General features: G+C 47.7%; 23 protein-coding genes across 32 annotated transcripts; 11 read left to right on the top strand and 12 right to left on the bottom strand.

Moving 5' to 3' along the window:
* The first annotated feature begins 1,139 nt into the window (after nt 1-1,139).
* LOC6602392 (E3 ubiquitin-protein ligase rnf146) lies at nt 1,140-5,343 on the top strand. Of its 2 annotated transcripts, none has more exons than XM_026992661.1 (4): nt 1,140-1,370; nt 1,445-1,572; nt 2,031-2,184; nt 2,879-5,343. In XM_026992661.1, exons 1-4 carry the CDS (start codon nt 1,160-1,162, stop codon nt 3,688-3,690), a joined length of 1,305 nt encoding a protein of 434 aa, XP_026848462.1. In that variant the 5' UTR covers nt 1,140-1,159; the 3' UTR covers nt 3,691-5,343. The 2 variants fall into 2 exon arrangements, with proteins under 2 accessions (XP_026848462.1, XP_026848463.1); XM_026992662.1 differs by lacking the exon at nt 2,879-5,343 and adding an exon at nt 2,295-2,871.
* Nucleotides 5,344-7,595: 2,252 nt separating this feature from the next.
* On the top strand, nt 7,596-16,744 carry LOC6602391 (mitogen-activated protein kinase kinase kinase 13-A). 2 transcript variants are annotated; one of them, XM_002027407.2, is made up of 8 exons: nt 7,596-7,746; nt 8,952-9,181; nt 12,323-12,811; nt 12,881-13,072; nt 13,158-13,811; nt 13,883-14,039; nt 14,099-15,018; nt 15,081-16,744. In XM_002027407.2, exons 2-8 carry the CDS (start codon nt 9,027-9,029, stop codon nt 15,508-15,510), a joined length of 2,997 nt encoding a protein of 998 aa, XP_002027443.2. In that variant the 5' UTR covers nt 7,596-7,746; nt 8,952-9,026; the 3' UTR covers nt 15,511-16,744. The 2 variants fall into 2 exon arrangements, with proteins under 2 accessions (XP_002027443.2, XP_026848453.1); XM_026992652.1 differs by lacking the exons at nt 7,596-7,746; nt 8,952-9,181 and adding an exon at nt 10,177-10,875.
* A 36-nt stretch (nt 16,745-16,780) lies between these two features.
* On the bottom strand, nt 16,781-20,047 carry LOC6602389. The gene is made up of 2 exons (XM_026992653.1): nt 19,935-20,047; nt 16,781-19,872 (listed from the first exon to the last, which is right to left on the bottom strand). Exons 1-2 carry the CDS (start codon nt 20,045-20,047, stop codon nt 17,001-17,003), a joined length of 2,985 nt encoding a protein of 994 aa, XP_026848454.1. The 3' UTR covers nt 16,781-17,000.
* A 114-nt stretch (nt 20,048-20,161) lies between these two features.
* LOC6602361 (histone chaperone asf1) lies at nt 20,162-21,222 on the bottom strand. Its single transcript, XM_002027404.2, has one exon. It carries the CDS (start codon nt 20,987-20,989, stop codon nt 20,321-20,323), a length of 669 nt encoding a protein of 222 aa, XP_002027440.1. The 5' UTR covers nt 20,990-21,222; the 3' UTR covers nt 20,162-20,320.
* A 135-nt stretch (nt 21,223-21,357) lies between these two features.
* Nucleotides 21,358-26,122, top strand: LOC6602360 (trafficking protein particle complex subunit 8). The gene is made up of 7 exons (XM_002027403.2): nt 21,358-21,563; nt 21,653-21,814; nt 21,887-23,051; nt 23,111-23,573; nt 23,634-24,549; nt 24,620-25,045; nt 25,108-26,122. The coding sequence occupies exons 1-7, from the start codon at nt 21,398-21,400 to the stop codon at nt 25,761-25,763; spliced, it is 3,954 nt and encodes a 1,317-aa protein (XP_002027439.1). The 5' UTR covers nt 21,358-21,397; the 3' UTR covers nt 25,764-26,122.
* On the bottom strand, nt 26,034-27,033 carry LOC6602359 (glycosylphosphatidylinositol anchor biosynthesis protein 11). Its single transcript, XM_002027402.2, has one exon. It carries the CDS (start codon nt 26,996-26,998, stop codon nt 26,288-26,290), a length of 711 nt encoding a protein of 236 aa, XP_002027438.1. The 5' UTR covers nt 26,999-27,033; the 3' UTR covers nt 26,034-26,287.
* A 167-nt stretch (nt 27,034-27,200) lies between these two features.
* On the top strand, nt 27,201-30,968 carry LOC6602358 (lon protease homolog, mitochondrial). 2 transcript variants are annotated; one of them, XM_026992794.1, is made up of 9 exons: nt 27,201-27,573; nt 27,642-27,900; nt 28,016-28,439; nt 28,492-28,621; nt 28,688-28,992; nt 29,067-29,489; nt 29,555-30,295; nt 30,361-30,550; nt 30,612-30,968. In XM_026992794.1, exons 1-9 carry the CDS (start codon nt 27,229-27,231, stop codon nt 30,864-30,866), a joined length of 3,072 nt encoding a protein of 1,023 aa, XP_026848595.1. In that variant the 5' UTR covers nt 27,201-27,228; the 3' UTR covers nt 30,867-30,968. The 2 variants fall into 2 exon arrangements, with proteins under 2 accessions (XP_026848595.1, XP_026848594.1); XM_026992793.1 differs by having other exon boundaries at nt 27,962-28,439.
* On the bottom strand, nt 30,887-32,713 carry LOC6602357 (venom protease). The gene is made up of 5 exons (XM_002027400.2): nt 32,381-32,713; nt 32,158-32,312; nt 31,969-32,105; nt 31,324-31,903; nt 30,887-31,262 (listed from the first exon to the last, which is right to left on the bottom strand). The coding sequence occupies exons 1-5, from the start codon at nt 32,472-32,474 to the stop codon at nt 30,990-30,992; spliced, it is 1,239 nt and encodes a 412-aa protein (XP_002027436.1). The 5' UTR covers nt 32,475-32,713; the 3' UTR covers nt 30,887-30,989.
* Nucleotides 32,714-33,847: 1,134 nt separating this feature from the next.
* Nucleotides 33,848-36,812, bottom strand: LOC6602355. Of its 3 annotated transcripts, none has more exons than XM_026992680.1 (4): nt 36,760-36,812; nt 36,019-36,702; nt 35,913-35,931; nt 33,848-34,915 (listed from the first exon to the last, which is right to left on the bottom strand). In XM_026992680.1, exons 2-4 carry the CDS (start codon nt 36,220-36,222, stop codon nt 34,593-34,595), a joined length of 546 nt encoding a protein of 181 aa, XP_026848481.1. In that variant the 5' UTR covers nt 36,223-36,702; nt 36,760-36,812; the 3' UTR covers nt 33,848-34,592. The 3 variants fall into 3 exon arrangements, with proteins under 3 accessions (XP_026848481.1, XP_026848480.1, XP_002027434.1); XM_026992679.1 differs by having other exon boundaries at nt 36,766-36,802; XM_002027398.2 differs by having other exon boundaries at nt 33,848-34,900; nt 36,019-36,800.
* LOC6602356 (general odorant-binding protein lush) lies at nt 35,212-36,012 on the top strand. Its single transcript, XM_002027399.2, has 3 exons — nt 35,212-35,480; nt 35,546-35,696; nt 35,777-36,012. Exons 1-3 carry the CDS (start codon nt 35,253-35,255, stop codon nt 35,863-35,865), a joined length of 468 nt encoding a protein of 155 aa, XP_002027435.1. The 5' UTR covers nt 35,212-35,252; the 3' UTR covers nt 35,866-36,012.
* On the bottom strand, nt 36,616-38,769 carry LOC6602354 (transcription initiation factor TFIID subunit 6). Its single transcript, XM_026992786.1, has 5 exons — nt 37,838-38,769; nt 37,608-37,777; nt 37,096-37,548; nt 36,766-37,033; nt 36,616-36,702 (listed from the first exon to the last, which is right to left on the bottom strand). Exons 1-5 carry the CDS (start codon nt 38,720-38,722, stop codon nt 36,616-36,618), a joined length of 1,863 nt encoding a protein of 620 aa, XP_026848587.1. The 5' UTR covers nt 38,723-38,769.
* A 666-nt stretch (nt 38,770-39,435) lies between these two features.
* Nucleotides 39,436-47,780, top strand: LOC6602353 (histone-lysine N-methyltransferase ash1). Its single transcript, XM_026992642.1, has 6 exons — nt 39,436-39,760; nt 39,955-40,058; nt 40,128-45,110; nt 45,196-46,632; nt 46,701-46,928; nt 46,999-47,780. Exons 2-6 carry the CDS (start codon nt 39,975-39,977, stop codon nt 47,185-47,187), a joined length of 6,921 nt encoding a protein of 2,306 aa, XP_026848443.1. The 5' UTR covers nt 39,436-39,760; nt 39,955-39,974; the 3' UTR covers nt 47,188-47,780.
* A 23-nt stretch (nt 47,781-47,803) lies between these two features.
* On the bottom strand, nt 47,804-49,052 carry LOC6602351 (proteasome subunit beta type-1). The gene is made up of 3 exons (XM_002027394.2): nt 48,387-49,052; nt 48,129-48,231; nt 47,804-48,064 (listed from the first exon to the last, which is right to left on the bottom strand). Exons 1-3 carry the CDS (start codon nt 48,999-49,001, stop codon nt 47,835-47,837), a joined length of 948 nt encoding a protein of 315 aa, XP_002027430.2. The 5' UTR covers nt 49,002-49,052; the 3' UTR covers nt 47,804-47,834.
* An 849-nt stretch (nt 49,053-49,901) lies between these two features.
* On the top strand, nt 49,902-51,337 carry LOC6602350 (rRNA methyltransferase 3, mitochondrial). The gene is made up of 2 exons (XM_002027393.2): nt 49,902-50,986; nt 51,043-51,337. Exons 1-2 carry the CDS (start codon nt 49,902-49,904, stop codon nt 51,173-51,175), a joined length of 1,218 nt encoding a protein of 405 aa, XP_002027429.1. The 3' UTR covers nt 51,176-51,337.
* Nucleotides 51,214-53,950, bottom strand: LOC6602349 (ATP-binding cassette sub-family F member 3). The gene is made up of 7 exons (XM_002027392.2): nt 53,507-53,950; nt 53,220-53,443; nt 52,503-53,150; nt 52,269-52,442; nt 51,713-52,203; nt 51,545-51,636; nt 51,214-51,486 (listed from the first exon to the last, which is right to left on the bottom strand). The coding sequence occupies exons 1-7, from the start codon at nt 53,849-53,851 to the stop codon at nt 51,334-51,336; spliced, it is 2,127 nt and encodes a 708-aa protein (XP_002027428.1). The 5' UTR covers nt 53,852-53,950; the 3' UTR covers nt 51,214-51,333.
* Nucleotides 53,951-54,880: 930 nt separating this feature from the next.
* Nucleotides 54,881-55,571, top strand: LOC6602348 (UPF0389 protein GA21628). Its single transcript, XM_002027391.2, has 2 exons — nt 54,881-55,061; nt 55,122-55,571. The coding sequence occupies exons 1-2, from the start codon at nt 54,895-54,897 to the stop codon at nt 55,336-55,338; spliced, it is 384 nt and encodes a 127-aa protein (XP_002027427.1). The 5' UTR covers nt 54,881-54,894; the 3' UTR covers nt 55,339-55,571.
* A 210-nt stretch (nt 55,572-55,781) lies between these two features.
* On the top strand, nt 55,782-69,929 carry LOC6602347 (potassium voltage-gated channel protein Shal). Of its 4 annotated transcripts, XM_026992748.1 has the most exons (7): nt 55,782-56,025; nt 64,186-64,492; nt 64,569-65,935; nt 66,019-66,181; nt 66,252-66,440; nt 69,101-69,253; nt 69,719-69,929. In XM_026992748.1, exons 3-7 carry the CDS (start codon nt 64,821-64,823, stop codon nt 69,812-69,814), a joined length of 1,716 nt encoding a protein of 571 aa, XP_026848549.1. In that variant the 5' UTR covers nt 55,782-56,025; nt 64,186-64,492; nt 64,569-64,820; the 3' UTR covers nt 69,815-69,929. The 4 variants fall into 4 exon arrangements, with proteins under 4 accessions (XP_026848549.1, XP_026848548.1, XP_026848550.1 ...); XM_026992747.1 differs by having other exon boundaries at nt 64,186-65,935; XM_026992749.1 differs by lacking the exon at nt 69,101-69,253 and having other exon boundaries at nt 64,186-65,935.
* Nucleotides 69,930-83,872: 13,943 nt separating this feature from the next.
* Nucleotides 83,873-86,180, bottom strand: LOC6602419. The gene is made up of 4 exons (XM_002027388.2): nt 86,034-86,180; nt 85,798-85,962; nt 85,374-85,737; nt 83,873-85,321 (listed from the first exon to the last, which is right to left on the bottom strand). Exons 1-4 carry the CDS (start codon nt 86,163-86,165, stop codon nt 83,958-83,960), a joined length of 2,025 nt encoding a protein of 674 aa, XP_002027424.1. The 5' UTR covers nt 86,166-86,180; the 3' UTR covers nt 83,873-83,957.
* Nucleotides 86,181-86,665: 485 nt separating this feature from the next.
* LOC6602418 (E3 ubiquitin-protein ligase listerin) lies at nt 86,666-95,130 on the top strand. Its single transcript, XM_026992639.1, has 14 exons — nt 86,666-86,723; nt 86,786-87,579; nt 87,639-87,818; nt 87,879-88,911; nt 88,982-90,289; nt 90,347-90,579; nt 90,646-90,829; nt 90,899-91,174; nt 91,770-92,204; nt 92,281-92,392; nt 93,856-94,067; nt 94,350-94,541; nt 94,609-94,776; nt 94,842-95,130. Exons 1-14 carry the CDS (start codon nt 86,676-86,678, stop codon nt 94,899-94,901), a joined length of 5,235 nt encoding a protein of 1,744 aa, XP_026848440.1. The 5' UTR covers nt 86,666-86,675; the 3' UTR covers nt 94,902-95,130.
* On the bottom strand, nt 92,336-93,849 carry LOC6602416. The gene is made up of 2 exons (XM_002027385.2): nt 92,814-93,849; nt 92,336-92,746 (listed from the first exon to the last, which is right to left on the bottom strand). Exons 1-2 carry the CDS (start codon nt 93,676-93,678, stop codon nt 92,412-92,414), a joined length of 1,200 nt encoding a protein of 399 aa, XP_002027421.1. The 5' UTR covers nt 93,679-93,849; the 3' UTR covers nt 92,336-92,411.
* Nucleotides 95,131-95,227: 97 nt separating the features above from the next.
* LOC6602413 (dynactin subunit 1) lies at nt 95,228-100,851 on the top strand. Its single transcript, XM_002027382.2, has 4 exons — nt 95,228-96,795; nt 96,855-97,046; nt 97,101-98,976; nt 99,037-100,851. Exons 1-4 carry the CDS (start codon nt 96,454-96,456, stop codon nt 100,650-100,652), a joined length of 4,026 nt encoding a protein of 1,341 aa, XP_002027418.2. The 5' UTR covers nt 95,228-96,453; the 3' UTR covers nt 100,653-100,851.
* Nucleotides 100,852-101,275: 424 nt separating this feature from the next.
* On the bottom strand, nt 101,276-107,246 carry LOC6602412 (mucin-12). 2 transcript variants are annotated; one of them, XM_026992728.1, is made up of 5 exons: nt 106,491-107,246; nt 102,524-105,896; nt 102,058-102,458; nt 101,740-101,986; nt 101,276-101,678 (listed from the first exon to the last, which is right to left on the bottom strand). In XM_026992728.1, exons 1-4 carry the CDS (start codon nt 106,494-106,496, stop codon nt 101,741-101,743), a joined length of 4,026 nt encoding a protein of 1,341 aa, XP_026848529.1. In that variant the 5' UTR covers nt 106,497-107,246; the 3' UTR covers nt 101,276-101,678; nt 101,740. The 2 variants fall into 2 exon arrangements, with proteins under 2 accessions (XP_026848529.1, XP_026848530.1); XM_026992729.1 differs by having other exon boundaries at nt 101,276-101,986.
* A 5,128-nt stretch (nt 107,247-112,374) lies between these two features.
* Nucleotides 112,375-113,778, bottom strand: LOC6602411. The gene is made up of 2 exons (XM_026992785.1): nt 113,731-113,778; nt 112,375-113,674 (listed from the first exon to the last, which is right to left on the bottom strand). Exons 1-2 carry the CDS (start codon nt 113,776-113,778, stop codon nt 112,430-112,432), a joined length of 1,293 nt encoding a protein of 430 aa, XP_026848586.1. The 3' UTR covers nt 112,375-112,429.
* Between the last annotated feature and the right edge of the window lie 3,425 nt (nt 113,779-117,203).

Below are 117,203 nucleotides of genomic sequence, written 5' to 3'. Positions count from 1 at the left end.
TAATGTTTGAAATGTAACGTTTTTTTTTTTTGTATTAAAAACTGTGGTGCATGATTTGTGCATGAACAGTGAGCAAGTGAGCAGCTGAGTGAGCAAGTCAGCAACTGAGCAATCTAAGTGAGTAAGTGAGCAATCTGAGTGAGTTGACTCACTTACTAAAAAAGAACAAGTGAACATGTTCACCAAAAGAGCAATGTTTACCCAATACTAGTTAATATGCATCAGTGATGAGAGTCCTTAATTGCGTGTGCGATTTTTACACTGCCGCGGATTTCCTATCGATATCGGACTTTTAAACTAAACAAAATTATGGAAAACGATACGAAAATGGACGAAGACACTTAACCCTCATAAGTATTTATTTTTTATTTCCCTTTATAGAGTTTGTGGGAGTTATTTCTCACACCATGAAAACCATTGATTTTCTCCTCCCATATCTCCAGCAGTGTCCTTGTGGAATCGCGGGCTTACAAAAATGTCTTATCTAAAGATACAATTAGTTTAAAGTAGATATTTTTCTTTGAGCAAGTTTTTGTTTTTATTAGTGGCACAGAAGTGGAAATATGTTGAGTTAAGGGAAAAGTGCAGACGCTCATGCGTTCAAAATGGACGCAACTTTTTGCCACCACTAGGCCCCTATGCTAAAAAAAAGATGTAAAAATAAATACAGCTAGACGCAAAGACGCTTGCCGCAGACCAAGTTTATACTGGCTATTAGTCCACATAGTATATAAAAGCCTACCAGCGCCGAAGACCTGGGAGCGTACGCAGCAAAATCTGTATTTCTTTGTATAAACTGACACATACATATTCACTGTGTGGTTAGTGGTATGGGTCAGCAAAATGTATGCGGAGCGAGCAATATTCTGGGCACGGGCATTCCTGGGCACGGAAGTACCAACAAAGATTTTGAAATAAGGCGCCGTTAAGTTGCGTTTATCGCACACAAGTATCGAACCCTTCAAAAAGTATCACTCAAATATATTACAACCACACCAAATATATCGATATATTAGTATATCAATTGGACATCCCTAGTAGCCTACCATTTTTTGTTTCACTTTTTTGTTGTTGAGAAAAAAAAAAAAAACGAAGACATACGTCCGAGACGTTCCCTTCGTTTTTTTGTATTGTTAAATAAGTTTTAGTTGTTAACGAAATGTCGAATTATAACGAAGATATAAATAACGAAGTCATCGTGATTTCCTCAGACGAAGAAGAGGAATTGGTGTACTTGGAGACCATTGATCTCACCCGCGACATGCCGTCCACTTCGGCTGCTGCTGCCGCCCGTGACGCCAATGGCATTGTTGGCGCTGCTCGCCAGACAGGACCCTCTCCTGTGGCCACCGCCACCAACGGGGAAACGGGTAAGCCCCTTCAACCCAGGCAACCGTCAATCGTGTGTGCACCCGCTGTATGCCTTTTTTTTTTCTTCTTGTAGGTCCTCCCGCATTTGATGGAGCATCGGGCACAGAGAGCGCTCCATTGGAATGCGCCGTCTGCCTCCAGACTTGCATCCATCCAGCTCGTCTCCCTTGCGGCCACATTTTTTGTTTCCTTTGCATAAAGGTGCGTAGTACCCGCCCCGCGAAATGCGGAAGCCTCTCCGCCGCCACTTGCCTATGCGAAGCGCGTCGTCAAATCGAGTTTTGAATATTCGCCGTTGGTGAGCGAGTATTGTGGAGCACGTAGGCAGGTTCAAGGCTGTTCTGAGCCCTTTGGTGCCTGCTGGCAGCTCGATTGATTAGCATTGCCACCAGTTGCCAGTTGCCAGTCGCCTGTTACCAGGTGGCACAATCGTGCCCACAGCACAGATACATGTTTCCATTGGTTTCCGGCTGAAAACTTGTCCAATTTCAAATTTTGATCAACCAGTTTGGGCCTTGGACAAGTATTTCAATTAGCACTTGAATGCATTTTCCAGTTGGCTGCTGGGAGAGCTTGCAACTGGATCCAACGGCAGTGGCTTGCGTGGAGGGGGAGACGGCATTTATCTAACGAAATGTATCCCTTGTCTCTTTTTGCAGGGAGTTGCTTACAAGAATCGTCGTTGTGCCATGTGCCGACGCGAGATCCCCACCGAATTTCTGGATAACCCAACCCTAGTGAATGGCATCGAGGACATTTGGGCCACCCGCGCCACTGAGGATGGCTATCAATGGTACTACGAGGGACGCAACGGTAAGTATAGCATGCATAATTTCTGGTGTCGGGCGCCCCGCATTTCCCAGACGATAACTCATCAGCCCAGACCAAAAAGCACTCACCCCTCACCACTCACCACAATTTAGAGGTCTGGTGGGCCTACGATAGGCGAACTAACGAAGAGATCGAAGAGGGCTTTGAGAAATACGAGACCTATAAGATGAATAATCCCCAGGAGGAGGTACCATCGCCGCCGTCGCCGTTGCAGTCCCTAGAACCAGAACGGCATGGCAATGGTTGGCGCCGTGTCAATATTTCGAATGATCCTGATGAAATCGAATACCTGTACGTATCCGGTGGCGGCCGTGAGCCGCAGAGCAGCGCCGCTAGAGAGAATCATCACCCCAGTCGTTTAATGGTAATGATTTGTGGGTTTGTGTGTAGCATCGACTTTTGTAAAATGCGCCAGATTCATCCGTACCCATTCAAGACTCGAGTCATTCAGAGGCGCCGTTTCGGGGACCCACCACCTGCAAACTACCAAGGCGTGGCCGGGATTCCCATGCACCCCGCTTCCAACTAACCACAATCCGAAATTCCATCCCTCAGCCCCCATCCACCGCCGCCCATCCCCACATCCAAAATAACCAAAGAACACGAAACAAACTGTGATTAACGATCCAAACGAGGTCGAACTCCAAAAACATTCTTGTCGTAAATATATCTTCAGGTTGGTGGCAATACGATTACCGCACCAGCCAGGACATTGAGGAGGCCTTCAAGAAGGGCGAAAAATCCTGCTCCATACTCGTGGCCGGCTATGTTTACGTGGTCGATCTGGAGCAGCTAGTGCAACAGCGTCAGAACGAGCCCACTCGTTGCCGCCGTGTGAAAAGGGATTTGGCCACCATACCCAAGAAAGGAGTGGCCGGTCTCCGGATCGAGGGCAACCAGGTGACCAGCGATACTGTGTTCAGCCGACCAGCACCCAATCCACCGACGACAAATACAGCAGCAGCAGCTGCGTCTAGTTTCATTTCCACAATTGCCGCCACAGACGCTGCCATCCGGATTGCCAGCGACATCATTGGCTCCACGCTGGCCCATGCGGATGAGCTGACGCGGGGACTGGCGGCCAGCAACATCAGCGAGGATGCCAGCAGCAGCAGCGGTGAGCAAATCATGTCAAACAATCTACAGGACTCTGAAACAGCAGCAGCACCAGGAGCAGTTGCACATACATCGCGCTCGCTTGCCTCCTCACACTCCAGCTCTATTCAAGATCTCCTGTTCAGCGCCACCGAGGATCTGTTGAACACCCAGCAGGTGATAGCCAGCAACCAGCACACCATCGATCTTTTCGAGCAGGCCTTGAACGATTTCCAAGCCAGACTTACCTTGCACACCTTTGCGGACTCCAGTGATGACGATGATGACGAGAATGGGGATGCGGAAGGGCCGAATGTTGTTCCCGTGGAGGGGGAATCGAGGGATTTGGAGGCGAGCGAGTCGCAGCCAAACGGCAAACACGAGGGACTATAAACATAAATCCAAAAACACACACAATATATCCCTCACCCCACTCCTCCCATACACTTAACAAAAAGAAATGTTCCTCGTAGTAGATTTCCACTAAACAGTGAAAGGAATGTTAACTAGAGAAATGCAGCGCGTACCTGACTATATATATAGCAGATATATAACATATATATATATCGAGAGCAGAACAGAACAGAACAGAATATGTCAACAGGGTAAACTACACATCACACAAAACATATATTCCTTTCAATCAGATAGTATATCTGGGGTATATCTCAAAAGGGGGTTTCGATGCGTTTATTGGGAAACAGCTGAGCATCCGAATGCCTAGCCAAACTAATTTACACACAAAAACATTAAAAAACATACAAAGCCAAAACACACAGATAAACAGACACACAATATATATGTACTTCCCAAAAAACGCTCAACTACCCATAAAAAAGCATAAAAAAACCATACCATTCCGTTGTTATTAATATAAAATATTATCCCGTAAAGAGTTGAATATAATTACTCCTCCTTTGTCGAGCGGAAAGAAAGTAGTAACCACCAAGAAAGCTATGTAGTAGTGAGAACGACAATATATACGTGAGAGTATCGGGTTATACTCGTACTCGATTGGAGGATCCTTGGAAAGAGTGTCCCAAATTATAATAAGTCGACTTTAAGTGCGTTAAACAAAAAACAGTTCTGTGAGACTTAAATATAATGATTATGCATTAAGTTATCATTAAAAGCATGAAACGAGATCTGACAAGCCAGAGAACCTACATATATATTGTACATATATATAGTTCAATGGCAATTATTATTCCCCCGGTATTAATTAATAATCTCAATTTTGTGACTACTATTTTATAGATTCGTTTACGATTTGTACCCCGCCATTACTTCTAACAGCGAAATGTGTATTCGTTGCTTCCCTAATATCTACGATATACCTAAAGCTCTACTGAAAATCGTATCTCGATTCCGACTTCGAACCACCCCCCAATCCCGGTAATATCAAGAAAACAATTATTATTATCTGTAATGATCATCCAGGGAATGGGAACCACAAACACCATCGCTTCGAATGCCTATTCATTGCCAATAAATCTCCTTTAGCTTCCTTCGCTGTAAGGATAACGCTTTCGCCACCACCAAACTGATCTTAAAACCATATCATTTGCATGACACTTTTACCATCTAGTCTAAATGATATTATTTCCCTATCAACTGTTGGCAGCTCTAAAAGAGAAGCCATACGTACTTAATAAACTAAATTAGCTTTTCAACAATAATAAATGGTATAACAAAAGGAAACAACAAAACACACAGAAATGCCTGGCAGACAGACGCATTCTGAACATCAGCAGCACTCGCTGTTTATTAACAGCACGACGTAGCATTTATTCCATAATATTTTGAATTTAAATATTGTATAACTAATGCATTCAGTATTTAAAAGATTGTGACCCCCTACACCGAGGAACGTTGAAGAGAAAGAAATGGCTTAATGAAAGCTAAATCCTGTCAAACAGAAACAGATACGTTTACATCAAATGCAGATGTAAAAGATGATATTGTTTAAATCCTAAGGCATTTTGAATGTGGTTTATGTTTGGAAGTAGAGAAGCAAATAAAAGAAAGATGGAACTACATGTAGTATTCAATCAAGTGTACTTACCTAACATATCCCCATTGTTTTTTATAATCGGGAGATATAAACCTGTAAGTATACGATAGAACGATGTTTATTGTGTCCATCTTTCAACATGAGCCGAGTTTATGATTTATGCGCCAGGAGTGGTGTCTCTCTCTCTCTCTCTTTCTCTGTCTGTTTTGTGTATCGGTCTTCGTAAAAGGGACGACCTGATTTGTTGGTCAATTTTGCTCGCAGTTTATATTTATAAAGAGACAGAGAGGAGCCACGACCGCTAGTTATGTATGTTCGAATGTCAAGCCGTTTTATCTCGCTCCATTCCGCACACTGCACGAGGAAGAGTGTGTGAGGGAGGGACAAAGAATGAGTAAGCGCGTGGAAAGGGTAGCGTAGCCACTGCAATTTCATTTATTCCTTCTTGCTATACAAATTATGGGATCATTATCCAGATCCAGATTCAGCAGTCCTTCTGCGTTTTGGGGACTTGGGGACGGACACTTGTAACAGTGTGACATCACAGGAGTCTGGGTACAAAATTGTGTTACTCTAGCTATAGTCTCTGCGATCTAGGCGGTTGTCGGGACGAACGGATGGACGGAAGACAGACATGGCCGCTGCTGATGCTGATCAAGAATACTTGTATATACTATGTGTGTCTGGGTCTTCAACACATCCACTGCCAACACAAAACTAATACATACATGCATATATCCCCAAACTCGTCGAGTACCGGGTATAACAACAAAGGCAAAATCATATCCTTGTATGTATCAAACTTATACAATTAAGTTGAAAACGATCGCTTAAAGATATCATCCTAAATAATGATCCCCCTCCAAACAGCACTCGATAAAGGCAACGAAATCCTATCGCATTTCCCTTTTGTGGCACTGATTGACGGGAATGGGACCTGGAACCTGGAACCTGGAACTGGGAACCGTGGAACTCTGGACCCTGGACCCTGGACCCTGTCCGTCTACGAATACCTTAACCCAATGACTCATGCGCAATGGACCAAATGAAAATGCCTGAAAGGCACGCAGGCGGCATAACAAATTACTGGACCTGTTGTTTGTGGTGCTCTTTTTGAACCAACAAGATGGTTGTATGTACCTCTTTAGGGCCATAGACGGGGGGTGGGGGTACAGGCGTTGTTGCTCTAACAAGGGACCGGAGTGGGGGCAGGCATTGGGATCGTGGCTGTCCCATAAATATGGTCTGCAGTGCGAACAGAACCACTCTCTTTGCTTTGTGTCCATGAGTCATCTTTGTTTACATAGAAATTATGCTACCTGCTGCATCATGTTCTTATGTTCTTTCTACCTGTTGTGCAGTGTAAGGGGATCGCCCAGATTTCCGCTCGACTCTTTTATAACAATACTTTGATGACAGAATGACTCTTATCAGCCAACAGAATCATTATGAAAAGGTATAATATGATCCTCCAAAAATAAAACTGTCGCCGGGGGAAATTCAATCACGTATTAAAAAATAATGAGTTTTTCCAGTGTAAAAGAGTTAAAAACTTTATTATTTGAACAACTATTAGGTACAAAGCTACATTGGAGCTAATGTAACTGAGGCCTTAAAATCAATAAAATTATTATTATTATTGATTGATGAATAGATAATAGGCTTTAAAGCCCGGAACCCATATTTGATGTCTCCAGCTCTTATAGTCTCCGAGATTGAGGTAATAAAAAAAACGGATCGCCAGGATTTGTATGCATACATATACATACATACATATGTACGTACATATACACAAATGTGCGTACGCTTAAAGCCTTAAAGTAAATACTATCTTGACTTCGAAGTACTATCATCATCGGTCTCTGTCGCGTTTTGTTTACCATTTCTCGCATTGACGCCAAAAGCTTCGTTGTTGTCGCCGCAGCTGCATAAGCTTTTTGGCCTGCAAACATGATCGGACATGTTTGGATCGAAGCTTTTTGGAGCCAGCTCCAGTTTCCCATGCCAACAACAGACAGCCGAAGTACCTTGCAAGTGCTTTGGTGGTTGGCCATGGCTCTGCTCTCTTCTTCGTGCTCTCTCTCTCTCTCTCTCTCTCTCTGTCCGTCTCTCTGGGCACACACATGCGCAGTGCAACCTGCGCTCCAAACTGGTTTTGAGGGAGGAAATCGGCTTAGCTCACGGCGGTACATACCAATTTTGTGGTGCTGTGCGCTGTGCTCTCTCCGCGGCGGTCTCGGTTTCGGCCTAAAGCCAGCTTCGGCCACTTTTTTTGTAGTTGATTTGTATCTACCTTTGGTGCGGACGGTTGGGTCGGAATAACGCGTTCTCCGTTTCGTTATCTAAAGCGCAACTGGGCTCCCCCAGAAACCAGTCTTTAATTTTTTTATTTCAAGCAAAAATCAATTAAAATTACCCACAAAGACCAAATAAATGTAAGCAAATGAATGGAGAATACAATTTCCATGGGGAAAATGGCTTGAAAACTTGTGCGAAACTGTGAAAATGTGCAAATAAAAAATTGTATATTGATTTTCTCTGAAAGAGGGAACACAACGAAGAAGAGGAAGCAGCAACAGCACAAAGCTGCGCTGTAAGGTTTCCAACGTGTGTCCGTGTGGGTGTGTGCCATGTGTGTGTGTGTGTGTGTGCGAGAGAGTCGGAGAGGAGTACAGAAATAGAGAAAAAAGTGTATTGGTGTGTGTGGCAAAATGTCATTTTTTTTGTTATGTTCTAGCTTTAGCCAAGTTTAAAAAAAAAACCCCCACAAAACCAAGAACCAGCAGCACCAAAAGCACGGCAAAGGCAAAAAGCAGAAGAAGTGGATTTACACATGTACATACAAGCATACGAACATGTGAATGTATGTGCACACACAGGCATGCAGAAATACTCGATGGTGTATGTGCAAGTGTGTTCTTTTTTGTAATTTGCCTTTTAAAGGCATCATAAAAATAGCTCAGACTGCACTTTGAAAGTGAAAGAAATACCGTATGTATACACATGTACAATTGGACGTTATGCGGAATGTGAAATTGACAAATGTAATTATTGAACTGAAAGGTGGCCGACTCTTCCTTCTTCTTCTTCTTCTTCTTCATCGCTGTTCATGCGAACAAAATCTCACGCTTTCTTTGCTGCTTTGACTTTATGGCTTGCGAGGTACCGTGCTAAGGGTGCAAAGGGTAACAGGCAAAAGGAAGCATTCAAAATCATAGATATGGAGTCTTGATCAGGATGATAAAAATGGACAGATAAAAATACATGAAAGTACATAGCGTAACTAATTTTAATGGGATGAGTGAGATACTACCAAATACTCTTGTAGATATGTAGAAATGAGATGAAATCTATATAGAGGGTATCTTTTAGTAGACTACAACAAGCTTACTTGAATTTGCGTGGGCTCTCCCCGTGACGACAAGGAACAAACGACTTTGACCGCTCGCCCTCTCTCTCGCTCTCGTACGCAGGGCACATCCTGCGCATTTTGCCGTTTGACGTCGTCTCTTATTGATTTTGTGTGCTTTGGCGTTGTTCATTGATAAAAGATTACAGGTTAATGCGCGAGCGCGCGAATTTGTGTGGAGTTCACCGAGGTTCTGAAACCTTTGATACCAAATCACTTGACCTTCCGCAGATAAACCCCCCCACCAAACAGCCAAGCATGTCGTAAGGAGTCCACAGACCACTCTAAAACTCTCTCTCACGGACAATGCAACCATTTAGCGACAGTCTGAGCAAGAGTCGCGATGATTTGGTCAGTGTCGCCGCCGCTACCGCCTCCCGGCAGCAATTGTACGGCCGGAGGCGACACCACGGCAGTAGTCCCAACCTGTCGCTGGATCAAACGGATAACCTGCGAAGAAGGTAAGTTTCGCACGATTTACAAAAAAAAAAATACTTGCATTTATTTTAAATCATTTTATAAGAAAATTCCGTCAGATCGTGCTCAAGTGCGAGGTAATCGACCTTCAGCGTACGTACACTGAGAAAAAAAACTCTAGCGCTTCGGGTAGATTCCGAAAGCGGGCTCGGAAATATTCAACAGGTCGCTCGATCAGTTTCCCAAAAACATTTTAATTGATTTATTTCAATATCAAATAAGAACAATACTAAGTTCGGGGGCCGAAGCTTTAGATACCCTTGCGAATCGATTGTTTCCATTTAATCTTATTGAGCTATGCTATTTTATATAAAAAATGGCAAATACGCTTAACTATTGACACGACACATCAGGATACCCACCTGAAAGGATATAAAAAACTTAATTAGATATTAATCAGCTGTCTAGATACCAAATTAGGGAAATAGCTTCCTGGTTTTCCGTAGAATAGGCTGGGTTCAATGATTTCAGATGGAAATCTATGCAAAAATAGCACCCAAAATAAAGGAATAGTAATGGCTTTCAACAAACACGTGCTATTAATAAATTGTGGTGAAATGATAAAAAGCAAACGTACTCAAAGAGAGAAAACCGATCTTTGCCGACGCGCGACTAAAACTTCCTTGTTACACAAAGCATCACATAGATACACACATGCAAACACCTGCCTGTGCGGATCATGTCGCGCTGCTACAAAAACTGGTTTCGAGTGTGACCAGAGAGCACATCGGCATAGAAAAGGGGCCGCACAGATTGCAGCCGACTGCAGGCATTAGCGAATTTGGTCACTTTGACAACAACAAAAGGCCGTGATAACAAAAGATGAGAGACCGACCGACCGCGAGGGAGAAAGAGAGTTGTTCGAGCCCAGAGAGCACAACATCCGAAAGCTACGCTGATAATAGGGAGCTTTGGGGCCATGCTCCAACGCTACCGCTCACCATTTAGTTGGCAAAAATCAATCGTTTCTGACGGTTGTCGCAAAAATCGTGAGCCTGCCTTAATGTGTGCTCGTTCGTGTGCGTGAGCGTGTGTGTGCTGCTTATCGCCAAATCAGTTGACAGTCTATTGTGTCGTCTCCTTTTTTTTGTGGTTGTTGTGACGCAGTATTTTGAAATTACGTGAAATTATTACAGTTTCTTAAACAATCCACGTGCACTACAACACATAGCCTGCGAAAGTGGCTAGCGCTGTGCTCTTGCTCTTGTAATTAACACAGACACCCAACAACAAAATCTTACCAACTTACCTTGACGTCATTTCATTTTTTTTGGCGACAAAAAAATAGCAGCAACTCGGCCAGCCTGTGTGTGTGTGTGTGTGTGTGTGTTGTGCGGTGGCTGCTTGTGCTTGGCACGAACGAAACGATCAAGAGTTACTGTAACGCCGCCCCGAACGCTGCCGCTGCTGTGCGTAAAAAAAAACTGCTGCCAGCGAAAAGCAAGCGTAAAAATTTGCATTAATGCAGCGCCGTCGACGTCGTCGCCGTTGTGTATGAATGAATGAGATTCTTAGTGCTCGACAACTAATTACAAAAACAAACACAATTGGCCGTGGAAATTGAAATTAAGTGAGGAAGAGAGGGAAAGGGAAAGCAAAGCACATTCACCATGGTCTATTATATATCATTCTTTGGCCACAACGAGCCGCCGGACAAGATTATCACAAACGAAAAGAGGTAAGCCACATTAAACTGAGTCACACCACACTGCAGCCAGCCAAACCATTTACCGTTATGTGCGTTGCACTCTCGCTGACCTGTGCAAAAAAAAACACGAAACGAATGACGCGGGTAAGAAGAACGCAGCATGCCGCCAAATTTCCGCGTTCTATGAACTACGACGCGTCACAGGCAAAGGTCAAAACGTGCTGTGCGGCTTGGCGGCTTATTTATGTACATATATACTTTCGAGGCTTAATTAATACTTTTCACAAATTCATAAATAAACACAATGCTCGTATAAAAGGTTTTTGACACTTGTTATGCGTGCGGCTGCCCTCTGGGCGCTTGCGAGAGTGAGATGACTATAGGTATGGTCAGCCACCAAATAAATCTGCAAAGAACGGTAGATTCTTTGATTGGGTGTGTGGGTAACTGGTGATTTGCCTGTTCGTCGGTCCCGTGAGAGACTTTCTACGCGTCGGTCGTTCGGTGGTTGTTGTTGCGATAAATGTTTTTCCACCTGCGGCTGCTGTCGCTACTCTCTGCTGCCCGTTCTGCCCCCCCCCAGAGTCTACTTCTCCTGTGTTTGCTTATCTTATCGCACCACAAAGCAAATACGAATTCCAAGCACGGCAACAGGAAGGCTTTTGCGTGTATGTGTGTTTCCAGTTTCCAGAACTGAAATAAAGGCGAGGGGTGGGTGGGGCGATCGCTTCACTAATATTTATTTGCACGGCTTTTTATCAATTATTCGCTCTTTTTTCTGCACGTTCACTGTGTCGGCCACACGAAAACAACAGAGTGGAACAATAGATTTTCGAATGCCGAAGCTTTGAATACCCTTGGAGATCGTCAGATTTATAACAATCATAAAACAATTGTGATATATTTTGTCGTTCACATGGCATATGGCATACATATATCGTATAGTGATCAAATGTCCGATTATCAGCTATATAAAGTCGGACATCCTGCTTCTTCGGCTGACGCAATAAAAAGTACCCTCTGCAAGGGTACAAAAAATTATTGCGACGTGTGTAAACATGAAAACAAAACCCGAAACAACAGTTTGATTATCACGCAATGGATATATGTACATATGTATTAGTATTAGTATTTTCGCTTAGCAACGTTCGCTTTTTATGGAAATCGAAGATACGCCGGATAATATTGGATCAGATCATTAGAATGGAAGGGAACACCATCCCCATTGTTATTTGTTTGTAGGAGGTAAATAGTTAGGGCGGGGGAATCACATTTATTTATAGAAATTGGTAGATAGTACAGGGGTTGTAGATCGGGTGGGTTGGCGTTGGCACAATGTTCCTTATCGCATTTGAAAACATAACACTTAAATATCGATAAGTAAATAGCGGGAATTGCAGGCAGTAGGGAAATAGTGATTCTTTAACATGTTTACTTACCAATCTTAATGGTATTTTGTTTCCTTTGGTTTCTGCAGCATGGCCTGTCTGCAGGATGAGTTCGGACACCTAGGACTGGCGGCGACAGATCTACCCTTCAAGTCACCCGATCTCGACTCTCCGCCGCATCTGCAGCATCACACCAACTACGGGGAGATCACGGACAGCAGTGCAGAGAACACGTGTCAACAGCGCTGGCCCCACAACATTGGCGGGGCGGCGGCAGCGTTCGGGCATCCGGACAAGCCCATAGGATGGATGTATGGGCTGCTGGGTTGCATGAAGCCTGTGCTCTCGTTCATCGGCAAGAGCGGCGTGATCGAGGTGAAGAGTCAGCGGAGCGAAGACTGGGAAATACCCTTCGAGTCCATCACGGATCTCGAGTGGTTGGGCAGTGGGGCACAAGGCGCCGTATTCAGTGGCAAGCTGAAGAACGAGATTGTGGCCGTGAAGAAGGTGAAGGAGCTGAAGGAAACGGACATCAAGCATCTGCGGAAGCTGGACCATGAGAACATCATCAAGTTCAAGTGAGTTTGCTGGCAGCAGTGTAAGCTTTACGAGTGTAATTCCATCTAAACGATCGATCCATCTTGCAGAGGAGTATGCACTCAGTCGCCGGTATTCTGCATCATCATGGAGTTCTGTCCGTACGGTCCGCTGCAGAATATACTCAAGGAGGAGCAGGTTATGTTGCCGTCCCGCTTGGTCTCGTGGGCCAAGCAAATTGCCCAGGGAATGCAGTATCTGCATTCCCACAAGATCATACACAGAGATCTGAAGAGTCCCAAGTGAGTGCACCCAATCCAGCAGTAGATTTCCTCCATATAGATTCGGATTTAACGTATCCTGTTCTGTGGGGGATAATCCTTTCAGCATACTGATTAGTACAAATGAGGTGGTCAAGATTAGCGACTTTGGGACGAGTCGCGAGTGGAACGAGATTAGCACCAAGATGAGCTTCGCGGGCACCGTGGCCTGGATGGCTCCCGAGGTGATACGGAATGAGCCCTGCTCGGAGAAGGTGGACATTTGGTCGTACGGCGTTGTGCTCTGGGAAATGCTTACCTGCGAGATACCCTACAAGGATGTCGACTCCTCGGCCATCATCTGGGGTGTGGGCAACAATTCGCTCAAGCTTCTCGTACCCAGCACCTGTCCGGAGGGCTTTAAGCTGCTGGTGAAGCTCTGTTGGAAGAGCAAGCCCAGAAATCGTCCCTCATTCCGGCAGATTCTGTCGCACCTGGACATTGCCGGACCGGAGTTGCTTCGCAAGACGGAGAAGCAGTACTTTGAGACGCAAAAGTCGTGGAAGGAGGAGGTGCGCTCCCACCTGAAGGAGATCACCCAGAACGGCACCAGCATACACAAGTACGAGCAGGATCTGATCAAGCGGCGCACAGCCGAGTGGCGACACGCCCAGGACATACGCATGGTTTACGAGGACAAGCTGCAGAAGACGAACCAGCTGTTCGTTGAGCTCAGCGAATGCATGACCCAGCTGCAGGAGAAGGAGAAGGAAATTGCCGAGTAAGTGCTATCTTCTGCTCTCCTAAGACAGATTCGAACCCCTTTTGTTGACTTTTGAAATCACTTTTCAGGCGTGAACGGAAGCTGCCTGGAAACGGATATAAGCCCTCGCGGCGCTTTGGCAATACATTCAAAAAGATGCAACACTACCGCCGACGACTGAACGGTCCGCCGGCCGCCATCCAGCAGCAGACTTCCACCACACCAGATCCAGAGACCACGCCGGAGGTGAGCAATCCATATTTTGTTCGTTAGTAATGGTAATAATACAATTTTTTTGACCGTAGTCCCCTATAAAGTGCGTGCTGTATGCCCAGCTGGACGGAAACTGCCAGCCAAAGTCGTATTTGGGCAACATCATTCCTGGCGGTGGCGGATGCGGAGGCAGCAGCATGGCAAACAAGAACAAGAAGCGCGGCCATCGACGCAATGGCTCTGACTCGCTAGGAGCGCCACCCAAGTACAGCCCGACGCGCGATCGTCGCTACCAGAGCGAGCCGGAGAATCGAAAGGTACAGCTGGTGGAGCAACATACACAGACCGACGCCATGGATGTCAGTGAAACGGACATTAGTCCCAGCGCCGATCTGCCCCGCACTCAGCCGATTGATGTGCCACCCCCGAACCATCGCCAGCTGCCGCTTCAATTGCAACGAGTCCAGAAAATGGCCAAGGCTCAGGCTCAGGCCCAGGCCTGCAGAGTAGGCTCCGTGAATCCCACTAGTCCGTCGAATGGCAATTCGTTGAGTACCAGCGAGCTGACGTACCAGGATGCCTGCTCTAGTCCGGACCAGCTGATGAACGACGATGTGATGAACAGCAACGAGCGCCTGGACATCACCGACTGTTGCAGCGACAATGAGAATCTCGATCGATTGGGTCGCAAAGTCATCGAGTTCATCAACGAGAACCGCCTCTCCATTCAGTCCAACACGAACTCGAACTCAAACACTGAGAACGGGAACGGAGGAGGAGTAGGTTCGCCGCTGGAGGATCACAGGGAAGCTGGCAACAGTCCGTGCCTGAGTCGGTGCAGCAGCACGCAGAGCAAGCGAAGGAAGCAGCCGCAGGGAGACAATCCCAATGGGCCCAATGGCCCCTCCTCGATCGGGGGCAATGCCAATGGCGGGGAGGCCAATGCTCAGGATAGCTGGTCTGATGAGGAGGGCGAGACCACGGACTGCAAGTACGCCTTGCGGAGACGAAGGTGAGTGGGATATATGCGCAAGCCAAGATCCAAGATTTCATCTGTGACATTTCTCATTTCAGCATTGGTCGCCTGCCCATTGCCCGAGGCATGCGTCCGCGGCGCAGCTACAAGGCACCGATGTCCCAGAAGATTGCCATACACCACAAACGCAATGTGGTCATTGTCTCCGACGAGGAGGAGAATACCTCCGAGTACAGTCACTCGCCGTCCAGCCAGCACTCGACGCTGGAGAGCAATACGGATATAGCGTCGGCCATGAAGCAAACCCAAAACACATCCACCTCCACAAACAGCTGCAGCGAGCCCGAGGAAGGCGACGACGATTCGAGCAGCTCCAGCGACGACGATGATGAGGTGGATCTGGATTTTGATCAGGCCAAAGCCAAAGCCAAAGCCAAGGGTTCCACACTACCCATGGGGGCGGTGCGCAGCAGCGACATTATATCCATACCCACATTCGAGGCTGATGGCGCCGTCAACATGGTCTAACCTAGTACGATATGTTCTAGCCTAAGCGAGAAAACTCCTAAACATAACCAGTTGTACACGGTCGCTGTACAACAACTATCTCTACTATATATATACTCAACCGGGAAATCGCCCCCCACTTTTAATGGTATTATCTATGTTCACGTCCAGATCCGTCTATCTATCTATCATCTATCTCTCTCTCTATAATTTATTTGTATGTGTATGTTGTGCCCGTGTGTGCGTTGATCGCTTCGGAATGCACGTCCCACACTCGAAACCAAACAGAAAATTTCTACGGGGTCAGGGGCAATCTTTTCTTCGTGTCGTATTCGTATCGCATGCACTTCCTATGTTGCTGAATATATAATTTTTTTTTTTGCATTAGTCCTAGTTGATATTTGACCTTTGAGAGAGCTGCCTTTGTAATATATTTAAAAAATTACCTAATTGTATATGTATTTTAGATCCTAGGGCCTAGGCGTAGCATAGTTTTTTTTCTCGATCCCAAGAGCTTGAACCACAAAACGAAACCCAACAACAAAACCTACAAAGCAACAAAATAATTGAATCGGCCTCAGGCAAAAAATTACTTATATAGGAAACAGATGGATAGAAGGGCAAGGGAATTATGAAGACGAAAATAGTCAGGGATATTTTTTATATAAACGAAATTTGCTAAAGAACTCTCGAAAGAAGCATGTTTTTTTCGAAGCGATTTGTATAATTTTGTAGTCGCGCTTTTGGATGGTGGCAGCGAGGAGTTATCCAAAAGAATATCTTTCTTTCGATATGCACAAAATTCAAAGCTTCAGTGCCTTAAAATGCAAAATATAAAAGCAACAGAATAAGGGAAAAATAAAATACAATCTAAGAATATTGAATGAAAATCCTGGTAAAAATCTGACCGCGGCTATGACGCGGCCAATGAATGCTTTCCAGAAAATGGGAAAACCATTGATTAAAACTTGGCCTCGTGCTCTGTTCTGGACTGTTCTGTTTTCTGGAAAGCGTTCATCAGCTGCAAAACGAATTACAAATTTAAAAATAATACTATATACACTTAATATATATATTATATATATTCTACATATATATATTTATACACTAGTTGGATGTTTAGCTATCGTAAGATGCGTCGTCGTCCCACCCGGGCCGACATTTCTCTGCATTATGTAAATGTACTCAATATTAAGTTTAAATTTAACGACTCATACGAATTAGCAATAATAATAAATGGAAAACAAATAAGAAACGCTACAACAGAAGACTCTACAGTAAAAGAGAATCGTTTCTTAATAGATTTGACAGATAATGGGCTACCAATTGCTCCCGACAACCGCTCTGCCGTGTATTTTATTTTTGGATTCTCCGGCAGTCTCTTTTTGAATTTTTGCTTGAAAAACTGACCGCCTGTCGTTGGTTGGGCACTTGGCAGATATCTAAACACACTTGAAATTTGTATTACGCTGTAAATAATTTATAAACTGAATTATCAGCTGGCAGGAGTCCTACGCATTGCGGGCCAATAGATGCTCGAATCTCCTGCAGGGTGCCTCCAGACGAGTGCTCAGCGCATCCAAAGCCTTGACCTCCCGCGAGTCGATCATGTGGCAAACGACTTGCGACAATTTGCCAAATGGCAGCAGTCCGGCCGTGCCACACGACAGATCCAAGTGGCGGAAGCGATCAATGTTGCAGGTGCAGCCGTCGAAGACATAAAATCTCGATCCCGACTCGGAGCTGGTGTGCACTCTGAAGACCACATAGTTGCCCCAGGGCGTCATGGTGAGCACCCGATTGGCCGCCTGGAAGGAGGAGATGAGCAGACGCTTGAGGCTCTCCACAGTGCCGCTCTCCGACCCGGCCACAGCCAGCATATGGGCCTCCCGACAGAAGCCGGGAAACCTTGTCGCCTGAAACGCTTGCTTGCTGTTCGCTTCAGGTGGTTCCTGGCTCTTCCCTTTCCTGCCGATGCACCAGCAGGATTGCTGGCAAGTCTTCTGCTTAAACGTCTTGGCCTGGAACCGCGCCACCTTGAGGGGTTGATTGGGACACGACATCTTTCCATCTAGCTCGGAGTCGAACTCCGAGTTCTTCACTATGCCTTTACGGGTGGCCCTGATTTCCTCCAGGGACGACGCCAAATCTTTTGATGGTCCCGCAGAAGGCTTCATTATATCCCTTTTTGTGCTGGTTAGCTTGGAAGAGCTCTGAGGTCTTCCTGAAGCAGTGACGGACTGTTCTGCTGGCAGTACGGAGTGGTGCTCGGTCCTTTCAGGAGGTGCAGACCGCACGTCAGTCTGACAGCTACATGGCTTTTCCTTGGGTGCCAAGAAGTGCGGACATTCTCCTGAAGATGGGCGCTGGTCCTTCGCATCACTGGCTGGCTTGGCCTTCGGTGCAGAGAAGGTCTGAGTTTGTCCGGAAGCTAAACGCGAGTTCTCCCGGTCTCCCCCCTTCTGCTGGCTTTTCGGGACTGCGATGAATGATACTGATTTTGAGATTTTGAGCTCATTTTGCTCCTTTTTGGGCTTTTTCTTGTGGCCTACGTTACGGGCCTGCGTATCCTCGTCACCTTCGCTCTCTTCATCTTCGCACTCTTCAGCGCAGTCGAAATCTGGTTCATCGTCGTCGATGTTGTCCAGCAGCTCGAAGTTCTCGATGTCGCTGTTGTCCTCGGTGTGGCTGCAGAGGTCCTCCTCGTAGTCACTCAAGGCGGCCAGCACGTGACCGGAGCTGGTGGCGAGCTGGTTAAACAGGATCGTCTCGTTAATAGACTGCACCTCCGTGTCGTCGTCATCGGGCAGGGGGGCCAGGGCATAGCCCTTGGGGCATTCGGCCAGGTTCTTGATGCGCACCGCATGAAGGTGGTAGGGCGACGGCCGGTTGGACTCCTTCAGCAGCTGGTGGAACACACTGATCATGGTGAGGGGATCGCGGAACATGCGCACCGTGGACCAGGCTCCCTTGTCCTTCTCCACGGCCGTGTCGGCAATCGTGTGGCGGTACGCATCGAGCAGGTAGTAGAAGTCGCCTTTGGTCCACACGGCGTACATTTGGCTGTTGATCTGAAAGATGGCATTGCCGAACTCCTTCAGGGTCTCGCGGACGTGATGGTCAAATTCTGTCCCCACGACTCGCAGCACGCTCCGCCAGTTTCCCGCCCGGACATTGGGCAGCAGCTCCAGCTCCACCACAAACTGGCCCAGACGCAGCTGTGTGGGAAACTCGTCCAAGTTGATGGGCCGCTGCTCCTCTAGACGGTCGCCCCAGCAGCTACGACAGAGCTCGACGCCGTAGCAGATGAGGCGATCGAACATGGTGTGGTTCCAGGTGGCCGGATGGTCGATTTTGGAGGCCATAATGGCGCCCACCGCCACCATTATGCTGCTGCGACTGCGGAGAGGATCGGCCGTGTTGAGGGACAAGTGGAGATTCCCCTTCAGATAGGCGTAGTTGCTGTTGATCACCTCAAACTCCATGTCCCGCTGGACAGTGTCCCTCAGATAGAGGGTGCCGTCGGGCGTCACCAGGCGGACAACCACGAGCTCCCGCAGCGTGAACTCATCCTCTGGCGAGATGCCGCTGAGCTGGCTAACCAGATAGTAAACATTGTCGATGGTGTGCAGGCAGACGAGCATGGCCACGCCTTTCGCCTTGTCGCTGACCAGATCGTTCTTGCGTCTGCCCTGCACATCCAGCACGAAGAACACGTTGCGCCGCTTCCAGATGAGCAGGTGACCCATCTTTGTCAGCAGCAGGCAGTAGTGGCTAGTGCGGAAGAAGGTTTGCAGCACGTCGCGCAGGTTCTCGATAGTGTGGGGCAGCTGCGTTTCCATGGGCTGCCTCGGATCGCCCAGATAGCGCGACTCTAGGGCCAGGGTAAAGGTGTGACCCTCCAGGCTGAAATTGCGCTTGATGCGATTCTCAGCATCCGTGTAGATCTGCGGCCGGAGAAGTGGCGGGTTCATGCCGTCCTCCTTCCGCTCGGCAGTCGCCTCACTCCCCTCGGAGCTGGCCTCTAACAGATCAACGCCCTCCTGCAGCAGCATGTCAATCTTATCCGCCGTCCACTCCACTTCCGGCAGGACGTACACCAGGGCGAAGGCCTTCAGGTACGTGGCAAAGTTGCACGAATTGATCTCGTCGTGCTGGCTGCCCTTTAAGCTCCGGGGTCCTGCAATCTGCGACTCGGAGCAGACCATGCCCACGGCAACGCCTATGGAATCGGCCTCCACATCCACACGGTTCTTGCTGCGCAACGCACTGCACCTGCGCTTCTTGCATGACTTCCACAAATACTCGTTATAATAGGGCTTGTCCAGTGGATTGGCGGCATAATGATTGGGGCAGAGCGGATGTGCGTACCTGTTGAAATAGCTGAAAGGGAACGGGGTATCATTGGGGGGCGCCACGAGTGGCCCTGGTGTTGTGCCTCTCACCTGTTGCTGGTCGCCTGTTTCTTGCTCCAGATCGCCCGCAGCCGACTGGCGCCGGGAGTGGCGCAGGAGAAGGAGTAGGGAAGCCCCTGCTGATTCACTTTGGATTTTGACATACTTTTTTCGCTTTCTCATGGAAAATAATGGAAATCGAATGCTATATCGAACAACGAGACGTGACAGAGAAACAAACGGTTGCTAGTTCTTTACACAACAAAAAAAAGTCACAATTTAGATAAGGTAAGTAAATTTAATGTATACATATATATTTAATCATTTGCTTAATTAAGGGGTTGAGGTTGCGCGGGGGGAGTTTCCTTCAAGTCTGCGCCCACTCAAGTGTGTGTTTGTGTGTGTTGCAGTTGGACTGCCAGAAAGAATCTCTCCTCTCAACATTCCATTGCCAGTGAATTTGAGTTCTCGTTGAGGGCCTTAATGCCGTTCTCCATGGGCATGGCCAGGCTATTGTCATCATCCTGCTGCTGCTGAGCAGAGGTCTGGGCCGCCTGCGATGTGGATGGACCGTCGATCATCATATCATAGCTGTGTCCGTTGTTCTCTGGCACTCCATTGCCATTGCCGTTGGTGTGGCCGTAGTCCCAGTTGATCTTGAAGCGGGTGACGCGCGGCTTGCTGGCGAGTATGTTGCGCGTTAGCTTGTCGAACAGTGGCTTGGTTGGCGGATTCTCTCGCATCTCCTGTTCTCCATAGTCATTGTTCACGTAGTAACCGACGCGCACAAACTCCTGCCCGCGATACGAGCACGTTAACAGCACAATAGTGACGCCTACGGCATCCTGTTCCGGAATTTTGCTAACATCTGGCGGATCGGCCTGGAAGACGAATATGTGACGACCCTCGGGCACGGGGCCAACGTAGATGGTGTCCAATACCTGGTCATGCTCCTCGGACTCGGCCGAGCCCACGTAAATCATTTTCCATTCAAGATCCTCCTTCAGTTCCTCAATGCACTCGAATGTCAGCTCGAACTGGAAGGGATTGAAGAAGCTGCTGGGGTTGTCCAGCACCACAACATTCGTGATGTGCACCTTGGCCATGACTGTACTTTCGGGACTCTTCTCTTTCTTTGGGGGACTATGCGAGACTTTCTGACTTTTTTCAGATGCAGCAAGCGGTGGTTCTTTTGGATGGCGTGCGCTGATGAAATAGCTGGCGACACACGACGTATGTAATAAAGCGTGTTTAGACGAATACGTTAAGAATTTGAGTGTGAATAGTTTTTCGTTGTTAATCTTATGAATATTGCTTTTTGTGTACAATTTGGATGTGTAAAATTCTGCGGAATTGTGACAGCTGACAGCCTTTCCCGCGCTTCAGTGTGGCCGCTCTATGCTTAGAGTCGACTGGTTCCGGATCTGGATCAGCTGGTTCGATATATCGAAATAAAACGCTCCAAGGTGCGATTGGGTGCAATTTGGAGCAAAATAGTGACAATAAAATAAATAATGCTGCATTTGACGGGCCAGAATTACAATGCACGCGACATAATCAAGAACATCTTCTCACCGCTCATCGGCGTGCTGAGCAGCAGTCTGGCAGATGACATCTGCCATCGCAACAATCTTTCCTTTGTGGACCTCCTCCAGCCCTTCGCCAAACTGCCCAACGATGGTAAGAGGATTTGCGTTGGGGAGGGGGGTGTGGTTGTAAACAATATGAAATTTTGGAAAAATATTTTTGCCCTCGTTCCTGTATCGCAGCACACTTTCGCGATGTCTCTGGGACGAGCGTCTCTGTGCGGGGACTGCGGCTCAACTTTTGCGATGTGGACTGGCGGCCGCCGCAAACAGTCTTGGCCCGCCGAATGCTCAACGAATCGGTTACCAATGCCCACAATGACAAGACCAAGGTTGCTACAATAGGTGAGGACGCAGTGACAACACACCCAAAAGGCTTCGACACTTACTCCCCCTCCTCCCCTCTTACTCCCCCAGCGGACATTGACCTCGAGTTGCCGACGTCGGAGCCTTGGTTTGAACAATGGCGCGAGACGTTCTTGACTGTGCAATTCCCAGCGGAGCATGAGTTCACCCGCCACCTGCTCAGCTGCCTGCTGGTGCTGTCCAGTGCCGATCCCCAAATTGTAGAGACTGCGCACAAGCTGACCCAGCGGATCCAGCAAATGCAGCCCCAGAAGCTGCCCAAGTGGTTCCAGCCCAACGAAGTACTCAACAGCTATGTGGTGCTGCACGAGGCCAGCCAGGGGGATCTGTCCAAGGCCCAGCAGGGATTTGAGCTGCTCAAGTCAACCTTTGGCGACAGCAAGTGCTTCCTAGTGTCCATAAACTCGCTGGATGGCCAGGCTGCTGCAGAGGTGCAGGACTACTGGGCGTCCTACATCAAGAGGCAGCCAAAGAGCGATGCCACGCTGACCTCCACTGACCTGAGTGCCCCGAAATCCCCTCAGGAGGCGGTGTCGGTCATCAGCATGCCCTCCATGCAGATGTCCCAGCTGCTGGAGGGCGTCAATGCCCAGGAGAGCGACCTGACCATGCTGCATCCCCTGAGTCCAATGCAGGAGAGCGCCACCGAGGCCATCAACTCCAAGTTCAGCATTAGCAGCGAGAGCATTGCCTCTCAGACCATCAATCCCAATGTGTGGGCCAGCGATCTGGAGGCGGATGCACCGCACGGCGGCTGTCTCACCATGCGGGACGTTGACAACGTGCGACACTTTGTGCAGGACTATGCGGTGCGTGCCCTGATACCATACATCGAGCACCTGGTGGCCACTCTCAGCGAGGGTGTGACCAACAAGAAGGGAGTGAGCAAGTCCCTGCTGAGTGCCACGAAGCGTTGGTTCGTCACCAGCAAGCCGGGAGCAGGAGCAAACAATCAAAACGCAGTCATCTATACAAACGAATCCGCGGAGCTGCAAACGAGAAAGCTGGGCGATCTCTATTTTATGTTTGGACACTATAATCTGGCCTTTCAGGCCTACCACCAGGCCAAGAGGGACTTCAATGCGGACTCGGCCTGGCAATACTATGCGGGTGCCCTCGAAATGGCTGCCCTTTCCGCCTTCATGCTGGGCACAGCGCACCGCAAAACCTACGACTACATGGAGGATGCCATTGTCTGCTATCTGACCGTGTGCAAGTGGGTTTTCGTGTTCCCTTCGAAATCAAACCAATTTCTTATATGATTTTCGATTGCAGATTGCAGGCATTTGCCACACGGGCAACGCTGCTCAGCATGGAGTGCCTGAAGACAGCGCGTCTGTATAGCGACGTGGCCAAGCAGTTGATACGCATGACCAGCGAGGAGTCGGACCTTCGTTCCGCCCTGCTGCTTGAGCAGGCGGCCTACTGCTTTCTGGTGACCCAACCGGCCATGCACAGGAAGTATGCCTTTCACATTGTCCTGGCTGGGAATCGCTACTCTCGTGCCGGACAGCGAAAGCACGCGTATCGCTGCTACCGCCAGGCCTACCAGGTGTTCCAGAAGCGTGAGTGGAGCCTGGCCGAGGATCATATACAGTATACGGTGGCCAAACAGGCCTATATGCTGAAGCAGCTCGATGAGGCCAGTCGTTCCTTTGCCCACCTCTTGCGTCCTGGCAGCCTGCAGAGTTCCGCGCAGCAGAGCAGCTTCCTGAAGGAGTACATCCAGACGCAGAATGTGAGTGGGAATCAGCAGCGATCATCCCGATCCGATTTAGTGACAATTTGTGTATTCCAGGAGCTACTCAAACGTAGTCCAGAGGTGGGACTACTGCCGCATGCCTTGCCCCAGCTGGTGCAATCTTCGGTGCGCGTCTTGACCCTGGTTCAATCGCCCTCAGCTCAGGCGCCGCAGCTGCCAGCCACCAACATCGACATCAATTCCAATTTGACGGCAGATGAGTCCATTTGGAACAAGATTGAGGAGATGCTGGTGATCACGGCTGCCTCCAATAAGCCGTTTGTGTTTAAGCCCTCGAGATATTTGTATACCAAGCAGCAGCCGGCCCTGGAGACGCCCGTGGCTGTGCAGGGGGAGCCCATTGAGCTGGCAGTTACCCTTTCGAACAGTGTTCGCTGCAGCATAGCGCTCTCCGAGATCGATCTGCTCTGGAAACTCACCCTGGACAACGAGGAAGTGCTGTCGAATGCCTGCATTTACGAGGAGTCCGCAGACAGCGCCAGCAAAGCAGCCGTGCAAGTGGCCATCAAGACCAGCTGCGTGGCATCTTTTGAGCTGGCCGAACAGGCCGAGAAAACCGTTTACTTCAAGCTAACGCCGAAGCTTACCGGACGCCTCCTCATTCTGGGCGTTGTGTGCCGTGTGGCAGCCACGGCGGATCCCTCTGCCAGTCTGCTCGGCTCCTTGCAGTTTGAGACGCAAATGATCCGGCCTGCCACGGCCAAGCAATCCTCGCAGACTGTTCTGGACAACCGGTTGAGCCTCAAATTGGTCCCCCAATTGCCCGCCATGAGTGTTAGCTTCAGTCCGGTGCCCACCCAGCTGTTGGCTGGTGAGATTCTCCCCGTTTCCATTACTCTACGCAATCTGGGCATAGCCCCCATTGAGGAGATTTATCTGGGCTGTGACACGCCGCGCTGCTTGTCGCTGCAGTCAGAGCAGCACCACCAAATGCCGCTGGCCATGAAGAGCTGTACGTAAATTGAATGGAATCGAATGCCGTTTTGTATATTTACGATTAATGAGTACTGTTTTCTGTACAGCTTTACGTGATCTGTCCAATGATAAGCTCGTCAAGGACAAGGAAATCCGCGGGCAGCGTGTATTCCGGCTGCTTCAACGTCCTGGCCAGGCGGCCTTGGAGGCACAGCAGGGCCATACCATTTCCATGTGGCTGCAGGCACCCCACCAGGATGGACCCTTCACGCTGCGCTTGCTCTTCTACTATTCATTGCCAGTGGGTGCCAATTCCCCCATCAAGTATCGGCTGGTTCGTCACATCTGGCACCTGCAGGTGGAGAGCTGCCTGCAAGCGGACTCCACGTGCTTCGTGAGCAACGCAGTGACCAACGAACTGGGTCTGGAGCTGAACCTGCGGAATCAGCACGCAGCTCAGGCGACCGAAGTGTACGTCAACACGTTGTCCTTGTACTCCAAGGAATACGATCTGAATCCAGAGAAGTTGTACAGTAAGTGGGGGAAGGGGCTTAACAATGACACCTTCCTGATGGTTGACTTCCTTGTATTGCAGTTATGGACAGTATGGGAGTCAGTGCGGGACAGGCGGGTGGACAGTGCCTCAGGTCTTCCAAATTCTGCAGCCTGCAGTTCCGCCTGCAGGAGAAGGCCCAGAAGGAACACTTTAACGACATTCCCACGATTAAAACTCTGCTGCAGACCCGGCTCTCCCATTTGAAGATTATGCCTGCGCAGCATGCACAGCAGGTGGAGCAGCACATGCCGTCGCTGGACGATCCGCACAGCTTCCTCACCAACGAGGAGACCGTGTTCTTCAATACCAGCATCAGCACAGAGGAGTTCAACGCCAGCATTGCGGGGTATGTGCCCCACGCCACGATGGCTCTCAGCTGGAGTGCCATAGTGGCCAAGGAGGGCGGACCTCGGCTTGCCAGTGGCTTGCATTTCGTCAAGCTGTACAAACTCTACGAGACAAGCCACTGTCCAGCCACGGCGGCCGAGGCAATGCTTCGCAGGCGCCTGTCCTCGGACAATGCCCCCAACAAACATCGAGAGTTTCAGCTGCCTGAGGTGGCGCCCAGCAATGAGAAGGCCAGCGAGCCGCTGGCCGATGATGAGGACGAGGACTATTGGGAGCCCAATGAGAACTATGTGGGCCAACGTTGCCTGCTGGAGGACGAGAGCTTTGTGCTGGCTGCCAAGGGCTAAGATTTGTCCTACAATTTTCTCTAGTTTCTAACTCACGATGTGTTAAATATGTTTTGTGTCGGATCGTCTATGATGATCATGCTCTTACGAGAAACAGTTTTGTCTTCAATTTGTGGTTTATTTGTTGAAGGAGGTTACTGAGGCTTTAAACCGAAAGCATTTTCCATTCATTTTGTAATCCTTAAAATCAATATCGGAACGCTTCAGTTGGGGTTCGTTCGATCGATGGGCGGGAACGGAAGGGAACCTTTGTGTCTTTGTCGCTTGTGATTAAATTAATGATTTGTTAGTTTATTAGTTGATTGATTTAAAAAAGAATTCATTCATATTACACTCTAATAAAATGCTTAAACATGTAACATTAAAGTATGTTAATTGCTTTTTGGTAGTTCTTAAGCTGCTGACTAGAGAGAGATGATGACGTGTATCGGAATCAGATCAGTGTGTGGTTGTGGATGTCGGAGTTGTGGCAGCGCAACGTAATAATCTGGTGGCAGGATTAATAGCATTTATTGTTATTGTTTTTAAGCACGTTTTTTGGTCATGTACACGCGGGCCGTGGCATAAAGGACATGCGTACAGGCATAAATATTGCCCATGGCGCTGCCCAGCAGAGCTCCGATGATGTTTGGTATCGGATATACCTGCCAGTCGCGTCCCCAGTCCAGGGGGGCCACAACACTGCCAGCCCAGGCCCCCAGGATGCCACCCAGGGCATTGTACTTGAACAGATTCAGGGCCGTCTCCTCGCACTTGGTCACAAAGTCCGGTTTCTCGCAGAAGCACACTTGCAGGGCACCGCCGCCGCCCAAGAGGAACACCGTGGGCGACACCGTCAGCAGTGTCATCAGCAGGGAAAGGACAAAGGTCTCCTCGTAGTTGCCCAGTACCGGTGCACCAAAAATGATGCAGCTGAAGGCATACAGCAGCGTGCACAGGAACTGCAGCGTGAATCCTCCCGCGAGCTCGCGTGCCGTGAAATATGCCGCCTTCTTTTGCCGCTGCTTGACCGTCAGCACACCATCCTCAATGCGCCCATAGAAACGGGCCAGCACGACTTTCAGCAGCTCGCCGATGAAGACAATTGGAACCACCAGTGAGTCCCAGAAGTTGCCGAGATAGGCCCAGTTGCGGCGGTACTGCATGTATGTCATGCATATCAATATGGTGGCCAGGCTGAGGGACACATGGAAGAGCTGGTGCTTGGTCTTTTGCTGATCGAAACGCGAAACCATTGTTAAATGCAATCAAACACAACTTTTTACAACGAAACGAATATTTTTGCAGCTCCGAACTTCATTGTTGATATTATATCGATATATCGATATGGGTGATATTTTTGACTTTTGATATGATATTTTCATTTTAGTTCACTTCACAGCACTACCTCCGGTTTATTTCATCAGCCTGTCACATAATCATTCTGTTGTTTTTCTAATATTACTGATTCTCGAGCTGGTTAGAAATGATATCTCACGCTGTACGAGGGCGGCACCTAATGCGCGCCCTGTCCACGACAGTCGCATGGACTCGCATTCGCCCGGGACAAAGTGCCTTGTCTAAATATTTTAGTGATAAAGTTACTCGCCTCGAGAGATTCAATGGCGCGACAATGGTGATGGCTCAGCGTTTCTACAGTCGCCGACGCGACGATCCCGACGACAAGAAAGCGCCAGCGGGACCAGAAGGTCCGTCCGAGCGAGACTCCCACCTGCCTGCCACAGTGGTGGTGCCCGACGTATGGCCACATGTTCCGCTGCTGGCCATGCGGAAGAATCCCTTGTTTCCGCGCTTCATGAAGATTGTGGAGGTGAGTGCGAATGCTGGGACAGATGTCAAATTCCAGTGGTCTTCACCATGACTCAACTTATGTTTCAGGTGTCCAACCCAATTGTTATGGATCTGCTGCGTCGCAAAGTTAGCCTTAATCAGCCCTACGTTGGGGTTTTCCTCAAGAAAGTCGACGGGGAAGAGGAGGTCGTCCAGAATCTGGACGAGGTCTATCACCTGGGCACTTTTGCACAGATCCAAGAGATTCAGGATTTGGGCGACAGGATGCGCCTTGTGGTGCTGGCCCATCGTCGCATACGCATCACAGGACAGGTGGTCGAGGATCTGCCGAATCCAAAAAAGCCAGGTAAGCACCTACAGACACACACTAAGCCCATACAAATTGTGACAAATGTTCTTGATCTTAGTGAAAATGACAACTTTGCATTATCCACTATTTAATATTAAATTACACATCCCAGCTGAAGATCAAACAACAAACAACAAATCATCGACAACGTCACAGTCGTCCAGTGAACGCCGTAAAACGCGTCGCGCAATTAAGCAAAAATTACAAGAGACTGCAGCTGCCGCTGACGCTGACGCTGACACCACAAACCCAATGGACGAATTTGAATTGAAACAGCGTTCGCATATCTCAGAGAAATTTAAAGCTATCAAAGCGGCAGCCAAAGCCGCCCTCGATGCCGAAGCGAGTACATCAGCTACCCCCGATGCAGAGTCCGGTGCCGAGTCTGCTGCACCTTCCGGATCACCGCCTGTGCTCATTGTAGAGGTGGAGAATGTGAAGCTACCGGTTTACAAACAAACCCCAGAAGTCAAGGCGCTAACACAAGAGATTATCAAGACTCTACGCGACATCATCACCATGAATCCCCTGTATAGGTAAGCCATACAATACCCCAAGAATCTTCCTGCTTAACTCTCTTTCCCTTAGGGAGAGTCTCCATCAAATGCTGCATCAGAATCAACGAGTTGTGGACAACCCCATCTACCTATGCGACTTGGGTGCCTCCCTGTCGTCCGGAGACCCAGAGGAGCTGCAAAATATCCTAGAGGAAGAAGATGTACATATGTGGCATTCATTGATGCTACAGATTTCTCTTGTATGATAATACATTTTTCTTTTATAGATCCCAAAACGCCTGCAACTGTCCCTGACATTGCTCAAAAAGGAGCAGGAGCTATCGAGACTGCAAGCGAAAATTGGACGCGAGGTAGAGGAAAAAGTCAAGCAGCAGCACCGAAAATACATACTGCAGGAACAGCTGAAGGTTATCAAAAAGGAGCTGGGCATTGAGAAAGACGACAAGGATGCCATCGGTGAAAAGTATATGGAAAAACTCAAAGACAAAATCGTTCCAGAAAGTATTAAGCAGGTCATCGATGAGGAACTGACCAAACTGAACTTCCTGGAGAGTCATAGCTCTGAATTTAAGTAAGCAAGAGATCGATCCATTCAGAGAGCTCCTTAACATCATCCTAATGTCGTTTCTCTCCTGTTAATTACAGTGTAACCCGCAACTACCTCGACTGGCTCACCTCGCTACCCTGGGGCGTCATTAGCACTGAGAATCTCTGCCTGGACAAAGCCAACGAGATCCTAAACCACGATCACTACGGAATGGAGGATATCAAGAAGCGCATTCTAGAGTTTATCGCCGTCAGTTCTCTGAAGGGCAGCACGCAGGGCAAGATCCTGTGCTTCCATGGACCGCCTGGTGTGGGCAAGACGAGTATAGCCAAGTCCATTGCTCGGGCCCTGAATCGTGAGTACTTCCGCTTCAGTGTGGGCGGCATGACGGATGTGGCTGAGATCAAGGGACATCGTCGCACCTACGTAGGCGCAATGCCTGGCAAGCTGATACAGTGCTTGAAAAAGACTAAGACGGAAAACCCTCTAGTGCTCATTGATGAGGTGGACAAGATTGGCAAGTGGGTGGCACGAATACTTGATTCAATTTCGTGGCGAAAAATACTCGTAATCTCCCTATCCACAGGGGCTATCAGGGAGATCCCAGCTCGGCGCTGTTAGAGCTACTCGATCCCGAGCAGAATGCCAATTTCCTGGACCACTATCTGGACGTGCCAATCGATCTGTCGCGTGTGCTATTCATTTGCACGGCCAACGTGATCGATACCATACCAGAGCCGCTGAGGGATCGCATGGAGCTGATTGAGATGTCCGGCTATGTGGCCGAGGAGAAGGTGGCCATTGCCCGTCAGTATCTGATACCGCAGTCGATGAACGACTGTGGCCTGACCGACGAGCATATCAGCATAACCGAGAAAGCCCTGAATATGCTGATACGCAGCTATTGCCGCGAGTCCGGAGTGCGTAACTTGCAGAAGCAGATCGAGAAGGTCATTCGCAAAGTGGCCTTCCTTTTGGTCAAGAAGGAGGGCACCAACTTCCCAGTGGATGCCGAAAACCTGACCACATTCCTGGGCAAGCAGATCTTTACCTCGGATCGCATGTACGAGACGACGCCGCCGGGCGTGGTCATGGGCCTAGCCTGGACGGCCATGGGTGGCTCATCGCTGTACATTGAGACATCGCCACGGAACAAACAGAAAAGCCAGGGCCCCAAATCAGAAGCCAGCGGTGTGGGCAGAGTTGGCACTTTGTATATCACCGGAAACCTTGGGGATGTGATGAAGGAATCGGCCCAAATAGCCCTTACGGTTGCCCGTAACTTTATTCAAATTCGCTATCCTGACAACCAGTACCTGGAGCTGGAGTAAGAGTCTCCGTAGAAGCTACTCGTTGGACTTTCTCATTCTATTTGCCTTTTTTCCATTATAGAAACATTCACCTGCACGTTCCTGAGGGGGCCGTACCAAAGGATGGACCCAGTGCTGGAGTCACCATAATCACAGCCTTAATTTCGTTGGCCACCAACAAGCCTGTGCGTAAGGATGTGGCCATGACGGGCGAGATATCGCTGAAGGGCAAGGTTCTGCCCGTAGGAGGAATCAAGGAGAAGGCCATAGCCGTAAGCAGATGCGTGTTCATTGAGAATGCAGCTTGATTCAATATGCTATCTCCACTTTCAGGCACGTCGCAGTGGCGTCAACTGTCTCATCCTGCCCGCGGACAACAAGAAGGACTTCGAGGAGTTGCCCAAGTTCATAACCGAAGGCCTGGAGGTTCACTTTGCGGCCAACTACGAGGATGTCTACAACATCGCCTTCTCCGAACCCACCAAAAACGAGGCCGAGGCCCAAGTATTGCCGGCGCCGGATCAGGAGCCCCTCGAAAAGGTGTCCAGCGCGGCCAGTGCATCCAGCGCCATGCCTTTCAGGCCTTAATCGTAGTCATAGCTTAGGGGTTGGGGGTTGCATCGTTGTATTGACATCGATATCAGGTTAATTAGTGTATGTAGACAATACAAAAGCATTTGCTAAACCTAAGCCAATGTACATAAATCGCATCTATACATCCGCATTGGACAGGATCCAGTCGAGGTAGCGATCGACGCGCGTGTAGACACCGGGATGGCGAGGCTCGCCACAGCCGTTGCCCCACGACACAATGCCGATGGTGACCCAGCGCTGGTTGGGCAGCTGCACTAGCAGCGGCCCGCCGCTATCGCCCTGACAGGAGTCCTGACCACCCTCCGGCAGGCCGGCACAAAGTACTGTATCCGAAATACGCTGTGTCATGGCAGCCCTGCAGTCCGACTGCTTCCACACGGGCAGATTGACCTAAATTAATCGTATTAGCTTAAGAGCTTTAGGAGATTTGGAGAGTGTTTGGGGTACCCACCTCCATGAGGATGTTGGAGTGCGGCCCACCCAGCTTCTGAGTGCCCCAGCCCGTGACAATGGCGCTGCGTCCAGCCCAGTTCTCGCTAACCGGCGGCATGCAAATTGGCCAGATGTACGTGTTGAACAGCGTGGCCCGGTCGATCCTAATGAGGGCAATGTCATTCTCGTAGGTCAGCGGATCGTAATCGATGTGGATAACCATATTGGCAATACGGAAATCCCTGGCACGCGTCTCATTCAGCTGGTGAGTGTTGTACTCCCCGAGTCTCACGAATATCTCCTCCTTTTTCTTTCTGTGGATGCAATGGGCGGCGGTGAGGACGTGGCGATCTGTTATTAGTACTCCGCCGCACCACACGAAGGGCTGGCCCTCGATGAGCAGGGCCGCCATCCAGGGCCACTCGTCTGGCTCGGCTGGTCGTCCACCCGAAAGTCTTGGAAACTGCCTTGTGGTGATGCCACAGCCCCGCTGCTCCGGTCGATTCACAATGCGGGGCTCCTCCTGGTCGGGATTGGATACGACCTGCGGGCTTTGGTGGGAGTTGCTCGCCTGCTCAGTGCAACAAATGCCAATGGAACTGTCACGCATTGGATTGGGGATTAGAGCAGGGCAGGTTTGGGACAGATCGCAGACGAGTCTCACCTTTTTTCAATGATGCACAACTGAGAGACCAGACGCCACACGTCGTCCTTGAGCTCCGGCATGCGACAGTAGATGATGTGGCGGCAGCGTCCCGACTCACCCAGCGGTGTACTGCAGGGGCCGTAATCCTTGTTCTCCTGCAAGAGATTGGTGCTTGCAGAAGGGTAACCTTGGAAGCTGATTACTCACCAGCAGCTGGGAGCCACCTTCACTGTCCCCATCCGGTGCCTGACGCTTCTGGAGACGATGTCGCGACAGAAAATTAAACGCACTGTGATTGCTTTGCAGCTGATTCTCGGACGCGCCCCATTGGAATTCGTCGTTGTCGTTCAAGTCGAGAAGATCTGTGAGATGATCGTAGTGCGGTCAAGATTAAGACTGATTATCTATCCATTAATCCATGTGCTCTTGCCTAGGTAGTCGCTGGAGTAAGTCTTGGCGAGGATCTGCTGGCAGCCGAAGCCGAAGCCCAGAAGAGCCAAGAACATCCACTGCGGTGGCATCATCGTGAGGAATTTTTCGAAATTTTGCTCAATGCTTAATCGCGTGGCGCTTCCGTTGATAGTCAAATCCGTTCTGCCGTTGTGTAGTTCTCTGGACGAGCTTCGGCTTCGATATGGGAGCCGAGAGCGAGCTCAGATCAACTCTCGCCTGCCGTTCACCTTGTGGACTGGTCTGGACAGAGGGACGGACGGATGATATTGCACTTGTTCGCTTGTTCGTGGCGTTGACGCTTTTGGGTTTTCCTAGCTACTATAATGATGAGCCGATCAGGCAAGTCGCGTACTTTAAAGCCGAGCTCGAAACATGTTTACTCGCCAAGATCCCAGCACTGACATTTATATACTACAACTACATGCAATGTACTCGTAATCTGCTTAAACAATTTGTGCTTTTTGCAACTGGCTTATCTTTGAAAGGGAGAGGACCGGCCACTGCCATGCCGGTCCCCCCTTTAATGCTTATGAGCTTAGACCCAATTTTGAATGTTATCTCAATGTAGCCATTGCGCCAGCACTTGGGAGCAGAGCACATCCGATGACGAAGCCCATGGGGGATCCAACTGGGAAAAACGTGATGTGCATGGCTAATGATGCGGTTCGGTGAGTTTTGATTCCATAAAAGCAATATTTGTCTATATAAATAGATTTGCCACTTAGAACCCATATTTAATTGCATTTTGACGGCTGTACATCAACACAATGGATAAGTCAATTAAAGGCCACAACCGGAATCGCAAAAAACTTGGTGGGCAAATGCGTTGCACTTCTGATGCATACAATTGAGCGGAGAAGAGGCCAAGGCTCGTACCCCTATCCCTATATGGTAGGGTCGGTTATCCCAGAGATGCGATCTGCATAGTCCCAATTCGAATTCGTTTGTTACACATTTTATTGCTGATATTTTTGTTTAACTAAATACAACATTTCTCTTTGCCTTATGCACATTTTATAATGTATAGTAGATGGATATTCAATTGTTTTTAGCCACAAATTCAAACTATGGGTGGGATGGGAAGGGGAGTGGAGTGGAGGGGGAGGTCTTTGCATTTCGGGTGATTACAAAATAAATGCAAAATCTTATACAAAACTATTGCCTGTTGCAAGTACATACAAAGTTCTCTCGCTAGTTATTTCTTTAGTTGGGGGTCCTAGAGTGGGTTGTACATAGATAGATCAATCTCTTCCAAAAAGGGTCCTCACAAAAATATACATATGCATGTGTATATAGAGCGTGTAGGTTATGGGCGATTAAGGAAACCTGTGAAATGACTCTTCGGTTTGAAAGTTAGTAGTTACTATGTATATGTTTTTTCTTTATACATATATAAAATCAGTACACATTTATGTTTGTATATTTATTAAAGAACCCTTTGTTTGGTTTGGGTTTTTTTTGCTACAAAAACCAAACAAAAACACACGTAAACACACTCTAAATAGGTATAGTATATTGGTATATAATTTAATATACTCGTACTTATCCTACAGTACAGTTATAATTAGGTGGAGTGCTGACAGAGACCTGTTGTTAAACCTGACATTGTAGTGTTTTTTCTCTTCTGATCTGATACTTTCGCTATTATTATTACTTGTATTATGCAATGCAATGCAATGCCATGCCTACATTTGATTGTGTTGTGCGTGGGAGAACGAGAACGTTATCGTTTCGAGAGTTAAGAGGGCGTAGAGACCCGACCATATATGTAGACTATATAGACCTTGTCTTCCCTTACTCCCTAAAACATTGCTTGTGCTCATCGTGTGGTTTTGTATCTTTGGGATCACATTTGGGTTTACGAAATGATAACAAAAATAAAAGAAAGCTAAAGCTTCCCACTACATCTTATACGATTCTACGACTTTGGTCTTCAGGGGGAAGACAGTATCAAATTGTTGTTGTGCGTTTGTCGATTTTGAGCAAAGGAAATCATTTGGGAATAGCCCATTAGAAAGAGTATATATGTATATGTAAGTGTATAAACGATATTTGGTGTAAAGTTGGGGGAGGACTGTGATCAGGATGATACATAATTGATATCCCTTATGAAGGGTTCGCTCTTTGGGGATACAGAACTGGCCCACTCCTTTTGATTATATGTATTCCAAGATTGGATTATTGCTTGCCTAGTCCATTAGTCGTACGCCCGCCTGGACATCATCGGCCATGCTGACGCCCTTCTTCTTTTTGCCCTCGGCCGAAGGCTTCTTCTTGGTTAGGGCCAGGGTCTCCGGTTCGTCCTGGGATTGCTGGCGCTTACCATTACCAGACGAAGCTCCTCCTCCCGCTGCTCCTGCTGCTCCACCGCTGTTGCTTCTCAGCTTGAAGCGCGTCGTGGCTGCGGCCGCATTGGTGTTGGCGCAATTGCAGATGGCATCGAAGATGCGCACCACAAATCCTCGAGCACGATTCACCACCTTGCCGTTCTTAAAATCTGGTATGGCGAAACCTGACCGATTAGTGCAAGAAGCATTCGAGAAGCAAATAACCAAAGATGAGTGTGGGAGGCCAAAGTAAAGTACGGAATAAAGTGCACAAATCGCATGCGATCGAACAGAAATAACTACGGAACAGGAGAATGCAATGGAATCGGGAGTATTACGTGCGAAAGCGTGTTTTAATTAGAAGCTCCGCTTAATTACCACCTGCTGGTCCACCCGGTCACCTGTCCCCAGGTTAGCCTGCCCTGCCCCATGCCCCATGCCCCATCTCCATCCTCCAATGTGCGCACATATAAAGGCCCCAGCCAGCGGGAAAGGCGAGTCATTGTTTTTTTTTTTGGCATCATGAAGCACTGTAAACACAGCTCGTCTCTGGTTTTGGCCATCGTCCTGCAAATGGAGCTGCTGCTCGGGCTGCTGCCGCACCAAGGACTGGCCGTGACCATGGAACAGATGATGCAGTCGATGGACATGCTGCGCGGCGCCTGTCAGCCCAAGTTTAAGGTGACCACCGAAACATTGGATCGAATCCGCGCAGCGGACTTCAGTATGGAGCACACGCAGGACTTGATGGTGAGTCAAGGACGGAATAGACCCCACCCCACGTAAGTCCCACTGTGATGTCTGTGCCCTTGCAGTGCTATACCAGGTGCATTGCCCAGATGGCGGGCACGGTGACCAAGAAGGGAGAGTTCAGCGCCGCCAAAGCATATGCCCAGCTGCCAATCATCTTGCCGCCGGAAATGCTGGAGGCTGGCAGGGCGTCCGTAGACGCATGCAGGGATGCGCGTAAGTGCCATTGAATGGAACCGCTTCAAGGCGAGATCTGAAGGTCTCTCTGGCATACACTTTTCTCTTTGTTTTCACAGAGAAACCGTACAAGGATTCGTGTGAAAAGATCTTCTATACAACCAAATGCATGTCAGAGGTGGATCCCAGCAAGTTTACGTTCCCATAAAAAGCAAGGGGATTCGTTCAATTCTTGAATGCGTAATGTGTACTTACTCGGACGCTTCTCCTTGCCCTGCAACGTGACAGCACGAATATCCAGCATTAGTTTTACAGCAAAAAATATGCACCAATAAAGGATTAAGTGGATTGATTAGCTAACCTGTTGCGATTTCTGGCCATCGAAAGCCCGCTTGTTGGCCTCCGTTTCAGCGCGCAGCACCACCTCATCGAGCATCTCGTGCAGTGCGGCCATGTTCTTGGGATTCTGTTTGAACACCTCGATGCGATACTCCAGGGTCTCCGTTTCAATGCGGTCACCGCTGTCCGGGGACGCGGGATCGGAATCGGCAAATCTGGCATGCATTCTGCTCTGCTATTAATGTCAAAATTCCTGTACAAAAATTCCAAGAAATCCCCTGCTACTGCTGCTGGTGCTGCTGCTGCTACTGCTGCTGGTGCTGGCCTGAGCTTTGCCTTTGTCCTGCGATGGGTATCTACAAATGAGTTGTGTATGCTCTCTTTCCCGCAGAGCGCTCTTTGTGCGTGTATACCTCTGGACTGTGAGTGGTGGAAAAATCAATAGCCTGCCACTTGACTGACATTCCGCACATGCGTTCTGCGTGCTGCATGCGTGGCGCTTTTTTTTGGGGTAGGTTGCACTACAAAGCTTCGGTCTAATGTTTAAAGTACTTTTATTAGGGTCTCTAAAATGAATTTCTATGAACGACTATGAATGGGACTCGTGATTGGTTGTGTGTCACTCGAGATGGGTCAGATCGTCCAGTTCGGGCGGAGCGCGCACAATTTCCGTCTCGATGATCAGCGAGTTGGCATCTAGGGTGCTCTAAAAAGAATCAACTGTTATACCCGACAACTCTTGGCCTTCGCCATCTCCACTAACACACACATTGTCGTTACTCCGCGAGGAGAGCAGGCTGCCGCCACTGTTCAGGTTGCTGACGTTGCCGCTGCCCGAGGAGGAGTTCGAATTGGAAGTGTTCGCCGCAATGGAGGCGGCCGACAGGACCACACTATGCGGCGAGCTGCCCCTGCGCACCACTTTTGCCTGCTGGGATTGCTGCTGCTGTGCGTTCTGTGTGACTATAACGAACTTTTGTGGCTGCTGATTGGACTGAAGGGCGCGTATCTGAGGCAGGGTCGAGACTACAGGGCTTCTGTCGGGAAGAAGATCGGGGAATAAGATGGGACACATTGAGAGCTCTTTTTATTGCTATACCCTTGACGTTGCGAGCTGGGGATTGTGACACGTCCAATCGCAGTGGCGGTCTGAGCGGCACTCGTGATGGGCGCCGTGTTAATGGTGTTCGAGGAGATCGTGACCATGTTGGCCGGAGCGTTGCGTGCCTTCACCACGGCCTGACATAGCGACGGACCCAGAAAGCCAAAGTCCGATTTGTACTCGTCGGCTATGTCTGGGTGCGGACGCATTTGCTTCAGTATCGGGGGGCAGCATTTCTGAAGCATTGCGCGTATGTGTCCCGCGGCAGTCTTGTCCGTGTTGCTGATGGAGGTGCCCAGCAGGTGGGGCTCGATGCGTTCCGAGATGAATGCGAGCCGCGGTATGATAAACACCTTGATGACCTCCCCTCCCAGTTCCGACAAGCCCGCAATCGAGCCGTACAGCGACGACAGATGTGTCTTATCGTTCTGCAGAGCCTTGCTGAAGATGCTGTCGAGGGGAAAAGGGAATTAATGTGTGTCTCGATCAAGGAAATACTGAATACCTACCGCGTCACACGGGTCTGCAGATTGTTGGTCAATGTGTTGAAGGTCTTGCAGATCTGGGCCATCAGGCGGGAGGCGAAGTCACGCAATGCCCAGTGGTTGTCCAGCTCGGGGCGCATGCAAAGCTGCTTGGACACAATGCAGGTCATCACCGAGGGTATTAGTTCATGAAGCTATCAACGATAAAGGCAAGAGATTAGACATGGAATAGAGCTGTCTCGCGGACTTCTTACGTATTTCTCCAGGAAGAGGGATGGATTGTCCAGAAGGGCACGCACCATGCGCATCAGATAGATGAGCAGAGCCAGATTGTTCTGCACCACATTAACCTTGACGCCCTCGGCTATGAAAGTGCACATGCGAGGCAGCATCTCGTGCAGGCCAGGATCAGAGCCCAACGACTGCAGGGCCTCGCCGCGGCGTGGCTCATCGGAGCCGACGCAGGCCTCGGTGATCTCTTTGTAGTACAACTGCTGCTCCACGGACAGCTCGTGCGTGGCCAGCTGCTTGACGTGGATGGTCTCCACGTTCTTGAGCTTGTGAATCTTTCCAGTGGTTGGCTTTCCGGCAGCATCCTTGTTCAGGCCTTGGTCCAGTTTGATCACTGGATTGACCGAGTCCACGAACTGTGAGTCTTTCGAGAGTGGCGGCGGATTCTCCGGCACCGTGGGCTGTATGCCCTCCACCACAAACCAGTGGGAGCGTAGGGTTGTGTCCAGTGGTATCTTCACCGCGTTGTTGGCTGTGATTTCACTCAAATCGATCTCTTTGTCCTCGGTGAAGTGCAGCTCGCGACCGCCGCCCGTGGCGAAGCGAAAGGGAATGTTATCCTTGGACACAAATCCATACTGCGGCTCCACATTGCGCACCTTCAGTGACATGTCAATGTCGCTGATCAGGATCTTCTGCCGCTTGGCATGGTTACTGAACTTGGCCGCATCTTGGACAATGCGCTTCAGCTTGATGGATATGTCTTCGCCCAGCTCCTTGGCCGCATCGTCCGACAAGGTGCCCACGCCAATGCTCTCGGCAATTACTTTTATTGATTCCGCAGAGTATACGGAGCCGTATAGCATGCTGCTGGAGGCGCTGCTTGCCTTTGTTAGCTTTCCGCTCATGCTCGTTAATATATGTGTACAAGAAATTTACGCGAAAGAGATTTAGTTTCTGTGATATTTTTTAATGGAATTTTTGTAATAAATATGGGTGTCCAGTGTAAACACACCTCTAGGTCACACTCTTTTTTAGTATTTTAAGTATTTTTAAGAAATTATTTTATATATTCGATTCTTCAAAAAAAAAGATAGTTTTGGAAATTAGTCAATCTTGTGAAAAGTTGATTCATTTCATTAATTGGGAAAAATTGATCTTAGCTGGTAATATGTTGTAATCGAGGAATATAATTTCCAATGACGAAGAGAGAACGATTAACCCTTTGCTGACTAGTGGGTACTACATTTTCATTTCAAGATATTGTGTTCATGACTTTTAAGCCAAGAGATATAAAAACAGTGTTTTTTTCCGCTGTTCAACGGAAATTATTCACCTGTTTAAATAGTGGGGGGTTAAGTGTATTAAAATCGGTTTTTATATCGGTATATTTACGGTATATTTCTGAAAATCATATGCTCGAAAAAAGCTTCTATCGATTTCAGTATTTCATTGCATGGGTGAGATTATTTGTATACGGTCACTCAGCTGTACACACATACTAGATTCAATAAATCCGCGGTCACACTGCACCCAACACTATTTCTTTATTTATTTATGTTCGTAAATTTTTTGGTTGCTTGGATTTTTGTTGTTGCGCCAAATTAAGATTAAATTAATAAATTGACGCGCGCCCCCACCCGTTGCCCGCGTGCAGCATAAGAGTGAATCTAAATTGAATGTGCTGCATGCGAAAAGAAAAGCATTGCAACGTTGCGTCGTTGTCGTTGCCGTCCGTCGGGCGTCGAACAAAGCAGAGAAGCAGCAGCAGCAGCGACTGCACCAAAAGTGAAAACGGCGCCATTTTAAGAAGCAAAACAAGCCACAAGCCAGAGGCAAATATAAAACTGCAAATGCAATGAATAAAGCACTAACTCGGTTATTCATTGACTCTTTACACTTGAACTAAAGCCGCAGGTGAAGTGCTAGCGAGAAAATCACAAAGCGTAAGTGTGTGAAAAGAGTTGGTGTTGGTTGGCGCGGGGGCCCTCCGACGACGGCCTACCGCCCGCGCGTCCCGCTGTCCCACAACACAGCGCCTACGGTGTGACCTACTTTAAATGCGATTAAATTTAAGGCATTGTCGAAAAACATCTCTCGTTTGTGGCCGCAGCTAATCGTCGCACTTCCCATCTTGCAGCTTCTACGCGACACCAAAATATGAGCAGTGGCCAAAATGAGACATCAGCAGCAGCAAAGGTTCTGGAAACGCAACGTACACAAGAATCCGGCAGTGAAAATGAGGCAAGTGCATATCCATAATCCGTAATCCGTATTAGTGCATCAATGTTTAAGTAACCTTGGAATTTACAGGAAACTGACTCCATTACGGATCAATCGAGCCAATCGAAGTCTGCGAAATCAGCCACACAGTTCAGTGTCGTGCAACGTTCGGACACAGATGGACTGCGCATGAGAATCTCAGCCATTCGCCCCCTGGTACCCGCATCATCAAAAATAGCATCAGTTCCAGCCCCAGCCCCAGCGCCAGCCCCAGCCCCAGGCACAGCCCCCAGTCGAAAGGATCATCAGAGCGTCATTTGCAAGAATCCCTTAAAGTCTAGAAAGATGTCCACCCAGGACACGGAATCCGGCTGCTCAGAGGCTAAAAATAAAGCAGCTAGCAAAAAAATCAAAGTGAAGCGCAAGAAAATTACCAGCGGCAGCAGCAGCACACATAACAAAACCCAGCAACACGCAGAACACACTGCAAAGTCAAAGAAAGGGATGCTTTCTGCCTTCTCCTCGGACTCTGAGGATGATCTACCACTGAAGGTTCACCAGCAGCGTGCCCCCCGTCTCCTGCTGACGGCCATAAGCCAGGCAGCCCAGTCCGCCAGCAAACCTCTCGACATTGGCATCTCTTCGAGCGACAATGATCTGCCCAATCTGGTGCAGGCGGCCATCAAGCGAGTGGAGAGCGACACCGAGGACACCACCGTCGAGGGCAGCTTTCGAAAGGCTGCCAAATCGAAGAATCTGCCCCAATACCAATCCACCTTGCTGCAGGACTTCATGGAAAAGACCCAGATGCTGGGCCAGACCGGAAACTCAAAGTTGACGGAGAAGCAGCTGCCAAAAGCGAAAGAGGAAACCCAACTGCTGGCAAACGTTCCCCGCAAGCGTCGCGGTAGGCCCAAGAAAACGCCAGTAGTGGTGCCGCCATCTCGAAGCTCTGGTCCTGCCATCAATGAATCGGCCGACTCGGGTGTCATAAGCACCACCAGCACCACACAGAGTACCACGCCCTCGCCCAAAATGCAAACTGAGAATATTGTGCCGTCTGGCACAGCCGGAGCGCCAGCCGCTGCGACCAGCAACAAGCCCAAGATCGATATGGCCTATTTGGACAAGCGAATGTATGCGACAGAGCGAGTCCTGTATCCGTCGCCCAGGAACAAGCGCCGGCAGAACAACAAGAAACCCAGCTCTAGCACGAACAAGGAAGAGCTGCAGCTGGACCCTCTGTGGCGGGAGATCGATGTGAACAAAAAGTTCAGGCTGCGCAGCGTGAGTGTGGGTGCGGGTGCGGCTAGCGGCGCGGGAGGTGCCAGCACCACAATATGCAGCAAGATTCTGGCCGCCAAAAGCGGTTATGTCTCGGACTACGGCAGTGTGCGGCACCAGAAGAGCTCCCACAACCACAACTCCGGGTACAAGTCCGATGCCAGCTGCAAGAGTCGCTACAGCACCAAGAGCTGCATGAGTCGCCGCAGTCGGGCCAAGAGCTGTGGCTATCGCAGCGACTGCAAAGAGTCGGGCAAGTCTGGGATGAGGATGCGACGCAAGCGAAGGGCCTCGATGCTGCTGAAGAATGGAGCGGCCCAAGAGGACCCCACCGACGACCTGGACATACTGCTACTAGCCGGCCTCTCTCTGGGCCAGAGCAGCGAGGAGAGCAACGAGTACATCAGCAAGCCCAGTCTCCAGAGTCTGCCCACGACGAGTGCCAGCAAGAAGTATGGGGAAATCAATCGGTATGTGACCACAGGACAGTATTTCGGTCGTGGCGGCGGCAGCGGTAGCAGCAGCCTACCCACCACCAATCCCGAGATTTTCATCAGCAAAATGATGAACCAACGCAAGGAAACCCCTGCCCCCAGCAAGTCCTCCTGCAAGATCAAGTCCAGACGCTCCTCGGCGGCGAGCATGTGCAGCAGCTATGTCTCTGGGGTGTCGCGCGTGCGTCGCCGACATCGACGCAAGAGCTTCAGCCACAGCAAGTCGCTGAACATTGACTCCAAGCTGCTCACTGAGATCGAGATCATCACCAGCACCTTCCACTCCCGCTGTCGCATTCAGGATGATCGACTCACTGGCAGCAGCGGCAAGGAGAAGCTGCTGGCCGAGGCCACCAAGCTGCAGGCGACCCTGGCGGCACCCAATACCGCACAGCAGTTGGTCCTCAATGGCGGAGGAGGCGGCTCTGCAGCGTCGGGCGCTGCGGCACTGCCCAAGCCCCTCAAGCGGGCCCAAAAGAAGCGGAAGCTGAGCGAGCCTTTGGTGGACTTTGCCATGCTCTCGGCCAGCGCCAATGCGAGCGTCAGCGGAACCCCCAATGGCAGTGGCAGCAGCAACGGCACAGCCAAGAGGCGCCACAAGAAGTCGCAGAGCAACTCCAGCTCCAGCCCCGACGATCACAAGTTGCCGCTGAAGAAGCGCCACTATCTGCTCACTCCCGGCGAGCGTCCCCTGGGCGAGGCGGCTTTTGCCAATGGCAAACTCAATGCCGAGGCCTGGGCGGCAGCTGCTGCGACGGCCAAGAGCACTGCCTCCACCAAGTCGCAGGCGCAGTTCAATGCAAAGAGTGGAAAGTCCGCTCTGACGCCCAAGAAGCGGCACCTGCTGGAGCAACCCGCGGCGGCAGGCGTTGCCGCTGCTGCCTCATCGGCCAGCAACTCTCCGCTGCGGATTGTGGTGGACAACAATTCCATCAGTGGCGGCAAGCTGCTGGACATCAGTCCCAGTTCGCTGGGCTCCCTCAAGCAGCAGCGGCGCGGAGGGGTAGCCAAGCAGCAGAAGGTGCCCCACTCCGCGAGGGACTTGATCCAGCTGCAATCGCCATCCGGAAGCTATCCCCCGCCGGGCATATTCGAGCCATCGGTGGAGCTGGAAATACAGATTCCCATTGGGAAGCTAAACGAATCCGTCATTACCAAGACCGAGGTGGAGTCACCGCTGCTCTCGGCCCTGGACATCAAAGAGGATACCAAAAAGGAAATCGGTCAGCGGGTGGTGGAGACACTGCTCCACAAGACCGGCGGCAATCTCCTGCTCAAGCGGAAGCGGAAGAAGATCAATCGCACTGGGTTTCCCACAGTGAAAAAGAAGAAAAGGAAAGTCAGCGTGGAACAGCAACAGCAGCCAGCAGTCGTGATGGTTGATCATCCCATTCTCGGCATGCAGCAAGCGGACGAGGAGCCCTTGCAGCCCATTCGGGAAACGAGGAGCTCCAGCAGCGCCCAAGTCCAGATCCCAGCCAATCCCTTGCTGGATTGTGAGCGTGTTCCCCTGATAGGCGAGGCCAGGGAGACCTTCGTTGCCCGGAGCAATCAGAGGGCACCGCGCCTGTCCGTGGTGGCCCTGGAGCGTCTCCAGCGTCCGCAGACCCCGGCCCCCAGAGGCAGACCGCGAGGAAGAAGACCCAAAGACAAGGAGGCGCTCCCTGTTGTGGTGCCCCCACCGCCTCCCGCGCCCGTCTTGGATGTGAAGCCTCCGGCCAAGAAGCGTGGACGCCAGCCCAAGCCAAAAGTGGAAGTGGAACATCCCGCTGCAGCGCCGCAACAGGTGAAGCCACCACAGACGCTGAACAACATCAAGCTTCCGGCAGGCGTTGGCCTAAAGAGCTGTCAGATTCGCTTGAAGCGTAGGAAGAATCTGCAGGCCACAGTCGTGGACCCGCCACAGCCTTCCACAGTTCTGCCAGTGCCCGTGGAGGTGGTTTCCCCTATGGAAATGCACGCCACGCAGGAGGAAATCGATGCTGCGGCAGAGGCCAAGCGCCTGGAGAAAATCCCCATCGAACATGATCCTCTGCCCGTCAGTGAATCGCTCCATCCCCTGCCGCCCGACAATGCCAGCTTGAGTGATGCTGGCAGCGAGGACAAAGCCTCGACTGTTTCAACGGTCTCTGCCTCCCAGCGCAAGTATTCGAAGGTGAAGAAGAACTACCTGGTGGCCGGACTGTTCTCAAATTATTATAAGCAGTCGCCGATGCCGCCGCCAGGGAACAAGGTGAACAAGAAGCCGGGAGCAACAGGACAGGAGGAGCAGCATGTTGCGCAGGGTGGCAGCCTTCTGCCGCCACCGCCCTACTGCGAGAAGTATTACCGACAAACGGAAATGGACTTTGAGCTGCCCTACGACATTTGGTGGGCGTACACCAACGATAAGCTTCCCACGCGGCACATTGTCCCCTCGTGGAACTATCGGAAGATCCGCACAAATGTCTATGCGGAGTCGGTGCGTCCGAATCTGGCCGGGTTCGACCACCCCACCTGCAATTGCAAGAACCAGGGGGAGAAGGCCTGCCTGGACAACTGTCTCAATCGCATGGTCTACACTGAGTGCTCGCCCAGCAATTGCCCGGCGGCGGAGAAGTGCAGGAACCAGAAGATCCAACGCCATGAGGTGGCCCCCGGCGTAGAGCGATTCATGACGCTGGACAAGGGCTGGGGTGTGCGGACCAAGCTGCCCATCGCCAAGGGCACCTACATTCTCGAGTACGTGGGCGAGGTGGTCACCGAGCGGGAGTTCAAGCAGCGGATGGCCAGCATCTATCTGAACGACACGCATCACTACTGCCTCCATCTGGATGGGGGGCTCGTCATCGATGGCCAGCGCATGGGCAGCGACTGTCGCTTTGTGAACCACTCGTGCGAGCCCAACTGCGAGATGCAGAAGTGGAGCGTCAACGGACTGTCCCGCATGGTTCTGTTTGCCAAGCGGCCCATCGAGCAGGGCGAGGAGCTCACCTACGACTACAACTTCTCGCTGTTCAATCCATCCGAGGGTCAGCCCTGTCGCTGCAATATGCCCCAGTGCAGGGGCGTGATTGGTGGCAAGTCGCAGCGAGTGAAGCCTCTGCCTGCCGTCGAGGCCAAGCCCGTGGAGGGTTGTCCGGCCCGCAACGGCCGCCAGCGGAAGCACAAGGCCAAGAAGCATGCCCAGAGGATGACGGGCAAGGAGAGCCCAGCTGCACTGGCCGTGGCCAAGGCCAAGATGCAGCCACTCTCCGAGAAGGAGAAGAAGTTGGTCAAACAGTTTAATGCGTTCCTAATCCGGAACTTTGAGAAAGTATGCTTCGATCTAATAAGCCCCAAAAGGATTGCCTCTTAATGCTTTCTCTCTCTCTCTCTCTCTCTCTATCTCTCTCAAACAGATTCGCAAATTGCAGGCCAAGCGAGCGGCAGCATCTGATTCGCCCACACATGCGGCCTCCAATGGCGACGGATTGCCTGGAAGTCGACCCTCTACGCCATCCTCCAACTCGCTGCTGGCTACCCAGATTTCGGCTCTCTGCACGCAAAGGAACATGAAGACCCGCGGCCTCACCCAGGCCGTCCAGGATCCAGAGCTGGACAAGATGGCCAAAATGGCCGTGATTCTGAGAGACATTTGCAACGCAGTGGAGGCTCTGAAGATGTCCGAACTCCTGATGACTGTGCCCAGCAATAAGAAAAAGAAGGCCATGAAAAACTCGAATGGAAAGACTCATGGCTCAGGTACTGGCTCGGCCGCCCGCGTGGAGTTCAAGTCAATACAAGCCCATGTCGAGCAGGGACACTACAAGACGCCACTGGAATACGATTTGCAGATGCTGCAACTCTTTGCAGAGGCCAAGCAGCAGCATAGCGATGACGAGGGCAAGTCCAAGGCGGTGCAGAAGCTGCTGGAGTGCTACGAGCAACAAAAGATGGCCTGCTATACACATCTGCTGGAGATTTTGGGCGAGTCAGAGTCATTGCAGAGCTTCAGGCCGAAGGAGGAGGCTGCACCGGTGGAGGAGAAACGCCCAGAGATCCCAGAGGTGGCTCCATTGGCTCTGGCCACTGTGCCCCTGCCCGCCGTAGAGGCATCGCCCGATGAGGATGTGATTCGCTGCATTTGCGGCCTCTACAAAGATGAGGGTCTGATGATTCAGTGCGCCAAGTGCATGGTCTGGCAGCATACGGAGTGCACCAAGGCGGACATTGATGCGGACAACTACCAGTGCGAGCGGTGCGAGCCGCGAGAAGTGGATCGGGAGATACCCCTGGACGAATACACCGAAGAGGGCCATCGCTACTTCCTCACCCTCATGCGGGGCAATCTGCAGGTCCGACAGGGCGACGCTGTGTATGTGCTACGCGATATACCCATCAAGGATGCGGCCGGCAACATTCTACCCAGTCAGAAGCATACCTACGAGACAATTGGGGCCATTGACTACCAGGAATGCGACATCTTTCGAGTGGAGCACTTGTGGAAGAATGATGATGGGAAACGCTTCATTTTCGGCCACCATTTCTTGCGACCCCACGAGACCTTCCACGAGCCCTCGCGCCGCTTCTATCCCAATGAGGTGGTTCGCGTCTCCCTCTACGAGGTGGTGCCCATTGAGCTAGTCATTGGTCGGTGCTGGGTCTTGGATCGTACCACATTTTGCAAGGGCCGTCCAATGGAGTGCCCCGACGAGGATCATTGTTTCATCTGCGAGCTGCGGGTGGACAAGACGGCGAGATTCTTTTCCAAAGCCAAAGCCAACCATCCGGCCTGCACTAAGAGCTATGCCTTCCGCAAATTCCCCGAAAAGCTGAAGATCTGCAAAAGCTATGCGGTAATGTTAAATACGAGTTTTTGCAACCTCAAAGTAAACCAAATGCTAATAATTCAATGTCTCTACAGCCCCATGATGTGGATCCCTCGTTGCTGAAAACGAAGAAGCATAAGACTGATTTAGAAGTAGGAGGAGCTGTGCCCGCAACGATGCACAAGACTTCAGGAAGACAGGAGCAGCAGCAGCAGCAGAAAGCAGGAGGCAGAAAGCAACGTGGGAATAGTGCGGCAGCCGCAGAAGCAACGGGAGGAGCAACAACGGTACATGTTGTGGCCCCAGTGGCGCCCAATGGACAGGTACAGTGTACTGCGAGTCCCTTTCCAAACTAAATTGCCACCAATTGCTTATCCGTTCCATCCATTGCAGGTCCTCGAGAAGAAGCGCTCACGCTTGGAGAACGTTTTGAAGACCGTAAAGTTGAAGTGTATGGATGCCCAGACGGCCCAGGAGCAGCCGATTGATTTGTCGTACCTGTGGTCCGGCCGCGGGGCCAGGCAGCGCAAAACCAACAACCAAACCAGCAGTAGCTCGAACTCGGTCACGCCCAGCGCCTAGTTTGCGCTGAGGCTCAGCCATGTACATATACTATGTGCATGCTTACATTTAGAGGCATTGCTTAATATATTATGGAACATAACTTAACAGATAATAGCCCGTAGCCATGTACATACATAAATCGCAGCGGTGATAGTAGTAATTCTAGTTTTTAAACTGTTATGAACAAAATTCGTGAAGAATGGGCCTTGGAGAATGGCTAAAATGGAACTTATTATGAAGAATACCTTTAACGATGAATATTTTAAGAACTTATTTATATCCTTGAATTTAAACAACCGCATGAAGCCCAATTTAGATGAATTTCTTATGTTTTAATTGTTTACATCGCATTTCCGTATTAACCTTGTTTTACATAGCTCTCCCCAACCCACCCCACTCACCACACTCCTTCCAATTTAAGGCGTTTGACTTTTGAATTGTTATTTTAAATTATTGTATTTTGTTATGAATGAATGCTTAACGAAACTACGCAAACATCCAAGCGGAAGAACCGAACGCGCGATTAGTTTTTAATTAATTTGAAATTGTTATTAACTGCTAACACAAACATTGAAAGTGAAATAAAAGTATATTTTTCATTACAACTGAAATTTCGGAATGTAATCTTCATGGTTGCCAGCGTGTCCTTGGGCCTGATGAGGGTGTCAAAGACATCGTCCGTCTGGAAGAAGCCCACCACAGTAGCGGAGCCATCGATGCAGTTGTACTGGTCGTCGCAGCAGAAGATCTTCGATGGAACTGATCCTGGCGGCACTTTGGTACAGCCCCACACATCTGACCCGACTCGTTGGTACCGCACTCGTTGATGCATTCGAGTGGCAGTCCCAGCCATAGCATTTGCATGCTGGTCGACAACCCGTCGAATTGTTTTTAACTGAAAGAGGGATACAAGAAGGATACATTTCGGGGTCTATGGGCATCAATTGAAGGCCGCACACTTGAACTGATTCGCCTTGCAGGTGATGTTGCAGTTGATCCTGTCGCTGTTGATGCACTTCCCGGTGACGCAGCTGGAGAGCATTTGTGAGTTGCAGTTTTTGACTGCGAAAAAGTAATCATAGTGCTATGTAAATGATAATTTAATGAGCAACGAAAACGAAAGAGAGAGTGTTAAAGGAAAAGGCGATGGGAGTGAATTAGAACTCATCCTTGCCCAGCTGCATCTTCTCGACCTTAATGCTATCCTTTGTAATTACATTGATAATCACAGAGTCGCCGGTGAACACGTCGCTCTGCGCGGCCGTGATGAAGGCATCTTTGGCGATGGCCAGGGCACGCTCCTTGGTTAGCGCCGGCTGCTCGGATGTCTCATCAAGGAGATCCTTCTTAGTGTAGCCAATCTGATTGTCCAGCACCGGCTGCAGTATGCCGACGGCTGTCCCCTCGACACGGCTGCTTTCACGGACGAAATGGCCGATGCAATCGTAAGAGAATACGGCCCCCTGGCCGTCCTGGTCGATGCCACCCAAAATGGGGGAGACGTTGTAGGGTAGATGGCGTCGCTGGTACTGGACCACGGAGAGCATCTGTGCCATGGACTCGATGCTCATGACCTTGTGGTGCTGGTTCTCGTAGCCCTGCTGCTTCACCTTCAACAGATTAGTCAGCGAGACGGCGTCGCACCAGCAGCCTGTGGCCGCCACCACCATCTGCTTGGACAGAGGACACAACTTGGTCTGTGTCCGCGAGAGAATTGCACAGCCGCTGCTCAAACGTGTGTCCCCGCCAATGACCACGAAGTCCTTTCCGGCAATGGCCAAAACAGTGCCGCCATTATTCTCGTATAAATCAGGCTTGCCAGGCTTCCACATGGACACAAATTCGTTCAAACTCGTATAGAATAATGTGCTGTATAAAATATATTTATATTATTGGTTGGCGAGTGTTCGTGCAGCGGCACTTTCCTCCAAGTGATGCTCGATTTTCAGATGTTAAAGGCAAAGCAACGTAGATATAATACGATGATTTTAATCACTCAAAAAATTTGTTTGAAAATCAAAGAAAGATATTCAAAAACTTGAACATTTGCTCTTTATTGTTTATCTATTGCTAACTCCCAAAATCCAACAAAATCAGCATTCAGCTTCCCTTCCAGCCAGGAGAGGACCCTCCGTATGGGCAATCCAAAGAGCAAGGAGCCTGAGTCAGATCGGATCAGTATTATAGCCAGAAGGAACAAATGAAATCTTTCTATAGCTCTATCTCACTCTTCCTTGTGCAGTGTGCGTGCTCTGGCGGAAGCGAGCGAGGTAAAACTCAGCAAACCACCTGGCAAGCGCGTTGTAAGCACCGAAGTTGTGTTGGTTAATTAACCAATTAATAATGAATTATTATTAATAAAGAATGAAATTTCTAATTATATTTATTAATTCTTATTTGCGCCAAATATTTGATTTTCGATACAAACAAAACAGCCCTTTTTATGTTGTTTCGATATTTGCATGCATGCGATATTTTAAAATGACAACCAGGGCTGCCAAAAATTCAGGGTTAATACAAGCTAGATTCGAAAAACATGTGCCAAAACTTACTAAAAAAGACAAAATATAGCACAGGTAGGTCTTTAATAACGATGCAGTGTATGTCTATACTAAATTGCTTAAATAAGAATTTTTCAAATTTCAGATATAATAACAAATAACAAATGCTAGATATAACCTGAAATATGCTAAACTGGCAGCACTGCCAACAACAAGTGAAAAAACCCAATAATGTTTTTGAACATCTTAAAACGCTCTTTTCAGTCAAATTTAAGGCATGTGAACAACTTTAATGTGCTGCGATCGAGCAGCTCAGGTGTTCCCAAAAACGACATCACAGATGCACTGGATATAGAGGCCAATCTCTTTGAGCATTCCTTGTTAAAGCATGAGCCGGTTAGCACGCGGGAAGCTTTACGCAAGAATCGGTATAAGGGAACAGCTAAACCCCAAAAAAAAGGGAAAGATCAGAGTTTCTCTGTGACACCACCCAAGCTCAGCATTCCGCCTGCTCCACGACCAACACCAGTCCCAGCAGCAGTCATCAAGGACAGCGAATTGAATCTGGAGTTTGTGCGTCTCACACTGCAGGATCCGCTGACCAGCACCCTGTTGACTACAGTGCGGTCCAGGAAGCGTCGCGACAAGAACCGGCAGATAATCATCGAGGGCAGGCGCCTCATAAAGGAGGCCCTGCAATGCGGCCTCAAAATGAGTACCCTCATATTCAGCCAGAAAGATCAGTTGGCCCTGTTAAAAGAGGAAGTGGCCCAAGCCCAGCAGGAGACCCACACAAAGATCTACAAAGTGCCACAACATGACCTAAAGACTTGGTCCTCGTTGGTGACGCCCCCTGGCCTGTTGGCCGTCTTCGATCGGCCCTCGGAGAAGGGATTGGAGAAAAACCTGGCCGAGCAAGAGCGGCTTGGCAGCCAGCCCCTGCCCATTACAGTCGTGTGTGACAATATAAGGGAGCCCAATAACCTGGGAAGCATTATAAGGACCTGCGCCGCACTGCCCTGCAGTCAAGTGGTGATCACCCGCGGCTGTTGCGATCCTTGGGAGTCGAAGGCCCTGCGCGGCGGCTGTGGCGGTCAGTTCCGCGTACCCATACGCGACGATGTTTCATGGGAGGAGCTCTCCATGACCATCCCTGCCGATGCAGCTGATGATTGCCATGTTTTCATAGCGGAGAGCAATAAGGAGAAGCTGGCCAATCGCCGGGCCATCGATTATGCAGACATCGCACAGATTGGAACCCACAATTTGCTCATTATTGGCGGAGAAAGCCACGGCGTGAGTGAAGAAGCCTACAGGTAAGAGATTTTTGATCTCAATAGTCATGTAAAGACTTAGACACTATTTCTTACAGCTTCATGAACCTAGTGGGAGGCAAGGGAAAGTGCGTGTATATACCCCTGGCAGCTGGCATTGATAGCCTGAATGTGGCATCTGCACTGACGCTGTTGCTATTTGAGCTTCGCCGGAAACTGAGTCAGCCTTGATCACAATCGAACGATGCTTAGGAAAACCACAATGAAGATTTATCTTTGGAAACATTGTTGAACCATTTCCGAAGTGTTTTCTTTGTCACGGACATATTGTTATAAATTTAGTGCTAGTCTGTTTCACAAATTCATTGGATAATAAAATACAATACAATTCAACTATTCGCTTCGATTTCCTTGTAGACCTCACGCTTGTATTCGTCCAGGCCACCTTCGATGGCGCGAACCGTGCGATTGCCGCACACCCAGAGCTCCTTGCAAACGACTTTAATGAGACGCTCGTCGTGAGAGACCAAGATGACGCCGCCCTGAAAGTATAACAATGGGCTTCACATTTTTGAATACTCGTAGTTTGATGAAATCTACCTTGAAGGCATTGATGGCTTTGCCCAAGGCATCAATTGTCTCGATATCCAAGTGATTGGTAGGCTCATCGAGCACCAAAAAATTGGGTTCCGCTGTTGAATCAATTTGAACCGTTTAATGATTATTAGGATTGTGAGATTGAGATGGATTTTATAGTCCCCCACTTACCCATGCACATCTTTGCTAAGGCCACACGTGATTTTTGTCCACCAGACAAGCTGGCAATGCTCTGCAGTGCCAGGGGTCCGGATAAACCAAAGCTACCCAGCTGACGACGGTACTCCTCATCGGGGCGACCCGGAAATAGTTCGGCCAGGACGCCCACACACGTCACGTTCATATTCAGATGATCCACATGGTGCTGGGCAAAGTAGCCAATGCGCAGGCCGCGATGCAGGACAATGTTGCCGTGAATGGTGCTCAGTTGGCCGACAATGATCTTGAGCAGCGTGGATTTACCCGCTCCGTTCTCGCCCACAATGCAGATGCGCGAGTCCGAGGTGGCCGACAGATTGACACCCTTGAAAATGGGCAAAGGGTCTTCGGGATTGTAGCGGAAGGAGACCTCAGAAATGGCCAGAACGGGGGGATTTAGTGGCTCTACCTCTGGGAACTTGAGCGTGACGACCGTTTCCTTCTCCACGGGCTTGAGTTCGGGTCTGTATGGGAGGGGAAAAGAGATATATCTGAACTGTGAAGACAAACGATTATTTGTGAGGCTTACAGCTTCTCCAGCATCTTGATTTTGGATTGTACAGATGAGGCACGATTGGCATTGTAACGGAAACGATCAATAAACTCCTGGACATGATTTCTATGAGCCATTTGAGCCTCGTATTCGCGTCTTTGAGCCTTCATCTTCTCCGTTTTAGTCTTTTCGAACTGCTCATAGTTGCCCCTGCGGAATGATAATGAGATTTGTTAGCCAGCCGCATATCCACATATATATGTATCTTACTTGTATGCCTCCAGCTCCTGGGAATGTAGATGTACAATGTCCGTGGGTACTACGTCCAGGAAATTGCGGTCGTGAGATACGACCAAGATCGTGGTGGGCCACGATTGCAGATAATTTTCCAGCCAGATGATGGCCTTGATGTCCAACATGTTAGTCGGCTCATCGAGGAGCAGCAGATCCGGCTTTGAAAAGAGTGCACGAGCCAGGGCCAAGCGCATGCGCCAGCCACCGGAGAACGATTTGGTCGGCCGCAGTTGCATGTCAGCGTCGAAGCCAAGACCCTTAAGTATCACAGATGCACGGGCCACCGCCTTGTCTGCCTCGATGTTCTGAAGGGCAGCATACGTCTCGCTCAGCTCATTGGACAGGGTCGTATCCTGCACGCCATTGTTTAGAGCAGCCAGGATTTCCTTTTCCCTTGTCAGGAGCCTCGTTCTCTCAGTATCACACTCGAGGACACTTTCGACGGCGGTCGTGTCGTCGCCCACCACCTCCTGTTCCACATGCAGCACTGAGATGTGTGAGGGGATCTGCAGTTGTCGTTCTGCAATCATCCTCAGCATGGTGGTCTTGCCCAGACCATTGCGTCCAACCAGACCATAGCGGCGCCCAAAGGATAGCAGCAGATTCGCATTTTGCAGGAGTACTCTGTGATAAAAAAAAACATGATTGATCAACTTGGGGGTGAGGGCGCTAGGGGATTATTTTTGGACTTACTTTTCGCCAAAGGCCAGATCAAAGTTCTCAATTTTGATGTCCATGGAACGATTCAGACCCTTTTGATCCAATTTAGTGTTCTTCTTATTGGTAACCTGGGAGGCGGTAGCCGTTTGCAGTTTCACTGCTACGGGAATCATGCCATGCTTGTTCACCTCCTGACGCTTCTCCTGCTTCTGTTGCAGCTTGGCTTCCGCCTTCTCCAGCTTCTTCGAGTCTACTTTCTTTAGGGAGATCGAGATTGGCAATGACAATTAGATTTCGACTCTGGTCGGCTTCACACTCACATTGGCCCCATCCTTGTTGACCACCCATATGCTCTGCAGATCCATGTCCATACGCTCCATGTTCTTGGCCATCTCCTCTATGTTTACGGGGGCATTCAGCACCTTCCGCTCCACATTTGTGCTATTGTTCTTCATTATGTTGAAGAACTCCTCGCATATGTCCCGAATACTCTCCTCCGGCCGGTCACCGGCCACACTTTGCAGGATATCGCCCACGGCGTCGAAGATATCATCGCACGTTTCAAAATCTTCCACGCTGCCGGCCAGCACTCCAACAACATAGCTCACCAATTCCGAGTCTATCGCTGGGAACTCACGCTGCAGAATTTTTGTGTATTCGCTCATTTCGCCTGTGTTGTGTTGGATAATTGGATCCTACAGTTGACCTCGATCACGGCTATCACTATATCCAATATCCAATGCAAGCGGCACGCAGAAAAAATTGATTTATTTGATTTAATGATTTTTTTACACGCACGCGAAAAGAGAAAGAAACTACACGGTGACTGCACGGTAACTACACATTTGCTACATAATGAGAGGAAAAAGAGGGTATGGACCAGAGGCAAACCAATTCAGGAATCCAACGCATACGAGTGAAAATCCACCCCATTTGCCTAATATAGCTTGAAGAAAAAAATCACGCCGAGGCGAGGTTCATACAAACCTTGCAATTTGCCCATGGGGCTTTTGTTTCTTGGCAAAATAATTCAAAATAACGCTCGCACCACTCATTTTTGCGTTGCGTGTATGAGCCGATAGAACCGGTGGACTTACCGATATACCGACACACTGTTTGCCTCAGAAAGACACCGTCTATTTTTTTTAAATATACCAAAGAAGAAAGTAACAAAACCCTATTTTCCTCAATAAAAGATCATTCTTTACTCTCTTGGTTAGTATTATTATAAAACAGGTTATCGTTTACAATAATCACTACGTTCACATTGCTGTCATTTTCCTAGTCATTTTGAGCTTTTTTCCGATTCAAAATGTTTGACTTCAAAATATACCGTAAACCTTAACGTTTCATTCATTATGATTGAAAAAACTCAGCCTCCGTTTGTAAATTCTTCTTGCTGATCCACGCTCTCTCCAAAATGACCACGATATCTTTCACCTGAGCTGCGTTCAAATTTGTCAAGGTTCATAATTTTCGTGTAGTGTATTTGAAGCACGTAATAGTGTAATATGTAATATTCAACCGGAATTCAAAGTAGAGGTATATGATGGATATGACTACAAATAATTCGTCGGTATATTTAAGGTATATGTTGAAAACCAGACGGTATGCTTCGGTATATTTCTGAGGGTAAGACCGTATTTCTTATCGATAAGTGCACTGCACTAGCAAAATTGCATAAAGTTTTATAATCATAACAACAAACATGTTTAATAAATCTGCGCTAATTGGCAGCCTTGTGCGCCGCTCCTTTGGCACCACCAACCCCCTGAGACAGGCGATCAAGAACCACCAGCCGAACGATATGGAGAAACGGTTCTTGGTATGGAGCGGTAAATACAAGTCGCAGGCTGAAGTCCCAGCTTTCGTCAGGTATGTGTGCTTCTCGAGTAACAGGTGGTTAATACTAGTTACCATTCCTTATGCTTGCAGCCAGGATGAGATGGAACGTGTTCGCAACAAAATGCGCATCCGCCTGGCCAACATCATGATCGCCCTGACCGTTATTGGCTGCGGCATTATGGTCTACAGCGGCAAGCAAGCTGCCAAAAGAGGAGAGTCAGTGTCCAAGATGAATCTGGAATGGCACAAGCAGTTCAATGAGCTCAAGCCTGAGGGCGGAGCAGCAGCCCCAGCTTCCTCAAAATAGGAAACAGAAATAGAAGCGAAAACCACCCCCACTCGCATAGATATCGACACTGTTAATTGTTTCTTGTGTTTCTTTGAGAAGTTCGTTTAGATTGAAATTGAAATGTGAGATATTTATAGACTTTTTTCTTTTCTTGGTATAACCACATCCACATCCTTGGTAGATATCCAGTGATATTTGTAAACTCAAGCTAATTTGTATTAAGTGAATGGAATAAATATTTTATGAGTATATGTGCAGTGTTCCACCTAGCAAATGCATTTGAAAACACTGCAAGCGAGCAACCGAGCAACATCTGTTTCGTTTCGGTGGCCACCACTTGCTCGGTCGAGAGCGCCGACTCCGTGAGAGCCGACTCCGCCGTACGTTTTGTGTCCCGGATTGATGCTCATCGTCGGAGGCGCCGTCGCTTTTCACTTTCAGTTTGTCGTGAGCATTTGAACTCGGAGCAGCGCCCCCAGAGCCCACAGCGGGACGCAGTTGTGCCCAAATTTTTGTGGCAATCGTGCGTGCAGGCAATAGAAAAGCCAGAAAAGAAAAAAATAGCCACAGAAAGGGAAGCAGAGAAAAGCTGAGAAAAACGTTCCAAAGAAGCTACAAGCTGAAAAAGAGAAAAATGTACAAGAAATGTTTTTTTAAATAGTGTGGAGGCGAGAGTGGTGCGGCTAACGGAACGACGAAGCAAGTGTAAGAGGCGACAAGTGTAAAATGTAACAAGCCCCAGAAGTGTGTGCCTGTATGTGTGTGTGTGTGTGTATGCCCCCCGTTCATGTAAGCGTGTGCCTCCTCTTTCTCCTTTGAAAAGAGCGGAGAGAGAGGATCAACAAACGAGTGCCTGCTGGTAAAATAGTATTAAAACGTAGAAAATAATAAACCCATTTTTTTATCCACAAAAATACACCAGGAAAAGCAGATTGCCTGCCCAGAAAATCCATAAAAAAGCAGGCAGTCGTGAGAAATTTTTCCTGCCTGATTCGCCGTCTCTCTTTCGTGTGTGTATGTGTATGTTTGTGGGTGGGAGTGTGTCTGTGTGTGTGTGTGTGGCAATATTCTTTTGCTTTTTTTTGATTTGTGAATTTTCATTTGTGTGTATCCGCGAATGTTGCTGCTGGCTGCTGGCGAACGCACGACAATCCCATAAAAATACAAAAAAAAAACAAAAAAAGTGTACAAAAAATACCAACAAAAATTAGACATACATATGTACATACAACACACATGTGTACATATATACGAGTACTACTGATTCGAAATGCCGCCCATGATGTCCTTGTTGAGTGACAAAAAAAAAGCTTTTAAAAAAACATATTTTAATTGCTCTGCTTGGCGTGCAGTCAGGAAAAACAACAAGTTGTTGTTGTTGCAGTTGTTTTAGCTGCATATCTGGCCTATTTAGGCCTCCATTGCAGCACCAGCCTCCACCCACTCCACCCACTCCGCCCACGATTATGATATTAATTTATTCATCTATCCATCCATCTCGCCAGCCAGCAAGCCACAATGAAATGAAAGCCTGTAAAAGTTGACGAAGGCATTCTGATAGCCTTGCAGATACATCGGTCCAATGGCAGCCTCATGATATACTGCTTTAATTTAGTTGAGATAGTGGATCCATAGATTAGTAAATGACACATATTTGCTTGTAATGATACATGTTATTGAAACGATCGTAACTATGGCCAGTTGTATACAAATATATACGATATAGTGGTCTAATCTGGTTATCATAAATACCTATTCTTAATGGAAAGTTTCATAGAGATAGAGTACAAATTGATTTATAGTTACCATAGAGGCTGATGGCTCTTATATTGCTGTTGATCAAGGACATCCCTCCTTCTTAGAGTTTGCAAAAATCTGTCTAAAATCGAAATACTCTTTGCGAAGGTAGAAAATCAGTAATGGTCCGTAGCTTATTCCCTCGCTCTTGTTATGCTAAAGTGAAGGTCGTCTGTAGGAGAGAAAGAGAGAAAGCAGTAGCAGCAGCAGCAGCAGCAGTAGCAGCAGCAGCAGTAGCAGCAGCAGTAGCAGCAGCAGCAGCGCTGTCCGTTCATCCATCTGTCGGTCCATTTTGCTGGCGTAAAACGTGCGAAAAAGCCTTGGCTTGGTTTTTGGCGCAACAACAAAGCCGCATTGTTGTACAGATATACACACACGAACACAGCTTTGTTCTGTCCGGGAGTGTGGGTGGGATGGTGTGTGTGTGTGTGATGACGCGCTTAATGCACAGCTTAAGGCAGCGCGGTCTGCAGCACTGCTTGCATTTGTTGTTTCTGTTATCAGCAGGGAATGGCCATGTGCTCTCTTGTTCTGGATGAGGAGAAGGCTGTCTGCGAGGTGGGTTGGCGGACTACGGTACGGTTATTTATATAGATTTCGAAGTGGTTCGGAGTGGTTTTGCGGTTGCAGATTTAGATTTTATTAGAGAGCTGTCCCTTGGCTTATGTATTTTAAGATGTGTGCATTCGATTTTAGAAGTGCTAGAGGTATCCAAAAGTTGTTGCGTTTCTCGTTTAATTGGGAAGAAATCGGCAACAATGCTTTCACTACTGTTATCGTGGGCTCTGTGGGTCTGGCTCGGGAGGTTTCAGTAAGGTTTCAAGTGGACTTGGAGTGGTTCTGTAGTGTTATACCCCTTACATATCTTGATAGTGCTCTGCTAAGTCTGTTTGTTATGTACCCCCTCTAATAAAGTCTAAAAACTACATATATTTTGCTGGAAATAGATTTAACCTTTTGTTTTTCTCCTTGCGCTCCCCTCTTCAATACCTTATCGGCTGCATTTGCTAGACCGCTTTCGCATCTCTGGTTATCACACATGCTGTTACTGTCTCACTCTTTTCTTCTTCCCTCTCCCATACATGCACATACACATACGAACGGTCACACTTGTCTGCGTATTTATACGCAGATATAATCACATTTCACGCATGGAAGAGCTTAGCGGGCCTACATAAATTACCCCATTGGCCCTAGAACCACCCCCCACCGCATATCCTGTACGGCACAGCCACCCATCCGCCCGCACTTTGGGTCACTTGCACGTTCTAACACCGCCCTTCAGTCAGGGCCACCATTAGAAAACTTTTTGGGGGGTTTTTCTATGGGATGCACAGGGTACAGAGCACAGGGCACAGGGCTGGCTCCAGCTGCCGATGCTGGCGATTCTGGCGGTCTAATAGCCAAAACTCTCTAAAGTTTTTTATGAGTTTCGCAATTAATTTGAATAGCAACATGAAAGTCTCGACCAGTGTTCTGCACCCAATTGTCCATCCCCAACGGCCATTCATTATGTAAGCCAATACGTTGCACGTGCCTTGGCTTTCGATCTCTTGTATTGGCCAATACTTGTGTGGTACACGCAATTTTAATAATAAATCAACTTGTGCCAGTAATCGAATTCTCCCCATTTCCAGCATTGTCCTCAGGCACCACATGACGTATGGAAAATGTTTTAAATTAATAATAAGCATACGCAGCAGGTTCCCGTCGCAGAAGTACAAGGATATATATAAAATACAATTTTAAACATAAGTGGAAGCACTCGTAAAATATAAAGGTATCAATTTGTTAAAGCATTTCGGGAAAATGAATCAGATTACCTTTGATATTGGGCTGACATAAATATGAGCTTATTAATTTGCTGAATAATTGCAAAAGGTTAATTAATTCGGGGCTTAAAGGTAAACTATATTTACCATTAAATACTTTCAATCAAATCTTGTCAAGATATAAAAACAGATCTTCAATTCATAGAATTCAAACAATATTCAGAAAAATTTGTATATGTACATATATTATACATATATAGATATTGTTGTCTCACAAGTCTGTAGTCTCCCAAGTCAAAATATTCATTCAATCTCAAAGAAAACCATGCGTTACATTAGTTACATACATTAGGCAGGCGACGATATCAACCTATTTATAGGTGCTGTAGCTGTATACGTGACTTATCCACGTGCATACTCGTACTCGTCTGAACATGCAAATGATTGAATCAGCAATAAGCAATAATTTCCCATTGATTGCAATTACAAATGGAAACTAATTAATTTCAATCAATTTGCAAAAATCGGCAATAAGTCAAATGAATGCCTTTGAAATTCTTGCCAAATAGACACCTTACACACCTCGAGCCGGAGACACCTTCAATCGAGTGCTTAGTGGGAGGACACATAAGCCTCTACTTAATACCTGTATAGATGCATAGATGGTTGGAAAAAAGGCAAGAGAAAATTATAAACTGCTCATAAGGCAAAAAATGTTTGATGTTGAGCCGAGACAACGTAGCCCCACTCGTAGACTCGACTCGACCCGAACCAATCCCAATCTGAATCCTAAGGCCCCTCCAAAACCAAAACCAAAACCAAAACCTAAGCCCAAGCGGGTGCCCAGGGTCCCATGAGCAGGCGCAGAGACACACACAAGATGCTCTCTCTTTCCCTTTCACCCACACACACACACACACACACACACACGCACACACACAAAAACTTGGTCTCGTTGTTTCACTGTTTCTCTCTTTCTCTTTGCCCGTTTGAAAACACACACATACTACGTATACTCGTATATTTCTCATTTTTCTTTTTAACCCAAAGAATACAACGAAAAAAATGGCTTGTAAACAAAAGAAAAGAAAGGAAAAATATATGGATAATGTTGGTCTGATGATGGAGGCTGGGGCTTGGATCAGTGCAGGGGAGATTCTGTTGTGATTGTTTAAAAATAGAAAACGAACAACTAAAAGTAAACATTGTTAACTTATTGGCAATAAAAATACAAAATGGAAAATACCCCCCCCCACCCGCACACCAACAGGCCATAAAATTGCGTTTATGATCTGGAAATGCTTGCCAATTTAGTATTTGGCCTCAAAGTTGCAATTGGCTTCAAAATGGAACTGGCCTCTCCATATAGTACCTCGGAATAGCTTCCGTTTTGTTGGCAAAAAGAGAGCAACATAAAGAGAGTGGGAGAGTGCCACAGCGAGAGAAAGAAAGAGAGAGAGAGAGAGAGGAAAGTCAAGTCATCATAATAACTGAAACCCACGCAAGAGCAGGAGAAAATTTCACAGGATTTCCGTAGATTTTTCGTGTATTTCGTACATTAATGCCTAACTAGCATTTTGGGGCCGCCCGAATTAAATGGAATGGTCCCGAGGGGAGGTTGAGGGCCTACATACATACTCGTATAATAAACAACAACAACAACAGGAACATGCAAAAAAAAAAAACAAAAAATAGAGAAACAGAGGAAACCGAGAAGAGTGAAAGTGGAGGGAAATATGGTAATGAGAAGGCAAAGAAGTTGATATGCCCTGAAAGGCACAGACAGATGATAATTATCTGAATGAATTCGGGGGAATATTTTATATATTTATGGTGTTTACTCAGTTCGGATAAGTATGCTATGGAAATGTGTGTGAAAATTTAATGAGAGTTATTTGGACATCAATTAGAATTTCCCTTGGGAAATATCTGATTTATAATCGCTCAACACTATTCACTCGTATTTGTAGATTATATTTCTATCAGCAAAAATTGTTTATAAAGGTCAGAAAAGTGACCTTCTGTCATCAACAAAATGTACCACGAAATGAACTTTAAGTCGGTTCATCGTTCTTCTGTATATTCTCGCACAGAATATTGAACCACGAAAAGTTCATTCAATTCACCTTCAATTTGAATTTGAATTTGATTGAAATGTTTATTTGGCCTGTCGCAAGAGCCAAGACCGCGTCCAAATCCTCCCACTCATGATCTACAATCTCGGTTGATGGGAGCACAGTGTGAACGGATGGACAGATGTATGCAGGGCCATTTTTGCGCCGCCCACTCTCGTGGAAAGGTACAACAAAAGTCTAACCTTGAGACGGAGACAGAGACGGACGCTGTTCGGACGGACTGTTCCCAAAGGCAGCAGCCAAATAACTGGCGAATAATATGGCTCTGCCCTGCTGCTCGCAAACTAAAATAAACTATGCAAATAATTAATGAAAGCCTACAGAAAGACGAAAAAAGAAATATAATAAGGACATGTGGCGCCTTTGTTTTTAGTCCAGCGGAAGTCAACGTCAGCCCCTGGTCCCTGACTCTCTGCCAGCGGCCCGGCCCTAAGTTGCTGCCTCGCGCTCTCTCTCTGCCTCTGGGGCTGCTGGAGGGCTCCTCCTCCTGCCACTGCACCCATTTGATGTTTGACAATTTATTTTGATGGCACACAACACGCACAGAATACGTGAATGGATCCTGGTCCTTGTATAACCTAACGACATCCAGACATCAACATCAACGTCAGCAGGGGCAGAGGACAGTGGACAGGGGACAGAGGACAGGGGACAGAGGACAGGAGACGGGGCAGAGAAAACGGCATTGATTAATTTCCATTTCGTCCACGGCGAAAAAACCAAGGCAAGGTCAACGACTACGACGAACGTCAATCCATAGTGGAACATTGTTGATAGGATAATGTGGCATTAAAACATTAAGGCCTGACACGACGGACCTCTGGGGCGAATCCATGGCCCATTGTCTGCCATTCTCTGGCATCCGATATGGTACACTGGTGGGGGAGTGGTGGAGTGGTTTCATTGGGGAGTGGGGTTTCTGGGACGGCATCAGGATGTTTTCTGCTCGTGGGTGTCGGTGTGGGTCCAAAGAAAGTGCAAACTGTCAGCATGTTTGACTCTTCATCGCTTAATGTACTCAAAAACGTATTGGCATGGTACATATGGATCTCCCACAATTATCTGCAAGGTAAAAGCTATTGAGGGAATGCAAGGGCTAAGTTCTTGAATGATATCAATGATACGACAGACCTAAAATGTTAAAAAATCAATTCGAATTGGTACTGAATCAATTGACATGAATGTGCTCAATGGTGGTGTATGCAATGTTAAAAACTAACAAAACAGCAAGTAAATTACAAAATAAATAATCACTTTCCGAAAGACAAACAAGTATTGACAGCCATCAATCGAATTACAATCGTTAATATGCATTTCGCATGTAAAGTAGTCCAAAAACAAGCCAAAGAAAAACAAAAACCCATACCCATTAATCCACGTGAGGCAAGGAACCCTGTAACCTTGTCCAACCTTATCTTTCCTCCTTGTGGCCATGGCGTGTCTCAGCGGCTCAAATCAGCCATCAAATAACTAATAACTCCTAACGGCTATTGTTATGGCAATATCTTCTCCTGCTCTAGGCTCCCGCTGAACCCCTTTTCAGGGGCCGTCAGGGATGTGACAGGCGGCCATGAATATAGAAACACTCTTGCCCACCATTCGGTGATATAGATGGGTCCTTCTACTACCACAAATGGATGAAGTTCGATGTGCACTTGGCCAGTGGAACCGTCTTGGCAGTGCCATTGCCAGTGCCAGTGGCAGAGCCATAAATATTATATAAATCAAAGACACACATTATATAGACTTCAAGAGCCATGCCATGCCCTGACATTCATGGAAACAAATGACTTTTTGTCACAGTTTCCCCTCACTGGGGGGCGGAGACCGATGAGATGTGGGAGCACAGAGACGATGGCAAAAGTTTTTGCGTTTTAATTGTCGTTGGCAAAATGACTTGTGGCCTAAAGGAAATTTGCAGGGTGTTTACTGTCTAGAGAAATGCACATAAATTTGTGCTTTGCGCCTGGCAGAGCAGGCCACCAAAGACACCCACGCATCCCATCCCATCCCATCCACTCATTGACGGGCCATTCCCATGCCCATTACAATCCCCAACTAGAACCAGCACCAGAACCAGCACCAGAACCAAAACCAGAATCCAAACCACACCAGAGAAACCCAGAGCTAGGCAGATGGAAGACAGTCGAATGGTCATTCCGTTGGTATGTTCGAACCATTAAAATGGTCTCAGCTGCTGGACTCGTAAAGCAGAACCAGCAGAAACAGACCCAGAAACAGAAACAGAACCCTTCTCTACGATTCCCCCCAGTTCGATTGTGTTTGCCTCGTTTAAATATTTAGACAGAACGATGCCCGAAAACGCATTGAATGGCGTTGTCTGTCGATTTCTGCTGCTGTGAATCATTATATATGTATGTACATATATCCAGAGAGGGAATGGGGTTCCATGAGGGGGCTGCGATAAATTGATAATATAAACAAGTGAAGCGAGAAATAGACGAGTGGGTCGATGTGTTTTTTGGGTGTGGGTGTGTGTGTATTCCTATTGTATTGTTCCCGCAGATTTATGATAATATTTATGCTTTGAGAAAGTCCGAAATTCTATTGCCTGGGATTCCCCATAAACTTTACAATCCGATTGAAGTGAAATTACAAACAGTTTCTTGAAATTAAATCAAATGTGAGTGTATTTTATACCCAATGCCAGCCCACACTTAAATGCTTTTCTTAAGGGGTTGATGGCTTCCACGAATTCGATAGTAGATTAAGTATTAATGGTCTATTGTTTAAATGGAAATTAGGAAAACTTTTTAAACGCCTGAAAAGCAAACAAGTTTTAAATTATAATGTCATCCTTTACTAAAATAAAAACTTATAATTTGAAAGCCATACATTTTATGTCTTTCAATATTTATTCCTTAAAAGTTTTCATTTTGTGTTCTTTAATTTTCTTAATTAATAGTAAAAATACCAACTTTTGCTCACAATAAGGTTACACCTTGAAATGGCAGACAAACTTTTAACTGTAATTACATTTTTCCATGTGTACGAGTTTGGGTATGAATGGGTGTGTGTAAAACTTTTCGTTGAGCTATGGCATCCCCCGCGCTGCCACCGGCTCCCTCCCCAGTGACAACTTGTTTTAAAACTCCCGCAAAACTTTTCAACTCAACTCTCTTTCCATCTCTCTTTTGCAGTGCTGCTGCACAACGAAACTTAGATAGAGTACACACATAGGAAACATTTCATATCCCCGCGGCGAACAATAAAACAAGAGCCAGCAGCAGCAGCAGAAGCAGGAGCAGCAGAAGCAGAGGAAGCAGACGGAGAAGCAGGGGAAGCAGAAGCAACAAAAACTACAATAAGAGCAAAAATGACAGCAATAAGTTTAAGCAATAAAACACTGCTTGGCAAGCAGTTCAAAAATGCACGCATCACACAATAAGCAGGCCTCAAGGATAAGCAAGAAGAAAAGCAAAAGCAAAAGCAGAAGCAAGAGCAAAGGTGAGGTAGAAGCCGAAGCCGACGAAGAGCTGGACAACAGAAAAAAAGCTTTAATTTAGGAGTTAATCATATATAGAAACAGAGAGAGAACGAGAGAGAGAGAGAGTGAAGTCCCCCCGCTCTCCCAGCCCCCGCCACCAACCCGCACAAACTCAACTGCCAAAGAAAAAAATAGGAGAAGGTAGATAGGACCCTGAAAAAGGACAACAGTACAGGACGATTAAGAGCAGAGTGCAAAGGAAAGGGAAGGGACAGAGTGAGAGATAGCCCGCGAGAGCCACCCACTTTTGCACGACAACCGGGACACTGAAACATTCCACCCAATAGCATGGCCTCGGTCGCCGCTTGGCTTCCCTTTGCACGGGCGGCGGCCATCGGTTGGGTGCCGATAGCCTCCCTTCCACTGCCACCGCCCCCCGTGCCCAAGGACCGACGCAAGACGGACGACGAGAAGCTGCTGATCAACGTATCCGGCCGCCGCTTCGAGACCTGGAGGAACACCCTCGAGAAGTACCCGGACACGCTGCTCGGCTCCAATGAGCGGGAGTTCTTCTATGACGAGGACTGTAAAGAGTACTTCTTCGACCGGGATCCGGACATATTCCGCCACATACTCAACTACTACCGGACGGGCAAGCTGCATTATCCAAAACACGAATGCCTCACCAGCTATGACGAGGAGCTGGCCTTCTTCGGCATCATGCCGGACGTGATTGGTGACTGCTGCTACGAGGACTATCGGGACCGGAAGCGAGAGAATGCCGAGCGCCTCATGGACGACAAACTGTCGGAGAACGGGGATCAGAACCTGCAGCAGCTGACCAACATACGGCAAAAGATGTGGCGTGCCTTCGAGAATCCGCACACGTCGACCAGCGCCCTGGTCTTCTACTACGTTACCGGCTTCTTCATCGCCGTCTCCGTGATGGCCAACGTGGTGGAGACGGTCCCGTGCGGACACAGGCCGGGCCGGGCTGGCACCCTGCCGTGCGGCGAGCGCTACAAGATCGTCTTCTTCTGCCTGGACACCGCCTGCGTAATGATCTTCAGCGCCGAGTATCTGCTGCGGCTCTTCGCCGCACCCGATCGCTGCAAGTTCGTGCGCTCCGTGATGAGCATCATCGACGTGGTGGCCATCCTGCCCTACTATATCGGCCTGGGCATCACAGACAACGACGACGTCAGCGGTGCCTTCGTCACGCTGCGAGTTTTTCGCGTCTTCCGCATCTTCAAGTTCTCCCGCCACTCGCAGGGTCTCCGCATCCTCGGCTACACGCTCAAGTCGTGCGCCAGCGAGCTGGGCTTCCTCGTCTTCTCGCTGGCCATGGCCATCATCATCTTTGCCACCGTCATGTTCTATGCCGAGAAGAATGTGAACGGCACAAACTTCACATCGATTCCGGCGGCCTTCTGGTACACCATAGTCACCATGACGACGCTCGGGTAAGTTCAAGTCTCCCTCTTTCACTCTACACCTCCGGATATGATACTCATTCAGCTTTTCACACTTTTCCACACCATTCCAGCTATGGCGACATGGTGCCGGAGACAATAGCTGGCAAAATAGTGGGCGGCGTCTGCTCACTCAGCGGTGTGCTGGTCATCGCCTTACCTGTACCTGTTATCGTATCGAACTTTAGTAGAATCTATCACCAGAATCAGAGGTCGGACAAGCGCAAGGCACAGCGGGTAAGAGAAAATGCTAGATCCTCCTCTCAGAATTCGCGCAATCTCATGAATGTTCTTGTTGGTCTTGCAGAAAGCTCGCCTGGCGCGCATCCGCATTGCCAAGGCCTCGTCGGGAGCTGCCTTTGTCAACAAGAAGAAGGCCGCCGAGGCCAGATGGGCGGCCCAGGAGTCGGGCATTGAGCTGGATGACAACTATAGGGATGAGGATATCTTTGAGCTGCAGCACCACCATTTGTTGAGATGTCTGGAGAAGACAACGGTGCGTATAATCGATGTGGCAATCCAAGGCTTTCTCTCTGGCTCTCTCTCTACATCTCTCTATATATATCTCTCTCTATATAAATATATTTATGGTTCTATCGCGCATTTATTAATTGCTCTTATCATTTGATTTTCATTTACTTATCACAAACTTTCTCTGTACATTTTCCGTTTGTTTCTTTTGGACTTTTCCCGCGACAGATGTAGCCACATTTGAACATCCTTGTAATAGTCCAAAGTTATACACTTTGCCTCAAGCTCGTTAGGCAAGCAATGACAAAGCCACATACAGCAACCACAACCCGAACAACCAGAACAACAACCACAGCAAGAACAACTACCAGAGCCCCATTGCAGTCCTGTCATGTGGCCACAAGAAAAGAAAAAGGATTGGGATTGGGATTGGGATTCAGAAACCGCGCGAGTCTCCCATTTATGAAACTCGAGAAGCTCGTGAAGCTCGTGAAACAAAAAACCCTAGAGAGAACTGAACTGAACTGAAATGCCAATCTTTTGTATGAGATCCGCGTACTTTTGTTTACGAATTGTTTATGTATAATTATTATATTTTCGGTTCTTATGTGTGGGGTGGGGGTACAATTCTTAAGTTGTGCAATCTAATATGTTCTAAGTTTTCCATTTGTGTCATGTTTTTCGCACAAGCGTTTCAAGAGCAGAATCAACCAAATATAATGCATAGCAATAAAAAAACGCAATTAAAATCAATTGTCTATACCTTTGATAAACGAATATTAATTCAGAAAAGTAAGTGTTTTCGGTTTGTACCTCAGTTCCGTTGTTTCTTCCTTCATATTTCTCTATCTTTAACTCTATCCCTTTCTCTGTATCTCTGTATCTATTGCTCTCTATCTCTATCGCTCTATCTCTCTCACTCACTCACTCACTCACTATCTCTATCTATCGTTTATGCGTTGCAATTAATTTTTATGATTTTCAATTCTTATTTTTCTTGGTTTCCTTCTTGGTTGTACGTCCATACATATGTTGTTTTTCGATTCCTTCTATTGAAAGCAAACGATTTGTGTGTTGAATGCTATGCGCTCTGTTCTGTTTCAAGTTCTTTGAATAGGTCATTACCGAACAGCATTGAACCGAACGATATGAGAATGCTCTAGCCCTCCCACCCCCATGATATCATGAAGATTCGGAAACGACCATTTGGCCATATGCAATCGATTGCTGTCAACATAAAGCCCAAAACGAAACGAAAAACGAAAAACAAGAAACCAAAAAATCTAAAAACTTTACCCCATCCCAAAAAAATATAAACAATTCGGATTGCTGAGAGCTGGCTCATCAAGTGGCCAAAATGGGTGGATGGAAATCCACTCAAGTGGTCATACTCGTAAAAAGTCCATTTAACTATTCAATTTATTTTTTTACATTTTATTAGTGAGCAATTCAAGACCGAATCTTTTTTTAAATGTGCTCTGATTGTGTTAAAAATTTGTTTTCGTATAACTTTTGTGTTTAAATAATTTGGATGGAGATTTCCTGAAAATTCCTCTAAAAGCAGTCTTATTGTTTTGAAATTGGTTCATAACCGTATTATAAGTGGTAGATTGCCGTTTCAAAAGTACAGACAAATTTCCCAAACTGAGCTACTCTGTTGTCTGGTGTATTTTTCATTATAAATTAATAATACTCGGTGCGTTACGGCTCCTAGCCGTTCATGTGTATGCTCCACAGCAGTAGTCTAGCCGTAAACCACTTGATGAGCACTCAAATTCCTCACCTAAAACCACAAATAAATAAAACAGGATCCGTCATAAATCTAAAATCTAAATCGCTTTTGGGCGGCCATAGACGCGAACGCGCTTTTAACAGCGGCAAATGAAATCAGAAAAATGTACGAAAAATCGCACTCAACAAACGCATAAAACGTGAACGCGTTTATAACAGCTTGCAAATGAAATCTGAAAAAATGAACGAAAAATCGCACTTTGCTCGAAACCGTTTTTAACAGCTAGCAATTGAAAAACGAATGAAAAATGGCTGGCGCTTGCTTCTACCTCGTCCCGCTCGGCTCTGCCCTGCCCTTGCCCAAGCCCGCATTTATTGCTCTTCCCAACACGCTGCCCGCTGCCCAGCGCCCCCATCCGTTTGGCTGTCTAACAAATTGTTCTTATAGTGTTTATTGTGTTATTGTAAAATTGTCATTGCTTAGGAGCCGCAACAAAGAAACAAAAAAAAAGAAAACATCATTTCTATACCCATTATAGAATTTTAAGCGTTTAAATGTTTAATACCCTTTCTCCCCTCAGTCCCCCGTACCCATAAACCCCGCTTAATGTTCTAATTGTTGTTTTTGACTTGAAAGAGATGGAAACTCTCGCTCTAAGTATTTTTATATTTCTTTGTATGTATTTAACCCTGTCCTGTGTTCTATGTTCGTGTGTGTAAGCCCCTCCCCCAAACTTCCCCAAAACCCACCCAAAATAAAACCCCTCTATAGCCCTTCTTTACTGTAAAATTGTTGAACTAAAAAAACCTCTGAACAAAGGAAAAAACAAAAAACAAAACAGACCAAAAAAGATATTGTACTCTATGTATTCTTCGTTTCTCTTTGTAAAATTCTTCTCTGGCTGTACACACCTCTCAATGCTCAAAAAACTCTGACCAAACTAACCACTAAAGGATCGAGAATTTGTCGAGTTAGATATACCCTATAACGGACAGCCGAAGCGGCCGGGCTCGCCCTCGCCAATGGCCAGTCCCGCCCACTCGACGCACAGTGCTGCCGGCCTGCTGCAGTCCTGCTGCGGTCGCTGCTGCTCCCAGCGCTACCAGGTAAGCACTATTGTATATATCCTACCCACACCCCACACCCCCACCCCCCGCCCCCAACTTGGCTCAACGCCTCACAACAATTGGGGGTTGAGTGCATTTGCAGGTGGGTCTCACAACCGCTTTCTGTAACTCCCTCTGTAAACATATACTTATTATATATAGTTTGTGTGTTGAATTTGTTCTACCTACTTGTGTATGAATTTGTTTGTGTATTCTACCCCCCCACAACTAACACCAACACCAACACAAACAGCATTCGCGTGCAGCCTAAAAGACTCGCACAGACTCGCAAGAAACTCTGATGAAAAGTGAAGTCGACTTTTGGGCGCGCGCTTCGTCTCTTAGCCATATTCATACTCTCAGTTATATGTATACTCTACAGACATCATTAATCAATATTGTGCCTTGAAATACGTTGAAGCCCTAATGCAATCCCGCTTTGTTCTCGTTCTCGTTCGTTTTTAGGCCTGCGGCAAGTATATGCCAGCTGCCAGCAATGCTCAAAACAGCCAAAACAATCAGCCCATGGATGGCACCTACCTGGTGGAGGCCTCGTTCTGAGCCAGCACACGGCCAATCCTCAGCATCAGCATAAGCATCAGCATCAGCATCTGCCGCAGTCCCAATCGCATCCGCATTCGCATCCGCATCCGCATTCACATCCAAATCCAAATCAAGATCAAGTTGATTTATGTTTAGTCTAACTTGAAAAGTTTTTAAACTAAATTGAAATTGAATTCGTTTGTAGACATTGTCCTGTATGTGTGTGTGTGTAGTCGCCAAAAAGATAAAGACAAAGACAAAGAAAGACAAACCCAACTAAAACTAAAATCGAAACACAAGTGTAATCTCTAAAATCTGATTTTCGAGTTTAACGAATGGGAATGATATTTAATTAACGATAAACATTTGCGGATTCAAGTGCAAACATCTCTCAATGTGTAAAATGTAAAAAAGCACATTAAAAACCAAATAAAAAATAGCAAATAAAATAAAAGTGCCGACCGAACCCAGTTTCTGAAGGCGGCGCAGTCGGATTTGATTAGCGAAGACCCGTTAATAAAATAGATAAACCGTATAAGAATTATAATAATAATAATAATAATAATAATATATGCAACACTATTTACTTTATATAGGTGACAAGACAACAGCAAAAAGAAACAACAGAAACCGAAGCATTTTAGAGGAATTTACCGTGTATGTTTTAATAAAGTGAACATAAATAATAGCATAGAATTGCAAAAATAGTTGGACGAAAGTACTAGAATACCCAGGGGATTGGATACAAAACGGAGTTCAAATACCAGTGGAGGAATGAGGGCGGGGGGGAGGAAACTCAAGCAAGTTGCATGGGGTCCAACAACAAAAGACAAAAAAAAAGAACACAATAAACAGATTTTAACAGCCAATGATTTGTGTAGCAAAGGAAACGAATAACATATAGACGACAGAATATAACGAAAGTACGAAAGAAAGCAAAGTAGGAACAAAAACCAAGGAGGAAACTATACAAATATTATTAAAAAATTCGTGTTTTTTTTTTTTAAATGGTCCGTAGTTTAGTAGGTATGATCTTCATCGGCTGTCCCCTATATGGTTTATCATCAGCAAACTTAAACTCAACTCCACTTAAATATGTATACCCTTCCGTTTCACCGTTTCGTGTGATTTTCCCCATCTGCGAGTATATAGCTAAAAGGTTTCAGTTTCTCATCATCTCTCTTAATGATAATGTCATAAATGAACTAATCAAAATTTATTGAAATTACACAATGAATAAAGAACTTTCTTCCAAGAACTAAGTTAGCAAAGGAAACCCCTATTTAAATGTATATGTACGTGTACGTGTGTGTGTAGGACAGGCTTTAAAGAATTGGAGCATTAACTAACTAAATGAACTCTTAGCAAATTCTAACAGAAACTCAAAGTATATTAATGAATTCTAAATTACAAATCAAACATTTAAAATTAGTTCAAGTAAACAACTTACAAAAACAAAAAACATAAACATAAATATGGAGCTTGTATGTATGTATGATAAATTTATTATGATTACTCTAATTATGAAGATTTTGACTATGGTTGATGGTTGATGGTGTTGACTATTTTTGTTCTTCGAACTCTCTAAGTTGCCTGCTAATTTCTTAACAAACAAAAATGCATAGGAATCTTTTTAAAAAATACTCCAAAGAAAAACGAACTTTTGTTTAGCAATTAACGAAATTGTGCAGAAAAACCAAACACACACACAAGAACGAACGATTACGATTAGTCGAAAACTAAAAAAAAACAACAACAACAACACACACACATTTGGTGTTTGGTTACTAAAACCAACTCTCGTAGCGATATTCTAAAAGAAAACCAATCTATTAAGTAAACGAAAACGAAAACGGAGAGGAGAGGAGAGGAGAAAATCAATAGGAAGAAATCATTTCTGTTTTTGATTTTTAGTGATTTAGTGATATGTAATTCGATAAAAAAAAAACCAAGAACAAATATTCTGCCATGGGTCTCCGAGAATGGAAAAGCTAAAAATTAATAATAAAATAAATAAAGAAATCTGTTTACTTCCACCAAACAAAGCGAACCCTCTCGACTATACTATATATACCAGCGACTACCCCATCGACTCTCCCATACACATACACATTCCGATATATGGTAAATATCATATTTTGTTCGCTTCGCTCTCGGAGACAACGCCTAGATCCGACTCGGGGGAGAGATCAGACGATAGCAGCCAATCGAATGGCAAAAACTAACGGAAATTCCCACCATCCCATCGTCTATATACAAAAGCAAAGCCAAGAAAAAACTAGCCCAGCGCCAGAGATCGTCGTCAGTCTATACTAACTAAAGAGTATACGACTCGTACTCTCAAGAACGTGTAAGTATAGGTCTACGTCTACGTCTTAGTCTACGTCTACGTGTCTATGCCGGGGCCAGGTCGTTTCATTATACGATATAATATACGATATACGGATCGTGTGAGTCGGCCGGGCAATTTGCGGCTGGCCCCCAAGCCGAGCCGAACAGATGTTGTGCCTCGGCATGTGGCGGCTGCGATAACCGCGCATGTGTCCCAGACTAATTTGCATAGCCGTTGTTAGTCATACGACTACGAGTACGATTACGAGTACGAGTACGGGCACGAGTTCGAGTTCGAGTGTATGTACGATTCATGTGTCTATGAGCAATGTGTCGAACGAAGTTGAACTTCAACTTGGCATCGAAAGTGAGTGAAGATCTTCTCTGAGGGGAAACCTTCAACTTTTCCGAAAGTTCATCTGCTTGGATGATGGTCATCCACTGATCTGTGAAGTATGGTAAATTATTAGACTTTGATTAAATATTCTTTAATATTCTAGATCTATATATGTATATAAAAACACAGTGAAAAATGTGTTGGACTTCATCAATTGAGAACGGCTGGGCCGATGTGGCTCAATTTTGTTTGTGTTTGCCAGTAGATGGTTTTTACGAACGAAAATTTCGAGAGACGTGGCAGGCTCTGGTAGCTTAGTACATGTTTATCTTAATAAATCTATGGTAAATATTGCTTGTTTAAAAATCAACGATTTAGTCGACCTTGCAGGCATTTTTGAAATTTTAGTTTCACACTAGATCAATTATCTTTATGCTCACTTCATGCTCGACTAATCGAATTGTGGATTTCCTACTTTTAATTGGCGCACTCATTAAGTTGGTATTTCTTCGCCACAACTTGTGGCCACAATTCCATTACATATCTCCCCGCCACATGGCCAGCCTCCGCATGATCCCATCTTCCATATCGATTTCAATGAATCAGCGCCGGCCATCAGCTGCTCATTAGCAACGTCATTCACTGGCTGGGCTTTGTGGTGTCACCTCCTTCCTCCTCTCCTCTCCTCTGCTCTGCTCTGCTCTGTTGTTACCACCATCTGGTGTCTCTCCATCTCCAGCTCCATCCATCCATCCATTTCTGTTTGAACGTGGCTAAAAACAGCTTCAACTTAAGCTCACAAAAGTAAAGGTCGTATGGTGGCTATAAATCAAGGCAAAGCGCTGAGAAGAAGTGAGAAATAACAAAAAACCAAACAACAAAACACAAAAAAACTTAAATACTAAAACTTACGGTCAAAAGCACTTGGTCATAAAGCAAAACTGCAAAATAATAAACATCTGTACGTAAAGATGTGGCTGTGGATATTGTATGGTAGGCAGTAGTAGGTCTCATAGTAGTAGGTCTTTCACACGAAATGTTGGCTATGGTCGCAGTACGTAACGTGGGTTTCTTTGGTTTCGCTGGACAGACGCTAATATTAACTTCGGTAAGCTAGCTTTATGACGTTATTTATCACTCATACAGCTAGATAACCAAAGACAACATAGCACCCTGATTGAAGAACTTTAAATTACACCATTCTACCGATGGGAACGATCTGAAATGATCTTCCTCTTTTACATACAATATTTCATTTGATTTACATTTATCTTAATTTAATTTATGAGACATTTCCTTTGATTCGATTGAAATTTCTTCCATATTTGGCTCTATTTTTGGACTTTCAATTAGTTGGGTTTCTCTCACTATTTTTTTTATTTGAAAAATTCGTAATACCCCATGGACATTCACTCGATTTCTCGTTTCTTGCGCCCACACAGACCGACATTCACAGACAGACGTCTGTCTGTCGGCATTGTCGGCTTTGGTCGTATATCTTTTTGCGCAGGCGTAGTGACTGACTGCATTGAGAAATGCTACGTGGAATTTTTATGCATTTTGCATAGACAAACGGACCGGACCGGACCGTAGTGGAGCTCGGGGGTAGGCATTGCCGTTGGAAGAAGGTCAAAGTTGGACGAGCGCGCGTTCGTCCAGAACTTTCAAGACGTCGTGGGATTCCATGGGAGAGCGATATCGAAGAAGGGGCGCGCACTGCAATGATTTTCCTTATGCTTGGAGAAATATTCCCATAAATATGCACGCTACGACGATCAACAATTATGCCCACCAAAACGAAACTGGCGAAGAGTGGCAGTGGCCGCCGTCACCGCCGCCGCCGCCGCCGCCGCGTCTTATTCTTATTCGTATTCGTATTCGTATTCTTAATGTTTCGGTTGGTCAAGTGACTGTAACTGGAACGACAAACGACGACAGAACTGAACTGAACTGAGTTGAACAGCGTTGAACCTAACCAAACAGAACTGAACTGGGTACTAGGTACTAGGCATTGGGTGGTTGGTTGGTTGGCTGGTTGGTCGGTGGACTCTCGACTGCATTGGCATTATAGCGCCGGGGTTTGGGCTTGGCCGAGCCAAGTGAATGGCTGTCTTGGCCTTAGCTGTAGCTATAGCTATGCCATGTCTGCTGCCTGCTAGACGATCGTTCCGTAACGTAAGTTCCCACAATTATGCGCCTCGCTCGACTCCACAACTCTACAACTCCACACACACTCTCAAGCACACTCAAACACTCATTGTAATAATCGTTGAAACATAAAGCGACGGAAAATGTTGAAAAGCAGCAACAGCAAAAGCAACGGCAGCAGCAAATTTTCTGAATGTCTTACTTCACTTTACTATTTTGTACGCCGTCTTTCGCGCCGCCTGCTCAAATTGTGCAATGGATATAGCTATCTACAATATATGTACATACATACATATATATGAGTATGTGCAAGTATGTCTGTATGACGACAGTAGCCAAGCCGACCGACCACTTACGTCCCCTTCTGGGTATGGGTCTGAGTCTGAGGCCATAGGCAGATTTCATTAGATATTATTCAAGTCAAGTCGACTGTAAGTGCAGACGGTTCGGGGCTTGACTGTGGGCCGCAGGTTGAGGTGCAGCCTGGATCCAGTTGAGAGCTCACAGGCTTAATGAAGGGTTCTCGAAAAACGGCTTACACAATGCCTCAACCGGGCTAGCTTTGGCCCAAAAGCCAATGTTGTCATGACCAAATGTATACTGTAGAATTGCACAAACAAAAAAATTAGAGCAGTACTTAAGAAAGTACTAAATTCCTTTGGTGCTATGTAAATCGAATTCTTGGACTCAGCCGAAATGTGAGAGCAGAACAGAAGATCTCTCTCTAAAGTGATTCTGATGATGATCTTCTAAAAAAAAACCGAAGCTTTGAAGTTGAAAGCATGTTGAGATTTATCACTGGGTTTTCCCTAATTGTTCAATACCCTCTATGCAATTTGTCTCTCACTTACTAGTAAAACCATTACCCAATCTCCTTCCCTTCCACCAACTCATTCTCTCTCAGCTAAGCCGAACCCTGAAGCCGGTGACGCAAATTACAGAATCAACATAATGTCCATACCATATATAGAGATTCTCCAGCTTGAGTTGACCGCAAGTTAAAGGCTAGTTCCAAGAACAAATCACACATCGAGTGAGAGAGGGAGAGAGAGAGAGGCCAGAGATAAATCAGCATATTCAAATGCGATGCCGCCGCCGCTGATTAAGCCCATAAAAATAAAAGAGCCGAAATCGTAGGCCTATGCCTAGATCAATCTGGAAATACATACACTCGCAGATATATAGGAAACTGATTACCAAATCGATTTATATATGCCCCAAAACACGTTTGCAGTGACAGAGACGGGGCCGAATCGACCCGAACAGCGAACACCGAATACCGAGGAGGCGGAGTCGGAGGTAGAGGCAGAAAAAAAAAAAAATCAAGAGTTGTCTGTGCATATGAGATGAGGCTCGCTGGCGATGACGATAACGTTATTGAAAATTCTGGAAGCGTGTGTCTCTCTTATAGAGCCGGATGTATAAAGAATTTGCTCACGATTTAGTGTAAATATACATACCTTCTATGTAGATTTTTGTGCCTGTACAGCTGCGAATGTAAATGACAAACTTAGAGAGTTTGGTTTGGTTGGAGAATTTGAAATTTGGAACAGAATCAAGAAACAAAAAAAAAAAAAAAAAAACAAAAAACAAAAAAATGCCGGAGAAATTTAGCTGTAGAGTTGATTTATACATATATGATATATACGAATGATATAAGCCATATATGATTGCACACGTGATTCCGATCCGATCCGAACTGAACTGAACTGAATTGAATTGAACACTTGAACTGCGAAACACTTGCTCGGTTAGAAAATGCATTTAGTTTTGACACAGACAGACCCTAAGTCAGAGTAATAAGGTGACGATGACTCTCTGCTCCTCTGTAGCTATCTATATCTTTCTCTCTGTGTCGCCGGAGATGTCCAGAGTATTTGGATTTGGCTTTGTCTTTGGCTTCGGCTTCGGCACCGGATTGCTTTTGCTTGCACACACCTTCAACGCCGCCAAACGCTTCTAAACTAAATTCAGTTTTGGTAAAATGCGACAAACGAGCTCCAGATCAGCTTCTTGAGACGTACGACGCAGGCAGCGGGCAGCCGGCAGCGACGCAGCCGCAGACCGATGCCGCCATGTATATAAGACCTGTCTCCGGCCCGGCCTATGTGTGTGTGAGCCGCTTTGCGTTGGTGTGGCCCACGACGATGATCCGATCGCTTACCTGTCCGACCCCGCTTACCTGTAGAGCCGACGCTCTCAACGCCGACGCAGACAGCGCACAGGCCGCGACCGCGACGTTAACGTTGACGCAGACAGATGCCGATGCCGAAGCCGCAGCGTTGTTACCTGATTTTCGGGTTTTTGTTTTTGCTTTTCGAGTGTGAGCCATGATTTCCCGCCAAATGAGAGGCCGAGCTCTCGCACACACATGCAACCGACGACAAGTCTCTCCGCACGGATCGACTGGAGTGTGCGTGTGTCTGTGTGTGTGTGTGCGGCAAGGTGTACATAGAGCGGGTCCGGAGCGGTTGCCTAATGATTGTCTATGGGTCTATGGCTATTGATTTTGAATTTCAACAATGCGGGTGAAAAATGCTCAAAATTATATTGTACGAAAGCTGAAATTATCAAAGCTAACATTATGATGCCCATACAGGGTGCTTGCCAGGCAAAAGCGATGTGATGGAACAACTGAAAAGCATCATATCAACGCATTACTCGAGAGATGTACTTTCCAGTAGCATTCTCGAGTAAAAGACACCCTGTTTCAGCTGATAAACCCAAAGATACCAAACCCAATTCTCCCATACCTATCTGTCCCTTAAGCTTGCGTCTCTATTCTTTTACGTGGCTTGGTCTAAGAAGCTCTCATTTTGTTAGACACCCTGTTCGAGACTGATATAACCGAACGAAAAAAACCAAACCAAAAACCAGTTAAACACATAAACGTGGACGATTTCTTGCCGATTTTTGTTGTTGTACGAGTATGTATGTATTTTTTCATGTTTGTCTTCGGCAAATTTGTTGCCTGGTAAGTTGACTTTTGCCAAAAAATAAGAGGAACGAAAAAAGCAAGGTAAAAGAAACCACAAAAGAGCAAAAATGGCCAAAAATAAAATGAAAGAAGTCCGAAAAATATCAAGAGAAACTTGATCAAGAGTTAAGAGGTCGGCAGAAAGTTTCGCATCTGACTTAGCCGGGCCCCAGACTCCGCTATATGGAGGGGAGTGTGAAAATTAACAGCTGATCTTAGATATTGATACGGCACAGGGATCCCTTATAAGAATTATACATATGATATGATACTGGTTGCATTTGGTAGAATGATCTTTACGGGCATACAGGTGCGGAATCTGTGGAGGTAATTACAAGAAACTTACTTAATTGGGAGAACTCTTAAAAACTAATGCTAGTAAAAGGCTTTAAATCGGAGTTGTCTTGAATGTGAACCGAAGCTTTATTCATTTATATGGCACATATGTACACATATTCCTTATGCTGTTCTGTTCTCTATGAAATTAATGGAAGAAGAAAGTTCTTAGCAACATTACGAATCTAAATCTGTCATCTCTGCAGGTTCCCCTTATAAATAATATATATGTAGTATTCTTCAGAATATGCCGACAAGGAATATTATCTTCCTGCCCATATGTAGATCCAAAGATCTAGTATCCCAGCTGGTTCGGATCAACCCTCATCCTACTAATCCATACCTTGCCCAAACGTCCCCTGAGACCTTCAGTAGAACCCAAGTACAGCACACAATCAACTGTAGCGCAATGGCCACGCAACAATATGAGAAGAATACAAAAAAATACAACAAAAAAATCACTTGTATGGCAAAGATCAAACTGGCAGAAAGGCAACAACGAAAAATACGTTACCAAGGTAGGATCGACTCTTGCCGCTGCTGCTGCTGCTGCTGCTGCTCCGCATGTGTGGCAGCGACAGCAAAAAGCAAAGAAATGGCCGTTAAAGTTGCCAGGCAAAGGCAAATGGCAAAATGTCAGAGGCGTAGTCCCCCAGATATCGCCTCGATATGTTCCAGGAGAAGCAGAGGAGCAGCCCCCCTCCCCCCTTTGGGGAGATCTACGTGAGCTGTTGCCTTGGCACGTTTTTTTCGGTTTTTTTCACTCCCTGTTTTATTTTATTCTTCAGTGTTCAGTGTTTTTTTTGTGTTTTTTTCGTTTTTGGCGTGGCCGACGACGCCCGTTTGCCATCATAAAAGAAGTCAATTGAATTTAAATTTAAAGTACATAATGGCCAAGTGAAGGAGATGAGAGGAGGGGGCAAAGAGAGGGGGCGGCGGGGCCAGAGAGTGGTGAAGGCAACGCTGCCGCCTTTCGAATTTCACAAAGTCATCCGAGTGGTTTTTGCTGTGGGGGCCTCCAACTCTTTTGTTGTTTGTGTGGGATTGAAGTCTATATATATATATATGTATAAACATATATCTGGTATATATGTATGTACGTATGTTTAAGTGATATGTATGTATATGTATATGTGTATATATCATGTACAAGGCCCAGGCACGCAAGGCTTTGAGTCTTTAAACCGAGATACGAGTATATCCCATGTGTAGTTGTGTCCGTTGCTCTTTTGATTTAAACGTGCTTAAATTTAAAGATCAAATTGCCTTCGTTTCGTCTGGGCTTTTTTGGGACGCTTTTTTGCAGTTGGCTTGTAGGACCAGGAATTTTGAATTGTAGGCAAGAAAAAACGCAATAATCAAGCAAAAAGTCGTACAGATACGAATGTAAGCCACTCTCCTTCCATTCGAGGTGAGTCAGACATTGAAATGTCACTTTTTGTTTGCGGATATGGCTAGTAATTTGTGTTTAGAAAGCCAACATTGAGTGCCTCCACAGCCTCTGACTCTGACACATATTGTACATAGTATATATCTTTTCACATTTCGCCCACCGTTCGCTCGGATTCGAATTTCGTTGGAAAATATGATTAAGTGATTAGGCGGAGAGGAAGCGCGGGCAATCGAAAGACTTAGGCAACGAACCTCGTCTCTAACCTATTGACAGTCGGTCGCCCGCTCTTTCCCTTTCGAGCCACCCCTCACTTGCATTGAGGTTGGGTTTTCTTCTTCTTTCTATTTCTGCCTACAAATTTGCATTGTTTGCCAACGTTTCGACCCCCCGATTCCCCGTTGCCCCTTCCACCGCCCGATTTGTCTGTCTGCCCGCCAAGCAAACGCGAGATGAGTCGAGGTTTATTTATGTGTATACTCGTAGGTATCTCCGTTGCCGGCTCGCATTGCCTGGGAACAACGTGCAGAGAAAATATTTGACTCTTTATGCCTATATACAGATATGGATATATTCAAATATGTCAAAAGTCTTGTGTTTGCCTTTCAGTGTGGCGGCAATTGTGGGAAAGTGTGAGGTTCTGGGCGTATCTCTCTCTGACAGCTTATTGATGAAGTTGGATGATCTTGAGCTGACCAAAAGGATTGATGAATTGGGGTTGGGTAAACCTTTATAAAACCCGTATAAAACCTACAGTGGAAGCTTTTTCCTCTCCCCAAGTAAAGTTTTGCATATGCATATATCCCTTATACAATCCATAATGAATGAACCGAATTTACATTAAAATATACCCTTAGCAACTGAATGGAAGTTCAAATCGATAATGCTATTGTTGAATCAAGTTCCTTAAGAGCTTAAAGCCATGTTAAATGTGTTACCATGGTCCATTCTCTTTGAGCTTTATCTGTCTATCTATCTATCGGTTTCCAGATCATTTCACAATTCAAAGACCTGCCAGAGCCATTGTCCGCGAGAGTTCCAAATGGCCGGGGTAATAAGCATATGCCAGCGGAAACCAGTTATCCTAACTAGCCAAGCCCCTGGGGAGACAATAATTTACCCCCCGTCTAAGCCAATACGCATAGCCAATGGACCTGGCTTGGACCATATTGCCCCGCTCTTGGGGTCTATTCTATTGGCTTTATTGAGCCACAGCCAGAACTAATAAAAACTCATTAAACCAAACATGTTTTGGCTCAAACAAAGGCTTTTGCCTATTCCCATTTTGAATAATCTCCTCCACAGATGCAGATACAGAACAGATATGCTATGGGGAGTATACATACATATAAGCGAAGGTGTAGAAGTAGAAAAAAACCCAAAAAAGTCAATAATCTGATGGCGGGGATGGTGGAGAAGAAACAGAACCAGAATGAGAACGAGAACGAAGCGTCGTTCAATTAAAAACAAAAATCAAATTAATGAAATGAAAATAAAAATAAATTAAGCAGCGTCGAGAGCAGAGCCGGAGCCAGAGCCAGAAACAGAGCCCCCAAAGAAAGCCACCAAACCGACAGTCAACCGAAAAGAGAGAATAAAATGATAACTTTTCAGTTCGAGGCGAAACTGTACCCCCCTGTTCGGCACCGGCATCGGCATTGGCATCGGCGGATGGTGGCTGGTGGCTGGTGAATCGTGGATGGTGCTGTTGCTGCTGGATGGATGGCCATGATGATGCTGCGTGGAAGAGACGGGCAAAAGCGTACGGGCTCGGAGCAGAACAGAACAGCAAAGCACAGAACAGAACAGAACACAAAAGGTGGATCGGCGGGGCCCCGGCCCGAAGTTCAACCGGCAAATGGCCAAGATCGATACAATTTTTTTGTTTCGTTGCTGTCGGGTTTTGGGCATTAAAAAGTCAGAGAACAGTAACAATGCCGAGTCACAGACAGACACAGGCACAGACACAGATGCAGATACACAGCTTCAGAGATACTACACAGATACTGATGCAGAGATACCCATACCCCCTCCCCCTCCCACCAGAGAGAGTGGCAGCAGAGGCAGAGACAAAGTTACCTTTTGGTTTGTGTCAAGGGGGAGACAAAAGGCACTGGAATGAGAACAAGATCATTGCATTTTTGCTTGCTGGATGGCTGCTGCTTTGGAGCCAGTTTCGCCCCAGCCTCAGCCCCAGCCCCAGCCTCAGCCTGGTAACAAGTTTGACTGAAAAATTCTAAAAATAATGCCGGCCGGTTTGTCGTTTAAAAAAAAAATCAAAAAAGAAAAAGGAACAGAAAAAACGAAAAGAAAGAGTGGGCCCAACATGCATACACAGATCAGCTCTATAGATGTTGTACTTCTCGTTGCTGTTTGTGTGTGACGAAAGAAAAAATAACCAAAATGAGTAACATTTCAAAGGAACGGACAAAGGATGCAAGAGTCCCAGAGAGTCAGAGCCAAGAGCCAAGTGGCAAGTCACTCGTTTCAGCTTACAGGCAGCTGCAATCCGTCCAGGGCTGGGATATTGCCACTGAAATCACAGGTGATTTCGTAAGCAGTGATTTTGTTGTGAGGGGAATGCTTCCAGTAAGTTCTCTTGGTAAAAAAGTGATGCATATGTACCTCCTATAACCTCCATCTATAAAATCATATCCATCATACCCATAGAAATGTTTCATTATTTTACTCTTATCGATATAGATTTCTTTTGGATCGAACTCTGATATTAAACGATCTTTGTTAGTATGATGGAGAAAGTATGATATTCCCATAGGAATTGCTCTTTGTTTGAGTATCTTTCCATATAAATGTTTGCTGAAATATATATTTTTAAATACAGATATATCCGATGCATTGTTCAGATATATTAGGAGCTATGATTTCCCAGTGATTTTCCACATCTTAGACCTTCAGAAGCAAACTCAGCACCAATCTCGAACCCCATACGGACCGGCCCGGTTACCGTACCGTCCAGTCCCTGGGCCCTGATGATCATGACGCTGCTAAATGTGCCTGGATGGAGGAAGGTGGTGCCCGTGCCTGTGCCCAGTGCCCAGCATGGGGGTAGCGTGTCGTTGGAGTAGTTGGCGTACCCGTACCCCATCTCTTAACGTTTGTTTGCAACAAGTAACGCGCATCTGTATCTGTCGCTGCCGCTGTCGCTGTCTCTGTCGGTCTGGTGTATCCGTGTATCTGCGGCACTGTGTTTGCTCTGGCAAAGAGTTGCTTGCTTTTACCTGCCCGGTTGTGCGGCTCTGGTGGTGGCTGTAGCTGTAGCTCTGGCTGCGGCTGCGGCTACCTGCGCACAGGTAGGCGTATGCATGTATGTATCTGTATCTACTAGTATATCCTTTGCTTCGCCTCCGCCATGGATGCAGCAGCAGCCAAGCGGTCAACAGAGGCAGCGCAGCATCAACAGCAAACCTTCATTATTGTATGTATGTTCCCTATGCTCGTATGTATTACATAGGGAACCTTTTATATAAGGGCCAACAGATTGTGATTGTGTCGCTTGGTATGACTTGGCAACTTGCTCTCGGACCGGCCATGGACATGGGTTGGGGTTGGGGCTGGGGCTGGGGTTGGCGTAGGGGTAGGGGTACTTGGTCTTGGTCATGGGGCAGCTAGGCGTCTGGGCTCTTCTGCCTTTTGCTTAATGGTTTTAGGAAATCGAAAATTAAATAATTTATCTCGATTTTATGACGTTACAAGCAGGTTTTTCTCCCTACTCTCCCCTCCTCCCCCAATTCCTTCAAGCTCCCCTTTGAGCACGCGATAAATCTCCAGCTTACAATCAAAAGAAATAGAGAGAACACAAGACGCACAATAAGATGCTTTTAAGTCGCATGTAATTTGAATGGACGCGGCCGCGATTCTAATGCCATTAAGAGTTGCTTGCCCAGAACCACTACCAAATTCATGCTCAGAACCAGAAGCAGTACCTCAGACCTATCCCCAGACTGAGTCAAAGCCCACGCTCTAATCAAAACACCCAAATTGAATCAGTCGTAGAGAGGGGGCTATTTTTAAAAGCGTCGACTCAACTCATTCGTTATATTTCTCCTCTTTTTTTCTTTTTATTTGGCTGGTCATCGCTCTCAAGTGGTTCGCGTCGAGTCGAGATTGATTCGAGAAAGGCGCAGAGAAAGTGGTAAAGAGGCTGCAGCTAGTACCTGGAGCTGTATGGACTTGAGCCAAGTGGTTTTGTCATTGTGCTGCTGCTGCTGCTGGTCAAATGGGGGCCAAGGAGTGATGGCCAATGGACGGTCGGTCGGTCGCATGTGCTCGCATCGTTAGCGATTGATGGAAAAGTTTTCGTATTAATCTGCGGATGGCAGATGGTACAGTTTTATAATGGAAGATACTTGTAAGCAGATAGTTTTGTGGTCAGTTAATGTCGTTTTCAGGGACCACAAATGAAGGTAATGGTAGATAGCACAACCAGACTTAAATCTACATCAAATCGCAGTCGTTAAGACCTCTCTGGGACTCCGATTGGGACTACACATTTTCCTTCTCTTCCGACACAAATCTTGATTAAATTCCAGTTGATCGTTTTTCTTGTCAATTCTACATTTATTTAGCTTATGCACTAAGAAACAACGTTAGGGGAGAACCATGATGCATCTCTGTCTGCGTCCTAGTATAAGACAACCTCCTCGACGCCGTACCAGGCAGTGGAATACATGGACTGCGTCTCGCGCCTCTCCACAATCTTTGTGAGGAGCGGTAGAAGCGCCGCCATATCGCATAAGCTGTCCCGGTAGAAGGAGAGGAGATCCGACCATTTGGTTAGGATATCCAGCACCTGTTCATCTTTTGAGATGGTCAGAACGGTAAAGTGGGATGTGAGGAGTGAGCCAAACCATTGCAAGGCTTGGGATTCTGTTTGGACCAGCGAGGCCTCTCGATTGGGTCGCTCCTCTAGTTGGGCGGTGGGCTCACTGGCCAGAAGATAAAGGTGATTCAGCAGATGCTGGACATGTGTGATCTGCAGACGCTCCTGCAGATGCGGCTCAATGGCGCTCGGGTCGAAGTTGCAGGCCAGCACTGCATTCAGGAGCTGGTCATTGCTGGTCTGATTTGTTTCCATGGGCTCTCCCTTCGAGTGGCCATTGATCCTAGTGGGATTTGGTGTGTTATCCAGGGCGTAGCGTAAGGACCAGACCAGCATTTTCTCCGATATATTGCTGTAACGTCTCAGGCACATTAGGACATGCTCTGTATTGTTGGTCTTGATGAACAAGGTCAACATCTTCTCTATAATCTCCTCCTCGCCGGCTCCGCTCCGCTCCAGCTGCCGCACCAAGGCCTGCACCGCCGTGTTCTTTGGCCCCTTATCGAAATAGTTTGTCATCAAGGTAACGCTCACACCGTCCAGACCATTTTCGCAGTTCAATAGCTCGCCATGAACATGCTGCTTGATGAGCTCGCTCATCTCCTGCTCGAACAACTGCGGAGGATCGTAGGCCACGTGTCTGCCATCAGCTAGCGACATTTCCACTGGAGGCACCTGCTTAAGATGGGCCTTTATCTTACCATAGCTTTGTTGGTGCTTCTTGTTTCCAGCAAACTTGATGACCGATTCTAGAGCGTCTTCCTCGTTGATGTGGTCCAGCTCAATTGTGTGCAATTGCGTCTCGTTTGACTGGGAGCCCAGCATGTCCACGAGTATTTCACTGCTCATGCGGTACCGAACGGCAGCTATGTTTTGGCCCATGGCCAGGAGGATGTGCTCATCGCGTGCCCACAAGCGGGAGAAGTCCAGATACATCTTGAAGTACTGCTTGGCATTGACCACCTTGAACTGGGTGTTGTAGACCAGGAGCGAGGCACCCTCCTGGCCATAGTTGGCGCCATAGATGGCCGCAAAGTTGCGCGAGACGCCGTGCACCGACAGCTTCTTTTCTACGTTCAGATCAGCCAGCACGGACACGTATTGACCGGGGGATCTTTCTGAAGTGCGTTCGGCGAGATTTAGCATGAAGATGCGCTTGTCGGACCCTGGGAATGTTCGGCTTAAAACAGATTCTTAAATGTATAATGTACTACTCACAAATGGTCAGCATTTGCGGAGCAGTATCGCCTTCAACAACTGCATAGCCGCTAAGCCTCACCGCATCCCTTTCAATGGTGTATTCCCGCCTGTTGGAGGTGGCCAGTGAAATGCGGATGAGTTGAAGTACGCCCGTGGCTTTGGTTTCTTCGAAATATGTGAGCACCTGTTGGCCCTGCGGCATTGTGTACACAGTGGGCTTGCTCACGGCCTTGCTGGCAGCCAGGGCCAGCTGCTCGGCCGTATCCTCTTTCTGATCCTTGCGCGAAGCCAGGGCCTGGGAGAGGGTTTGGCAGACACCATCGCTATAGAGGACCAGGGCCTCTTGCTCTGTTTCCACCAAATGGGAAATGCTTTTTTGGAACTGTAAGCGTATAAAATGTGTTGTATATACATATGATTGGATGGACTTGTTCCCAAATACCTTTAGCTTCTTGCACTTGGAGACGTCGGCAGTGTCCACATCCCAAAGGCGGATCGAATGATTTCCAAAAACTCCGACATAGTGCTGGCTGCTAGCATCGTATATCACTTTAGCCGACAGTTTCTCCGGCAATGACCAGCTCAACAACTGCTTTTGTGTGCTTATCTGCAAGGATAACCATGTCAATTCCAATAAAATCAATTTCTTTGGTTTGAATTTTGATTATCGAAACTTACGTTTAGGACTACCACCACATTGCGTGCCAGGGTGGTTACCACGTTGCCCTTTTCTCTATCTGCGGCCAGGCCCAGGAACTCCTTGGGGTCCGGTATGGGGAAGAGATTATAATAGGATAGAAATTTGGACATAATTGAAAATTGAAAACAACTGCAACACGTGCGGCTAAATAGAAGAAGAACTATCGGCGGCACAGCTGATCGCGCAACAGTGTTGTGAAATCAGCCGTTTTCACGCCAAATATGAGACAAGAGGGCTGCAGAAAATAAAATTTTTTAGATTTCATTAACAAGTGAAATTGCTTTCTGGATAATATGAATAGGTTTGTTTTGTGTTTGTCCTTTTTAAGTCTATATATAAAAACTTTTCAACTAGATTCTTACCATTCCTGAGTACGAATTCATCGGCTCTCTGCTGCTGCACTGCGTCCAAATCGGCTGAAAACCTAAGCTGAGCAGTATATTGCTCTCGCTCACACTGCATGCTGCTCCCATGAGGTTTTTATATCTGGCTTTACTGATTTACCGCCAAACGAGCATAATTTATCGGCCAAAAGATTTGTGCAGCACTGGCGTGCCACGTGTTATCGAACATAAACATAACAAAGCTATTTTCACAACACTGTTCTAATAAATTTTGCAATGGGTGGAAAGACCAAACAAGCGCCGCGCACCAAAAACAATGCCAAAGTAAGACGCAGTATTAATATATAATATCAAAAATATAACATGCCTCACCTCCCCGACGATAGCCATCGAGCAGCAGTCGGACGGCCGAGCTGCTTGGCAGCAACACACCCATATTCGTGGGTTTCTCGGCGCAGGCTGATGGCGGAGGTCTGGTGCCCTTCGCTCCGGGCTTCGCCAATACAGAGCAAATGCCAGATAGCTTCGATGCCAATATAAGCCCACAGACCCAAATTATATTACGCAAACTGTCCAAAAAGGATCCCATGACCAAGAAGAAGGCTTTGCAGGAGATTCAGGAATTCATTGAGGTGTCGGACCTCGACACCCTAAAGAACATTCTGCCGCTGTGGCCGAAATACTACCACAATCTGGCCAGCGACCCGGAGCACAATGTGCGGGAGCTCTGCCAGACGGTGCTGCAGCTGCTCATGTCAAAGTGCAAGCGAGCCATGGCTCCGTATCTGAAGCTGTTGGTGCCCGTGTGGGTGGCCAGTCGATTTGACACCTATGCCCCGGCGGCCAGCATTGCCAGCCAATCATTCCGCGACACCTTTGCCGGCAACGCCAATCGCACCAAGGAGGTGTGCCTGCATTGTCAAACGGAGATCCTGGAGTATGCCACACGCAACCTAACCTTCCACACGCCAGCCACTCTATCGCTGGGGAAGAACCTTACCCCCGAGGAGGCCGAACAAAAGTACCAGCGCGTTATGATCTGCAGCCTAAAACTTCTCTCCTTCTTTATGGAGCAAACTGCACTGACAGAGGATCTCAGCCAAGTAAAGGAGGGTTTCGCCTCTCTGGTGGCTCATCAGAAGTTCTGGAGCTATGCCAAGCACAAGGTTCCCCCTATCAAGTATGTAAATCATTTTTATGTTAATTGTAAGTCATTAAAAACCATTCAAACTCCTCTAGAGCGGCCTGGTTTGAATGCATCTATCATGTGCTGCAGTCGGTGGCCCTTTTGGACGTGATTACTCCTCAAAAGACGCAAGTGATTACACTGAGCTTTCAGTTTATAGACGAAGCCGATCCAGTTGTGGCTCCCCACATCTGGGGATGCGTCTTGCTGCTGCAAAGCAACTTTGAAGATTGGTAAGATAGTACCTTTCCATCGATTCCAACAGAGTCTAATCCGTTTCGACTGCTCTTCAGGTATGTGCCGCTGAACATTCGCAAGGCTCTGCTGCCCAAGCTGTCGTCTCTGCTGCGCAATGCCTTCAATCGCAATGCCCAGGCCATCTGCCCGAATCTGCTACCCTTTCTGTCCAAGATTACACCAGGCAGTCTCCAGGATGTGGATATCTACGAGTTTTATCAGCGCTTCTTCGACGACATGAAGCTGGCCATCACAGAGAAGTTTGATCCACCGCTGTCCAAATCTGATTGCACTGTTATCCATAATTCGTACTTCGAGTGCCTGCGCTTCCTGCTTCAGCAGATCAACAACAGCAAAGAGCGGGATGCGAAGGTGGACGAATTCGTGTGTGGGCTGCTTCAAAGAAATCTGCTGGAGCCCATTGGATGGCTGCTGAAGAGCGAGAGTGCACATGTAAAGAACTTTTTCCAGCATAGCTCTGCCCTGGTTGCCTTCTGGGATCGCCAGATCAACAACGGCCTGGACCATGGTGCTTTGTATGCCAAATTGCTGAACCAGTTCTGGACACGCATCTTTGAGCTGGTCACCCAAGACTTGGCTGCCGAGCAGGTGGAGGAGCAGCTGCTTTCCCATGTCTTGCTTCTGGTACAGGACCTACATATGGCCAATCCCAGCCTGGAGTCGCCGAGCGTCAAGTTTGCGGTAGAGGATGGTGAAACGATTCCAAAGGAGTTGCCATCCACGCCAGTTAAAAGAGCCCAAGAGTCGGCGGCGTTCATACAGAACGAGCTCAAGCAATTGGTTGTGAAGCTAGTGAGGATTTGCCTGGACAAGGCCAGTGCCGTCGGTGACTCCTCCTCGCGTTACGTCGAACAAGTTCGCACCCTCACCAAAATGTTCTCGGATGCCCAGTTCTACAAGAGCCTCACAGACTTGACAGAACTAAGCGAGACTTTGGATAAATTTGTGGCCCTGCTGGGACACTTGAACGACGAGGCCAGCGAGTCTGTGGTGGAGATCGTGTTCGAGATTCTGCCACTGCTGTCGGCGGAACAGCGCTTTGAGTACATTGAAAAGACGCTCTTGAAGGTGGGAAGCAACAACGATGCAAATTGACAAGTTAATTAACAATTAAATGTACTCCCATCTGTACTTCTAGCTTCCACAACATCGCGTGCAGAACCTGCTACTCCATCGTCTGCTCTCATATCCGCTGTGCACGGAACCTGCTGTGCGGCAAATGCTCAGCAGTCCGGAAACGTGTGCTGTCATTGCACGCATCGCAGAAGAAGTTGTCGTGGACAACAATCGGGAGAAGCTTAATCTGCTACACAAATGCTTCTTCCAAACGGACTCGGGCGATATTCTCATTAATGCTGCGACTGTGGATAAAATACTGCTGGCCATGTGCGGGCCACTGGAGCAGCCGTTGACCAATGATATGGTGGAAGTCTGCGGCAGCTTTATTGCTCAGATTATGCCAGTGATTTGTGGCAATGACAACTCCTCGCTAGATGTGCGTCAGCAGATCTTCCTGAAGCTGTACAAGTTCAGCTTGGAGCATCGTCCCGAAGATTATCTTTCGGAGGACACGCTGTGGGAGATTACCACTTGCTGGCAGGATGCTCTGTCCAGCAAGGATATTCAGATCGACGACGGCATGCTGAAAAGTTGTGCAAAAATCGTTGAAGATCTGGCCAACGCCTGCGAACTGAAGGCCGACAACCTGGACGGCATGGCCGAGGCAATGGCCAAGTTTGTGATCTGCTCTACCGAGAATATAGAGGATGAAGAGAAGCGTTTGGCCCACGTGGATGAAACCATTCTGGCTCTACTCACTTCTCCCTTGAAAACCGCGGAAAGGGTTATAAAATTCGAGAACCATTGTGTGTTTCTGGAGGCCCTGGAAGGATCCGTCAGTGCAGGCGTTGCCTTCGAAAGTTCCTCCATGGAGAAGGAGGAAATTGTTCCCCTACTGCAGCGAACCACGATAAACTTTTCCACACTGTACAAGCTCGTGTATCAATTCCCTCCACCTCAAGTTACAGACGAGGCCGACGACGAACTCACCGAGGACTACTGTGATCCCAATGCCGATGTTCTTAAGAAATGGAGCGAGTGCTTGATATCAGAGCTCCTGCAGTGCATACGAGTGGCAGGAGCTGCCGAGAGTTGGATGGAGGTTTCACAACTGGAGTCCTCGGCCGAGGAGCTGGTGCTGTTTCTGTCAGAGAAGGTCCACAGCTTTATGGGGAACAGCAGCGAATTGGTTGGCATAGTCAAGCAGCGGCTGGAGCTGGCAGCAGCGCAGCAATCGAGTGTGATTGATTGTCGTCTCTTGGGCTATCTGACTTTCTGTCCGCAGTACGCGGCCTTCGAGGAAAGTGCCACCATTCTGCTGCACGAGGATCTGGCTGAGCTGCTGGTAACCCAGGGAGCCCTTAAAGCATACGTGATGTCACTTCAGGTGAGAAAATTGAATTATACCAAGGGGAAGTCCATAAAAAAAAACACTTTATTGCAGTATCTCTTGCCCAAGCTCTCGCAGAAGGCCATTGGTCTGAGCTCGGCTATAATGCGGACGGAACCAGAGAACTTATGGGTGAAGGCAGCCGTCTTTCACTGCCTGCTTTTGAACAATTTCGAGGGTGAGGTGAATGAGCAAACGGATCGGAATATTATTGCGTCAGCAGTTCAGTTCATGACCAGCGTTGGAGAGAAGCAGGCCAACCAAAAGGATCTGCTCCATTACAATGTGTAAGTGGGTATTTAAACTTTGCTTAGTTTTAATCTTCTAATGCACATAATCCTTCTATCTTCCAGGGAATTACTCAAGCAGCCCTACGAATCTGTTCTGAACACTGTGGAGTTTATAAAACTCCTCACACAGGTACTGAATCGTTTTCCCTACGAGCTGAGCATCAAGAACTGGGATGCCATACGCATTGGCCTCAGCTCTTGGGTGTTGACTGTCTCAAAATCCATGGCACATTACAATGATCCAAAGGTGCGTTTACTGGTATCTTTTTTGTTGAATTTAGATTCATTTTGGCAAATTTGTATCTCTGTTTTGCAGACTTCCTTATTCATTGTGGCCGTTTATCAATTGTTTGCCGCCCTGATTAGCTTTATACGCACTGAGAAGCAAAAGAGCTCCACGGAAGTTCTCAAGAATATGGTGGACGAATGGGATTCGGTGTTCGCTAAGGAAGTAAATGTGGTGCTCTTCAAGTCGTACTATCATCTAACGCATGAGACGAATGTGGAGAGCGGTATTCAGACGTGCTACAAGGCGTTGCTGGAACGTTTAACACCCACTCTGGAGCTTCTGGATTACGGTTTCGTTTATGCGGTATAAAGAAAATAATGTTTTTTATGTACCCGGTACTCGAAGAGTTTATGGATATATTAGATTTGTGGTGAATGCGGATGTGTGTAACACCCAGAAAGAAGCGTTTCCAACCGCATAAAGTATACATATATGGTCTTGATCAGCATCAATAGTCTGTCTCAGAGACTACAAGAGCTAAAGCAACCAAATTTTGTGTGCAGACTCCTGTTTTATCACACCAAACCCAGATTTAATGACCATATCCATGAGATTGCAGAATCTGGTCCGGATCGGATCATTATTATACTAATGGCAGAAGATCAAATCATTCTCTCTATTTCTCACACACTCTTCCTCGTGGAGTGTTTGCCTCTTGGCGGTGGGGAGCGAGATACAACGTCTGGTGTTGGTGTGAGAAATGAAACAGAGAGGGACAGATATAGCGGAATAAAAAGCGGGAAGAATTGAACCAGATCATTCTAAAATAATTCATTTTGTGAAACTAGTGTGGACGAAGTGCTGTAATTAGAACATGTATATACTGAATGAGTACTGGGTATAAAACGTTCCCGCTCGTTTATAATGTACTTCTACAGTCCCCTTTTTCTCCTTTCAGTTTTGCAAGGCCAATAGTAAAATCACCCTGGACCATCTGTGCAATTTCCTCTTCAAGCAGCTCCACAATTCACAATACTCGGTGCGCATCAGTGCCGTCAATGGAATTAAGCAGCTAACCCAGCACTTTGTGGTTGATGACATTGAATTGAATGAGCGGGAAAGCGAGAGCCTGGATGCCTCTTCGACGATCTCCAAGTGGCACTTCCTCAATCGCTTCGAGGACTACCTGACCCGCTACGAGGCCCTGACCAGGAAATATGTTGAGGAGTTCAGCTTCAAGTTGACGGAACTGGATCATTTAGAGCCCATTGACAGACACGATGCCCTCAGCTACTTGCTCCTGTGGGATTGCATTATCAATGTCTGTGCCAAGTCCCCAGTGGCATTGCGTGCAGTCTACACCAATTGGCTGAACGATAACCGACACGAAGAGGTTGGATACAATTTAATATTTATTGATACTATTGATTTTGCGAGTAACACGTAATTTTTGGGTCTGTACACTATAGAATTTTCTGCACTTTCTCTTCCGTGCGATGCCAGTGGACTTACTAAAGAATCATGGCGCCAAGGTCCACAGCAACGGTGTCTTCAAGGAGCTGACTTGGTCTCAACTGAAGGGTAAGCTACACCGAACTGATTAATCGGCTCTTGTCAGTGAAATGCCAGAGGCGGTATCGGCTGCTGTGAGTACGTCAGTCAAATAGTCCTCGTTGACATAGTCCTCAAAGTCGTAGCCAATATGACCGGTGTCGTGGGTCATCTCTTCCTGTTGTTCGGACAGCGAAATGTAGTCTGACACAGGCACAAACTGTTCCGGATCTGCGTCGGCCATCATCTGTCGCTCGACGGGGATCTGTTGTGGGGCCATGTAAATGTTCAAGTTAGAGATGAACTTGTTGACCCAAACGGTTAGATTGTTGGCCAATATCTTCTGATATTCGCGCAGGTTACTGGTTGTGTAGAACTCTTGGTCTGCAAGGAACGAATATATATAGTGGTATTTGAATTTTCTAACCACTTTAAATATCCTATAACTCACCAGTAAACTCTCTTATCTTGTCCAGTATCACAGCACAGAGTGGTGAGTTTTCATCAACGATATACTGATCGTTGAGTAGAAATTCCTTCATCTCCTCGAACAACCCGCATACGATCTTCGACATCTGGTTGCGTTGACGCACGACGATTCGCTTCTTCAGGCTCTTGCAGCGTCGGCGATGCAGTTGCTTGGCTGTTCGCTGTTGCCGCATCTCCTCCTCCAAGTACTCCAGGGCCCTTTCCATGGTCATCACCTCGATGGGCGGCTTGGGCTTCATCTGGTTCTGCAGGGCGGTCAATTGGCGGGGCTCAAGAACATTCTTATAGATCCTGATCGTGTCCTTGACACGGACCGGCAGGGGATCGGCCAGGCGTTCAATGCGGGCCGTGCACGTAGGCATGTAGTACTTTTTGGTGTAGTAAATCGGCTGCTTAAGTAGCTGCGGTGAGAGCGGGTCCTTCTTGGGTGTGGCCAAAAAACAGATGTGCTCCTCGCGCGACAGCACATCGCGGTCGATGATGATCTGGCCTGTGTGCTGGCAGGGTCCGTAACAGGGATGGTATCGGGGACAGACGCAGATGAACTTGTACAATGCTTGTTGCTCGATTGTGGGAAACTTGACCAGACGCTTGATGCGCTTGGCACGGCTCTCGCGCACATGGACCATGGCCAGGCGAGCATTTAGTTCGTCGGCCACTGTGGGACCCTCGGGATCCTTGGGCTTCTGGGCTTCCTCTGGCTGATGCATGCAAGCCAGCTTCATGAAATTTAGCGCCTCCGCGACGGTCTGCTTTTCGCTCTCCAGCTTGAAGCCGCGCGGTGGCTGCACGGGCAGCTCCTTGAAATTGATAGGATTTTTTGACATTTTTCCGAACAAAAAAAAACAAAAAAAATAAAAAAAAAATATTGAAAGGAAATTATGTGTGCTATGTTTTACGGTTTTCTATGAACTGACGGAACGAATGACTTGTGTGTGCTTTTCCTTTGCCGAAATCCAGCTCTGGCATGTCTTGACTTCTTCTTTGTTTCTCACTCCCAACAGATCGCCAACTGCCCCTGGAGCGCTATGTGTGCCACCTGTACTCCGAAGTGCTGCGCAAACTTCCGGCCGTCGTGCGAAAATGGTGGAACACCTCTCAGTCTAGGCAGAAGAACTTTGTGGACAACCTCACCACCAACTATGTGAGCTCGCTGATCTGTAGCGAGGAGTTGAAGGCAATCGCCAATCGCAAGGAGAAGCACGAGAATATGCAGGTGTGGTTTGATACGATTCGTTCGGATTTGTTGGTCTGTGATTAGTCGTTGTGGTGGTCTTACACCTCCTCGTCGGTATTCATGCGCAGCAAAAATGTCACAGCGATGCTGATCAACAGTAGAACGATTACAATGCTGCGAAAGATCTCTAGAGGAATCATCTTGGTTTACTTTTGTTGAGAATAAATATTTTGTGGTTGTTTGTTGAATGCGCTAAACAGCAAAGATGTCTATGATCCCTAGCTCCTATTAACTAAATGTAAAAATTTAAAACGTTTGCAGGTGACAGTTCACGCGTCTACCCGCGAAGTGCTGGCTGTCTATGCTATTGATGAGGCGCGCATGGAATTGGTCATTACTCTGGCTCCCAATTATCCTCTCGGCGCCGTGAAGGTTGAGTGCGGCAAGCAGATTGGTGGGCGAGCCTCCTCGCGCAATGTGGGCATGCAGCTGACCATCTTTCTGACACACCAGGTTGGTTTTGCGAGAAAAGTTCATATAGTTTATAGCACTTAGGCATCGTATTTGATATGCCCCGTAGAATGGTACCATCTATGATGGCCTCACCATGTGGAAGAACAATCTGGACAAGAAGTTTGAGGGCGTGGAGGAGTGCTATGTGTGCTATACCGTCATCCACCAGGACACTTGCCAGCTGCCGAAGCTCACGTGCAAAACCTGCAAGAAGAAGTTCCACGGCCCATGCTTGGTGAGCATAACCGAATCACGTTTCTCGCTCCGTTCTAAAGCAAAACATGTCTCCTTTTCTCACAGTACAAATGGTTCACCACCAGCAGCAAGTCCACATGCCCCATTTGTCGCAACGTCTTCTAGATGGAACATATATGTACATATATGTGTATATATCGTATATGTATATATAAATAAACATCAGCGGAAACACGTATTAAACAAAAGGCACAACCCAAACCATTAGGCAATAATTTCAGGATTCCCTTAAAGTGTAAATCAGAAATAATTATAGTATGTTTATGTCCTCAGCGAAGGCATTGAATATTTAAATTTGTAAATAGATCACAAATTAAAAGTTCTTATTAAATTATCAGTTAAAAGTTAATACTGGTACATTTAAATTCCCGTAACAAGTGCAGGACAAAGTAGCCTTTTCTACATATTAGATTTAGCTACAAGTACACGAAGAAATTATAGACCCAGTAACCTTACCTACAAACCTCCACAAGTCAACCTTTGTGGAACAGTTTCTAGCATTCTACTTTATACTACGAATCGAAAGCATCTCAACAATTATTCTACATAATGATGCCTATGGAAATAATCGGAATGTGTCCGTATTGCAAGCGAGGAGTGACTAAGGACCTGCAACCAGTCAATAATCCCAATGAGACGTTGGCCCAGAAGATGACTTTCAACTTGGGGAACACTGATCAAGTTGGTCAGCACTATTTAAATATGGCTCATGAACGCGTAGAAAAGAAGAAATCCGAACCAGTCAATAATCCCAATGAGACGTTGTCCCAGAAGATGACTTTCAACTTGGGGAACACTGATCAAATTGATCAGCACTATTTAAATATGGCTCATGAACGCGAAGAAAAGAAGAAATCCAAATTGCGGGAGTGTAAGTCTCTTGGCACCGATAACGTTGACCAGAGGTTTTCAATTAGGGCTCATGAACGCGAAGAAGGGAAGAAATCCAAATTGCGGAAGTGTAAGTCTCTTGGCACCGATAACGTTGACCAGAGGGTTCCAATTAGGGCTCATGAACGCGAAGAAGAGAATAAATTCCACTTTTGGGAGTGTAAGTCTCCTGGCACCGATCACGTTGACCAGAGCGTTCCACGCAAAAGACAGATGTCCAAATTTGTGTGCGAGTGTGAGCATCGGTACCCTAGTTTTTCGAATTACACCGTTTCGATTCACGCAAAGAATGAGAGAGACAAACTTTGCGTTTCTTGTCATAGAGACATAGTGGTCTCGGTGCTGATGATACATCATAAAGTGGCACGGCGACCAGAGCCTACGTGTAGTATGTGCGGCGGCCGCCGTCCGGATTAGCCGACGGGCTTACAAAAATGAGTAGCGATTGAAACCTTTGCAAAATTATCCGTTACCAGTTACGTTCACATCGACCCACGTGCTGACACACAACACGAGGACCACCAAAGCTACCACCCAGCGACTGCTCGAGTCTGCGCCGTGGAAAACTCTGCGACTGGGGTGGGGCCCACAAACACATGATGACTCTGACGCTGACTCGCCCTCGCCATCGCATCGGTTTTCGCAGTGCAGTTTGCAAGCTGCTAACTGGGATTAGGCACGCCATTGGACGCTCATCCAACTGCTGTCCGGCATTTCGCTGTACGGGCGTTAAAAGTTAACAAAATGACGTAAGCCCCCGCGTACGATGAGCCCCAAGCAACCAAAACTTGGCCAGCGTGTTGAGGTAACGGGTAAAAATCTCCAGGGCCGTGTGGCCTATGTGGGACGAACGAATTTCGCCGCCGGTCTGTGGTACGGTGTGATTTTGGACGAGCCGCTGGGAAAGAACAATGGCACCCTTCAAGGCAGTACCTACTTCAAGTGCCCCCGCAATTGCGGTCTGTTTGTGCGTGGCCAGCAGCTGCTGCTGAACATTGGGGAGCAACCGAAAGAACCAGATAATCAGAAAACCGATGAAATGCAACGCAACGAAGGGGTGAGAGCCAAGCTGTTGCGCAGGAGTGGGGGCAGGTCTCTGGAGGAGCAGGTGAGTAATCAAAGCAAAGAAAATACAATAAACGCATCTCAAGTACTATTTTTACGCAGGACAACCAGCGAGAGCAGCTTGCCACAACATCTGGCAAAGTTAAGGCGGTCTCCACCCCCCAAAAAAACTCTTCAGCCTCGCCCCACCACAGGCCAAAGGTGGCGCCAGGACAAACCCAAAAGGATCAGACCCTGGCCAAGACATCTGGCAAGTTCTTGGCGGCACAACAGCAACCATTGCAGCTTCCCAAGGTATGGGAATATATGAGTGAATCCAACATATTCATAGAATTAATATATCTCTAGAATCCGATGGAGCCCGAGGAGAACAAAAAGCTAGCAACTTCAGAGCAAACACAGATGCTTCCCGAGAAGTCCACAGAGCTGGAGACAGCCGTTAGTCGGCAATTACAAGCCGAGGAGGAAGTAAAGCCTGAAGAAGGGGAACTAAAACCTACCCAGGAAGTAAAGCCAGTGTCCAATCCTCTCCACACTAGCACGCTTGGTCAGTTGCCGTTCCAGAAGGGCGATAGCACAGCCGTTCAATTGACGCCTCCGGCAATGACATGCAACCAGCGGCGTTCCACCTCGTACACCCAGTTGAGACCCACAAGGATTAGTCAGCCCAAGCCGACGACAGCTCAGGCGCAGAGCTCCACGGCGCAGCTGACCCTCGCCATGCCGGTGCCCCTGGCTCTGGCGCCAAAGCGCAGTAAGACCAGCATCTGTCCCACGAACTCTGTGAAGCGAGGGGCTCCATCTGCCTTTGTGGAGCCCGGGTTCCTGGAGATACTGAGACCACAGTTCATCCCAGGTCCGGCCCTTCGGACTCCCAGCACAATGGCCACGCCGCCGGCGCCACCTGCGGACAATCAGGAGTTGCGACAGCTGCGTGAGGAGCTGCAGCTGTTGAGGGGACAAAAGAGCGAGGACAAGTTGAGGCTGCTGGAGCTGGAGCGGATTCGCATACAGAACGACCAGCTGTTGGAGTTCAAAGCTCAGATTATGACGCAGCATGTGCTGCTACAAAGGGAGCTGCAGCGATCGCGACATGAACTGCGCGAGGCTCAGGACACGGTCTCTAAGTACAAGCGGGAACTGGACGAGGTGGCCGAGAGCATAGAACTGCTGACGCTGGACAAAGAGATGGCCGAGGAGCGCATGGAAACACTGCAAATGGAACTGGAGATAGCGCAAGAGCGCAACGACGAACTCAGTCTGGACGTGGAGATCCTTAAGGCGGAGCAGGAGGAGCAGCAGGGCCAGCGCATCGAGAAGACTGAGAAGCAAGCTGCAGTCGGTGGCACTCCCCAGTCCGCCGGAGAGTTCCTGCGTCTGGAGCAGTACAATCAGCGGCTGCGCGAGACTGTGGTCCGGCTGAGGGATACCCTGGCCCAGGAGAAGCAGCAGGCCCAGCGGTCCCACAAGGAACTGGAGACGAAGCACTCGGAAATAAATGAGCTGAAGAGCATCAAGGAACTGCTGAGTCGACGAGTGGACCACATGGAGGTACAGCTAATGGACCTGAAAGAGCAGGTGGACGCCTCGCTGGGAGCCGAGTCCATGGTCACACAATTGGCCAGCCTCAAATTAGAGCTGGAAGACCGCGTCAAGCTGCTGGAGGACGAAGTCAACGAGCTGGAGGCCCTCGAACAGATCCAGGAACAGCTCATCGAGAGCAACCAGGAACTGGAGACGGATCTGCGCGAGGAGATCGAAAAGATGGCCGGTCAGGTGAAGATCCTGGACCAACAAAAGCACGCAGCAATGGAGAGCCTCTACGATCGCGACGTGACCATCATGAAGTTCCGAGATCTGGTCCGCCAGCTCCAAGAACAGCTTCAACTAAGGGCCGACGGCACTCTATCCATCGAGGACTTTAGCAGCGCCAACGAGTCCCAACAGGAGGAGGCCTCGAACCAGAGCCAAAATGACTATCAGCACATCTTCAGCGTAAGCAAGGCTTACGGACGGGCCCTGGAGCAGCAGATCAAGGCCGTGGAGCTGCGCCTGCAGGGTCAGCACTTGGACTACGTCCTGGCCTTTGTCCCAGAACAGTTTCTGCTGCGCGGCGGTGAGCACGACGTGGTCCTGGTCATGCTCTTGCTGGAGCGAATGAACGAGAAGCTAACCATCGTCTGCCAGGCCATCAACGAAAAGTTTCCCACGGCCTGTGAGTTTGGTGAGTGTTCATTAGAGCGTTTTTTCCTAGAAAATGAGTATATTGGCTATTATCCTATAGGTCGGGATGCCATATTCGAGGGTTACTCAGTTCAGCGTTTCATCTTCCGCTCGCAGTGCGTCTACCTGCTGAAGAGCCTTCAGGTGGTGCTCCAGCAGTTTCGCCACGGCCTCAACCACTGCGACTACGAGCTGTGCACCCATGCGGCCATCTACCGCAGTGACCTGGAGACCCAGGAGCAGCAGCTGGACGAGTTCGTGCGTCTGCTGAAGACGGGCCACCTGGATGAGCACACCAACTGCGAACCGATTCAGAGAGTGCTGCACTATGTGAACGCATTGCACCAGAACCTTATGCCGCCGCAGGCTCTGGTGGAGCTGCTGGACGAACAGCAGCTGTATGCGGCACTGATTGAGGTGTACGAGGCCGGACTGGATGCGGTGAATGCCAATGCGGGACTGATGCACACGATCATCAAGTTGGGGCACGAGCAGACCGCGTCGTTCCACTGTATGCAGCTGCTAATGGAGCAGAGCTGCAGCCAAAAGCAGAAGCTGAAGAAGCTGCAGCGGAAGCTGAGTGGAAGCAAGACGGCCGCCTGGACGGGAATGCAGTGTGCCCGGTATCAGCGCATCTTGGAGGCGAATGAGGCACTCGGCGCACTGATCACCATCCTGGGCGCGACAGCCCGCGAGGCCAGCAAGGAGTCGAATGGGGGAATAGCCCACGAAAAGCTCTGGCGAATGCTGGTCCTCAACTACAATAAGTTTGCCCCCACCCAAGAGGCAGACGAACTGAAGGAAGTGGATGCCTACAGCCTGCGTTGCATGCAACTGCTGGAGGAGCAGCTGGACGAGCTCTTCGCCCTGCTAGAGTCTACCGATGTCAACACGGAGTATGTGCGCCACCCGGCCACCAATACTCTTCAGGAGCGGGCCGCCCAGGTGAAGCGTCACTACGAGGATGTCAAGAGCTTCGAGCTGACGGTTGGGGAGCGCGACAAAGAGATCAAGGCTCTCAAGTACACGGCCAAGATGAAGCAGCAGGACTACTCGGAGCTTCAGATACGCAAGGAGATGGCCGAAAAGCAGCTCAGCAAGCAGTGCCTCATGCTCACTGGCATAGCCGAGACCGCCGAACAGCTGGAGCAGTGCATGCTCTCCAAAGAGGCGGCCCTCAACCAGACCATCAGTATGCTTGCCGAAAAGATAGCGACCCTGGAGCAGGCCCAGCAGCACTGGCGGGAACAGCAGCAGGCGGACAGCGCCTGCGTGACTAGCTCCACTCTGAGCAGCAACCGGGAACTGAACATGCTGCATCACGCCCTGCGGCAGGAGCGCCAGCTTCGGGTGCAGCTTCAGGGCAGCGAGATGCGCAAGACTTTCGCCTCCCTAGAGCCCTTGCATGTGCCTCAGCCGATCAGCGGCAGCAACAGCAGCCAGCTGATGATCCTCGAGAAGGATCTGCGCTCGTTGAAGAACCAGTGGCTGTTAGCGCATCTGGAACTGGGGCCCACCGGCAGCCAGAAGCGTAGTGAGATCGAGCTGCAGGGCAGCCGCATCCTGCGACATATCTTCCAGACATATTGCACACAGCATCCCTATCGGGCCAAGGATACGGACTTTGGACTGTTTATTAGCGAAGATATGCGTCGAGCATTTGGGCCAAGTTTCTAAACATACACACACACAAATACACACTAGTATTCCAATTCAATTTCGATCATAACAAAGGTACATGTGATTCGCTGCTTATATACATACAGTACATACAGATATCTACACATAGAGATACAGATATATGTATGGCAAAATGTACAATTATATAGTTCATTTCGTGTTTATTCGGTATTAAAGAAATTATACAGTACTCGTACTTAGAAGAATTGAAATCCCAATGAGAGTTAACCTTTTCAATCTTTTAAGTTTCTCATTCCCGAGAAGAAGCTCTCGATGCGGCCTCTCAACTTTAATGAGAACGACATTCGGGCTTGCTATATTTTCGAGGGCATTGTCCCCTGAGATATCACCTCGAGGTAGACCGTGAAATGGAGAAGCAAATATCGGAACACATCATTTGTGAATGCCATGCATTCTACAGAAGGAGATCTCAACATTTCTGGGGAGCAACAGTGCCCCTTTACAGGCTTTCATTAAAAGCCTAAACAAAAGATCCGGTGCAAAAGATCAATTTATAGTCGAAGTGCAACCAGGCCTTGCAATTACAATAATAATTATAATAATAATCTTACACTTGTGGTATTGAGGCTTTATATCTCATTGTCGAGCACTCTCGACTGTGGCGTTCTTAAATCTTGTTTATTTGAAGTCAACATTTTACAATATATATCAATATACAATCAATCCGTTTAGGTATGTACAAATAGTTAGGCATAAGAAACGCGCATTTAGGGTTGAGAGAGCAGCGCAAGCAGTTCAGTAAAATACGAAACGCCTATCACATGAGCACAGGGATCAGGATCGGGGATCAGTAGTTAGGTATCTTTAGACGGGAGCGAGTGGATAGGTATACACATATAGAGAGAATGGCAAGAATGGCGGGCCGTGTGACATCGTGGTTGTGGTGTATCGTTATCGTTGTGGAGTTTTACATAAATACGTTTAATGTTTAATGAGAAGAAGATTGGATTTGAGGCTATTTACAGTTGCTGAACGAACAAAACAATTTTGTAACTGTTAGAGCTATGGACGATAGAGATATTGGGGTTATACCAGCGATATTCGGAAATGGGGGAGAGCTCACCTCACGACTTGGCTGCCGTCTGACGCTTGGCCACAATTTTGCCCTGATCGCGACTGTTAATGACCTCGGCGTGGAAGCCCGTTTCCCAGTCGGCATAGTACTTGACTGTGCGCACATTGCCATCGGGCTCCACCAAGGAGTACTCTCCCTTGACCACATCTCCATCCCGTTCCTCGCGCTGATGCTTGTTGTCGCCCGTATGCGGATCATTTACGGCATACTCAAAGGCATAGCGAGGATGGGCATCCTGGAATGGGGGAAAATAGGATTGTCTTCGGTGAGGCGCCTTCACCATGGGAGGGAGTTCACGTCACTTACAAAGTGTTCTAGATGCTTCTCTGGCACCACCTTGAGCAGGGCTGGCTGGGCCACGGGCGCCGACTTCAGGTAGGCGGTAGCGGGTAGTGGGGCATGAGCACTTAACGCCGGCACACTTGGAGCATAACGATAGAAACCGGCGCCCAAAGGTCCAATTCCTCCTACACCATGGTCATAGCCACTCAGCGAGGCGTCCAAATGTGAGGATGTGATTGGAGCGTATGACAGTCCTCCATGAGCCAAGCCACCTAGACCTAGACCTAGGCCGCCATGGGACAGACTACCATGGGTGCCATGCGTGAGAAGTCCCTGATAGTTTAGGGCCGGAGAGACGCCTCCGTGACCCAAGGAGATGGCTCCATAGTAGCTGCCATCGTGACCCGAGCCAAGGCCCAATTTACCTGGAAAGGAGTATTAATTATGTTTATGTTTATGAGGCGTATTTCCATCCGATCGATCCACTTACCTGCACTTATGCCGTAGGCTGTGCTGCTGGCCAGCTTTCCTCCCAGAGCGTAGGCCGGACCAGAGGTGAGCTTGGTCAACGGAGCACCCAGAAGAGCAGCTCCTGCGGGCTTGGACACATATTGAGTGGACACAGCGCCATGTCCGCTAGCAGAGTAGCCAAGACCCAATCCCAGGCCATGGGAAGAGGAAGAGCCAACCTTGACCAGTGCCGGACCCGCGGAGATGTGGCTAACATCCGGCGCGCCATACGTGGCTATCTTTGCTATGGCAGGAGCAGCCGAGATGCTGCCAATGACGGGCTTGGATACGTACTGATGGGAGACGGAACCTCCATAACCGCTTCCTCCATGACCTCCATAGCCAGTGGCCACTTTCGTTAGGACAGGAGCAGCGGAATAAGTCGATATGGCGGGGGCTGCGTAAGATGCCACCTTTGCTATGGCAGGACCTGCTGAGATGGTTGCCAGTGCGGGCTTGGACACATACTGATGAGAGACGGCTCCTCCTGAGCCGCTTCCTCCATAGCTTCCATAGCCTCCATAGCCAGACGACACTTTGGTTACGACCGGACCGGAAGAATAGCTGGAAACTGCTGGCAGGGAGATGGCCGGAGCAGCTGGCAGATAAGTCTTGGACACTGCTGGCAGGGAGATGGCCGGAGCAGCTGGCAAATAAGTCTTGGACAATGCTGGAGCATAGCTGGAAATCTTGGTGACAGCCGGGCCATATGAGATGCCACCGTGCCCGCTGCTGCCGTAGCTGGTGGCAATCTTGGTGAGGCTGGGAGCCGAGGAGTACGTGGAAATGGTAGGAGCAGCGTAGGATGCTACCTTGGATATAGCAGGCCCAGAGGAATAGGTTGCCACTGCTGGCTTCGACACGTACTGATGGGATACGGCGCCACCTGAACCGCTTCCTCCGTAGCTCCCATATCCGCCTCCACCATAGCCAGTGGCCACTTTAGTTACAACGGGAGCAGCAGCATAGGTGGCAACGGCTGGAGCTGCATAGGTAGCCACCTTGGAGATGGCAGGAGCTGAGGAGTAGGTGGCCACTGCTGGTTTTGACACGTACTGATGGGAAACAGCACCAGATGCAGATCCTCCATAGCTGCCCACGATCTTTGTGACGGCCGGAGCCGGGGAGTAGGTGGCAATGGCTGGAGCAGCATAGGTAGCCACTTTGGAGATGGCAGGACCAGCGACAATCGCTGGCTTTGACACGTACTGATGGGAGACAGCACCGGATGCAGATCCTCCATAGCTGCCTACGATCTTTGTGACGGCCGGAGCCGAGGAATAGGTGGCAATGGCTGGAGCCGCTGCCGGATATGCAGCGACAATGGGTTTCGAAATGTACTGATGGGAAACATCCGCTGCCTGGCTGTAGGTTGCTACTTTGGCATGGGCGGGGCCTGAGGAATAGGTTGCAATAGAAGGAGCAGCATATGTCGCCACCTTTGCGATGGCAGGAGCTGCGGAGTATGTGGCTATGGCAGGAGCAGCGTAGGATGCTACTTTGGCTATGGCAGGACCAGAGGAATATGTGGCCACTGCCGGCTTGGAGACATACTGGTGGGAAATGGCTCCCGAGCCGCTTCCTCCATAGCTTCCGCCGTGGCTGCCATACCCAGTGGTCACTTTGGTTACGACCGGACCTGAGGAGTAGGCGGAAACAGCCGGAGCAGCGTAGGCCACCTTGGAAATGGCAGGAGCTGAGGAGTAGGACAGGGCTGGAGCTGCATAGGTGGCTACCTTGGCAATGGCAGGACCAGAGGAGTATGTGGCCACAGCCGGCTTGGACACATACTGATGTGAAACGGCTCCTCCTGAACCGCTTCCTCCGTAGCTGGTCGATAGCTTGGTTATGGCGGGGGCAGACGCATAGGTGGCAACCGCTGGAGCAGCATACGTCGCCACCTTCGCAATAGCCGGAGCGGCCGAATAAGTAGCCACCGCTGGCTTGGACACATACTGATGGGAGACGGCTCCGCCGTGGCCAGTGCTGCCATAGTTAGTGGCAATCTTGGAGAGACTGGGAGCCGCAGAGTATGTAGAAATGGACGGGGAGGCGTAGGCAACGGCAGGAGCTGCAGCATATTGATGGGAAACCACGCCGGAACCACTTCCTCCGTAGCTGGTCGAGAGCTTGGTGATAGCGGGACCCGAGGAGTACGTGGATAGTGCTGGAGCAGCATAGGTCGCCACCTTGGCTATGGCAGGAGCTGAGGAGTAGGTGGCCACTGCTGGCTTTGACACGTACTGATGGGAAACAGCACCGGATGCAGATCCTCCATAGCTTCCGACGATCTTTGTGACGGCCGGAGCCGACGAATAGGTGGCAATGGCTGGAGCTGCTGCCGGATAGGCGGCAATGATGGGCTTGGATATGAACTGGTGGGAAACATCCGCCGCCTGGCTGTACTTTGTGAGGGCTGGAGCATAGCTGGCGGAGTAGCCCGTGCCATGGGAGGATAGCAGGGACGAGGTGGTGGCCAGCTTAACAGCCGGGGCGACGTAGGCAGAGACCTTGGCTATTGCCGGTGCCGCGTAGGAGACGGAGGGCGAGTAGGTTGCAATCTTGGAAAGGCCGGGCGAGAGCTGGCCGTAGCTGTAGCCGGGCGAGCTGTAGGTCTCAACTTTGGAGTAGCCCGGACTGGCCTTGGAATAGGTGTATCCGGGTGAGCTGTAGGTCTCCACCTTGGTGGTCACCGGCGGTGCATAGTAGGGCACGCTAGACGGGGCCGGAGCCGGGGCCGGGAACGAGTAAGTGGCCACCTTCGAGATGCCGGGCGTCGCCGAGCTGTAGCTGTATCCGGGCGAGGTGTACGTGGCCACCTTGCTCAGGCTGGGAGATGGGGGCAGGTAACCATTGTCCAGCCTTGGGGCCGACAGCAGTGTCTTGGTGAGAGCTGGAGAGACCAGGTTCTTGATCTCGATGCCCGACGGCACCACAGTCGCATACTTGGCAGCCGGTGACTTCTCTGCATAGGTGATACCTGCTCCTGCGTACTCCGCCGATGGCGAGAATAGTGATTTCTGCACTGGAGCTATGTACTTGTCAATCTGGGTGAGGCCACCATGCGACAGGCCCTCAAGTCCCGCGCTGGATTCGTAGGAGGACCCTGAGCTTCCGATCGCCGTGTGCAGGAGCTTTCCGTTCTCGGAGTACGAGGAAATCGCCGGCGACTGGCTGTACTTGGTCACGCCCGGCGATATGGAGAACTTCACCTCGGCTGGGGGTGGATATGCATAGCCGGTGGTGGCCGCATGAACACAGGGCGGCAGCGGTGGTGCCAGTGTGGGCGAGGGTAGGGCTGAGGGATCGGCCAGCACGGAGCCGAGTAAGCCCAGCAGGGCTATCAGATGGAACTGAAACGCGAGGGAAAGAAAGTGGGTAGAAGAAAGTTAGAATAGTCTATGGATTCGGCTGGGTTCAGGTGATCTTCATACAAAATACTTTTCAAAATCCTTCAAGGGCTTTCAAGAACCACTATATCTTTAATATGAAAGCTTACTCTTTATCAGAATATTCAAAAGTTACAAAATAGTACAACAATAGTCGTAAAATAGTAAATAAAATCCTACAACAAAAATAAACATATTTTTAAGGATCTGAGCAAAGAGTGTCGTGAAGATGTACCCTCTGCATATCCTTAATATGGAAATTCACAGTTAACTATTAAATGTCGATTTATTTATGAGGAATATTTAAAAAAAAATTAGTTCAAGTTTCAGATCCCAAACTCTTAAAAAACAACTTCAATGAATATTTTTTGCTATTGAATCTGGGGAAAATACAACACAATTTGCATTCAAAGCTTCAAAAAAAATATAATCACATATCCTTTTTTGACTTCACTTTGATTTGAGTTCCCCGTTTTTCATTCCAGCACAAATTTGCATCAAATATCCATTTGATATATGTATGTTCATATTTTTGGTACGATTTCTTCAAGGACCCACCTTCATATTTCCACTAAAAAAATTCGTTGGCTCTGGATTAATGAAGAAACTTTATGGATCCTTTCTGTCAATGACACAACATTTGCACTTTTCCAAAAAAAGATTTCACAAGCTTGCTCCAAGGATCAAGCTATCCTTTGTCAGGTGGAGAGGTACTGCCTTGCGGAGCAGACACACACACGGGGATGAACGACTCAATTGAATCGAACAGACGCCACGGACTCGATATAGACCCGCAACACGAAACGGACTGATACGCAACGGAACGGAACGGAACGCTCGGTACGCTTCGGGGATGTAGAGCAAGGCAGCGCGGCCGACTGGACTGGACTGTTGGCCAGCCCGGCCCTATAATCGCTTATATACGTTCGGTCAGTTGGCCAACACTCGCACAGAAAAGCTCGCACGCATGCGCGGCAGCCACGCACCAGTTTGGCGACAAAGCGAAAAAAAACACACTATATTTATAGCAGAAAACAAAAAAAAAAAATGGATCTAGCTGCAAGGAATGAGTCGAATCGGATCGTATCGGATTGGATCGGGCCAGGCCAGACCAAGTCGGGTGCGCTGCGACTTTGGCGCGTGCAGATGAAGAATTGATGACTGCAGCTCCGACTCCAGCTCTCGTTTGGTGGCAGCTTTGTCTCGGGGTTCTCTCGCGAACTGAAAACTGAAAATTGCAACCTGCAACCTGCCTGGCCAATTGTTGGGCTCGGCCCCACCTTCGCTCGGTCGCACAGCACAGCACAGCACAGCCTCACACAAAGTTGGTAACGTTTTATTAGATCATACTCTCGTCAAACGCCTCGGCTCAAACAAATAAAAAAAAAACACACACACACACACAGCCGCTCAGAAATCGCGCGTAGTGCATTGTTGGCCAAGCCGCCTTTTTATTTTGCTGCCTCAATTTTTTGATTTTTTAGATTTTTTGCTTCATTTTTGTTTGCATACTCGTATGCTTTTAAAGCGACTTAATTTGATTTAGATTTTAATCGCGGCCATTGCGTGTAGCTCTGGAAAAAAATAAATGCATACGCAATTTGCTAGACCCCCCCAGCCCAGCCCAGCCAAATGAAAATCGCCAGCCACAAAAATGCACAGCACACAACACACAAAAATAGAGAGCAGCGAATATCTGAGAAATAAAACAAGAATTGTGGTATTAATGTCGCTATCAATAAATTTTCTTGGCTTGTGGAGTGGTGGAGTGCAATCATGCGTGTGTCTGTTTGTCTGTCTGTCTGTCTGTCCGTCTGAGAGTGTGCCTTGGGCCTTGGTTGTGCATTAGTTGTCGGCTCTAAGGCGCATTGCCACATAATACATGATACAATATATAACTAATAGAATAGCTGGGAGATATGGCCAAAGTGTTGACTTGTCGGCAATTAGGGTCACTATGCCCCCAGTGTCACCTTTTGCGAGGGTGTGTGTGACTTAATGGTTGGTATCTGCTCACTGGACATTTCGATCTTGAAGAGTATTAATGGGCAAAGAATTGTTGCAGTGTATCATGGGAAGCAAATATATATACTATATGCTGTTCATAGAGCACATAGACTAGGATCTAGGATTGCCTAAGGCCATTGAAGCAAATTAAATCCAAAGATTGCAGATTTCTTCTTCATCCTGCCATCTTATATAACTGCTCCACTTCTATCGCAGACTTTGCCTTTTGGCCAAGACATGCCTCGCCCACCAGCGAATAGACAGCATAAATTTCCCATGAGGTGCGGAAAATGCTTTTCCACTCATAAACACTGGCCGTAAGCTACCTAGAGTCATAATTTCAAGCTCCAGTTTCAGTTTCAGCACTCGATAATCCTGCAGCAGCGGCTACTGCCATGTGAATGCCCCGCTGGCAACACGCATACGACATGTTGTGCACACACACCCAGGCCCAGGCCCGGCCCAGCCCCAACGGCCTTTCTCAAAATATTGTACGACTATTTACGAGAATACACGCAATATTCGTAGCGTTATTTGCACTCGAACTAAGCTAAACTAAACTGGTTTTAGTTTATTTATTTGTCCAGTCATGTAGAATTCTTAGTCCAGATTTGAGGCTCCAGATTCGAGAGCGAGAAACATAAAATCAGCAATTTTAGAAATATTTTTGTCAAATTTTGAAATGTTTACGCAGAGGCTATGTACAACACGATCTGGTGTTGGCTTTTTGGGCCCATTTGCGATATTGAATGAACGACAAACCATCTAGATATAGGATTCGCTGATGGTGATATACTCGTATAAAGTTATATGTAAATGATCCGGCACGGCTCCGAGTCCGAGTCCGAGTCCGGCTCGGGCTCGGGCGAAAATCAAGATTTTTCAATTAAAAAACCGAAAGGAAAGTGAGGGAGCAGAGGAGGTGTGTCGGGGCGATGCTTGGGCGATGGATTTCGTCATGATGTTAAGTAGGCATGGTCGTGAGCCAGCGCCATGGCCAGATGTAGCTGTAGCTGTAGCTGTAGATCTGAGCCTCTATAAGATCTCCGGCTCTGGTTCCACCAAAAACTCTTACGCAACCCCAGTGCAGTGCAGTGGAAGTTGCAGTTGCAGTGGCCGATCTGTGCGGTGCGTGTGTGTGACAAATGCGTGGCCTAAACTAAAGTAAACTCGTCCAGCAATGCCTCTGAAGTAGGTTAAAATCGGCGCAGCTGACTGGTCACTCGATTTTCGGCTGTGTGCCTTTGCATTTGCAAATGTTGAAAAATTAAAATTCAATCAAATTGCGAAAACTGTTGCGAGCAAGAGGCTAAAAAGAAACAGCATACAAGAAAGAAAAAAGGAGAAGAAAAGCTGGGGCCGACAGCCCGAAACATGTTTCATGTTCAATTAACAGCTGCGGCAGTTCACTGGAAAAAGTATGGAAAATCTTTGGGGGCTCATGAAGGAGGAGAACTCAATGTCTCCTTTCACTCTCACTCACATTTTCCGATGCTCCGATACCAATCGCCGCATGCAACCACTGTCCGGCGGACTTAATTGCTTCGCAACGTTTATCTAGTGGCACTAGCTCTCGATCTGGATCGGCATTCTTTTCCAATTGCACTTTGGAGGCGATTGCGTGTCTTGGTTTTGGTTTTGGTTTTGGTTTTCGCTTCGTATTTCTTCTATTTTTTTTACGATTTTTCATTTAATTTTCTGTTTCGTCTGGGCTTCTAATTGAAATGTCAACGCGTGTGCTGCTCAATCAATTTTCCAGCCAACCGTTTATGGCCGGATTTATTTTGGATAAAGCTTCGCCTAGATTTCACATCTGACTATATGGCCAGGAGTCGCTTGGGTTTCGCTCGGGTATGTGTTTTTTTTCTGGTGGTTTTTAATTGATTTACCCGGCATGCGGTGTCAGCCGCAAGTCAGGGACAATGTGGCAGCGATGGCAGCTTGAGAGGTGCCACCATACACATGTGGCAGACCTCAGACTCTGCAGACAGCTAATTAAATGCGGTCACAGCGATTGAGGGACGATGACAGCTAAGGTGGATACTACCGATGGGAATTGGCCAAAGTGACAGGCTTAATAATTAAAAGGAACTTTGGTGTATGATCGGCTTTACAATTACCAGTATTTTTTAAATATTATTTATTTTTTTACATAAATAGTAGTAAATTCGCTGCATTCTACTCGATCTGAAAATATTGTACGAGTACTCGTATATGCCAGTAAGTACCGTTTTGTTTTTGGATCAAAAAATTGAGAAAAACTGTTCAAATTTGTTTTTCTTTCATTCACTAAAAAGTACAAGAAGGATGCCTTCCTCTGTCTCTGTTTCGGATCGCCATGGTGATTTGCGTAATCATTGCCTTGCGGATGTCATTGTTAAGGCATCTGGCGGTATAGTGATTGGTGGCTTTGTCGCCCTGTTATTCTTACGTCGTCGTCGCTGGCCGGTCTGGATGGGAGCAGGATTCGGCCTTGGTCTAGCCTATCGAAACTGTGAGAGCGCCATGAAGGACTTGAAGTGAGGCAAACTCTACCAATTCCTTTAGTTCTTGCGGCGTTGGTTGTGAGAAGACTTCGAAACGGTGCAAATTTTTGTTTTTTTTTTGTATTTCTGAATTTTAAAATTATAACGTTACTGTTAGCATAAAATAATTCTTTCTTTAACTAAAAATACTTTTGTATACCTTTTAATGGGAAGCCTCAAGGGAAAAAAGAAGAGAGATCCTCTCCATATCTTCAGATAGTGTTAAAATGGAATTTCCTTAGAACTTTTTAAGCCAACCTCGCAACACACTTTCAGTTAGATTCGAGTGTCATAAACATTTGTCATAATTAACACAGATTAGGCATTCGGTTCGTTCAACATTCTCAATGGGTGCTCTGCTGCACTTGCTCCCACCTGCGGATCGCCAGATAGTCGTAGCCGTAGTGGTAGTCGCGGGTAATCCAATTTAGCTAATCTCTGGCATAACTAGTTCGACCAGAGATCGAGTATTCTAATTACTGGGTACCTCGTACTTTTTTGTCAACGCAAGATTTTGTCTATTTTGCGTATGGCATTGACTTGGATTTTTGTAATTTTTGCTTGCAATTTCGTTGCATAAATTGAAGTCTTGGCCTGGCTCTGACATGGACTCTGACTGTCGAGTGCGTTTCAGGGAGCAAAGTGTCAAATGAAGAGGGAAAAAAAAAAAATTGATTGCTTATATGCAAATTGCTCCCACGTTGCCGTTCGTTGCATTCTAGGCGAACCAGTTTCTCAGACTCCGACTGTGGATCCAATAAAAACCAAGTTGATTCCAAATTGATGCTCATAGACGGCGATCAGAATAACTTTTGCGCATTTTATGGTCGCGTGAGAAATGTCTGAGAATCGCCTAGAGTGCAGAAAATTCTCAGATTGATTCTCATTCTCTCGCACTCGCATTCACTGAGTGCATCCAATGTGCAGAGGCGTTGGAAACGCTAACGCTCCCAATTAAATAATTTACAATCTTCTAGATTAGGCGCCGCCTCCGATAGCCGACATTGAACGTAGTTATGACTCACAGCTGCACTCATATCTGGTTGACTCTTGAGACTTGGATCCGGTTTGCGGCTTACCGCAGTAGTTGTATCCGATCCAATCCGATCCGATCTGAGTGGCAGGCAGTGGAAAAGCTGCCCCGCTGACACGCACACCTTTTAAGGATCCCCGCGCAGAGAACGTTGGCCAAGAGCAATTAGCTGGCTAAACAAATGTGAGACAATTCTCCGAAATGACTCCATAGCACACAGGCATTGCATTGGCATAATGCGCTGTCAAATTGTATGCGTTTTAGAGCTACAATGCTGCACTCTTACAAGAGGTACCATTCATACCTGGGGAAAGCCACTGCTATTGTCAGTACATACTCGTATATCGATTCTTGTGGACAATTTATTAGATTGCTTGATGTGCTTTAATGTTTATACCATTTATTCTACTGCTTCCCAGCTAAGATAGAGCATTACCAACATCGTCTCTTTTCATTCGTGGACACTTTTGGGGCGTTTTTGAAGTTGCGTTGTCGACTTGCAATAATTAATGCGAATTGGTGTTAATTTATGGTTGTCGCTTTCGTTGTTGGATGGCGTTGCCGCCGCATGGCATAATCAGAAAACTCAATTGGAGGTTGGGCCCACTGAGAGGGAGATCAGAAGTCAGAGATCGCTGGATTTGCTTGTTAGCAATTTCCTGTCAGCCCACGAATTTCTTGGGTACTTGTATTGTTCAATATAATTGTTTGGCCTGGCCTAGCTTGGGCCTGACTTATGCGATTTATGATGGAAAACCACCGACAAGTGCAGCTGCGGGAAGTCATGGATTTGTTTTCCATTTCGGGGAGCGTTCGTTAAAGACAACTTCATTTATTTAAAACACAAAAACTAAACGTTAAAATAAATTAGGTCGAATAAAAAAAATAAATAGAGAAGGAAACACTACTACAGATCGCTGAGATATCCCGACCTACACCCCACGCAGATCTCGGTGGCTGCTGCTGCTGCTGGCCGTCTTGAAGCTGTGGCCGCCCGCGTACATGGGCACCATATGCTTCTTGTCCTTCCGTACCATGCTCTGAACCAGGCTGGCCGATGCGACTCCCTGCTCATCGTCGTCCTCCTCCACGAACTCCTCGAACTCATCTTCTAGCAATTCGGGAAAGACCACGGGACCCGCCTTCTCCGGCCGCTGGGGACGGTGCTTGGGACTTAGGCCTGCTTGTGGATGGAATGGTCTCAGCTTCTTTGGCTTACGCTGGAAGTAGCTGGAGTATTCGGGCCTAACGTACGTCTTGGACACGCCCTTGTACTTGTAGTGCTTCAGGCCGGGCGTGGTGTGCACCACCTTCTTCTGGTGGATGTGGTTGGAGATGGGCTCCGGGATGCTCGGGCGCGGCTTTGAGGGAGAGAAGCTAGTGTGCAGTGACTGCTGGGCCACCGATGCCTTGTGAATATAGTTGTGGGGAACCTCCTTGGGCTTGTAGTAATCGTAGTACGGGTGCTGGTGCTGGTGGTGGGGCTGGGGCTGGGCCTGTGACTGGGGGGGACTGGTGGTGTAGTGTGGACGGTACTCCTTAGGCTCATTGACTATCACCGCCTTCCAGTCGCCCTCCTGTACCGCATAGCTGGGCTGCTGCAACTTCTTCGCGTAGTCACTCTCTAGCTTTTGGGCGTAATCATGCTCTAGCTTGTGGGCGTAATCATGCTCCAGCTTGTGGGCAGCGGCGATTTCTTTATAGTAGTTGTCGCGGGCCTGCTGCAATCTATCCCGGATGCCTGGCTCCAGCTCCATGGGCACCTGCTTGATGCGGGCATGGGGCTTGATCTCCACAAGGCTAGGGATCTTCGGGTGAGAATGGGTGAGATCTTCAATGGGCCGCTTCTGTTGCTTGATGTCCGAGCTAAGAACGATGTGCTCCTGGTCCTTGCTATAGTGATTGATCTTCGACTGGCTGGTGTCATCGTTCACCTGGTTGCTGCCCTCCGGCGTCTCCTCGGTAATGGGATGTGAATTGGCACCCACCGTCTTGACAATTGCATTGAAGCCCTTTTTGGCATCGGCCGTGTAGTGAACGGTGCGTATGGAGCCATCTGGTTCGAGGATGCTGTAGTGTCCCTTCACACCGTCACGATCCCGGGACTCCCACTGCGACTTTACATCGCCCGTGTGCAAATCCTTGACCCCATAGCTGAACGCATACCCCGGATGTTCCTGAAAGAGAGGGAAATAAAAGAAATTTCTGATTAGCAATCGTTTCCAAAACGCACTGAAGAAACGCCCTTAAGAAACGCTTGCGTCTCAAGAAATGCTCCCATGGCCCAAAACCGCACCTCAAAATTGTACACACACTTTTTTGCTAAGCCCCAATGGGGCTATGTCAAAGTTTTCTTGACAAAAAAAGAAAAAATTCCAAATAAAAAATGAAACAAATGCAGCTTTTTTGTGTCAAGGCAAAAATCGGCGCTGTGCACAGTTTGAGAGCCACTGAAAAGAAGCATTGGGTTGGGTTGAGGCTTTTGGGAGCTTGGGGGTTGGGTGTTCTTTTGATCTAAAGCCGCCATTGAAGGCAAGGCGTATTAATTAAGTATTTAGTTGGGCCTTAACCCTAGTAAGGCTTTGCAACGCATTCGAAATCAATATCAGAGAAAGACTAAGTACCCGTCTTTCAGTGGGATGTTTCCGCTGATATTTATAGAAAAAGTCAAAATTTGAATACAAATTGTAATCATATCAGTGCGCTAATTACTGTGTCTAAGCGCAAGTGGCTTTCAAAGAATCTTAAATGACATTTTAGATTGTTATTTATGGGCAGCTCACCACGCATTAACCCCATAAAGCCAGCAACTAAATAACCAAAAAATTTACATAAATTCAATTAATATAAAAATGTAGAGCATTCGTTGTCATTTCGGACAAGTCGCTGTGTGTTTCTCTCTGAGTGTGTCTCTCTGTGTTTTCCCCTTCTTTTTTGGCACCTTTTGGTTTTTAAGGCAAATTGCAAAAGTTTTTCGCATGCTTTGGCGCTGGCTTCAATTAAGCGCAGACGTCCATAAATGGCCACGCACAAAACGCATACAAATGCAGCGCGCGGTTTCTACCGCTGGTGGTGCCTGCTGGTCGCTGGTGCTGCTGTTGCTGCTGCTGCTGCTGCTGCTGTTGCTGCTGCTGTTGCTGCTGCAGTTGTTCGCTGCCTATCAATTTTAACTCTCTGGCCGCTGTCGCTGTCCGGACAAAACAAATGATTACAAGCGAGTGTAACCTGAGCAGTCAGTCAGCTGTATATACGCATAGATACTATATATGTATAGATATATATATATATAACGTTTTTAATAAGAGTTGCATAAGTCAGAGCAGCGGGGCCACCCAGGAGATCATTGAGAGTAGCCCGCACTGTAGTCCCACTCCCCAGTTGGTGGTCAATTGCCCGCTTTATGTGCGCGATTTTGTGGGTGCGTGTGAACTCTAACTCATAAATTTATGAAATATATGTATATATGGGTGAGCAATTTATGATTTGTCCGACTGGGCGTATGCGCAATATCGCTCCACAATTACATGCAAATTACGCATACGCAGCGTTGTCAACATTTTGACAACAAATCGCACGACAGATCGTGGGAGCAACAGGTAACAGGCAAATCAAAAATAAATTTCTGACAATCCCGACAGTTCCAAAGGCGTTTACCCCATCGACGGGACAGACAGACAGCATGGAAAACATTTTAGCATTTTTTGTTGAAAACGAAAACGCACCTTGTCACAGCCTGAACAGTTACAAAAGAAAAGAATTCAATCTTGCCACGGGGCCTCCTTTCGCTTCGGTGCTGGGACGGAGATCGAGATCGTAGGTGCAGCAGGCCTTATATGGCGCCCCCGGGCTGTCGAATCGACCGATCGTGTGTGCACGCAAAACGCATTTTCGGCTACCGCCCCACCTGTCCTCTGTCCCTCCCGAGAAAAGACAATACAGTCGGGGGCCAGGCCGGCCAACAAGTTGATTTATGTGGGCGGCATCGAGAGAGATATTGAACATTTCGTACGAGTGTAGTCGCATGGAACAACATTCACTTTCAATGGCGGAAAATGCGTTTTCCATGATCCAAAGATTATCAAAGGTATTTATGGATCGCTTTTGATGTATTAATCGCTGCCTGAGTTTGTTCGTCCGGTCCATTTTCCGATAGATTGATCAAATATTTAATTAACTGTGAGCTGTCATGATTTATTTGATTAAAAAGTCGTTAGGCGATCATTTTTGTTGATTGATAGAGTGGAATGAAGCAAATATTTAGGAAAGTACGATTGTGCGATTTATGGGAATGGCAATTGGGTATTTTTTTTTTTTGTTAAGCTTCAGTTTAAAAACTTGAATTTGGGACTTATGGTAATTCTCTCCGTATTTCTCGTAAATAGCTTCCCACAATCAAAGAAAAATTATTTATTTTTTGCACTCTTCTTCCGATTTTGACCCATAGTACCTCTGGACATGAATAGATATTCAGTGTGCTCAATCGATACACATACACAATATTTCCTTGGGGGCTGCTTTGCTGCGGTTCACTTACATATTGCGGGGCATACTCCATGGTTTCATCATCGTCGTCGGCTACCACAACAGGTGCCCCGCCCCGAATTGCGTCCACGGGAGCAGGACGTGTCCCCAGGCAGGCCAGGGCCAGCAGCAGGAGGAGGGCCCGCAGCAGGGGTGGCAGGTGGCTTGTTATCTGCAAAAAGGCATTTAAGCGAAATATGAATGCGTTTTATCAGTCGAGCGCTTAATAAACGAAGCGATAAAACGAGTTAAGCAAACACACCAAACAGTTAATAAATTGCCTACAAAATTATTACGCGAGCTTGTCCCGGCACGGCACGGCCCGGCCCGGCCCGGCCCAGCCCAAAAGAAAATCTAAGGGGGAAACGGGGAGCAGCCAAAAAAAAAGGAGGCACAAAAATTAATTGGACAACGAACGGAACGGATCGGAGCCCCCAGTCGAAGCAGCAGTCCCAGAGAAACCACATCCCAGAGCATGTCATACAGCGTTGTGACAGTTGTCAAATGGTAATGGCAAAATACACCTTGCTGTCCAAAATTAGGCAGACAGATAGACACCAAGGCACATTTGTACCGCGCATATGACAGCAAATGCCTGTCTGGGGCCCCGGTGAAAAACTTTTGGAGATTGATGGCTTTGCTTAAGACCAGTAGCCCCGCTCTGCTCTGATCTGCTCCGTTCCGTACCAGTACCAGTACCGTATCGTTCCGAGCCTCTCCGGACCGTCCCTCTTAGACAGTTGGACAGTGGTCCAGTCTCGATTTCGAGATGGAAACGGGTCTGGCAGGATGGCGACCATTTGCACCGTACAATTCAATTTTCCCAATTCCAATTGCAATTGCCTTGCCTTGCATTTTTTTTTCTCTTTTGCAAATTGCAAAATATTTTTTTGGACATTTTCGATTTGATTTGATTTGATTTTCGGTTGCGAGAGCAGTCATCGATCGGATCGCCCCAGTCTCGATTGGCATGTGTCTCGCTCTGCTCTGCTTTCAGGGGGAGTTGATTGGAGATTTTGCCACTGACTCGGTTTAATTAGCACACTGAGAGAGCCCCCCAGACAAGTGCTCATATGTTTGGAATGGCATGTCGAGTATTTCGATTAAAATGCGGATTTACAAATAATGTGGAATCCATTTTGGCATAGCAAAACGACCGAAAACCATGAAGGTCTCATAGTCTCT

This window comes from Drosophila persimilis, unplaced genomic scaffold, assembly GCF_003286085.1.
Source record: "Drosophila persimilis strain 14011-0111.01,24,50 unplaced genomic scaffold, DperRS2 tig00000780-arrow-arrow-pilon, whole genome shotgun sequence".
Classification (NCBI taxonomy): domain Eukaryota; kingdom Metazoa; phylum Arthropoda; class Insecta; order Diptera; family Drosophilidae; genus Drosophila; species Drosophila persimilis.
This window is presented reverse-complemented; position numbering and strand designations above follow the sequence as displayed.

Bases quoted from the DNA above. Each gene is read 5' to 3' on its own strand.
- LOC6602411 (XM_026992785.1), bottom strand. From the start codon at position 113,778: ATGGGAGCATTTCTTGAGACGCAAGCGTTTCTTAAGGGCGTTTCTTCA. The intron at 113,675-113,730 runs GTGCGTTTTGGA...CCTCTCTTTCAG, and splicing joins TTCTTAAGGGCGTTTCTTCA to GAACATCCGGGGTATGCGTT.
- LOC6602356 (XM_002027399.2), top strand. From the start codon at position 35,253: ATGAAGCACTGTAAACACAGCTCGTCTCTGGTTTTGGCCATCGTCCTG. The intron at 35,481-35,545 runs GTGAGTCAAGGA...GTGCCCTTGCAG, and splicing joins AGCACACGCAGGACTTGATG to TGCTATACCAGGTGCATTGC. The intron at 35,697-35,776 runs GTAAGTGCCATT...TTGTTTTCACAG, and splicing joins AGACGCATGCAGGGATGCGC to AGAAACCGTACAAGGATTCG.
- LOC6602351 (XM_002027394.2), bottom strand. From the start codon at position 49,001: ATGTGGAAGCCTGGCAAGCCTGATTTATACGAGAATAATGGCGGCACT. The intron at 48,232-48,386 runs GTAATTACAAAG...ACTTTTTCGCAG, and splicing joins GCGACTCTGTGATTATCAAT to TCAAAAACTGCAACTCACAA. The intron at 48,065-48,128 runs GTGTGCGGCCTT...TCCCTCTTTCAG, and splicing joins TGCAAGGCGAATCAGTTCAA to TTAAAAACAATTCGACGGGT.
- LOC6602413 (XM_002027382.2), top strand. From the start codon at position 96,454: ATGAGCCCCAAGCAACCAAAACTTGGCCAGCGTGTTGAGGTAACGGGT. The intron at 96,796-96,854 runs GTGAGTAATCAA...ATTTTTACGCAG, and splicing joins GCAGGTCTCTGGAGGAGCAG to GACAACCAGCGAGAGCAGCT. The intron at 98,977-99,036 runs GTGAGTGTTCAT...ATTATCCTATAG, and splicing joins TCCCACGGCCTGTGAGTTTG to GTCGGGATGCCATATTCGAG.
- LOC6602389 (XM_026992653.1), bottom strand. From the start codon at position 20,047: ATGTCAAAATCCAAAGTGAATCAGCAGGGGCTTCCCTACTCCTTCTCC. The intron at 19,873-19,934 runs GTGAGAGGCACA...GTTCCCTTTCAG, and splicing joins AAACAGGCGACCAGCAACAG to CTATTTCAACAGGTACGCAC.
- LOC6602347 (XM_026992748.1), top strand. From the start codon at position 64,821: ATGGCCTCGGTCGCCGCTTGGCTTCCCTTTGCACGGGCGGCGGCCATC. The intron at 65,936-66,018 runs GTAAGTTCAAGT...ACACCATTCCAG, and splicing joins GTCACCATGACGACGCTCGG to CTATGGCGACATGGTGCCGG. The intron at 69,254-69,718 runs GTAAGCACTATT...GTTCGTTTTTAG, and splicing joins GCTGCTCCCAGCGCTACCAG to GCCTGCGGCAAGTATATGCC.
- LOC6602416 (XM_002027385.2), bottom strand. From the start codon at position 93,678: ATGTCAAAAAATCCTATCAATTTCAAGGAGCTGCCCGTGCAGCCACCG. The intron at 92,747-92,813 runs GTGAGTTATAGG...CGTTCCTTGCAG, and splicing joins CAAGATAAGAGAGTTTACTG to ACCAAGAGTTCTACACAACC.
- LOC6602392 (XM_026992661.1), top strand. From the start codon at position 1,160: ATGTCGAATTATAACGAAGATATAAATAACGAAGTCATCGTGATTTCC. The intron at 1,371-1,444 runs GTAAGCCCCTTC...TTCTTCTTGTAG, and splicing joins CGCCACCAACGGGGAAACGG to GTCCTCCCGCATTTGATGGA. The intron at 1,573-2,030 runs GTGCGTAGTACC...CTCTTTTTGCAG, and splicing joins TTTGTTTCCTTTGCATAAAG to GGAGTTGCTTACAAGAATCG.
- LOC6602348 (XM_002027391.2), top strand. From the start codon at position 54,895: ATGTTTAATAAATCTGCGCTAATTGGCAGCCTTGTGCGCCGCTCCTTT. The intron at 55,062-55,121 runs GTATGTGTGCTT...TTATGCTTGCAG, and splicing joins GAAGTCCCAGCTTTCGTCAG to CCAGGATGAGATGGAACGTG.
- LOC6602360 (XM_002027403.2), top strand. From the start codon at position 21,398: ATGCTGCATTTGACGGGCCAGAATTACAATGCACGCGACATAATCAAG. The intron at 21,564-21,652 runs GTAAGAGGATTT...CCTGTATCGCAG, and splicing joins CGCCAAACTGCCCAACGATG to CACACTTTCGCGATGTCTCT. The intron at 25,046-25,107 runs GTAAGTGGGGGA...CTTGTATTGCAG, and splicing joins GAATCCAGAGAAGTTGTACA to TTATGGACAGTATGGGAGTC.
- LOC6602359 (XM_002027402.2), bottom strand. From the start codon at position 26,998: ATGGTTTCGCGTTTCGATCAGCAAAAGACCAAGCACCAGCTCTTCCAT.
- LOC6602350 (XM_002027393.2), top strand. From the start codon at position 49,902: ATGTTTTTGAACATCTTAAAACGCTCTTTTCAGTCAAATTTAAGGCAT. The intron at 50,987-51,042 runs GTAAGAGATTTT...TATTTCTTACAG, and splicing joins GTGAGTGAAGAAGCCTACAG to CTTCATGAACCTAGTGGGAG.
- LOC6602349 (XM_002027392.2), bottom strand. From the start codon at position 53,851: ATGAGCGAATACACAAAAATTCTGCAGCGTGAGTTCCCAGCGATAGAC. The intron at 52,443-52,502 runs GTAAGATACATA...ATCATTCCGCAG, and splicing joins CAGGAGCTGGAGGCATACAA to GGGCAACTATGAGCAGTTCG. The intron at 52,204-52,268 runs GTAAGCCTCACA...CCTCCCATACAG, and splicing joins ATCAAGATGCTGGAGAAGCT to ACCCGAACTCAAGCCCGTGG.
- LOC6602355 (XM_026992680.1), bottom strand. From the start codon at position 36,222: ATGCATGCCAGATTTGCCGATTCCGATCCCGCGTCCCCGGACAGCGGT.
- LOC6602353 (XM_026992642.1), top strand. From the start codon at position 39,975: ATGAGCAGTGGCCAAAATGAGACATCAGCAGCAGCAAAGGTTCTGGAA. The intron at 40,059-40,127 runs GCAAGTGCATAT...TGGAATTTACAG, and splicing joins AATCCGGCAGTGAAAATGAG to GAAACTGACTCCATTACGGA. The intron at 45,111-45,195 runs GTATGCTTCGAT...TCTCTCAAACAG, and splicing joins TAATCCGGAACTTTGAGAAA to ATTCGCAAATTGCAGGCCAA.
- LOC6602357 (XM_002027400.2), bottom strand. From the start codon at position 32,474: ATGATGCCACCGCAGTGGATGTTCTTGGCTCTTCTGGGCTTCGGCTTC. The intron at 32,106-32,157 runs GTGAGTAATCAG...AATCTCTTGCAG, and splicing joins AAGGTGGCTCCCAGCTGCTG to GAGAACAAGGATTACGGCCC. The intron at 31,263-31,323 runs GTGGGTACCCCA...CGATTAATTTAG, and splicing joins ACTCCAACATCCTCATGGAG to GTCAATCTGCCCGTGTGGAA.
- LOC6602391 (XM_002027407.2), top strand. From the start codon at position 9,027: ATGCAACCATTTAGCGACAGTCTGAGCAAGAGTCGCGATGATTTGGTC. The intron at 9,182-12,322 runs GTAAGTTTCGCA...TGGTTTCTGCAG, and splicing joins ACGGATAACCTGCGAAGAAG to CATGGCCTGTCTGCAGGATG. The intron at 14,040-14,098 runs GTGAGCAATCCA...TTTTGACCGTAG, and splicing joins ATCCAGAGACCACGCCGGAG to TCCCCTATAAAGTGCGTGCT.
- LOC6602354 (XM_026992786.1), bottom strand. From the start codon at position 38,722: ATGAGCGGAAAGCTAACAAAGGCAAGCAGCGCCTCCAGCAGCATGCTA. The intron at 37,034-37,095 runs GTATAGCAATAA...TCTTCCCGACAG, and splicing joins CCCAGCTCGCAACGTCAAGG to AAGCCCTGTAGTCTCGACCC. The intron at 36,703-36,765 runs GTGTGTGTTAGT...GATTCTTTTTAG, and splicing joins CCTCGCGGAGTAACGACAAT to AGCACCCTAGATGCCAACTC.
- LOC6602412 (XM_026992729.1), bottom strand. The intron at 102,459-102,523 runs GTAAGTGGATCG...ACTCCTTTCCAG, and splicing joins AGCCTACGGCATAAGTGCAG to GTAAATTGGGCCTTGGCTCG. The intron at 101,987-102,057 runs GTAAGTGACGTG...CCCCCATTCCAG, and splicing joins AGAAGCATCTAGAACACTTT to GATGCCCATCCTCGCTATGC.
- LOC6602418 (XM_026992639.1), top strand. From the start codon at position 86,676: ATGGGTGGAAAGACCAAACAAGCGCCGCGCACCAAAAACAATGCCAAA. The intron at 90,830-90,898 runs GTGCGTTTACTG...TCTGTTTTGCAG, and splicing joins CACATTACAATGATCCAAAG to ACTTCCTTATTCATTGTGGC. The intron at 92,205-92,280 runs GTTGGATACAAT...TGTACACTATAG, and splicing joins ACGATAACCGACACGAAGAG to AATTTTCTGCACTTTCTCTT.
- LOC6602361 (XM_002027404.2), bottom strand. From the start codon at position 20,989: ATGGCCAAGGTGCACATCACGAATGTTGTGGTGCTGGACAACCCCAGC.
- LOC6602419 (XM_002027388.2), bottom strand. From the start codon at position 86,165: ATGTCCAAATTTCTATCCTATTATAATCTCTTCCCCATACCGGACCCC. The intron at 85,738-85,797 runs GTATTTGGGAAC...ATACGCTTACAG, and splicing joins CCAAGTGCAAGAAGCTAAAG to TTCCAAAAAAGCATTTCCCA. The intron at 85,322-85,373 runs GTGAGTAGTACA...GAACATTCCCAG, and splicing joins TCCGCAAATGCTGACCATTT to GGTCCGACAAGCGCATCTTC.
- LOC6602358 (XM_026992793.1), top strand. From the start codon at position 27,229: ATGATATCTCACGCTGTACGAGGGCGGCACCTAATGCGCGCCCTGTCC. The intron at 27,901-27,961 runs GTAAGCACCTAC...TCTTGATCTTAG, and splicing joins GCCGAATCCAAAAAAGCCAG to TGAAAATGACAACTTTGCAT. The intron at 30,551-30,611 runs GTAAGCAGATGC...CTCCACTTTCAG, and splicing joins TCAAGGAGAAGGCCATAGCC to GCACGTCGCAGTGGCGTCAA.